The sequence below is a fragment of the Talpa europaea genome, assembly GCF_964194135.1.
Source record: "Talpa europaea genome assembly, chromosome: 12".
NCBI lineage: Eukaryota > Metazoa > Chordata > Mammalia > Eulipotyphla > Talpidae > Talpa > Talpa europaea.
In genome coordinates, this window is record NC_140079.1 from 19,222,719 (window position 1) to 19,344,614 (window position 121,896).

The 121,896-nt window shown below is 48.9% G+C and overlaps 12 protein-coding genes across 29 annotated transcripts; 7 read left to right on the forward strand and 5 right to left on the reverse strand.

Moving 5' to 3' along the window:
- Positions 1–2,939: 2,939 nt before the first annotated feature.
- UPK2 (uroplakin 2) lies at positions 2,940–5,102 on the forward strand (the record flags this gene model as incomplete). The annotated part of the gene is made up of 5 exons (XM_084250956.1): positions 2,940–3,018; positions 3,491–3,625; positions 3,804–3,942; positions 4,505–4,575; positions 4,966–5,102. 5 exons carry the CDS (start codon positions 2,940–2,942, stop codon positions 5,100–5,102), a joined length of 561 nt encoding a protein of 186 aa, XP_084107082.1.
- Positions 5,103–13,615: 8,513 nt separating this feature from the next.
- On the forward strand, positions 13,616–25,573 carry FOXR1 (forkhead box R1; the record flags this gene model as incomplete). The annotated part of the gene is made up of 6 exons (XM_084249069.1): positions 13,616–13,676; positions 23,140–23,214; positions 23,323–23,579; positions 23,820–24,046; positions 24,864–25,105; positions 25,545–25,573. The coding sequence occupies 6 exons, from the start codon at positions 13,616–13,618 to the stop codon at positions 25,571–25,573; spliced, it is 891 nt and encodes a 296-aa protein (XP_084105195.1).
- A 7,582-nt stretch (positions 25,574–33,155) lies between these two features.
- Positions 33,156–39,215, forward strand: CENATAC (centrosomal AT-AC splicing factor; the record flags this gene model as incomplete). Its single annotated transcript, XM_084250307.1, has 11 exons — positions 33,156–33,275; positions 33,402–33,565; positions 34,585–34,683; positions 36,685–36,751; positions 36,827–36,889; positions 37,217–37,281; positions 37,429–37,534; positions 37,956–37,986; positions 38,542–38,631; positions 38,705–38,837; positions 38,923–39,215. 11 exons carry the CDS (start codon positions 33,156–33,158, stop codon positions 38,996–38,998), a joined length of 1,014 nt encoding a protein of 337 aa, XP_084106433.1. The 3' UTR covers positions 38,999–39,215.
- Positions 39,216–39,230: 15 nt separating this feature from the next.
- On the reverse strand, positions 39,231–40,969 carry RPS25 (ribosomal protein S25; the record flags this gene model as incomplete). The annotated part of the gene is made up of 4 exons (XM_084249844.1): positions 39,231–39,325; positions 39,939–40,122; positions 40,635–40,730; positions 40,925–40,969. The coding sequence occupies 4 exons, from the start codon at positions 40,967–40,969 to the stop codon at positions 39,231–39,233; spliced, it is 420 nt and encodes a 139-aa protein (XP_084105970.1).
- Positions 40,970–41,411: 442 nt separating this feature from the next.
- TRAPPC4 (trafficking protein particle complex subunit 4) lies at positions 41,412–43,673 on the forward strand (the record flags this gene model as incomplete). Of its 5 annotated transcripts, none has more annotated exons than XM_084250556.1 (5): positions 41,412–41,586; positions 41,730–41,904; positions 42,497–42,600; positions 43,219–43,345; positions 43,595–43,673. In XM_084250556.1, 5 exons carry the CDS (start codon positions 41,412–41,414, stop codon positions 43,671–43,673), a joined length of 660 nt encoding a protein of 219 aa, XP_084106682.1. The 5 variants fall into 5 exon arrangements, with proteins under 5 accessions (XP_084106682.1, XP_084106684.1, XP_084106683.1 ...); XM_084250558.1 differs by having other exon boundaries at positions 41,730–41,797; positions 42,552–42,600; XM_084250557.1 differs by lacking the exon at positions 43,219–43,345 and having other exon boundaries at positions 42,497–42,613.
- A 1,414-nt stretch (positions 43,674–45,087) lies between these two features.
- Positions 45,088–49,544, reverse strand: SLC37A4 (solute carrier family 37 member 4; the record flags this gene model as incomplete). 2 transcript variants are annotated; one of them, XM_084250808.1, is made up of 9 exons in its annotated part: positions 45,088–45,254; positions 45,383–45,521; positions 45,863–45,925; positions 46,141–46,254; positions 46,761–46,846; positions 47,089–47,247; positions 47,742–47,985; positions 48,302–48,534; positions 49,397–49,544. In XM_084250808.1, the coding sequence occupies 9 exons, from the start codon at positions 49,542–49,544 to the stop codon at positions 45,088–45,090; spliced, it is 1,353 nt and encodes a 450-aa protein (XP_084106934.1). The 2 variants fall into 2 exon arrangements, with proteins under 2 accessions (XP_084106934.1, XP_084106935.1); XM_084250809.1 differs by lacking the exon at positions 45,863–45,925.
- An 8,864-nt stretch (positions 49,545–58,408) lies between these two features.
- HYOU1 (hypoxia up-regulated 1) lies at positions 58,409–68,599 on the reverse strand (the record flags this gene model as incomplete). 4 transcript variants are annotated; one of them, XM_084249443.1, is made up of 25 exons in its annotated part: positions 58,409–58,470; positions 58,594–58,650; positions 59,129–59,176; positions 59,263–59,509; positions 60,117–60,201; positions 60,316–60,449; positions 60,570–60,692; positions 60,795–60,882; positions 61,014–61,186; positions 61,308–61,493; positions 61,842–61,921; positions 62,061–62,121; positions 62,952–63,090; positions 63,314–63,501; positions 63,674–63,806; positions 63,892–63,974; positions 64,133–64,267; positions 64,516–64,708; positions 66,323–66,438; positions 66,676–66,857; positions 67,464–67,540; positions 67,640–67,794; positions 67,947–68,025; positions 68,190–68,283; positions 68,506–68,599. In XM_084249443.1, 25 exons carry the CDS (start codon positions 68,594–68,596, stop codon positions 58,409–58,411), a joined length of 3,009 nt encoding a protein of 1,002 aa, XP_084105569.1. The 4 variants fall into 4 exon arrangements, with proteins under 4 accessions (XP_084105569.1, XP_084105568.1, XP_084105567.1 ...); XM_084249442.1 differs by having other exon boundaries at positions 58,600–58,635; positions 68,506–68,596; XM_084249441.1 differs by having other exon boundaries at positions 58,600–58,650; positions 68,506–68,596.
- A 9,060-nt stretch (positions 68,600–77,659) lies between these two features.
- Positions 77,660–89,074, forward strand: VPS11 (VPS11 core subunit of CORVET and HOPS complexes; the record flags this gene model as incomplete). The annotated part of the gene is given in 17 exon segments (XM_084251259.1): positions 77,660–77,881; positions 77,884–77,925; positions 78,681–78,788; positions 78,886–79,021; positions 79,342–79,505; positions 80,323–80,570; positions 81,273–81,474; positions 81,829–81,980; positions 82,864–83,050; positions 83,801–83,947; positions 84,065–84,253; positions 84,365–84,526; positions 84,726–84,865; positions 84,952–85,154; positions 85,287–85,458; positions 88,560–88,782; positions 88,910–89,074. Coding segments are annotated over 17 exon segments (2,862 nt in total).
- Positions 89,075–91,205: 2,131 nt separating this feature from the next.
- Positions 91,206–98,490, forward strand: HMBS (hydroxymethylbilane synthase; the record flags this gene model as incomplete). 8 transcript variants are annotated; one of them, XM_084249266.1, is made up of 14 exons in its annotated part: positions 91,206–91,238; positions 93,664–93,717; positions 94,058–94,130; positions 94,456–94,505; positions 94,589–94,644; positions 95,286–95,363; positions 95,588–95,665; positions 95,784–95,859; positions 96,621–96,734; positions 97,255–97,293; positions 97,522–97,641; positions 97,863–97,916; positions 98,045–98,131; positions 98,227–98,490. In XM_084249266.1, the coding sequence occupies 14 exons, from the start codon at positions 91,206–91,208 to the stop codon at positions 98,398–98,400; spliced, it is 1,086 nt and encodes a 361-aa protein (XP_084105392.1). In that variant the 3' UTR covers positions 98,401–98,490. The 8 variants fall into 8 exon arrangements, with proteins under 8 accessions (XP_084105392.1, XP_084105393.1, XP_084105394.1 ...); XM_084249267.1 differs by having other exon boundaries at positions 97,255–97,284; XM_084249268.1 differs by having other exon boundaries at positions 94,474–94,505.
- Positions 98,491–99,809: 1,319 nt separating this feature from the next.
- On the reverse strand, positions 99,810–100,241 carry H2AX (H2A.X variant histone; the record flags this gene model as incomplete). The annotated part of the gene is made up of 1 exon (XM_084249557.1): positions 99,810–100,241. One exon carries the CDS (start codon positions 100,239–100,241, stop codon positions 99,810–99,812), a length of 432 nt encoding a protein of 143 aa, XP_084105683.1.
- Positions 100,242–101,445: 1,204 nt separating this feature from the next.
- DPAGT1 (dolichyl-phosphate N-acetylglucosaminephosphotransferase 1) lies at positions 101,446–107,183 on the reverse strand (the record flags this gene model as incomplete). Its single annotated transcript, XM_084250561.1, has 9 exons — positions 101,446–101,511; positions 101,590–101,745; positions 101,916–102,003; positions 102,355–102,543; positions 102,895–102,979; positions 105,804–105,950; positions 106,187–106,400; positions 106,582–106,702; positions 107,017–107,183. The coding sequence occupies 9 exons, from the start codon at positions 107,181–107,183 to the stop codon at positions 101,446–101,448; spliced, it is 1,233 nt and encodes a 410-aa protein (XP_084106687.1).
- A 4,994-nt stretch (positions 107,184–112,177) lies between these two features.
- On the forward strand, positions 112,178–119,816 carry C2CD2L (C2CD2 like; the record flags this gene model as incomplete). 3 transcript variants are annotated; one of them, XM_084251260.1, is made up of 14 exons in its annotated part: positions 112,178–112,531; positions 114,443–114,538; positions 114,938–115,057; positions 115,233–115,343; positions 115,439–115,555; positions 115,635–115,746; positions 115,888–115,996; positions 116,656–116,720; positions 116,811–116,938; positions 117,029–117,203; positions 117,835–117,936; positions 118,083–118,219; positions 118,307–118,592; positions 119,605–119,816. In XM_084251260.1, the coding sequence occupies 14 exons, from the start codon at positions 112,178–112,180 to the stop codon at positions 119,814–119,816; spliced, it is 2,124 nt and encodes a 707-aa protein (XP_084107386.1). The 3 variants fall into 3 exon arrangements, with proteins under 3 accessions (XP_084107386.1, XP_084107387.1, XP_084107388.1); XM_084251261.1 differs by having other exon boundaries at positions 118,086–118,219; XM_084251262.1 differs by lacking the exon at positions 115,233–115,343 and having other exon boundaries at positions 118,086–118,219.
- Between the last annotated feature and the right edge of the window lie 2,080 nt (positions 119,817–121,896).

A 121,896-nucleotide genomic window follows, 5' to 3' on the forward strand; every position in this document is an offset into this window, starting at 1 on the left:
ACCTTTAAAGCATTTTTATAGCTGTTATGTCTTGCTAGATGAATTGCTTAAATTGATATTTATTGAACCAGATACTATGCTAGGACCACTTAAATAAACTAGCTTGAGTGATAGTGGGAAGAAATGAATCTTCCCATTTTGTAGGTGAAATAACTGAGGTTAAAGTGATTCACCTAAAGCCATATGGTTATCACTCATTAACAGGACAATAGAATAGTATCCACCAGAGACTGACATGTCAAGTGCAAGTCAAGTGGGCATATTTTTCTAATTGGCTGGGAGGCAGGAGTATCACTGTGGAAAGACAACCCTCAGTATATCAAATAGACCCGGGCTCTGATCTGAGTTCCTTTGACTGCAAAACTACCATAGTTTAAAAGAAAAAATGCAGACTTTAGAATAGGTCTGTTTCAGGAGCAAGTCTTCTAGTACAAGAAGAATAGATCGATTAGGAGCTCTTAGAGGACAGAAACTTATCTTTCTTTATATCCCTAGTACCTAGCATAGTTCCAAGGACATACTGGTACTTAATAAATGTTTGTTGACTTGAATGGGGGATTTGGAAGGAAAGAACAGGAGAGGGAACTTGAGAGAGTTTAGATTTAAAGATGTAAGGAGAAGAGAGCCTAGAAAGAGTGGGTTCAAGAGAGAGAACCCAGGCATTTCTGGTCCTAGCTCCCTTACTCCAAGCTATCAGCAAATCCTCCAGAGGAACAGGGTGCTGTGGCTTTAAATGACTTCAGCGTTGTCAATGAATCCGCTCTGCTAAAAGAGTTATCCTCTTGCTCCTGCGCTTGGCCTCCCCCTCCTCTCAGCTCCCCAAACCCTTCTCAGCGGCTGTGATGGGATAATTAGATGCGAGAGCTCAGCACAGATGATGCTCCAGTTGCTTAGCAACTAATGGTTTCCATGGAGACCGCAAAGCACAGCCTCTAGAGCAGCCAGTGAGCAGCTCGGCAGGGCAGGGAGAAGACGCAACTCTCAGCTCCTCCAGAAACCTGGGGAGGGCCAAGGGTGGGGAAGGAGGGGGGAATTGGAGGGAGAAGTAGGGCTTAAAGGCACAGGGCCCTCTTATCCCTTTAAAATCTGGCCAGAGCTCTGCCCTCCCTACCTTTCTCTGTCCCAACTCAGAATTTCAGATGGGATGGGGGCTTATGAGTAGACCCAACACAACCTGTCCTGCAGTAAACCCAGCCTCTTCTCCTGTCTCTCCCTGATTTGTGTCTAAATGGGAAGAGACACCTCCCAAATTCAGCCTTCTGGGTTGGTGATGGGATTTGAAAAGCCTCAGACAGATCCCTTCACCCTTGGAATTCCATCATTTAGTCTGTTCCCTCTCTCCAAAGTGTTCCTCAATGTACAAGACCCTCTTTCAGATTGTGAATGATGGCAGGGGCTGGTCTAAAAGGAATCACAAGTCAAGGTGAAGGAAAGCAGATGCACCTCTTCACCCAAAGTCTGCCTGTCCTGGGAGGCTGAGGGAAACACCTGCCTGTACCTGATCTCCATCAAAGAGGAGCCCATGTGTGGTGTGTGTGTGTTGGGGAGAAGAGAAACAGAAGGGAGAGTTGCAATCCAGAGCATCTGGTAACTGGAAGTGTGGGCCTCTCAGACTAGCATCAGCCAGTCTTACCCGGTACTGGTTAGAAGAACAGAATTTCAGGCTTCACCTCAGACAGACTGAATCAGAAACTGCATCTGAATAAGATGCCTGGTGACTCACAGATTAAACTTGGTGGAGCACTGGTCTGGGACCTCCTATCCTCCACTGGGTCCCTGAGTTTTCTCTTACTGTCACCCCTAGCTGGTACTGGCACCCTAGGCTTTGAAACTACCCTTCCCAATGTGGAGTGGTAAGGACATGACCCCACCAGACCCTCCCTTCCCTACAGGATGTTGACCTTTCCTTGGGATGCAGAGAAGAGAGAATGCTTATGGTACATCTACACTCCGCGGAGTATCTTCTGGCCTGGCCAGCAAAGGAGTCCACTTTCCATAGTGACTCAACCTCTCTGAATCTCCGTTTCCATAAGCACGACAAAGAGCCAATAATATCAACTGCTCAGGATGGGCGTAAGGCTAGGTCTGTGGGGCTCACCAAGCCCTATCCCATGCCCCAGAGTAGGTGCCTTCTCCTCATCTCACGACTCTGCTCAGAACTCCTGAGCTGCTCTCTTAATTGAGTGGGTGATGCAGCCGGGGAAGTTGTGCCTCTGTCATTTTCTCTTATTAGGTTTCTTTCTCTGCTTAATTTCCATTCAGTTAACAAATGGCTGCTGACCTAGGGTAATAGCTCTGTTTGCTCTAGAAGTCTTCCTTGGCCTCCCTCAGTTGGCTGAACTCTGCAGAAGTGTCTGACACCTGCCCACTCCATGGTGTGACACCCCTCACCTTTCCCAGGGCAGCAGTGTTTCCATGGCACGCATTCCCTTCGTCCCTCAGTGGAACCCATAGCTCTGCTGCCCTCACCCCCCATTGTCAGTCACTCTCTCCCAGTCTTGCCTAGCCAAGGTCCTTTGAGAAGGCTCTTGGGGTTGTTCTCTTCCTGATGTCACAGGGCAACCTCAGAACCTGCCATCCAGAGGTGGGGGGTGGAGGGGAACAGTCCTCTCTGGGCTGAGCTCCAGATGCACGTGCAGGAGGAACATACAAAAGAGGGGGTGATTTCTACCCCCAACCAAGTTACCCTGTCCCTCTGCAGCTAACTAAGCCATCAAGATCCAGACAGGGCAAATTCCCTCCCAGGCATGAGGGCCAGCTCCCCATCCTGAAAAACCTGTCTGCCACTCCACCCCCAGAGGCCATAGGGCCCTAGGGGCAGGTTGGACAGGATTCCCTCCGGCCCCTCCCACCCCCAGAACAAAATCAGTCACCCTAAGGGGCAGGGGTATCAGTTGCCTTAGGAAGCCAGTCTGCCAACCCCAGCTCCCAGCTCAGCTATGGCATCCCTGCTACCAATTCGGACCACCTTGCCTTTGATCATGACTCTGCTGGCTCTTCTGGCCCCGAGGGCTGCAGGTCTCTGGCATCTCTGGAGGGGGTGGAGAGGGCCTTTATAGGGGGCTTAATGGGGGAGGGACTGTGCCTTCCAGGGCCCTCAAAGAGGAGCTGATCTGGCCAGTTGGGGGTGGGGGATGGTAATGGCAGTGACCAGGCATCAGTTCCTGGGCCCAGGACACACACCTGGACCTTTTCCAGTCGCAGGAGGCAAGGTTGTGAAGAAGGATCCAAGGCTGTGGTAGGGGTGAGAGTGGGTGCCGCCTGCTCAGGCACTTTGTCAGGCGGCTTGGCAGCATATCTAGCTTCTGCAGCCCAAGGCTGCCACCTGGTGGTCAGACCTGCAGAGGCCTGCAATGTGCCAGGGCACTGCAGAGTAAAGGGGAGAAGGGCAGAAGGGCTTTCATTCTTAGAGGGCCCAGTGGGTAGGAGACTGACCTGTGGGCTGGGATGAGGAGTGACTCCTGCCCTGAACTTGGTCCTGGTCCCCCAGCCAACTTCAACATCTCCAGCCTTTCCGGTCTGCTGTCCCCAGCGCTAACAGAGAGTCTGCTAGTTGCCTTGCCCCCCTGTCACCTGACAGGGGGCAATGCCACACTGACGGTCCGGAGAGCCAATGACAGCAAAGGTCAGCTATCCCCTTCCCAGGAACCTCCCTAGTTCCCGGGACCCCTTCCTAGACACCCGACATCCCTTCTCCCACTGGCCTCTTCCCATATACTCAACCCTCTCCTTGGGGTGCTCCCCCTTCTCCTTGTGGCCTCCAGAATCTTGACTCTGCCTTTCACCCCTGATTTCCTGACCAGTGGTGAAATGTAGCTTTGTGGTTCCTCCATGCCGTGGACGCAGGGAACTGGTGAGCGTGGTGGACAGTGGGGCTGGCTTCACGGTCACCAGGCTCAGCGCATACCAGGTGACAAACCTCGCACCAGGAACCAAATACTAGTAGGTACCAGACCAGATCCAGGCCTGGAGCACCTGTGGGAGGTAGGGGAGGAGAAGCCAGATTCTGACACTTGGTGGGTGGGGGACATATGGGGAGAGAGAGGGCACAGCTAAGGGAGTCAAGAATGGGCCTCTCGGGGCCTCCCCAGTGGCGCAGCGGTTGAGCGCTGGGTTGCGAAGCTGCCCGCGGCCTCTGTGGCGCCGGTACGATCCCCGGCTGCTCCCCGGCCACCGGAGGAGGGTCCCACATGGCGCGCAGACCTCTCCTGCTGCCCGCTGCTCCCCTCAGCAGTGTACTTCGGTCCTTCTGCCTGCTCTGCTCCCCACTCTGGCTCTGGTGAATTCTCTCACCCTCCCGTGCTTCTGACTGTACCCAGTGCTTGTATAAATAAATAAATAAATAAATAAATCTTTAAAAAAAAAAAAAATGGGCCTCTCTTAGAGGAGGGCACAATGGGAGGAGCTGCTGTGAGGGGGAGTCCTAGTCCCTCTAGGACTCTTCCCCCGAGTCCCAGATGCTCACTGAGGGTTCTTTTCTCAACCCCCCCTCCCCTGCCAAAAGCCTTTCCTACCTAGTGATGAAGGGGATGTCCACTGAGTCCAGTAAAGAGATCCCCATGTTCACACTTCCTCGTAAGTAACACTTCTGGGTCCTCAACCTCTCCTGGCCTCTCCCACCCACCTTTGCTCCCAGAACACTTGGCTTACCATCCTAGCTTGAGTCCTTGGCATTTGACCTGCCTGTTGACTCCCCTGCCAGCACTACTGAACTGAAGGTTCTTTGAGGGAAGGGATTATGTGTCTGGTTTCTGTATCCTCAGTGCATGACAGAGGAGAGGCTTCTTAAAAGTTTGTTTGATGGATGTTGGGACCCCTCCTGACTGGTGGGTTGGCTGGTTGGATAAATAAATGGATGAAGGGATAGCTGGAGGGAAAGGCTGCCTAAGGGGTTAGCCTGAAAGCCTCAGGCACAACAGGGGTACCTCCTGCTTACCAGGGCCTCCCCACTCTCTCCTCTGACAGGAAAGAAAAAAGAATCCATTGGGCTGGGAATGGCCCGGACAGGAGGCATGGTGGTCATCACAGTGCTGCTCTCAGTCGCCATGTTCCTGCTGGTTCTGAGCTTCATCGTCACCCTGGCACTGGGTGCCCGAAAGTGAGGAGGCACAGGCTCCTCCAGGAAGTCCAGGGCACATCCGTCTCTCAGCCCAGGGCTTAGCCTTCAGCTCCTGCCCCTCTCCTGAGGACTGTAGGCTCCCAGGCCTCAGTCAACTCAGTCAACCAACTTTGGCTCCTATGTTCCCCTCCTCTCCCTGATTGTCTCCCCTGAAGGCCTTTCCTCCCTGTGTCTCTTTGGTCGCCCAATGCCTCACCTTTAGCCAACACTCCCTATTATTCCCCTTATCCTATCCCTGTCCTATCATAACTGACATTTTTCCCATTTGACCACTTTAATCCCCACCAACAATTCAGTACTCCCTGGGTAAACTAAGTTGCTACAATAAAGTCTGCTGCGGTATCTGCTGTGTGTTTCCCTCCTGTGGGCTCCACTTGGCATCAATCTCTAGAATCTATGTCCAGACTGCTGGTGCTGCAAGGCTCCTCCCCATTCTACCCCCAGAGTTGTTTTTCCTAGGAGGCAGGAAGGGGCCAGAAGAGATAAGAACCCAGGAGTCAGGAGTTCTGAGAAGCACACCTGGGCTATGGGTTTGCAGCCTCCCCAGCAGGCCACAGGACCAGGGCCAGGGTATGGTTGGGGACTGAGGCCCTGTGAGGGGGTAGGGAGGGTAAAAGGAGGGGGTAGGGCTGGCAGAGTTAAGGGGAAGTGGTAGGGATAAGAGTAGCTCTGACCAGGAAAAGGCAGAGGGTTGCCAGGGAAATTCCAAGGACAGGGTCCTAGCTGGCAGGAGGGAGTGGAGAATAGGCTAAAGGGACTCTGGGAAGAGAGAAAAGAGTAGAAAAACCATGGGTGGAATGGGGTAAAGTCTAGAGTCTGGTAACTGAAAAAGAGCTGGAGTGGTCTCCCTTGTTCACTTTTGTCCTCCCAATTATATATTCCTTATAAGGATTGATAATCTTTGTCCATCTTACTTACTCTCTCCTTTTTTTTTTTAAGATTGATTGATTGATTGATTGATTGATACAAGAACTGGGGTATAGGCCAGAGGTGCCAGGGGTAAGAGGATTCACCAGAGACAGAGTGGGGAGCAGAACAGGCAGACTGACAGAAATACACTGGTGAGGGCCTCCCTGGCAGTGCAAGGGTTATTCCACACTGCACTATGAAGTAACCCACAGCCTCTGGAGCACGAGTTTGATTCCCAGTTGGCCAGGGTGAAACCCACATGGCAAGGCAGACCTCTCTTGACTCACCTGCCACTCCCCTCTGCAGTGTATTTCAGCCTGTTCTGCTCCCCACTCTGTCTCTGGTGAATCCTCTCAACCCTCCCACACACATCTGGCCTGTACCCCAGCTCTTGTATGCATAAATAGCTAAATCTTAAAAAAAAGAAAAAAAGAAAGAAAGAAAAGAGTCACAACAATATTTATTCATTCCACAGACTCTAACTGAGCATTTATTATATGCCAGGTGCCACTGGAAGTGCTAGGAATAAACTGAAAAGACCTTGTTCCCCCCTCATGAAGCTTATATGGAATTTAGAAGAGAGAGATATTCCAAAATGTGAACAAGTAAATAAATTTTAAAATGTGAAAAGAGCTATGAAAAATGAATGAGAGGGCCTCCCCTGGTGGCACAGTGGTTGAGCGCTGGGCTGCGAAGCTGCCTGCAGCCTCTGCAGCGCCAGTTCAATCCCTGGCCACCGGTGAGGGTCCCACTTGGTGTGCAGACCTCTCCTGCCTCACCCTCTGCTCCCCTCAGCAGTGTATTTCGTCGGTCTGCCTGTTCTGTTTCCCGCTATGGTTCTGGTGAATTCTCTCACCCTCCTGCGCTTCTGACTGTACCCCAGTGCTTGTCTAAATAAATAAATCTTTTTTTAAAAAGGTAAAATAAAAATTGATTTATTTAAAAAAAATGAATGAGAACCACAATGAGATATCACCTTACACCAGTGAGAATGGCTCATATTAAAAAACAAAACAAAACAGGAAACAACAAATGTTGGCAAGGATGTGAAGAAAAAGGAACTCTTCTATACTGCTGGTGGGAATGCAAACTGGTCCAACCACTATGGAGGCTGCTCAGACTACTGAAAATAGAGCTACCATACGACCGAGCAATTCCACTCCTAGGAATCTACCCAAAGAACACAAAAAACATCAATTCAAAGGATACCTGCATCCTTATGTTTATTGCAGCACTATTTACAATGGGTAAGATATGGAAAAAACCCCAAACGCCCAAAAACATATGACTGGATCAAGAAGATGTGGTGTCTATACACAATGGAATACTATTCAGCAAGCAAAAAAGATAAGTTCATGCCATTCACAGCAACATGGATGGAGCTGGAAGGATTATGCTCAGTGAAATAAGCCAGAAAGGAAAAAGAAAAATATCAGATAGTTTCACCTAAGAAGGAAGGTAGGGGAACCAAATAAGGGATCAGGGTAAAAAAAATTATAATAAATTAAAAACAAAATTAGGGTCTCCCTGGTGGCGCAAGGGGTAAAGCACACCACTGTGAAGCTATCCACAGCCTCTGCAGCATGAGTTCAATCCCAGGGAGCTACCCACATGGCACAGCAGACCTCTCCTGTCTCGCCCACTGCTCCCCTCAGCAATGTTTCAGTCAGTCTGCCTGTTCTGTTCCCCCCTCTGTCTCTGGTGAATCTGTTGTAGAGCAACCCCGATACAAAACGGGGTGCCTGACTGTGGGTCCTCACCCGCGCGCTTGAAAGGACTTATCAATGCTCTACTGCAGGCACACGCGAAAGGTTAATAAAGGTTTATTTACAAGGGAAGGGGAAATGAGGAAATGTACAGCTCAGGGAGAAAAGCGGGAGACAAAGTTTTAAATACGTCCTACCCGATCCACCGATCAGGAATCCCAAAATGGCGCCCCCCAAGGCCCACGTGTTTGGTTTTTATATCCAACCTGGCTGCCCAACTCCACCCTCAGGTCCCTGCCACCCTCCCTTTGGTGGTGATGGGATTTGTCTTTCCCAATGTCCTGATGGCTTTAGTCTGGAGTGGGGGTGGAGTCCACAAAGCCTGTATGGGATTAGCTCAGGGCATCATTTCCCCCTAACAAATCCTCTCACCCTCCCAACCCCCCACTGTGCCTCTGGCTACACCCCAGCTCTTGTATACGTAAATAAATAAAATCTTTTAAAAAATAACAAAAATAGGGCCTCCCCGGTGGCACAGCGGTTGAGCGCTGGGTTGCAAAGCTGCCCACGGCCTCTGTGGCGCCGGTTCAATCCCCAGCTGCTCCCCGGCCACCGGAGGAGGGTCCCACATGGCACGCAGACCTCTCCTGCCGCCCGCTGCTCCCCTCAGCAGTGTACTTCGGTCCTTCTGCCTGCTCTGCTCCCCGCTCTGGCTCTGGTGAATTCTGGTGGTCGCCAAATCTGTTATAGGACAGGGAGAGGGGCAGCCCAAACCCCGCAAACCTGCCTATTCTAAATGGGTTCGGCCATCCGCCTCATCAACACAAAACATAGGAGAAGGAACTTTAATGGGAAGGAACTTTAATAAAACTAGGAAACAATACAGGTAAGGCAAAGAGTCTAGTTTCTAAATCAAGCACCCAAAGTTACCCATCCCCTCGTGGGTAAAAGTCCATCCATATGGGATCGGCCCAGAGCAAAGCCCCAAAGCCTGCTACAAGTCTAAAGCATCTTCCAGTGGGGACCCACAGCAAAGGGTCACAAACAACCGGACAAGCCCGGAAGGAAAAGAGCAAAATCAACATCCAGATAAAAGCTGCCATTGTCACCTCCCCACGGGTCTCACCCACATCTGTGTCACCCAGTCCACAACCAAAAGACAAGCGCAGTTTCTTCACGTGTCTCTAGGCTCCATGCGCCTCCTCCAGGTCTCCTGGCTCCATCCTGCTTCCTTCCTCAGCCTCTTTTTCAGCTTCTCCTCTTCCTGCTCAGCTCCACCCTTCCTTGGGTGGGGCAGGGAACCTCCCCCTTTCCTGGGGACCACCCTGTTACAAATTCACCTCTCCCCCCCCAAACTTCTGACTGTACCCAGTGCATGTATGAACAAAACAAACAAACAAAATAAATAAATAAAACATGCCTCTATTAAAAAAATAAAATAAAATAAAAAAATAAAAAATAACAAAAATAGGGCTTCCCCTGGTGGCGCAGCGGTTGAGCACTGGGCTGTGGGCAGCCTCTGCAATGCTGGTTCGATTCCCGGCCGCCAGCGAGGGTCCCACATGGCGTGCAGACCTCTCCTGCTGCGCCCGCTGCTCCCCTCAGCAGTGTATTTCGTCGGTCTGCCTGTTCTGTTCCCCGCTCTAGCTCTGGTGAATTCTCTCACCCTCCCGCGCTTCTGACTGTACCCAGTGCTTGTATAAATAAATAAATAAATAAATAAATAAATATTTAAAAATAAAAATAAAAATAAATAAAGTATACCTACGGGGCTTTTAAAGACCACAATGCCCAGGTGAGTTACTGTGATTTATAAGAAAAAAAAAATATATATATATATGTATTTGGTCACTCAAGACCAAATACATACATACATACATACAAACAAATATTTATATTTATATATATATATATATTTCTCAAACATATTTTATTTAGTTGGCTTTCCCTCAGGTTCCAGTCCCATGGCTTCGAAAATCCTTGGGCTTTCTTAAGTAGAATGTGAGTGATAAAGGTGACTTTTGTTATGCTAATACTGTTTATATTTTGTTATGTTAATGAAGCAGCTTTGGACCCCGCCTAAAGATGGGCGTTGGTTGCCAGGATTAGAGGGTTGAAACTTTCATTTCCACCCTGACCTCCAGGAAGGAAAGAGAAGCTGGAGATTGGATCTATAGTAAGTGGCTGTGAGTAAATCAATCATGCCTCTATACTGGCACCTCCATAAAATCCCCAAAGGATGAGGTTCTGGATTGGTGAAGAACTGGAGATTTGGGGAGAGCATTCCTTAGTGGGCGTATGGAAGCCCAGCACCCCTTTCCACACACTTTGCCTTGTGCATCTCTACTTCTACTGGGCTGTTCCTGAGTTATATCGTTTCATAATAAACCTGTAATCTAGTAAATAAACTGCTTCTTTAAATATTGTGAGCCGCTCGCTCTAATAAATCAATTGAAACAGAGGTGAGGGCCATGGAAACCTCTGCTTTACAGCTTGTCTGGCAGAAGCACCTGGGCTTGCAACTGGTTCTGAAGTTGGGGGGCAAGAGGTGCATGCAGTCTTGTAAGACTGAGCCCGATTGTGTAATGTAATGCTCTCCCCTATTAGTACTAGAATTGAGTTGAATGTAAGATACCCAGATGATGTCCAGAAAATTGTTTGTTGTATATAGGGGGATCCCCACATTTGGAATTGGGTGATCAGGACACCAAAAAGAAAAATTCAGGGCACCCCTTCCTAAATCAGAGTGACTCAGGATGGGAGCCAGACAATGGTATTTTTTTTTTTTAATTTTATAGAGGCATGTTTATTTATTTATTTGTTTGTTTGTTTGTTTGTTTTGTTTTGTTTACACATGCACTGGGTACAGCCAGAAGCACGGGAGGGTGAGAGAATTCACCAGAGCCAGAGCGGGGAGCAGAGCAGGCAGAAGGACCGAAGTACACTGCTAAGGGGAGCAGCGGGCGGCAGGAGAGGTCTGCGCGCCATGTGGGACCCTCCTCTTGTGGCCGGGGAGCAGCCGGGGATCGAACCAGCGCTGCAGAGGCTGCGAGCAGCTTCGCAACCCAGCGCTTAACCGCTGCGCCACTGGGGAGGCCCCAGACAATGGTATTTTTTAAAGCTCCCAGAAAATTCTACTGTGTGGCAAAGTTTGGAAATAACTGATTTTTTTCTAATTTTTTTAATTGTTGAATGTTTTTAAATTGTGGTAAAGTAAATGTCACAGCTCTTATCCCAATTTTGCTTATGTCTATGTGGATGTCTCCTATAAACCTGTCCCTTTCAGATGCAGCTTTCTGTACCTTTGTGTCTATGTAAGCACCTTTTTCTCCTTCCTTTTTCCTAATAAACCAGACCTTTTAAAATTAATTTTTTTTACTGTCTTAACAATTATAAGTGGACTGCTCAGTGGCATTCACATTTTGTACAACTATTTATCTATCTCCAGGAATTTTCCATCATCTCAAACAGAAACTCTGTGCCCATTAAACAATAATTCCCTATTCCTCTCCTCCCCACCTATGGCAACCACCACTCTACTTTCTATCTCTGAATTTGGCTATTTTAGGTATCTCATGAAAGTGGAATCAAGCAAAATTTGTCCTTTTGTGTGCGGTTTATTTCACTTAGCATAATGTTTTCAAGGTTCATGTTCTAGCAAATATCAGAATTGTGTTCCTTTTCAAGGCGAAATAATATTCCATTGCGTGAATATATATCACACTTTGCTTATCTATTCACCCGCTGATGGACCTCAACCACCTGTTGATGGTTATAACAGCCATCCCAATGGATGAGAAAGGGGGTCTCATTGTAGTTTGGATGTATATATCTCTATTAGAAACACTGAACATCTTTTCATGTGTTTATTGGACATTTTTATATCCTTGGAAAAATGTCTTTCCAAGTCTTTTGTCCATTTTTATACTGGATCATTTGTTTTTTGATGAATTGGAGGAATTTCTCTCTATATATCAATGTTAATCATCATAAGTTATATGATTTACTTGATATGAACTTTCTTAAATAGTACACTTATTTGAAGAAGGTTATAAAAGGATGGCTGCATTATAAGAACAGTTTTTTACTAAACAAAATGAAACATCAAACATGTATTTTATAATTAGAGAAATGATCACTAAAATATTTTTGGTATTAAAGGTAGAGTCCTAGTAAACTTTTAGAAGTAATTGGTTTCATTTAGAAGTAATTGTTTCAACATGTATTGAGGGTCTCCTATGTGCCAAGTAATAGTCTCGAAGTTTCCTATCTGGTACCCAAGCAACGGGAAACACCCTACAGGGTGGACAGGTGTTGATCACAAACCCAGGATGCCATAGGTAGGCACCAGAGGGAGCTGCCTCACCCACTGGTAAAACCTGGGACAATTTGAGGATTAAAAGACACAATGATAGTAATGAGTTACAATCCACTCAATTAAATAAGAATCCTTTGAGCCCATACATACTGATAACAAACAAATATGGGATAAAGAAAAACTTTTATAATAGAATGTCTCTAAATAAATGGAAAAAGAATGATTGATTTAGAATAATTATCATTTTTACACCAATCATACTAATGATCCATTTAGCATCCATGGATGCTAGAATTGATAAGGAACAGGAATTTATAGCATTTCAAAGTATCCCTCCACAAATTGCTTAGTATTTACAAAAGGGAAAAGGTACTTTTACAGTAGAGAAACATAGTGGCTATCACTAAACCCAGTGATCTAAAGTAACATCACTAATGAGACAAACTTAAACCACATGCCTCTTAGATGTAGTAAGAAACAAGACTTTTGGTATTTTTGCCAAAAATGCACAATTTAAGTCTAATTGTGAGACAAACCCAAACTAAGGAATATTCTACAAAATAAATGACGAGTACTCTTAAAAAATGTCATTGTTAGGGGAAGACTAAAAACGGTGTAAAACTGCTCTAGATCAAAGAAATATGAAAATTAAATTCATTTCATTGTCCTGAAATGGATCCTAGCCCAGAAAACGAATTTATATAAAGGTCACTATTGGGACAATTGATAAATTTGAAAAAGATCTGTATATTAAATAAGATAATGAATCTATGTTAAAATTTCTGATTTTGACAGTTTTCAATTTTTTCTAATTATGAGCAAATAAATATCTTTGTTTTTAGGAAATACATACTTAAGTATTTACAGATAAAGGGCCGTGTTCTCAAATGTTCAGAAAAAAATACTGGATCTTTTTCCTTACATATGGAGAGAAAAATAAAAATGTAATCAAACGTTAATGATGGCATAAATGGGTGAATTTGAAGATGTAGGTATACAGGAATTTTAAAATAGATTTTTCTGTAAATGTGAAACTCTAAAAACAATTTTTTAAAAAATTAAGTCATCCTTTAATCCCATCTGCATCTACTACAGATGTAATCTTGGATAAACCTTAAAACCTGTCAGTGCTTCTAGAGATTAGCTTTCAGTACTGTCTCGGGATGGTTTTTAAATGGTAGCTAAACTGTTAAATAAAATTAATTTTGTGCAGAAGAGGGTCTGCGATACCTCCCTTCCGTAGCCCCGAGGTCCCTAAACACCAAAAGGAAAGCCTGGGGGTGTGGAGGAGGGCCTGGTGCGCAGGACTCGGGAGGCTGAGGAGATTAAGGGCGTCGAACGGGCCTGCACACCTGAGCGTCCTCAGCCAGCCCGAGTCAATCAGGGCCGGAGCCAGGATTTGAGGAAGTGCTCGGCCCGGCGGCCTCGGCCTCAGTCTCTCCCGGGAATCTCCCAACTTCGGCCGGGCTAGCGCGCTGCTCCATAACGGTGGACCTGAAACTCCAGCACCTCGACTTCTGGGCCAGCCTCCATGGCCAAGTCCCGGGACTGCTGGACTGGGACATGGGGAACGAGCTCTTTCTGGCCTTCACCACCTCGCACCTGCCCCCCGCCGAGCAGAAACGTGAGTGCCCAGCTGGGTGGGGGAGGGGCGGCCGCCATAGGCGGGGGGGGGGGGGCGTGGGGGGGGTGGGGGTCCGGGTCTTGGGGGAGCACCCAGCCCCGCACCCCAGCCTCAGCTCTCCTCCCCACTCAGGACCAGCCCCGATGGTAAGACTGCTCGAATCTGGGGGCCCTGCACCCCCGCCTTGCGGCGTTCCGGAACCCCACCCCCACCCTCCCGCTCGGCTGGTGGGGGGACCCCGTTCCCCGACTGCAAGCCCGCTGAGGGCAGCGGGTCCCACCGCCGCTCCCAGCTCTACCCCACCAGCCCTGTGCCTAAGAGAACTTTCTAGGCCTCTTCTCGACCTTTGCTCCATGGCGCTCTAACGCCATTTGGCGATGTTTTACTTATTTTCCTCTTCGAAAAAACAAATCATTATCAGGTCTGTACGTGGCTGTACCCTCACCTCTTAATACATCACCTGACGCCTAGAGGGGCTCATTATTTGCTGAATGGGTGGTTGACCAAGGTGGACTTTTTAAAAATGTTTTATTCTCTTTCAACTTGAAGTGCAAGAGGGTTGGATTATCACCTCCTCTGTGGGTGTACATTATTGCCTTCTGTGGGGATAAGGTACTTGGATTAGCTCACCCTTTGTACCCCCCCACCAGCTCTACCTCCCATATAGCCACCCTTATGGATGAACTGTCTTTAGGTATGTGTATCTTTGAAGAGATTTAGCATTATTTGTGTGTGCTGGTGACCTTAATTTCCATAATGCTCATTGCTTCCCCCCACCTCTCCTGCTCATTGTTTTTTGAGAGCTCTTCATGTTGTTGAGTGTAGATCTGCAGTCATCACTTCTGACTGCTGCGTAGTATTCCATATTTTGCATATACAGCTTTTGCATTTTCCTGACAAGGGAAACCTAGACTGCCTCCAGCTCCTTACACAGGGACCATGCTAATCTTCTCTGTGTGGCTCCAATTTTAGTTTATGTCCTGCCCAAGCAAGCATTGCCTCCCACTCTTTGCCACCATAAGCAACAATTCCTATAACCAGGGTGGCCTAGTGCTGAGATGGGAAGGCTTCTGGTTACACAGGTTTAGGGGAAGATCAAGATTTCTGGTGAGCATGCAGAGTGTGAGGTATTTTTTATATATCCCAGTAAAAATGTTGAGTAAACAGGTAGATGTATTGAGTCTGGAGAGAGGTGTGGACTGCAGATATAAATTTTGAGTCTTTGGTATAGGGGTGTCATTTAAGAAGTGAGAATGGAGAAGAGAGACCCACACCTCAAGGGTGACCCCCAAGGGCATTTCATTGTAAAGAGATTGGAGATGAGATAATAAGCAAAAGGAAATGGCCATTGAAAATCTAAGAAAGGGTTTGCCCTTTCCTAGAAACCAAGGAATGAAAGAGTTTCAGGGAAAGGAGTGGTCAGCTAAGGGGAATGGTGCTTAGGGGTCCAGATAAGATGTGGGCTGACTATTGGATTTAGTGAAGTGGGGAATTGGGTTTAGCAAAGTAAATGTCATTGCTGACCTTGGTAATATAGTCATTTTGGTGGAGTGGTGAGGCAAAAACCTTATTGGCAAGGGTTTAAGAGTAGAAGGAGTGAGACTGGAGACAAAATACAGGGAGTTCTTTCAAAGAGTTCTGCCTGCCTCAAAAGAAAGCAAAAATATAGAAGAATAGTGGTCTGGCACAGAAAGTAGGGACAAAAGTTCTTGTTTTTATAAAATAAGACAATTAACAGCATTGTTGAATGCTGCTGAAAATGACCCAATAAAGACAAAGGAGAAGATCACTGGAATATTGTCCCTGAGAAGGAACAAGGTATCTGTGTTTGTGGAAGGGGGGAGAGACACACCAGACAGGCCCTATCTTTTTTTTTTTTTTTTTTAAGATTTATTTATTTATACAAGAACCAGGATACAGGCCCAATGCACCGGGTGAGGGGTGGAGGTGAGAGGATTCACCAGACACAGAGCGGGAACAGAACAGGCAGACTGATGAAATACACTGCTGAGGGGAGCAGCGGGCGAGACAGGAGAGGTCGGCTGTGTCATGTGGGACCTTCGCCTGCCGGCACAGGCCCTATATTTTGATCTGCTGAGACCACCCATCTGTTAATCTTGTCACACTTTCATTTTATGCTGTCAATCACTTGAGGTTCTCTTTTCTTTAACTTGGAATCCACCTCGACATGCTAGCTTTCTGACATACCATCAATCCTTTGACCGTCTATGGCTTTGGAGCTCTGTTTGGCCAAATTACAATCCTAATTTAATCCAAGTCTACGAAGCAAGTATTGCAAAGCCATAGATGATGGATTGGTAATACCAGTGGCATCAAAGGATAGCTGGAGTTGAGAAGAAGTTAGGTAGCAAGATTGCAGGTAGTGCATTTTTTTTTTTTTTAATAGAGGCATGTTATTTATTTATTTATTTGTTTGTTTTGTTTATACATGCACTGGGTACAGTCAGAAGCGCGGGAGGGTGAGAGAATTCACCAGAGCCAGAGCAGGGAGCAGAGCAGGCAGAAGGACCGAAGTACACTGCTGAGGGGAGCAGCGGGCTGCAGAGGAGGTCTGCGCGCCATGTGGGACCCTCCTCCGGTGGCCGGGGAGCAGCCGGGGATTGAACCGGCGTCGCGGAGGCTGCGGGCAGCTTCGCAACCCAGCGCTCAACCGCTGCGCCACCGGGGAGGCCCAGGTAGTGCATTTTTATTGATAGAAAAATGAGAGAGATTGGAGAGGACAAAATAGGCTGCAGTTACTGGTTTAAGTTGACATTGAGAGAGGAACTGTCTCAAGTATGATGGAAAGCCAAGTTTTTGGAGGAGTTCAAGGAACTAAGAAAGCAAAGATTTGAAGCAAGGGGTAGTATTAGTGACCCAGAGCAGGGAGTTAGATTCCCGTAAAAGAGCGGGGGTGAAGGAGAGTTTGGTAGATGACGGTAACAACGATTAGTGCATAAACTTGAATGTACACACACAGAAGTAGACAGCAAGTTATGGTAAATGATAATCCTGTCTGATTCTTTTTTTTTTAAGATTTATTTATTTCTGCACATAAGACCTGGGGTATAGGCCAGAGGTGCAGGGAGTGAGAGGATTCACCAGAGACAGAGTGGGGAGCAGAACAGGCAGATCTACTGAAATATACTGCTGAGGGGAGCAGCAAGCAAGACAGGAGAGGTCTGCTGTGCCATGTGGGTTAACTCCCTGGCTGGGGATCGAACTCATGTTGCAGTGGCTGGCATAGCTTGATAGTGCTGAGACTTTACTCCCTGTGCCACCAAGGAGGCACGTACAGAATTTTTTTTTTAAGATTTATTTATTTATGCATACAAGAACTGGGGTACAGGCATTTTATGTTTTCCCTTTTTTAATACACCATATTTGTTCATTATTTATAAAGAGCAACTGTTCTTTAGTCCAGATATTCCTGTTTCATAGTTTAGGAACACAAATCAGCAACAAATCTCTATGGAAGTCAACCCAAAGAAAATCTTCACATTCGGTCCTCCCCGGTGGCGCAGCGGTTGAGCGCTGGGTTGCGAAGCTGCCCGCAGCCTCTGCAGTACTGGTTCCATCCCCAGCTGCTCCCCGGCCACCAGAGGAGGGTCCCACATGGCGCGCAGACCTCTCCTGCTGCCCGCTGCTCCCCTCAGCAGTGTACTTCGGTCCTTCTGCCTGCTCTGCTCCCCGCTCTGGCTCTGGTGAATTCTCTCACCCTCCCGCGCTTCTGACTGTACCCAGTGCATGTATGAAAAAACAAACAAATAAATAAATAAAGCATGCCTTAATAAAAAAAAAAAATTAAAAAAAAAAAAAAGAAAATCTTCACATTCCAAAATCACTTTGCACTCTGAAAGGTACCAGCCCTTCTTCATCTCAAAATCTTTCTGCAAATCAAAATTTCCATAGAACTCAGTATTTACCTTCTTTCTTGGTTCAACCACAGCAAACGTAGAGAAAGCGACACCCTCATGGTTACACCCTCCGAAAACATGAAGTCGCAGGATCTTGGCCAGAAGGCCAAACTTGTGAGGTTTGGTTAAAGTACTGGAAGCCTTGGTGTTAACCTCAGTTTGTGGTCCTTCCAGCCTCTATTGTATTCATATTATCTATAAGGCTAAGCATCTTGTATCTCCCCCTTGTGAATACTGAATCATGTCTTTTGCCCATGTATAGGTTTGTGTTAGCTCTTACTAATTTGTAGAACTGAGAACTTTGAGTAAATTTTTTTCTGGTTTATTGTATTTTTTTTTCCTGTGATTTTTACTCTGCAGAATGTTTTGATTTTTAGTGTTACAATATTTGCTAAAAATGTATGAATTAGAAGGTAATTGACTTAATATGTATTGTGTGTTTATTCAGGTCTTTTGTGTCCTTAAATATTGATTGCATCTTTTTTCCATGAAGGTCTAGTTCATTCTTTAAATTAACTACTAGAGTCTTTATAATTTTGTTGGCTTTGTGATTATTAACTTTCAATTTTTTTCCAGTTTTTTTTTTGTTGTTACCATAGATTATTGAAAATCCTAAGGTAGGTTTTGGGGTTTTGTAAGATTTTTTTTTTATGCATACAAGAACTGGGGTGTAGGCCAAAGGTGCAGGGGGTGAGAGGATTCACCAGAGACAGAGCAGGGAGCAGAAAAGGTAGATTACTGAAATATACTGCTGAGGGGAGCAGGAGGCAAGGCAGGAGTGGTCTGCTGCACCATGTGGGTTAGCTCTCTGGCCGGGGATCGAACTCATGGATCAAACTCATGCCACAGTGGGCTTTCCATTCCATTGGTCTGTGTTTTTGTTTTTGATTACCATCAGTTTATAATATAGTTGATATCAGGTTGTGTGGTACCTCCATTTTTCTTCTTTTCTCTCAGGATTGCATTGCCTTTTTGTAGTCACTTTTGATTGAATGACATTGCTTATTCTCAGAGATCCATGAAATTGCAATTTCCATTGCTCTTCCTGCCTTAATTCATAACTGTGCCTTCACTCATAACCAGGTTTATATCTGGTACCATTTTCTATCTGCCTTCCTTTGATATTTCTTGCAGTGCACATCCATTGGTTATTAACTCTGAAAGTTATTTCTCCTTTTTTTGAAATATACTTTTGTAGAATTTAGAAATCTAGGTTGTCAGTTTTATTTCTTCTATTTATTATTCTCTAAAGATTTCTCTCCTGGCTTTCATTGTTAAGAAGAAATACACTGTCATCCTTGTCTTCATTCCTGTATAGGTAAAATACCTTATTTCCTCTGGCTATCTTTAACATTTCTTCCCTTTTTTTTTTTTAAGATTTATTTATTTATTTATACAAGCACTGGGTACAGTCAGAAGCACGGAGGGTGAGAGAATTCACTAGAGCCAGAGCAGGGAACAGAACAGGCAGAGTGAGGAAATACACTGCTGAGGGGCGCAGCGGGTGCAGCAGGAGAGGTCTGTCCCACCTTGTGGGACCCTCGCCTGCGGCCAGGGATAGAACAGGCACTGCAGAGGCTGCGGGCAGCTTCGCAGCTCAGCGCTCAACCACTGGGCCACCAGGGGAGGCCCTAACATTTTTTCTTAATTACTGGTTTTTAAGCATTTGATTATTAGAAGTCTTGGTATAGGTTTCTTTGTTTCTTGTTTTAGGGATTCTTTTAGCTTCTTGGATCTGTGTGTTTTGTTTTTTGTTTTTGTTTTTGTTTTTGTTTTTTTAAAAAACATTTATTTATACAAGCACTGGGTACAGTCAGAAGTGCGAGAGGGTGAGAGAATTCACCAGAGCCAGAGCGGGGAGCAGAGCAGGCAGAAGGACCGAAGTACACTGCTGAGGGGAGCAGCGGGCAGCAGGAGAGGTCTGCGCGCCATGTGGGACCCTCCTCTGGTGGCCGGGGAGCAGCTGGGGATCGAACCAGTACTGCAGAGGCTGCGGGCAGCTTCGCAACCCAGCGCTCAACTGCTGCGCCACCAGGGAGGCCCCATTTCCTCTATTCTTTAAGCCAGTTTGAATTGCATTGCTTATTAAACTGATTACGGGACCCTACATAGATTTAATCTATCTATTTTAAAGATTTATTTATTTATGCAACAAGAGCTCAGTGTAGGCCAGAGGTGCAGGTGGTGAGAGTATTCACCAGAGCCAGAGTGGGAACAGAATAGGCAGACCGATGAAATACACTGCTGAAGGGAGCAGCGGGCACGGCAGCAGAGGTCTGCATGCCATGTGGGACCGGCGCCCAGTGGCCGCGGATCGAACTGGCGCTGCAGAGGCTGCGGGCAGCTTTGCAGCCCAGCATTCAACCGCTGCACCACCAGGGGAGGCCCAGATCCGTGTGTTTATAGTTTTCATGAAATTTGGATAATTTTCATTTCTTCAAATATTTTTATCCTCCATATTTCCTCTCCTTCAGGGCTTCCTTATGCAATTAACTTAGGCCACTTGAAATTGCCAAATTGCCTCGTAGCTCACTAATGGTCTATACAAAAAAGATGTCATCTTTTTTTCCTTCTGTTACATTCTGGAAAGTTTCTATTGCTGTATCTCCAAGTTCTCTAATCTTATGTCATGTCTAATCTGCATTAATCAAACCACTGTATTTTTCAACTTAGACGTTGTAGTTTTCATATCTTGTGGTTCATTTAGGGTCCCATAGCTTCCATGTGTCTATTTTACATGTTTAATCTTTTATGTCTTGAACATATGGAATTCAATGAGAATAATTGTCTTGATGTCCTTATCTACTAACTCTCCCTCTGATTTGTAGGTTGGTGTTTATTGAGTGATATTTTTCTTCCCATTATTCATCTTACTTTCTTGCTATTTTGAATTCCTAGTAGTAACTTTGATTGCATGCCAGACATTGTGAATTTTACTTTGAGTGCTGGATATTTTTGTATGTCTATATATAACTGTTCTGGAGCTTTGTTCTGGGACATAGTTAAGTTACTTGGAAACAGTACGATCTTTTTGGGTTTGCTTTAGGCTTTGTTAGGTGAGATCAGAGCAGTTGTCAATATTTCTTTACTACTAAGGTAAAACCCTTCTGAGTACTCTAATGTCCCAGGAATTGTGAAGTTTTCTCCCATAATGGAAACAGGAACTATACCCAGCCCTGTGTGAACTCAGGAGGTCTCTGTGCACTTTTCTCCTGTCTGCTATTCTGTTCTATAAACTCGAGCCACCTTGGTCTCCCTGATCTCCAAGCCTACCTCCTCAAGCAAGGAAACAAGGCCCCCCACTATGATTTCCAACTTCTTAAATGCTGGTATAGACAAAGAGTATTTAAAGATTTATTTTTATGCATAGAACTGGGGTGTAGGCCAGAGTTGTGGAGGGTGAGAGGATTCATTAGAGACAGTGGGGAGCAGAACAGCAGGACCGACTGAAATACACTGCTGAGGGGAGCAGTGGGTGAGCTAGAAAAGGTCTGCTGCACCATGTGGGTTAGCACCCTGGCCAGGGACTGAATTCTTGCCATAGTGGTTGAAGATAGCTTGATAGTGCTGAATCTCTAACCCCTGTGCCACCAGGGAGACCCTATGGTTTCTAGTTTAATCTTTTTTTTCCTATACATAATAGTCATTTTGCCCTTTTCTTTCCGACTTCCTCAGCTTTTCCCATTTTTGAATACTGTATTGAATACTAGCAATGTAATGAATATCACTTGTAATTATTGAGCCCTCCAATAAATGTCATCATTCACCAGACCCCCCCCAAAAAAAAAAGCTAGATTCATCTGTAATAGAATGACACTCATGGAACAATGAGGTAGACAAAAATAGTTCCCTTTAATCCCAAGGAGCCACCACAACACCAAGCAGATAGCTCTAATATACACCTGATTGGCTTTTAGACTGGTGGCCTATATGTTCCTCATTCGATTAAGTGGAGTTCTTCCCAGGTGCCAAGCAGTGAACAAGACAGATCTGGGACTAGACACTAAGCAAGTAATTACAATAAAATGAGTGACATGGTGGGCCTCCCCGGTGGCGCAGCGGTTGAGCGCTGGGTTGCGAAGCTGCCGGCTACCTCTGCGGCGCCGGTTCGATCCCCGGCTGCTCCCCGGCTACCGGAGGAGGGTTCCACATGGCGCGCAGACCTCTCCTGCCGCCCGCTGCTCCCCTCAGCAGTGTACTTTGGTCCTTCTGCCTGCTCTGCTCCCTGCTCTGGCTCTGGTGAATTCTCTCACCCTCCCACGCTTCTGACTGTACCCAGTGCATGTATAAAACAAAGAAACAAACAAACAAATAAATAAATAAATAAACATGCCTCTATAAAAAAAAAAAAAATGAGTGACATGGGAGTGTTTAGACAGGTGATCAGAGAAGGTCTGCTTTAGAAAGATGTCTAATCAGAGACATTATAGGTGAGTAGCAATTAACTAGGCAAGCAAGAAGAGGGATGGGTGTTTCTAGCAAAGGAAAGAGTTTGTGGGAAGGCTCCTGATCTAGAGTGTGGTCTATTAGAGATGGGTGGAAACACTGGAAGGAAGAATTCAACACCAGTGAAGAGCCAGGGCTTTCTTTGTAGACTTGTCACAAGGAGTTAAGATTTGACTCAAGGGCAATGGAAAGTCATCAAAAAGTTTTTGGCAGAAGGGTTACACAGATCACTCAAACTGCAGTATGGTACCTATGGTAGCTTAAAGAGGATAAACACCATTTCAGGTATGGCTTATACTAGGCTGGTAGGACTTCATTGATTTCATGGAACTGTACCAAAAGAATCAAGAACATTTCCAAGTGTCTGACCTGAACAGCTGGTTAGATGCTGGTGCCACTTGCCAAGATAAGGGATACAGGAAGAAGAGCAGGAAGAGGGAGCTTAGTTTTTAAAATGATTTCAAAGTACTTGCAGGTTACCCAAGTAGAATAGTACATCCAATAGGCAATTGGCAGGAAGTCTTGGGGGGCTCCCTGGTGGCTCAAGGGGTTCAGTATCAGCACTATGAAGCTGTCAGGAGCCACTGCAGCACAAGTTCTATCCTGGGCCAGAGAGCTGGTCCACATGGCACAGCAGACTTCTCCTGTCTTGCCCGCTGCTCTTCTCAGTCAGTCCACCTATTCTGCTCCCCCACGCTGTCTTTGGTGAATCCTCTGAATCCCCTGCGCCCTGCACCCCTGGCCTACACCCCAGCTCTCATATGCATGAATAAATAAAAAAAATACATAAAATATTTTTTAAAAATAGGCACGAAGTCTGGACTAGAGGTAAAAATTTGGAGGCCCTTAGTTTCTAGATGGTAAACAACGAAGCCACAACCATTCCTTAATGAGATCCTTCAGGGCAGCATATGTGAGAAGAGAAGAATGTCGATGAGAATGAGAAAGTCTGGGAGATACAGGGAAAACCAGTAGAATATGGTTGATGTCAGCTCCCCAACAGGGCCCAGAACCATCTCTAGGAGCTTCAAGACCCAGGATCCTAGGACCACAATGGAAATCCTAAGCTGTTTTGATCCTCTTGTCTTTCTTTTTGCCAGTTGCCAGATACAAACTGCGAATAGTTGAGCCACCAAAGCTACCACTAAAAAAAAAACCCAATCCTGATAAAGATGGTGAGTAGAGGGGAGTAAGTTCTCTGACGTGGCCCTGTGACCTAGGCTGGACACCAGGGTCAACCAAAGCCAGTGAGCTGAGGTCCAGTCACCTTTCTTTTTGCACAGGTCCAGATATTGAGCCCAATCTGTGGATGTGGGTAAACCCCAACATCGTGTTCCCCCCTGGAAAGCTGGAGGTGTCAGAACGTACTAAAGGAGAGGATCGGATGAGCACAGTGCCTGACCCTCAGCTACCTCCCAAAGAGGAAGATGTTGACAACTGCTCAGAGGCCACCGTGGTGGAACTGCCGCTGCCTTCCTCCTGTGAGCAGTCCCCTCCTCAGAAGCGGAAGCGGCTTGCCTCTTCCTTCAGCAACTGGGAGGTAGGGATTTCTGCTGGTGAGGGCCAGACTTGGGCTATAGGCAGGGTGGGGATAGGGACAATGCATCAGAGAGTTCTCTCTTCTTAAAGATAATAATGGGTTACTGGGTTCAGAAAATAGTTGTGCCCTTGGGTTGGGGAAGCCCAGATGGTGGCGCTAGCCCACCACCCCTTCTTGCCATTGCACCCCTGGAGTAGAGGCTGTGGAGTCAGGACCAGTTCCTACTCTGTGCTCCTCTAGCTCACAGAAGAGGAGGAGGCTGAGAACCAGGATGACAGCTCCTCTGTGGCTTTCCCGTCCTCTCACAAAAGGGCCCCCCTCCACAGTCGGAGGCTTCGGCACGCCAACAGCCAGGAGGGCAGGCTCTGGTCCCGGCCCCCTCTCAATTACTTCCACCTAATTGCACTGGCATTAAGAAACAGTTCCCCTTCTGGCCTCAACGTGCAACAGATCTACAGTTTCACTCGGTATGTGCCAGGGGCCCTGTGAGGAGGAGGGGTTGGGGTGGGGGTCAGGACCCTTGGTCTGATACCTTCCAGTCTATCCTAGGCCCTAGGCCACTGCCTCAGTTCCCCCATCTGGATCTAAGAGGACAAGTGCACGCCCAGTTCTCCAGGCACTGGTTCTGGTTTGTTCCCAAAAACATGTCCACATATCTCACGCACAGGAAGATAGCTACCCCACCCCCTTTTACATCTAAACAACTCCAACCTTTTTATACCTTAGTTCTTTCAAACAAATTTCAGCTAGGTAAGTCATTTCTCCTATCTTTCCTCTCAGGATTATAAAATCGGTTTTCCCAAGAGCTCCCTGTACCCCCAGGAAAGCCCTTTAAGAAGGGATTTACTTTCAGCTTAGGTGCTCCTGTGCACATGAGTATGAGGAAGTTTCTCAGGCCTTCCACCTATCAGGACAGTCTCAGAATATCACTCTTCAAGAGGTGGCCCTTCTTGACCAGGGTTTCCCCCACGGTAGTTGGTAGAGACCTGAATCTGCTTTGTTCCTATTGCAAGTCAAAGTCCCCAGCCTTTGGAGGGAGAGAGAAAAATTGAACCTGGGAATGGGGTAAGCAAGCTGGGTTTAAAAGATGAGAGTTTGCATAAGCCATACACCTGGGGAGGTTTTGCCATGTGTCCAATCAGCAGAAAGCTGTTCTAGGCCAGCTTGTCATTATTTGCCTTCAGAGAAGGGCTGAGATCCTAGTCCCTGGGGAGAGAACATGCTCAAGGGTAGGCATCTCCCAAGGAAACTATGCCTTTCCTTATGACTTTTTCCTGTTCACAGACAACACTTCCCATTTTTCCGGACGGCTCCAGAAGGCTGGAAGAACACCATCCGTCACAACCTCTGTTTCCGAGACAGCTTTGAGAAAATTCCTGTCAGCATGCAGGGGGAGGCAGCCAACACACGACCTCGATCCTGCCTCTGGAAGTTGACTGAAAGGGGAAACCGTCGTTTTTTGGAGGAGGCCCGTGCCTTGTCTTCCACTCGGCTGGAAACTATCCAGCAGTGCATGAGTCAGCCAGGTGTGAGGCCCCTTCATATGAGGGGCTGAGGGAGGGAACCTGATGATCCTGACCCAAGGCTGAGTGGAAGGCAGGAGCCTAGGGCACATCATGGCGGGGGGCACCTTCTGTGAGCAGGTTAGCACCTTCTAAGACCAGGAGGTGGGACCCACACATACACAAATATGGGAGTGAGGTACAGGTAGTTGCTGGAGAAACAATGAAGGTACAATTGGCCCTACTCACAGCCCAGCATCTCAGAGAAATGATAACCACACACTGTGAGAAACATGGGGTGAAGGGTTATGTGCAAATGGAAATTTTTCTTTCCTGGAGGCCAGGTGGCATTTGGGCTTTGAGAGGGGGGAAGTAGCTATCTGTGTGAGAGAGAGAACATTCCAAGCTCAGGAAAAGGCAGCAATAAAAGGCACATTCTTTTGACACTCTTCTTTTCTTACAGATGTGATGCCCTTCCTCTTTGACCTATGACTCCAAATAGCAGGAGTCACTCCATGCCTTATTAAAGTTATCTGCAGCATCCTAGTATATGTGTGTGATCTTTGACAACAGAGGGAGGGAGAGGGAGAGGTCAGCTCTGAGGTGGAAATGGAATGTTCCTCCTGAGTTGGATACATGATAGATGTTCTGGATACAGTGGGCAGTTGCCTGCTATGTTGCAAAGGAAGCCCATACTCTAAAAGGAAGAAAATAAGGTGCTACCATGGTAGGGAATAATTGGGCAGGACCATAATTTAGCATACCTGATTGTCTATTGTGTGTATCACTTCCCATTTTTCTGGATTACCAAGGGAGTCTTGGCAGATGCTAGCTTGCAGCATTGCCAAAGGCCCAAAGAAGCACCATCTACTCATAGGAGAGGTTGTATTTATGTGGAGACAGGGCAGAGCTGCCTAGGGAAGCATGGCTTGTAGGACAGCTGGAGGAAAGACAGACTCATAGGAGGTGTGAATGATCACTGAGAAAGGGAGAGGAAAGAATTTCTTGAAAAAGGGAATAGTCAGGCTTAATTCTCATTCCCACTCTCCCATTTACCATGGGGGTGAGAGGTGGGAGCCCAGAGCTAAGTTGTACTGTGTGACTCCACCATGCCCTTAGCAGAAGCTAGAGTACTTGTGAGTTAAGAGTCCTTAGAGGGCCTCCCTGGTGGCCCAGTGGTTGAGTCTCAGAGCTATCAAGCTATTGCCAGCCACTGCTGCATAAGGTCGATCCCCCGGCCAGGGAGCTACCCACATGGCGCAGCAGACCTCTCCTGTCTTGCCCGCTGCTCCCCTCAGCAGTGTATTTCAGTCAGTTTGCCTGTTCTGCTCCCCACTCTGTCTCTGAGGAATCCTCTCACTCCTCGCACCTCTGGCCTACACACCAGTTCTTGTATGCAACTATCATGTAAAATGAAAGATGACTATATATAGGTATCAAACAGCATCATGTTCTTTTTTGGCTTGGGAATTCACCAAGTTTGCGATTTCAGAAAAATCTCTGACAGCAATGCTGCTCTGGTATTTAGATAATACACATGCCTGTATGGGTCTGTGTCTGTTGCATTCACGGGGATTCTACATGCACAACAAATATTAAGCTATTATTTCAAGATAGCCAATATAAAGTGAAAGTATTTTCAATATTCATTGAATATTGAATATCTCTTTAAGCTATTCATATAAATATGTGAATTTCCAAATATCTCATGTTTTCAAGTAAAGTTTTCCCATTGAAATGCACTTTATTATATATTTCTCTCCCTTTATATATTTTATATAATAATATAATTATAATAATATATAATAATATATATTACTTTATTATATATTTCTCTCCCTTTGTCAGTAAGATTCATTTCAGGATGGTAAACCTTGTCTTAAAAAATATTTGCTCTATTCCTAGGGTGTTAAGATTGATAGAGAACCACTAAATCAAGCAATGTATAAGAAATAGTTTCTGTCCCAGAGGTATTTACCCATGGTGACAGTGGCAACCAGTGAGAACAACACAATGGAATAACTCACATTCATGTCCAAACCCACACAGCCTGCCTAGCATGGTGCCTGATATGCACTGTTAAGCTATGAATTGTCACTAGTGACTTAACAGGCAGATCCCATATTCTCTGGAAACACAGAGGAAAGAGCAGTAACCTGTCTGGAGCAGGGTGGAGAAGGAATGGACAGATGCTCCAAGGAGGCTGAGGATGTGAGGAAGAGTCGGGGTGGGATGGGAAGAAAGAGTGACTTGTGCCAAGGAAAAGACTCATGCAGGGCCTCCCCGGTGGCGCAGCAGTTGAGCGCTGGGTTGTGAAGATGCCCACAGCCTCTGCAGCGCTGCGCAGACCTCTCCTGCCGCCCACTGCTCCCCTTAGCAGTGTACTTGTCAGTCTGCCTGCTCTGCTCTCCCCTCTGGCTCTGGTGAATTCTCTCACCCTCCCATGCTTCTAACTGTACCCAGTGCTTGTATAAATAAATAAATCTTTAAAAAAAAAAAAAAAGACTCATGCAGATGCCCAGCTGGGGCAAGTTGGGAACTGCTTTTCCCTGGCCTGCCTGGAGGTGCTTTGTGGTAAATTTCTCCTCCTTGACTGTCTTGATGCTAATTTTTTTTTAAAGATTTATTTATTTTTGTATACAAGAACTGGGGTGTAAGCCAGAAGTGTGGGAGGTGAGATGATTTACCAGAGACAGAGTGGGGAATAGAACAGGCAGATCTACTGAATCACACTGCTGAGGGGAGCAGCAGGGAGATAGGAGAGGTCTGCGGCACCATGTGGGTAGCTCCCTGGCCAGCCAGGGATCAAACTCAAGCTGCAGTGGCTGGCAATAGCTTGATAGCGCTGTTTTTAACCCCTGTGCCACCAGGGAGGCCCCTCAATACTAATTTCTGTGTATGTGCACTAGAGGAGTGGTTTAGGGACTAGATCATTAGTGTCATTCTGTCATTCACTCTGGGCTGGACCTGTGCAACCAGAAACCACTCTTACTACCTTGGTCTATCCTGCTCCCAAGAAGGAGAAAATCCCTGGCCCTAAGCTCTGATTTCATCAGATTTGCCTCTGGTGTCCACCTCACCTGTGTTTTATGCACATCCTTATTCCTGCCCACTTCTACTGATGTCTAGTTTAAGTTGCAAATGGATCCCCAAAAAGCATCAGGTCAGAGGAAAGAGAAAAGCATAGGCTGTGTGGAAAAGTGACTCAAATATCTACCATGGGTCATTGTACCCTCTCATAGAATCTTCTACCCTCATCTCCTTTTCAGTCATTGGACAACTGTTTTGAGTTTTCAATATTAGGCCTTGTGCCAGGTGCTGAGGCTACAGTGAAACCTAAAATGGTTCCTCAGAAATTCCAGTCTAGATAGAAAGACATATTGAACAGACACACTAATAATATAAAACATTAATAAGACTGGGCTGTTGTGATTAGATTAGAGAGAGGTTAGAGGAGCCTTTCTAAGAAACATTTTAACTAAAACCTGGATAATGGAGAATATAAAGGAAAAGTGTTCTTTTGGAGGAAACAGAATGAACAAAATTCAGAAGGTTGGGCCCTCCTCACCTTAACCTATTGACAGAATAGGCATATTGGCATAGAAAATGTTTTTGGGGGAAAAAAATGAAAAAAATAAAATATAGGTATCAAACAGCATTAGATAACTTTGATGATGGGGGTACAACATATAAGAAATAATCACTATAGCCTCTAGGCTTTTTACAAAGAGAAATTACTTTTCATGATTTTTAAATAGTTGCCCACTAGCCTGTTTTATAGTTTGATACTATTCATTAGAGGGTTGCTACACTTCCCTGCACAAAGTCCCATCCCAAGGGCAGTAACCCCAGGGCCACTGAGGTCTTCATGAGTTTACCTTAATCTGATGAACAAGCATAAGAAGACCACTTCGTGGTAATTTTAGACAGTGACTATGAACAAGATAGAGTTACCGCACTTGAGAAGCTTTTTTTTTTTTTTTAAATAGTTTTTTTTTTTTTTATAGAGGCATGTTTTTATTTATTTATTTATTTGTTTGTTTGTTTTGTTTATACATGCACTGGGTACAGTCAGAAGCGCGGGAGGGTGAGAGAATTCACCAGAGCCAGAGCGGGGAGCAGAGCAGGCAGAAGGACTGAAGTACACTGCTGAGGGGAGCAGCGGGTGGCAGGAGAGGTCTGCGCACCATGTGGGATCCCCTTCCGGGGCCGGGGAGCAGCCGGGGATCGAACCGGCGCCACAGAGGCCGCGGGCAGCTTCGCAACCCAGCGCTCAACCGCTGCGCCACCGGGGAGGCCCGAGAAGCTTTTTAACTGTTGGGTTTTCAGATAACTACTAAACAAAAATGACACCAGGATGGGCAAAGGACTTCGGAATTGGATAATTAATTCTGCAGGAACAACTCTGGAAGGCTTCACAAAAAGGATGACATTTCATTTACTCAATAATGAAGAATAGCTTATGAAGGGATTGAGAGTTTACCAAAGTCACCAGCCTCATGGAAATTTCATTCCAGAAATTTCATTCATATTTCAGAGCTTTGTATTATAACTGGGAGGAAGTGGCTGGAAGGAATTCTAACCAGTGGGACCCAAGGACAGGAGATACTCAAGTGCATAAAAGAAGAGGACTGGGGCCTCCCCGGTGGTGCAGCAGGTTGAGTGGTGCGCTGTGAAGCTGTCTGCAGCCTCCGCAGCCTCCCAGTGCAGGTTTGATTCCCGGCCCACCAGGGAGAATCCTACATGGCAAGGCAGACCTCTCCTGTCTTACCCGCTGCTCCCCTCAGCAGTGCTTTTGGTCTGTCTGCCTGTTCTGCTCCCCTCAGTGTCTCTGGTGAATCCTCTCATCCTCCCATGACTCTGGCCTGTACCCAACCCTCATATAAATAAAAATAAATCTTAAAAAAAAAAAAAAAAAGAGGAATGCTGGAATACTGCCTGGAGGAGTGGGGTGGAGAGGTCAGGGAACGGTTCAGGGAATGGTGAGAAACCAGGCTGAAAAGAAAGCTGGAAATTATATTGTAAAAAGCTTTGGAAGTCATTCTGGAAAGTTTAGATTATTCCTGAAGTCAATTTAGAGGCATTAGATTAATCAAGAAAATCATTCTACAGACTTTTTTAAGACCAGAATCTGGAAGATAGAACTATAGTAGACCTGATACTTGGAAACCACTTAAAAAGATTTCACCTGATCCAAGCAAGAGAGGAAGGACATTGAAGTAAGGTATGTTCTACAAATATTTAAAAGTTGAGAACCGACTTTAAACATCTCAGAAATTCAATAATACAAGCTGTGCAGTGTGGACATAGGAACTGAGTAAGGGTTATTGTCAAAACTCACCACAAAACTCCAGGCTTTAGCTTGATGGTGTCACTCACAGAGAGGATGAAAATAGGGATGTTCTCAAGAGGAAGATGTTGAGTTCCATTTCACACAAGTGGAGTTTAGATGGCAGCTGAGTAAAAAGTTAATGTAGAAAACTTTAGGGCAACAGTTTCAAAAGTAAAATTGCAGAGAGCTAATTTAGTAGAAGTTGAAGCAGATAATGCAAACATTCTTTAAAGCTTTGGAACAAATGAAGGAAACATATGGCTTGTTCACAGTTGAGGGTTGACAGAATGAGAGGTCTTAGAACGTCAAGTGCAGTAGTAGGTTACCCTGAGAGTGAGGCTGAAATATTTCTGGGATCCAGCCATTAAAGTGAATTAAAGAGGACCTCAGATCAGTGACTGTTAAATCCGACTGAACATCACCTGGAGGGCTTGCTCAACCACCAATCTCTGGGACCCACACCAGAGTACCTGGTTCAATAAGTCTGGGCTGGGGCCCAATAATTTATATTTTTTTAATATTAATGTCTTTTATTATTAACTCATACACAATTACTTGTCTTCTGGTTTGTTGAAACAATAGGTCAGACAACATTTGCCACATTAATGTCTGTCAGAGTGGCTGGCCATTAAAAACTCCACCACCACATTCATTATATGGGCACTCCCAATGAAGTCACCAGTTTTACTATTCTCATCCACCTTATTTCAGGACAGCCAGTTAACCTTCTTTCTCTTATGTCATTTTTCTTGGGAGTGGTATAAGACCTTTTTATTTTCTTTCTTTAGCACCACAATGCAGTCTCAAGCCAATATAAAGAGTGGGCTCCTTTTGAATGTTACAGTCAGACAAAGTTTGTCCATCTTGCAGTTGCTTGCTAACAAAAATCAGTCTTTGCTAATCAGGAGGAATTTCTTCCTCACCTTGGATCTTGGCTTTTACCCTTTCTATTGCATCTGAGGGTTCAACCTCCAGAGTGACAGTCTTCCCCATAAGGGTTTTCACCACAGATGGCAGTTAGGAAAGCGATAATTTATATTTTTAACAAGCTCCAGATGCTAATGCTGCTGGCCTGAAGGCCACACTTTGAAAACCACTGGCCTAGAGCAAAGCATCTGGAAGAAGGCAGATGCTGCCTAATTTTCTGAGTGAATGGATAAGAGTACTCATCTTTAGGAATGGAGGTCTCTCTGCATTTAAACACCAGATTGGAGGCTAGGATGGAAGGTATTGGTCAGAGCAGAACTTCAGAGTTTGGATTCAGAGAAAAAACAAAATTTGGGTGGACAAGATCCAGGATTGATTCTGCCAGGGAAATAATGGGAGGTCAAGGAATTGGATGTTGCACAGCTCATCAAAATGGATCACATTTTGATGGAGGCTTGGGTCTAAAGGGAAACTTCACCAGGAAGTCAAGATGTAAAAGGGAGACTGGCTATTCTCTGGACTTGAGTTATGTAGAGTTGACTACACACTCACATAATTGTAGTCCATCCAGGCAAATGCACCAGAACTTATCACAATTCTTTTGTTTTTTAAAGATTTATTTATTTGTGCATACAAGAGCTGGGGTACAGGCCAGAGGTGTGGGGTTGAGAGGATTCACCAGAGACAGAGTGGGGAGCAGAACTGGCAGATCTAGTGAAATACACTGCTGAGGAGAGCAGCAGGCATGACAGGAGAGGTCTGCTGCGCCATGTGGGTAGCTCCCTGGCCAGGGATCGAACTCCTGCTGCAGTGGCTGCAGACTGCTTCATAGTGTTATGCTTAACCCCTGCGCCACCAGGGAGTCCTCCCTCATCACAATTCTAAGACAAGCTTGGGACTCTGCATCACCTCTGATTGCTCATCCTATAAGTAAGGTTTGGCTAGGTCCCAGATTTTTTAAGGGGAGCTCTAGGGTGGAGACTTCAGCCTGAGGTTTTCAGCCCTCTAGGGAAGCAGTTCAACTAATGCTCTACGGCTTGGATGAGGACAGAGAAGGAGGCTGCTAATTCTGGGAAGTGGCTTGCCAAGAATTAATAAAAATTCCACTAGATCCGGATTTTTAGATTAAAAATGTCGCTAACCGTCAGCAATATTCTGCTTCTCCTTTACAGCTTTACAGGAGTAACTCTTCGAACACCTTTGTGGGGGTATGACTGTGACTATGAGTTCTAGGATTTTTGTCACCTGCCGCTGCAGGTGTCCTTACCTGCTGGTCCTGGAGGGCCCCTGGGCCCGAGGGCCCTTGCCCCCGGATCTTAACAGAGTGTAACCTTCCATAAAGTTGCTTGCTCCCCATGGCTGTTTTCCCATTGGGAAAATGTCTACACACTTAGTAGCCCACATAGGGTTGTTGTGAGGATTAAGTAGTTAAAGCTCTGGACACACAGTGAAGACCCTATAAATGTTATGGTTTGTGCATTATCTAATACGGGTCCTTGTCAACGCCCCGGGTTGTGACCCGTGGTCCTGCAGTGCCACCTATCTGACGGGTGCACTCTTTCCCGCTCGCGGCATAGCGGTAAGGACCACTTTTTCTGAAGCGTTTGAGTGAACCCAGGATTGGCAGGGTCTGCCCCGCGCGAGAGGCGGGGACGCAGGCGCGCAGCCGCAGAAGGGCTCGCCGTGGCGCCGGCCCGCCGCGGGGGCCGCTGGGGCCGCTGGGTTGGCCCCGCCCCCTAGGGGTCAGGGGTCACTGAATGGCAAAGGCTGCAAAGCGCTTCTTCGAAACCGGGCCAGTCCGCCCATCCTGAGCCGATGGAATCCGCGCAACGCTGCGCTTTGTGCCGCCAGACCTTCTTCTGTGGTCGCGGACACGTCTACAGTCGTAAGCACCAACGGCAGCTGAAGGTGGCTTTGGAGCGGCTTCTGCCCCAGGTGCGCACGGGAGGCTGCGGTGCTGACGACCTGGGGCGGGGATGCGGGCGGTGCAGGGAGGGCGGGAAGGGAATGCGAAGGCGGGGTCCCCGCTCGCGACCTCTTGGCTTCTCCCCTCCGCCGCAGGTGGAGGCTGCCCGCAAGGCCATCCGCGCCGCCCAGGTGGAGCGTTACGTGCCGGAGCATGAACGATGCTGTTGGTGTCTGTGCTGCAGCTGCGAGGTGCGGAAACACCTGAGCCACGGAAACCTGACCGTGCTGCACGGGGGGCTGCTGGAGCATCTGGCCAGGTGAGATCCGGGCTGCGATCCTCATGGAGCACATTCGCGTACACGCTTCGGAGGGAAGGTTTAGTGGGTGAGAGGAAGCACACCTTCGTGATTTGATCAGAGTGGATGGACGGAATCACCTTATAGGCATTGCCAACCTTGAGGGATATGACAATGGTTCAGTGGTGTCGGTGGGCGGCTGGCTCAAGGTTACTCCCATTATTTCCTCCCAGAGTCTCTCTCTTTTTTTTTTTTTTTTAAGGATTTTTAAAAATTTATTTATGCATAGAAGAGGTGGCGTGTAGGCCAGAGATGCGGGGCGGTTGGGTGAGAGGATTCATCAGAGACAGAGTGGGGAGAACAGGCGGATTGACTTAAATACACTGCTGAGGGGAGCTGCGGGCAAGACAGGAGAGGTCTGCTGCACTGTGTGGGTTAGCGCCCTGCTGGGGGATCGAACTCGTGCCCAAAATCTTGCAGCTATGGCTGGTTGATAGCTTGGTAGTGCTAAGACTTTAACCCCTGCGCCACCAGGGACGCCCCTTCTCACTTTTTTTTTTTTTAAAGAGGCGTGTATTTTTATTTGTTTGTTTTTGTTTGTTTGTACATGCACTGGGTACAGTCAGAAGCGCGGGAGGGTGAGAGAATTCACCAGAGCCAGAGTGGGGAGCAGAGCAGGCAGAAGGACCGAAGTACACTGCTGAGGGGAGCAGCGGGCGGCAGGAGAGGTCTGCGTGCCATGTGGGACCCTCCTCTGGTGGCCGGGGAGCAGCCGGGGATCGAACCGGTGCCAAAGAGGCCGCGGGCAGCTTCGCAACCCAGCGCTCAACCGCTGCGCCACCGGGGAGGCGCCCCCTTCTCACATTTTTATTGGAAGAGAGAGGCTGGAGATCTGGAAGAGACTGCTAACACTATTCCTCTCAGCCCTGCGTAGAGGCAGAAACCCAGATATTAGCTGCATTACTTATCTGATACCTAAGTAGCTGTGTAGTAATAGTCTGTAATCTGTCATTGAAAATACTCATCCTCTCCATTCTCAGCCCAGAGCACAGGAAAGCAACCAACAGGTTCTGGTGGGAAAACAAGGCCGAATCCCAGATGAAAGAGAAATTTCTGATTTCCCCCCAAGATTATGCACGGTGAGTCACTGGTTAGGAAAGATGAAGTAGTGGAATGTGAATTCTCTGGGCTTGTGGCTATACTGGAACTTTCTCTAGTAATGGGAAAATTCAGTAAGGACTTCGTAAGTATGTTTTCATAGCGCTCATGATTCTGCACACGCTATTGGACACAAGAAATATGACAGTCCCTGTTATGTTTATAATCTGGGTTGTTGAAAAAGTCGTATTTTTTTCTGTTTTCTTTTCTATGCCAAAATGTGTCATGACTTTTCCGACAACCCAATAGTTAGGGGTTGGGATTTATAATGCATTAGGAAATAATGAACAGTATATATTATAGTAAAAGTTGACTACTTGACTACTTAAATCTCTGGCACACAGTATAGTTAGGGTGAGAGATTTATAGTTAGGGTGAGAGATTTTATAGTGTACAATAAATTGGTGCTCCCCCAGTAACTACTTTAAATGGTGTAGACCTCCAAGAAACTGAAGTGCAGAAAGCTCATCATCCCAGAGTGTGAGCCCTGACAGCTCAGGAAAAGGACACAGAAGTCTGACACCACTTTCACTGGGACCATACTGAGATTATGGGGGATGGAACCCAAGGGCATCTCAGAGGTAAAGTTACAGAAAAACTCGTGACATCTATTCCTCACTACTCAGTGGGGAGAACAAGGGAGTAAGACACGCCTAAATCCCCACTACCTTACCTTCCAACCTGTAGTTCAGCTGGGAAGTGGGAAACAAAAAGGACACACTTCACACCATGATCCTACTGCGTATGATTTTTGGTGGGTGAATAAAGGATGATTGAGTAGAAAAGAATTTTAATTGAGATTTCAGAAGATGAACTCTCCGAGTATCGTCAATTTCCCGGTTATTTTGTTAAGTGAAAAAAGCAAAATACACAAAGAACTCACATTTTATGCTGCCTATAGTTGAGAGGAGAAAAGGATAATCGAAAAACTAATGAAACTAATCATCTATAATGGGCCCATGGAAACAGCAAAGAGAGGGGTCAAGAATAGAAACAAGATTTGTAAAAGACTTTTTTAATTTAAATATAGTTTTGGTTTTTGAATAAAAAATTTCAAGCCAATTTTCACCCAAGACAAGGCATGGCTAAACCTGAGTGAACTGATTCGTAGATAGTGAACCACTTTGAGATTTAGACAGTTTATTGCATAGACAGTGGACAGAGTAAACAAATGCCAGCTTCCCAGGTCCTTGCTGCAAACACCAAGAGGGAGCACACTGAAACATACAGGGCTGGATGGCTGCAGTGAGTTGCAGGACATCTTGTTGCTGCGGAGCCTAATCTAGACTGCAGCTCTATCAGCGAGGGGTGGGTCAGAAAGCTCCTTATCTCATCAGAACCCCAGAATTGATGAGAACTGTCTATGACAGCTTCTCAAGGGAGATAGGTGAGTGCGAGATGATCTCTTAGCAGCTCCTTTCAGGCCTTCCAGCCTCTTGGGTTCTGAAAGGATAGCAGAGGCCTTCTGCCAAGACACTGATGAGCTGAGTTCAAGGTTTTTGCCTCCAGGAATATGTGCAAGGTTGCCCAAGCACCATGGTAGAACATCCCCTTACATGTCTTACATACTAGGTCAGAAAGCCAAACCTAAAATTGACCAACTATTCACTACATATCAAATTGGCAATATTCACAAACAAAACAATAAAAATTCCAAGTAAAAATTCTGACTGTATACCCCTAGGAGGATATTTTCTAACAGAGAATTGCAAAGAAATCTTGAACTTTGCTTTGTGGTATCATTGATAGTGGTTATTATTGTTATCCTGAAATCTATTTTTGTTTTGGGCAACAGGAAATGTGTGTATAACGGAGAGGTTTCGATAGTATGGCAAATATTAACAGTGAATCTGGGTGAGGTATGTGGGTACTATTTTGTGTGGGAGATTATTAAAAATTTAAAGAAAAAATTATCTACTGAGGATCTTTTCATAACTGGCAGGGACGGGCGCTCTGGGCTTATTTGCCCTTTTTCCTTTTAGATTCAAGAAATCCATGGTGAAAGGTTTGGATGCCTATGAGGAAAAAGAGGATGAGGTGATCAAAGAGGTAAGTTAAAAAGGAAAGGCCTGTGAGGGACCCAGCCCATGACCTAGTATCTATCTAACACCCTCCCCCCCACAGATGGCAGCTCAGATCCGGGAGGTGGAGCACAGCCGACAGGAGATGGTTCGGTGTGTCTTAGAGGTTGGTTTCCCTCGGAGGATCCAGAGCAGTATCCAAATCCACAGATCCCTGGTTCTCCCAGGTCTCCAGCATTTCACAGACCAGCTCTTCTAAGAGAACTCAGACTCCATGCTTCATCTGCACGGCTTGCATTCCCTTACCTGTCCTCCAAGGGGCAGACCTTGTCAATGGAGAAGATGTGGGCTGGGCTGGGAGGGAGGGAGGGAAGAGTTTTTAAGATGGGTAGTACCCTCTCTATGCCAGTTTGTTTCCTTCAAGAGGGTGGGCATGGCCTAGGTAGGCTGTTAAGCATCCTAGACACATTTATTTTTCCTGAATCAAACTCAGCCTCAGGCAGTACCAGACCCAGAAGAGGGTTCTTCAGCACCTGGAAGCTGGAAAGGGATTAACAGGTAAGACTGTTAGGGATTCTCTTGTTGAGAGGTCACATTAGAGCATTCAGTAACATTTTGGCTGGGCAATAGAAACAAATTATCTTTATTATCCTCATGGTTCAAGGGCCCCATCTGCCAGCCAGATTCCTGTTTTGTCTTTTTCAGCCAAGTAGCCCCCACCTCCCATCGGCCCTCATACTTGAGCCTACCACCAGCCCCAGAGCTTGACTGGATGGAGACAGGACAACCTTTGACATTCATTGGCCATCAGGTACATGGATAAGCCAGCCAGGAAAGCACCAGGCCCCTTTCAGTTTTGGGATACCCTCTCCTGGTTTATCTGCATATTTCTCTGACCATATCTGCCTTCTTTTCAGGCTTTGCCCTTTTGCTGCACTGCTCTCTAGTACTGTGTTCTCAGATTGCGTTCTTCACCCTCCAAGGTGGCCCCACAGCAACTAGGAATACCAACTCAAATCTTGCCTTCTGCAGAACCCATAGTTCCAGCTCACAATGCAGGACACACTTAGAGGTGTAACTGTATTTCCAGACCCTTCTCTTTGGGTCAGCTCTCTGGCCAGGGATCAAACTCAGGCCATAGCGATAACAGTGCTGAGATTTAAACCCTATGCCACCAGGGAGGGTCCCTTCTCAGCTTTCTTACCTCTTTTTCTCCCTATTTCCAACTACAGGACACACCAGGAGTTGGCAATATCCACTCAGGTAAGGTCCAGGATACTGTTTCTCAAATATAAGAGGCAATTTTTCATCCTCAATATACTTATAGTAGCCATAAGTTGAAAACCCATGCGCTCCCACAAATGAATGGAATAGCACCTAACAACAGAGGAGGAACTACTGATACATTGTTAAAAGCCTACCCCCCCAAAAGTATATTCCATGTATATAAATCTAGAAATTATAAAGTATTATACAGTATCAACACAGATCAATGGTTGCTTAGAAAGGTATAAGTATTTTGAAAGGATAAATTATCTATGGGTTCATTGTGGCTTCACTCAAAACATCTCTAATTATATACCTTCAATATATATACTTCATTGCACATCATTTATGACTCAGTAGAGCTATTAAATGTACCGTGTCTAAGGTATGTTGCTTCGAATTAACGTAGGGCACTTAACTTCCCAAGGTTCAGAATTCCTGGGTTTTGCTTTTAAAATTTATAGTTCTCAAACAGATATGACCTTAACTAGGGTATGGTTCACAGCAGTATGACCTGCCTTCACCTCTGCTTAACAGGCCTTTTGTTTCCAGGTGCCACACCTCCCTGGATGGTCCAAGATGAGGAATGTAGCTCTGGGCACCAACCAATAGGACCCTCCTATGAAGAGTTCCTTAAAGAAAGTAAGTAAATTTTTAAGAGAGCAATTGGGCTCTTAATTTTGTCTAACTCAAAAATATTTACTTATCACTACAGAGGAAAAACAGAAATTGAAGAAACTTCCCCCAGAAAGAGTTGGGGCCAACTTTGATCACAGCTCCAGCACCAGTGCAGGCTGGCTGCCCTCTTTCGGTCGGGTGTGGAATAATGGACGCCGCTGGCAATCCAGGTATGAATCCAGAGCTAGGCATCAAGATCATGAACCCCTTTGGAGATTTCACCCTTCATCCTGTTAACCTTTTGCTTCCTTTCAGGCATCAATTCAAAAGTGAAGCTGCAGCAAGGAAGAAACAGCAATCACGTAAAGAAAAAAAGCTAATGGTTTCCTGATATTTCAGCAACCACAACGCTCAAAGATGAACCAACAAAATCATACTTGCTAATCTTTACAATTCCCTTCCATAGGAAACAGACATACCGACTTATTTGATTTAATAAAGTTTTATTTTTCAAAAATGTACAGTTTGTGGGACCTGCAAAAAAAAAATTAAAAAGAATCAGAACTATAAAGCATTATAAGAGGATGCACACCTCACACAGCACAAGACCCTTGCTCACCTGCTTATGCATCTTCGCCAGCAGCTGGAGCATCTCCACCCTTGGTGTTTCTGGTGTAAATTACTTGTGCTCTGTGCTTTGAAACTAGTTTGATAAGTCCTAAAGAGAAGATGTTTTCATAGAAGCACTATGAGATACTTAAAAGCTGCAATAAAGTGAGTTTTATATCCCTCCCCGCAAAATGCTATTTTTGACCATAAGGACATATGGTAACAGAAGCAGGCATGCCTACAAACCAGGGTGATTCATCTAATTTCATGTAGACTTTTGAAAACTGGCGGCATACTATCTACTTCTGATATATCCACCCTCACAACACTTTGCTCATAAACTTTTTTTTTTTAAATCACCATTTCTGCATTAGGCACGACAGACAGTTTTAAAATGTTTGTACTAACACAGTAATTAGACCCACCACTAAATTTTTAACTTAGTGCACTAATAAAGCATTATAAAAGCTTGCAGTATTTTAATAGTTATATTTCAACATGACTCAAACACGATTTCCTCTACAGTTCTATGTATTTTATTCATTTGAAAATCTAAAAGGTCCTCAGACTATACCAAACACCCAGGGATTCCATGGTCTATGTTAGAAACTAATGGCCAGCCCATGCCTTTTTATAATTCCAATGCAAACATTTAAAAGGGCTAACATGGTCAGGTCAATTTAAAAAGCATACCAGTGCAACGCATCTGTCACCCCTCTCACCTTTACTAAGGAGCTCTTGAAGGGCTGCCCTCGCCAGGGAGCCACGAATCTTCAGTCTCTCAGACACAACAGCTGGGGTTATGAGCTTGTAGTTGGGAACTTCCTTACAGAGTTTGTCATAAGTGGCTTTGTCAAACAAGACTAGGTTATTGAGCTTGTCCCGAACTTTGCCTTTGGACCACTTCTGCTCACAAAAACAAAACAAACATAACAAAGATTTAGTGTTTCTGGAAGAATCACTCCTCTCTCAATCCATTCAGACAACCCTCTGCCAAGTTGTAGGAATATACTGAGGAAGCTGTGTTCTTTGGCTTGTGGAATCCTATGAATGCAGAGTTTGCAGAAGCTCTGCAGATTCAAATAGCTATATATAATTAAAGTCAGCACAACAACAACAAAAAAAATTGGTTACCACTGATATCAAAAGTACTTGCGATTTTTAAAAAGAAGGATCACATCTTTGAGTCTTTCGGAGATGGGCTGAGGTCCACCGGACCGTAGAGTTAACATGTGAGAGGCATCGGAACAAATGCTGTATTCACACTCGCTTACTTTCTAAGTTGAATACCCCGCCCCATTCTTCAACTCACGACGAGCAGACCATAACGAATATTGAGTCTACACCCCACACCCTTAACAACTGGCTAACAGTGATGTAGCGCAATACGATGGGTGCGCCCAGTCTCCCTCACTTACCTTCTTTTTGGCCTTGCCCCCAGATTTGTTCACTGGGTCTTTGTCTTTCTTGGCCGACTTTCCGGCATCTTTTTTCTTCTTATCGTCTTTGGGAGGCTGTAGAAAAAAAGGAAACACAGTTAGGTCATCCAGCAATCCCCAGCTCCCCCGACTCCCGCGCCGCCCAGCCCCCGCCCCAAGTCCACCACCGAAGCACATGGGGGAAGCAGTGCCCCGCGCGCCAGGAGATGCACCCCGGCAGCTCCAAGTGCACCCTCTCCCTCGCCGCCTCAACTAAGCCCTCGCATCGCCCCGCTCTCAGAACCGCGCCGGCTTCGTATCCCAGAGCTCACCATCGCGAAGCTCGGAGAGCAGCGGCTACCACGGCAGCCTCGCTAAGATGTCGGACAAAAAGGAAGCGTCGCTCACGAGCGAGCCCAGAAACCTCCACCCACACGAGCGCTTCCGGGGCAAGGGGCGGGGCCCCGGGAGGAAGCGCGGAGGCACAGCTGTGGCGCAGGCTGGGGGCGTGCCGGAGGAGGTGGCCGCCCCTTTGCCGCGAGTTGTGAAGCACCCACGCACTGTCACTTCGTGGCACTAAGAACCGGGAAAGAACGGCGGGAATCTTTGCCGCGTGTCGGCAACTACTTTCCCGGTGTTAACGTCGCAGGTTACGGCTTCAAGTGCGCAGGCGCCTCAGGCCGCTGGGGCGGGCGGCCAGGGGGCAGGTACGGGGTACACTTCCGGGGCGGAGCCGTCGGGAAGAGCCGAATCACTTCCGGAGCTGCGGCGGCTGCAATGGCGATTTTTAGTGTGTATGTGGTGAACAAAGCTGGCGGCCTGATTTACCAGTTGGACAGCTACGCGCCACGGGCCGAAGCCGAAAAAACTTTCAGTTACCCTCTTGATCTGCTCCTCAAGCTACACGACGAACGTGTGCTGGTTGCCTTCGGCCAGCGGGACGGCATCCGGGGTGGGTTCTGCTCGGGGCCAGAGGGTGGCGCCTGGTGCTGCAGAAGTGGGCTGGTGGCCCTGTGAGGTCCGGGGGCTGTGGCTTGGGGTCGGATCCCTCGTGCCCTCAAGGGAATTTGCTGACCCTTAGCCTCTCCTCTGTAGTGGGCCACGCAGTGCTGGCCATCAATGGCGTGGACGTGAATGGCAAGCACACAGCCGATGGGAAAGAAGTGCTGGAGTTCCTGGGCAACCCTGCTAATTACCCGGTGTCCATTCGATTCGGCCGACCCCGTCTCACCTCGAATGAGAAGCTCATGCTGGCCTCCATGTTCCACTCGTGAGTTCCCCTAACCCTACTGCCTGTCATGATGCACTTCCTTGACTCTAAGGGTTAGTGCCTTTCTACAGGCAGTCTCCTGAAAGGCAGGGCTTATTTTTCTCTATCTTCTTTTAAATAATCAGTTCTTGTGTTATGAAAAGAAAAATAATTGATCCAGTGTGACTAGGACTTAAGTAATATTGGCAGTCGTGTGATTTTGCTTAAGTCAGCTGTTCTCTGAGCCTGTTTCTTCCGTCTTGAAAGCCGTTGAACTACGATGTTTAAATTTAAAGTCTTTTTCTGCTCCCAACTGTGTTATGAGATGAGCTGGTTATCCACAGCCACGGGGTGAGTAAGCATAGCACGTATTCCCAGAGTGTTCATTTCACCCAAAATGCCAATGTAAACTGTTTTATAACGAAGCAGAATTCAAGTGTATTTTAAAGAAATCTTGATACTGCCACTAGTAGTTCACACTGCCTCACCTGAGGGTGTGAAGCTGAAATGTGAATTTTTCAGCAGACAGGGTCACTTAAGTGAAAATGCTTGAGAAGCATTCTTCGTTTGCAACATTGGGGTGCATTCCCAACTTTTCCTCCTTTGCAAATAGGCTTTTCGCAATTGGCTCCCAGCTGTCTCCTGAACAGGGAAGCTCAGGCATTGAGATGCTGGAGACAGACACATTCAAACTGCACTGCTTCCAGACACTGACAGGTATGTCTCTCCAGTAAAGCCAAAGGATACCATGGGGCAGGCTGGGGGAAGGGACTGACCAATGACAGCTTTGGTAAGCAAACAGGGTGATGGTTTTTCCTGGGGAAATTGCACAGAAACATTGATGTGTTTTGTGAATCCAAAGCCAATATTTAATTTGTCACTGATTTTGTCCATGCCACCCAGCAAGCCCAATCATGGTGATCCCATGCACAGATTAAAACTCCCCTTAGTGTTACTTTGGACAAACTTTGAAAGGTATGAGTGTTGCAAAATGAAATTTAAATGCTAAATGGAAATGGTCTTTGTATCATGAATGCTATTCTTCAGTCCATTAATGCAGGTAATTGAAAAAATGCATGAGTTTGTCCTGTGCCTGGCACTTTCTGATGAGGGACCCCATGATTGGAAGTAGGTGACAGATCTAGAGCTGGTCTCTCAATCCACTGGCTGATGTGATAAAGTCACTTCACTTTTCCAGTCTCCGTTATAAATTCCTATTCTTCCCTTTCCTGATTTATGTAGCAACAAGGACAATTTTAAAATGAACTTAGGAAGTGCTTTGCCAAATTTGCTGCATCCTTTACCCCTTAGCAGCCATTCTCGGCTTCTCTCTAGGGATCAAGTTTGTGGTGCTAGCAGATCCCAGGCAAGCTGGAATAGACTCACTTCTCCGAAAGATCTATGAAATTTACTCAGACTATGCCCTCAAGAATCCATTCTATTCTCTGGAAATGCCCATCAGGTAGGTGGTCCCACTCCCCTTCCCTATGTGATCTTTTTAAAGTCATTTTACATGTAATAGTTACTTTTAAATAAAAAAAAAAGAAAAGTGAGTAGCCTTTCACTTATTATGAGAAACTTGCCATGACGAAACTTGCCATGGCCTTCATGTTCTTGGAGTAGAGTTTTCACTGCTCTGCCTCTGCACCTAAAGTGGGGAGAGGGCTATGGGCCTCAACCTTTTTCCTTATACCTCCTGGGCCTGGCCTAGATGTGAGCTGTTTGACCAGAACCTGAAGTTAGCCCTGGAGGTGGCTGAGAAGGCTGGAACATTTGGACCTGGGTCTTAGCCTGAACCTGCCATGGATCATCCCCACCACCCCCAAATTTTGAGCAATCCTGCAGCAGGGGTTCCTGCTAGTTCCACTCCAATGGAAACCCCAGCAGCCTTGCTAGTGCACTTGAAAATGGGAGGATGCTGAGCCTGATGACATGAACTGGTCCCCGAGCCTTAATACCTTGCTCTCTTCCCTCTTGTATCTATTGGGCACCTACTTCCCAACTCTGTACATTTATTTATGGAGGAAGTGAGGCCCATTAATGCTGTAATAAACATTCCTTTGATCTCAGCGTTGCTATCGTAATTAATGGTTTTGGGGAAAAGTCTCTGGATGGGAGACAGGAATGATAAGGGAATTCTGGGAAAATGAGATAATAGGTTCTAATAGAAAACAAAAACACATTCATGGTCATGAGCCTTGGGTCTAGTTTCAGAATTGCTGCTGATTTCTTAGGATAATAGTGGTGATGATGGTGGTGGGTCACTCAACAAATGTTTACAGCCAGACTTTACTGTTTTAGCCTCAGCCTAACCTCAGGGGATACATTCTGTTACAGACAGGAAAGGTACAAGCTCTCTCTCTTTCTAAATCTCAAAGTTAGTGACTGTCAGTCTACGCTTGAACCCTATCAGTGAGCCACTGTTACACTGCCTTCCTTTCATCAAGTTACTTAGTCTGCTTGATACCCAGTAGCTTCATTTCCAAAATGATCATTGAGTTACACAATGTTAAGATGAAGGCTAAAGAGTCCATCTACATGCCATCTTTCCCAGTCCAGGGGAATGAAGTCTTCCTTTTGTGTAGCAGGAACAGGTGCTAAGAGTTTTTTCCAAAGAAAGCTATCTCTAGCTAGTATTACTTTTGAAACAATGACTCACTGACAGTGTTTAGTATCAAATCTAGTTTTAATCTATAACAAGTATTCCTACCCTTGTACCCATACTCCCTATCACACCCAGGGTATTAGTGAGAATGATAGCCTTTCTTCCCCTGGAGCCTTACAGTTGGCAATAGCAGCTGCCCCTGCCTCTTGCTGAATGGACTTAGGGCAGAAGTCCTGGGTCAGTGGTGTCCTGCAGCTGCAAGAAGGGCCACTCTTCTCGGTTGGGGGTGGGGATAGGGCAGGGCCCAGGAGTGGGACAAGGGTATAGGAGACTCCCTGCCTGAAGAGTTTCCTGTCTGTCTGAGGGCAGGAAATAGGAGCTAATGGCGCCCAAGAGCAAAGATTGTCTTTTAAATAGGGCATAGGGTGGGGAGCTGGGACCTCTTTAGCCACTGATAACTTCCAGTGTCACCTGGGCAAGGGAAAAGGAACAGAAAAGGTAAGTCAAAGGTTCAGTGCTAGCTAGAGCAGCCCCCACCCACTTCATGTGCAGGAGCAAGGCCACAGGTGGGAGAGGATGTTCCAGAGTCTGCATTCTCTTCACTCAGCCTTCTTGGGCACTCTGCCCATCTTGGTGCGGATGTTTCGTAGGAGGAAGAAGGCTGCTGTGCTGGCTGCACAGATAACTTCAGCCACCCAGAAAGCTGTGCTCCAGCTGTAGTGCTTGGCAATGGTGCTGAAGGGCAACCCAGCCAGAAAGCCACCCACTATCAGGGAGGAGGGGAAGAGCTTGAGTCAATGGTGAGACAAGTCAGTGGGGCTAGCTCCAGCCTCTAGCTGGCCTATGTGCAAGGCATCAATAGGGGTGACAGAGAGGCTAGAGGACACCACTTACCGTTGGCCATGAGCCCCACAATGGCATGGGAGGTTCCACACAAGTTGGGAGGAGCGCACTCATTGGCTATAACTCCAAACAAGGCAATGGGACCGTAGGAGGAGAAACCAAACAAAGCTCCCAACACCAGAATCCAGAGCTGCAAGGGCAGTGCAGGGTAGCAATTAGAGGCTGAGACAGCCAGCCTACCTACCCCTGCCACCAGAGACAATCATGCTTGCCTCAAAGGAACAAATAGTTGTAGTAAAGAGACAGTGGCTCCCCTCACCCACTTCCCAGTACAACTGACAGTGCAGAGCTAGAGTGGGGTCATACTGAACCAACCCAAGGGCCTGTGTGAGTAGGTGAAGGAGGTCTAGAAGCCATCCACTCCCCGATGTTAGATGCTGTCCTTGTATGCAAGCTGGAACGCCAAGGGGCAAGGCAGAGGGGTAGGGCAAAGGTGAGACAAACCAAGAGAAACACCAGAGAAAAAAGCACCTCGTGCTCCGTAAAGCCTGTGAGCTCAGCAAGAGGGTGAAGAGCTGGAGTCCAGATGGCATTCTAGAGGAGCGCAGGGAAGAGAAAAAAACCAGGCCCAGAGTCGAGAAGACATGAAAGTACAGAGAGGGACTGAGTTATAAACAGAACTGAAAAGGGAAAATCACAGGCCAAGAAAGGCCTGGGCCAGGCAGGAGCCAGGGAGAAAGAGGAAGACACTCAGTTGTCTCTGCTTTCTCACCTTTGTGCCTGGCATAGATCAGGCCCTCCTTACTTACCTTGGGGGAGTCACTGGTCACAGTCACCCGGAAGAGGTACATGGACACTGTCATGCCAGCCATCATGAACAGCAACAGACCATGGCGAGGGTTCCCATAGACTGACAGCCCCGCCTGTGGATACAGTCCCAGCGATGTTAGGCCGTAGAAGCAGCAGAGAATCCCCACCCCTAGACTCTGACATAGCAGGGCCTCCACTGTCAGATCTTTGGCAATCCCACCACAGTTCTTGGCCCAGGGCAGCCCCAGGACCTGCTCATTAGGTTCTGAGGCCAAACTCCACCACATCCCTTCCTCCACCTTGGGGCATGCTTGGGACACGTGCTGGCAAGCTGCACCCAGTCCCCTCCAAAATCCTGATTTCCCTGGGGCAATGGGGAAGCCCACTGCTTTGGGTGAGAAATTCTGGCTCTCCTTCACATCAGTTAAAACCCTTTCTCCAAGAGCCTTATCTCCAGGTCCCTAGCAAAGAAGAGTAGCCTGAAATTACCACCTCACCCTCCCTAAACCAGCATACGCCAACCTGCCTGTACCCCAGGGCTCTCACCTCTGGGTCCTTTTCCTGTCATACTGGGAAGATTCAATGGGACCCTTCTTCCTATCCCATCTGCCCCACTCACCTTTGCCATGGCCCGGTCTGACAGGTAGCCAGCTGCAATGCTGCCTATGAGGCCCCCAACCTCCAGGGCACTCATGTAGGAGCTACCTGCAGTGAGAAGTTGTGGTGGGAAGAGGGGAAGGAAGGGTGGAAGGATGTTATGCATTGGGGCTGTCCCAGGTGGACTTAAATGCAGAGAGGTACAGGTTCCCCAAGGGTGACTGGCCACAGCTGCCACAGTAGTGTGCAGCCTCAGGGAAAGAAGAGGATAAAGAGAGGCGAGTCTGAATTTTCCATCCCCAGCGTTGGTTCCTTCCCCCTATGCCCACCTGCTCCAATTCTCATCTTACCAACAAGGGCTGACTGTCCTTTCTCCTGGATAAGGAAGAACTGGCCCCAGTCAGTACAGCAGGTCTTTACTCCAAACACCACGAGGTAGCCAGTGGAGAGCACCCACAGGTAGGGGGAGAGCAGCAGCTCCTGTAGGGTACTCTCCTCCTTCAAGGAGCCTGCGGGTAGAAAAGGACAGGCCTCAGGCTTTGCTGCTGTTGCCCTGCCCCCCTTATGCCCCACCACTCATTAACCAGTCACGGGGGCAGAGTCCATCTGCACAGCCAAGGATCAGCAGGAAAGCATCCCCTCACCCACTGCTCTGCCTTTTTCCCTCCACTGCATGGCTCAATGAATGAAAGAGAAACAAGACCAGGGCAGGTGGAGGACGCACCCAAGCCACTGACGCTTAGGATACTGTCCAGGACATGGGAATCTGGCTCTTGTGAGTTAGGACCAGGATTCAACAGGAGTCAAAGCCCTTGGCTCTGCCATTTGCCTGGTAATTGTCTGTGAGGATGGAGTTTTATTTACTCCCCACCCACTCTCCATCACATCCCTCTGCCATATCTATCAGTTTAGCATGGGGCCAGGCACACAGCCAGACCTCAACAAAAACCTGCCACATGAATGGACGAAGATGCCACAGAGGTCGGCTTGGGTGGGGGCTCACCCTTCTTGCCCTTGGAAGGAGTGGGGTCCAGGTTTCGGAGTCCAACATCAGCAGGTTCATTGTGGATGAGCAGGAGACAGAGGAAGGAGACAACTACACACAGTGCTCCAGACAGGGCCAGTGTGCTGCGCCAGCTGTAGCTCTGGGCGAGGATCGTTGCCAGGATGGGGCCCAGCCCTCCTGCCAGGTTCATGCTGGTGGACAGGATGGCCCACCACGTGCCAAACTGAGATGGCTCAAACCACTGTGGGGCAGAGGGGGATAGAGTAGGTGCAAGCCAACAGTCTATGTTGAAGGTGGGGGTCAGGTGGGGCAGACCCAGAAGCTCACATTACAGGAATGAGGGAGAGGGTGCTTCTATTTGGCAGGGCCAAATCCCTCCTATGCCACCTGATCCCACCCTATTCAGGCTCCTAAAATATCTTGACAAGCAATAGGAGCTGGATTGGAACTCCTGAGGAACCTGCTCTGAGCTAAAAGCAGACGTACCAATGCTCCCACAAGCTGCTTAGGTATCCTCTCTGCCAATTTAAGCAGGCTCTTTGCAAGTGGACACTCACCTTCCGCAGGACCTTCCCACAGGGGGGCCAGCCCAGCCCCTGGGCCAGGCCATTGAGGAACCAGAGAGCAGCAAAGACCGGCACTGTGGAGCTCCAGGAAAAGACGATGTTGACCAGACCAACCAGGAGCAGCCCAGAGGAGAAGAGCCAACGAGCACTCATCTGGTCAGAGAGCACCCCGCTCACAAACTTGCTGATGGCATAGGCTGCTGACTGGCTGCTGGTGATGAGCCCTGTAGAGGAGGGAGGCAGGGAGCAGGACACCTGGGGGGTTAGGGACCAGGGCAAAGGTACAGGGGGTGGGGTGGAGGAAGGCATGGGGTCAGGTGTGTAGAGGTGCCCAGCAGGGTGAGCCAGTTTCGTTTCAAGAGGAATAGGAGGAGCCTGTGTTGGAATCCTGGCACTTGTTTGTGGGCCTGCTACTCCCCCTCGCTGTGGCACTAACCTCAAACTGACCTATGACTTTTCAGCCTGTTGGAGAGTTCCAGCTGCAGCTGTCAGGAGGCAAGAAGGAAGTATAGGGCAGCTCCCCTCCCTAGGATTCACATATGCCTGCTTTTCTCTCTCACCCTGGATGGCAACCTAGGGCCTCTGGCACTTCTGTTGTCCCACCTAGGAATGGGCTTAGCATTGGAATCAGGGACCTATTCCTCCTGGAGAGCAGCCTGCAAGGTCACAGGAAGTCACCATGCCAACCTCTCGGGTCCCTGTGATCACAGGGTCAGTGGCCGGCACTCACTCTGTGTGAACACTCACAGGTGTGGAAGCTTTCCAGAAGTCCCCTAAATACAGTGGGAATAAACTGCCTTTGGGGTACATGTAGGTCACAGGTGTGCGTGTGCATGTACACACACACATACACAGGCCAAATGAGCAGCTCTGGTCAAACATGCACACATCAAACACATCATCCGTTGTCCAGGCCCATGCTCATGGATCTCAGAGCCTCTTCATCCAGCACATGCAGACAGTCCTCCAGCCTCTGCTGTCACACACCGCACTGCACCCCTACACACACCACAGTGTCACAAACACCTAACTCATCCTGCTGCTTCTGTGTCCCTGGGCCCACCACCCTGCCCTTCCAGTGCTCACCTAAGTCATCTTTGTCCAGAGATATCTCCTCCACCAGCGAAGGCATGACAAAGGAGAAGGTCTTGCGGTTGAAGTAGTACAGACTGTAGCCTCCAAACATGGCAGAGAAGATCACAGTGCGGTAGTAGCCATAGCTCTGGGCCGCCATGGTGGCAGAGAGCAGGCCCTCCTGGCCAGGTCACCCGGCCTCTGACCACAGCTCCGGCTTGCGGCTCTCTCAGGGCCCAGCTCTGCTGAGTTAGGCTTTTTCTGCTCCCTCCTCCACCCAGTTTCCCAGGCTCCCTTTATAGCCGCCTTCTGGACAATCATTAAGCCTGGGGCAGCTCTTAGAGAACCCAGTGTCCTGAGGGAGACAAAAAAACAGATTACCGACAGCCAAACTGTGGGGGCTGGAGGGGGTCCTAGACGGAAGGCAGTGCCAGTGAGTAGGGCCAGCACCCTGTGTCCCCAGGATTTCTGCTTTCCTTCCTCTCCCTTATCCTCCTGCCTGTGAAATCAGTTGTGATTAAAGGCTCAACCTAATTACTTTTGTCTGCATGAATGAGCCCAGGGGACGCCTGGATGGGATGAGCAGACCTGCCCTCTCTAGCCCTGCTTCCTCAGTCACCTACCTTCTCATTCATTCAAGGAAGCTTGCTTGAGGGCTTACTGAATGCACTGGGTGATGGGCTAGTTTCTACAAACACACAATCAGACACACCATCAGACACATACCCCCAACAACCTCACTTGCAAGTCTTCTAGAGCTAGCCCTAGCCCCCGGAACTCCCAGGGCTCAGTACACATGGGGTGGATCTGTTCACGGAGAGCCGCAGAACTGTAAGCAAGGGGGAACTTCCTAGTTCTGATCCCACAGGGTCACACCGAAAGCCCCACTAGGCGCTGGGGTTGTGGTGGGGTCACTCAGCTGCCTCTGGTCCCCTTTACCCTGTGGCGTCTATGTGGGTTCCAATCTGGCTGACTGGGGGCTGCAGGGCAGGTGCCTGGACGGCTCGCGGGCGGGCAGGTGCACCGGCGGACTTCAGGCGGCAGTGCCCAAGCGCCCAGCTTCCCAGGGCCCCGCTGCACGCCTCCGGCTGTTCGGGCTCTGCTGGGAAAGTAACTGGAGCAGGCGGCGGCGGAGCGGCGACCACGCGAAGCCCCCGAAGCCCCCTCGCAGCGGGCGCCCGGAGGCGCAGGCAGGCCGGGCGGGGCCGGCAGCGGGAGGGGGCGGGGAGGCAGCAGGCAGCGGCCTCTCGGCACCCGCCCAGCCCGCTGTCCTCCAGCCACCCAGGACTCCCGCCCCGGGCTGGGACAGAGGGGCCCGGCGCGGGCGGGGAGACCCGGGCTGCAGCGACACAGAGGAGGAGGCGTGGGCCGGGCACCCGCAGCGCCTCGGCGGTCCCCAGACGCAGAGGTCGACCCCCCGGGAGAGGCAGCCGCGGGAACAGCTCCGGGCTGCCTCGGAAGTTGGGGTTCGCTAACAAAGGAGGTCCCAGACCTGAGACTCCACCCCTTCAGGCCCGCCCTCTGGCGCCGCCACTCCCCCGCCTACCACGTCCTACCTGAACTGAGGTGGGAGCCGGAATGCGGTGGGCGGGGAGACGGGCGCATGCGCGGGCGCTGGGGGCGGGGCGGGAGGGGCGGGGCCTCCGCTTGCGCGCTCTAGTCCCCGCGACGCGCGGCCAAGCCAGGCGTAGACTCTATCCTGCCGGTCACACTGGTCATTGAGTGAGAAGAGCGCCCCCTAGAGGCAGGACTCGTAAATTCGCTTCTATTTTTCTGAGTGCTTCTACCACCAATCACTGGCGAGAACACAGTGTTTTCTGGAAGAAATTAATTTGCTTTTCTCGATAAGCACAATTTGAGTTGTGTTTACTAAGCTTGCCCATTTATTCTTTTTTTTTAAGATTTATTTATTTATACATACAAGCACTGGGTACAGTCAGAAGCACCAGAGCCAGAGCGGGGAGCAGAGCAGGCAGAAGGACCGAAGCACACTGCTGAGGGGAGCAGCGGGCAGCAGGAGAGGTCTGCGCGCCATATGGGACCCTCCTCTGGTGGCCGGGGAGCAGCCGGGGATCGAACCGGTGCTGCAGAGGCAGCGGGCAGCTTCGCAACCCAGCGCTCAACCGCTGCGCCACCGGGGAGACCCTCGGTAAGTACAATTCGAACATTTAATTTATGGCGAGACTGTTGGGGACAGAATCAAAACAAAAGTACAGGACTGGAGTAAACCTTAAATTCTGATCCCCGACCCACTATATTCTAACAGTGTAACCCTGGTAATAACCACTAGGAGTCTCGCTTTCTCCCCAAGCCCTTACGTTGGTTGTGAAACTCCTAAATAGAAGATTTAGATAGTTTGGAAATTTTAGATAACCGTTTTCACAGAAACCACGAAAGAACTGCTGAAAGAATTTTATTTTTAAAGAATTATTTATTTATGCATACAGGAGCTGGGGTACAGGCCAGAGATGTGGGGGGGTGAGAGGATTCACCAGAAACGAGTGGGGAACAGAACAGGCAGACTGACTGAAATACACTGCTGAGGGAGCAGCAGGCGACATAGGAGGTCTGTTGAACCATGTGGGCTGCTCCCTGGCCGCCGGGATTTGAACTTGTGCTGCAGAAGCTGCAGATTGCTTCGTAGTGCGGTGCTTAACCCTTTGTGCCACCAGGGAGGCACAGTTACTATTTTTTTTTAAAGATTTATTTGTTGTGCATACAAGAGCTGGGGTACAGGCTAAATGTGGGGGGGGGTGAGAGGATTCACCAGAGACAGAGTGGGGAACAGAACAGGCAGATCAACCGAAGTACACTGCTGAGGGGAGCAGCAGACGAGTCAGGAGAGGTCTGCTGTGCCATGGGGTTGCTTCCTGGCCACCGGGGATCAAACTCGTGCTGCAGAGGCTGCGGATTGCTTCACAGCCTGCATCTTAACCCTTGCACCACCAGGGAGGCCCCAAGAACATAGTTTCTAAATCGAGCACCCAAGGTACCCATCCCCTCGTGGGTAAAAATCTACCCAAATGGGATTGGCCCAGAGCAAGGCCCCAAAGCCTGCCACAAGTTTAAAGCATCTTTCAGTGGGGACCCATTGAAAAGGATCAGAAACAACCAGACAAGTCTGGGAGGAAAAGACCAAATCAAAATCAAGGTAAAAGCTGCCACTATTGGGCCTCCCCGGTGGCGCAGTGGTTGAGCGCTGGGTTGCGAAGCTGCTGGCGACCTCTAGGCGCCGGTTCCATCCCCGGCTGCTCCCCGGCCACCTGAGGAGGGTCCCACATGGCGCGCAGACCTCTCCTGCCACCCGCTGCTCCCCTCAGCAGTGTACTTCGGTCCTTCTGCCTGCTCTGCTCCCTGCTCTGGCTCTGGTGAATTCTCTCACCCTCCCGCGCTTCTGACTGTACCCAGTGCATGTATAAACCAAACAAACAAACAAATAAATAAATAAATAAAACATGCCTCTATTAAAAAAAAAATATTAAAAAAAAAAAAAAAGCTGCCACTATTGTCCTCCCCCTGGGTCTCTCACCCACATCTGTGTCACCCAGTCCATGACCCAAAGGCAAGTGCAGTTTCTTCACGTGTCTCTCCGCTCCATGTGCCTCCTCCAGGTCTCCTTCTGGCTCTCCATCCTGCTTCCTTCCTTCCTTCCTCCGATCCTTCTACAGCTTCTTCTCTCCCTGCTCAGCTCCACCATCCTTTGGGTGGGGCAGGGAACCTGGAATCTCCCCCTTTCCTGAGGACCACCCTATTACAATTCTGCCTGTTTTTTTCCCCACTCTGTCTCTTGTGAATCCTCTCACCCCTCCCCCCCCCACACACACCTCTGGCCTGTATCCCAGTTCTTGTTTGCATAAATAAATAAATCTTTAAAAAAAAAAAAAAAGATCATCAGGAAAAATAGAGACTATCAGAGTAAGAAACTTGAAAAGGAAAAAACAAACAGGAGGAAATAAGAGGTTATTTAGAACAGATAACTGTCTGGTTATTTAGGAAAAAATCTGCTTATATCTCCTGTGCACACCCTATAATAGAATAAATCCCAGATAGATTAAGGCATACCATGTGAGAAAACAACACTGCTGGTGCTCATTTGGTGAGGACCTGGTGACTCTTTGCAAAGTGGCAGCTGAGGAGACTCTAAACAAAGTCCAAGGAAGCAGTCAAAACTGAGAACAATGGGGGTTAAGTCTCAACACTATTAAGCTATCTGCAGCTACTGCAGCACCAGTTTGATCCCCAGCCGGGCAGGTGACCCACATGGCACAGCAGACCTCTCCTGTCTTGCCTGCTGCTCCCCTCCGCAGTGTATTTCAGTAGATCTGCCTGGTCTGCTCCCCACTCTGTCTCTTGTGAATCCTCTCATACACACACACCCCACTCCTCTGGCCTCCCCAATTCTTGTATACATAAATAAAAATAAATCTTTAAGAAAATGATAATAAAAGATATGCTACCAACAAAAGACTTGCTTTCGATCAGACACCAATAGCCCCTCCCTGGTGGTCTAGGGATTAAAGTCTCAGCGCTATCACTGCTATGGCCTGAGGCTGATCCCTAGGCAGGGATCATGGTGCAGCAGACCTCTGGTCTCCCCACTGCTCCCTTCAGCAGTGTATTTCAATTGATCACTCTGTTCTGCTCCCCACTCCATCTCTGGTGAATCCTCTCACCCCCATACCTCTGGCCTACACCCCAGTTCTTGTATGCATAAATAAATTTTTAAAAATCTTTAAAAATATATTCAAGAATTGCTAGTTTATAAAACTAGTTTTGCCAATTTCTATTTTCCTCTTCCACTTGAGAAAGGGGAGCACTTTGTACATGTTTTTCAGAGTCTGAATCTAAGCATGAACTGTCTTGTTGACCTTTAACACCTCACTGTCACTCAACTACTGGAACATCATTACAGCCACAGTAAGAGAAAGACAATACAGGGACTTGAGTCCATTTTGGTTAACACAAAGTATCACAGCTTAACTTATTCTTTTTGTCCTGAATATATTAGAAAGTATATACACATAATTGTGCCAGACAATCCTATTCAAATTGGAACTTTATGAGATTTTCAATATTTTTGGGCTTGTGATAACTTAAAAAAAATAGGGCCTCCCCGGTGGCGCAGCGGTTGAGCGCTGGGTTGCGAAGCTGCCCGCAGCCTCTGCGGCGCCGGTTCGATCCCCGGCTGCTCCCCGGCCACTGGAGGAGGGTCCCACATGGCGTGCAGACCTCTCCTGCCGCCCGCTGCTCCCCTCAGCAGTGTCCTTCGGTCCTTCTGCCTGCTCTGCTCCCTGCTCTGGCTCTGGTGAATTATCTCACCCTCCCGCACTTCTGACTGTACCCAGTGCATGTATAAACAAAAAACAAACAAACAAATAAAATAAATAAATAAAAAAAAATGCCTCTGTAAAAAAAAAAATATATATATATATAAAATTATATACCTAAATGAGTTGAAAACTTAAAGGCTGGACTCAAATATTTATAGCAGCTTTATTCATAACTGCCAAAAGCTGAAAAAGCAACTAAGTTACCTTAGTGGTGAATAAACTCTGGTACATCCAGACAAAGGAATATTATTCAATAGTAAAAAGAAATGAGTTATCATGAAAACACATGGAGGAAACTTAAATGCATGTACGAAATGAAAGAAGTCAAGCTGAAAAAGCCATATACTGCACAATTCCAACAATATGACATCCTGTTAAAGGCAAAGAATAGACAGTAATAAGATCAGTGATTGCTAGGGGAGGGAGGGATGAGTAAGTGGAATAGATTTTTAGAGCAGTGAAACTAGTCTGTATTGTATGATAATGGATACATCTCACATACATTTGTTCAAACCCAAAGAATAAAATACCACAAGTCAACCCAAATGTATATTATGGACATTTTGTGACAATGATGTGTAGGTTCAATTGTAACAAATGTACTACTCTGGTGGGGATGTTGTTAAGGGTAGGTTGTATAAATGGAGTCAAGGGGTCTGTGGGAACACTGATTTGCTTTTGCTGTTTATCTAAAACTGCTCTAAAAAAGAAGTCTATTAAAAGACTTTCAAAACTTGTCTAACTTGTTCAATTTTCAGAGAAAAATTAACCTGCATGCTGTTTTGTTTTTTTTTTTTTAAGGTTTATTGATGTATACAGGAGCTGGGGTGTAGGCCAAAGGTGCAGGAGTGTGAGAGGATTTACCAGAGACAGAGTGGGGAGCAGAACAGGCAGATCCACTGAAATACACTGCCGAGGGGAGCAGCAGGCAAAACAGGAGAGGTTTGCTGTGCCATATGGGTTAGCTCCCTGGCCTGGGATCAAATTTGTGAAGCAGCCACTGCTTCCCAGTGCTGAGACTTAACCCCTTGTGCCACCAGGGAGTCCCCCATGCTCATTATTTATTCACGTGCTTAAGCTATGTAAATGATGTATGACTAGTGATCTCTTGGTAAAACATGGCTCTACCACAACTGATAATCATTAAAAAATAATTGTATATTGGGCCTCCCCTGGTGGCGCACAGTTGAGTGCTGCGCTGTGAAGCTGTCTGCAGCCTCTGCAGCACCACTTTGATTCCGGCCGGCCGGCAAGGGTCCCACATGGCCCAGCAGACCTCTCCTGTCGCACCTGCTGCTCCCCTCAGCAGTGTATTTCGTCAGTCTGCCTGTTCTGTTCCCCCTCTGTCTCTGGTGACTGCTCTCCCTCCCACGCATCTGGCCTGTACCGCGGTTCTTCTATAAATAAAAAAAATCTAAAAAAAAAAATTGTATAGTGACTGGTGGTGACTTTCTAGCAAAGTCTTTTTTTTTTTTTTTAAATATTTATTTATATAAGCACTGGGTACAGTCAGAAGCGCAGGAGGGTGAGAGAATTCACCAGAGCAAGAGCAGGGAACAGAACATGCAGACTGACGAAGAAATACACTGCTGAGGGGAGCAGTGGGCTGCAGGAGAGGTCTGCGCGCCATGTGGCACCCTTGCCAGTGGCCGGGGAACGGTGCTGCAGAGGCTGCGGGCAGCTTGCGCTCAACCACTGCACCACCAGGGGAGGCCCATCTAGCAAAGTCTTGAGGCAGCATTCAAAGAGCAAGGGGTGGTGGCCTCCCTGGTGGCGCAAGGGGTTAAGCGCCACACTATGAAGCCATCCACCGTGAGTGGCGCAGCAGACCTCTCCTGACTCGGCCCACTGCTCCCCTCAGCAGTGTACTTCGGTCAATCTGCCTGTTCTGTTCCCTACTCTGTCTCTGACGAATCCTCTCACCCCCCGCATCTCTGGCCTGTACCCCAGCTCTTGTATGCACAAATAAATCTTAAAAAAAAAAAAAAAAAAAGAGCAAGGGCTAATGGGTCAGAATTAAGTTCAAGCCTAGCTGAGGCATTTGACACTCAACTGCTTGGATCAATTCATAAATTTTCAACTTATTTGTAAAATGGGGTTTATTTATAAATGATGTTCCCTAAAAATGCCTGTGCCGTAGTTCAAATAATGTCAGTGTAGATGACAAATTACATGCATGAATCTCAGCTAAATTCAAAATGCTTTGGTGTTTTCATTCAAATTTCTATCTTCCAAATTTTTTATAATAAACATGTATTATTTGTACTGAGGAAATAAAAATCAGCACACAAAACTGTAGAAAAGAATATTTTATTGAAACAGCTTCTCAATTAACAATGGAGCAAAGTACAATCTGACTCAAACCTGTTCAACCAGCCTCAAATGCCAGTGAAAGAACTCAAACATATAGGAGGGGGTGATCCTTAGGTCTCATTTCTGCCAATGTGGCAAAAAAAAAAAAAGAAAGAAAGAAAGGCAAAAAGGGACAAAAGACATAACCAGGCTCCTCCCCCTTGCCCAAGGAGCTGGGGAGGCAGCCCTGGCTCTGCTACAGTTGGAACACTAGAGGACGAGTTCCCTCAGCGTTGGCAGGGTTAAGAGCCCCCACCGCTGCCTCAGCAGAGCAATTCATGAAGGGAATGCCAGCCCGTACCCTCCTCCTTTACCCAGAAGGCCTGCCTCAAGAGAGCAAGATGCCCCTTTTGAAAGTCCACACCATGGTCTCTCTTTCCCCCAGGATCTCAGGATAGGGCCTCACAGTAGACAGCACATTTTGGTCAGTTTGGGGGAGGGGGCAAGAGTGAGGGGAGGGCTGTCTGGGAGGGAAGAAACAGCAGGAAAAAATAGGGGGCAGGGAGTCAAAGGGACTGGGGTACCCAGCTACAGGGACGATGCAGATTTTGACAGCACTGGCAGCATGTCAGCAATCCATGTCACCCCTCTACAGGCTCTCCTGAGCCCAAACATCCACAGGTGGGAGCTACAGGGCTTTCACACCTCTCACTCCCTGGAGAGGTAGCTGGATTCCCTTCACTTGCTCCCTGTCTACGCTGAATGGGGAGACGCCATCCTGGCTTACTTCAGCCAGTCGCGATGAAGGTTCTGGACAGGAGGCAGAGAACTGTCCAACTTCGCAACATGAAGTCAGGCAACCCACCGGAAGAGGAGTGAGAGGGGGACAGGGATTTTTTAGGGAAAGAAAAGACCCTGGAGGAGAAAAAGCTTAGCTATTCAGCAACCAAACCTGGTAATCAAGGCTCTGTAGACACTGGCCCCCGGGGTGACATTGCTTTCATGAAGAAGAATGGACAGGAGGAACAATGGCCAGAGAAGACTGGAGACTACTACCCCAGAATATCCTTCCCACTGCTGAGTCTGTCAGCCACTGATGGGTACTCTGTCACCTACCCACAGGCAAAGAATTAAGACATAATAGTGATTTCTCCCAAATTAGGGCCTGGATGGGTAGGGAACCAGGGGGTAGGTTTGGGGAAGACAATTTCCACAGAACTACTCCAGAGGGAATGGTGAACTGTCCCTTCCTTCCCGTTCTCCACACCTCCAGTCACAGGTGAGAGAAAAGGAACTTAAGTCTTTTGAGGGCAGGACCACCCTCTCCCCCAACCCTCAGTGTTTAATAAATAGAGGGGCAGAAGAAGGGGGTAGGGATGAGTGGGGAAATGGGAGGCGAGGGTTATAGTTCATCATTCTTCAAAGTTTGCTTCTGTCTTGCCGGCTGCTCCTTCTGTTCAGATTCTGCTGGGAGGTGGGGAGAGCAGAAGAATGACAGCAGGTCAAACAGAGGCTACGGACTCAGTTCTGTGCAGATACCTTCCCTAGACGCCCCCTCCCAGGCTTCCGGTTTACCCTCCACTCCACCCTCACCTGCTCCAGGACCTCCTAACTCCAGAGGTTCAGTGTCTGCTGCGTCAGACCCTGTTTTGGGAAGGAACAGGTTAACATCTGACAAGGGAGACGGGGTTATGGAGGCGTTGGCAAACCTTTTCTGTGAGAATCAGTCACTGCTTCAAGGGTTAAGGTTCACACTTAGTCACTGTGCATGCATATGTACGTGCACATGCAAATACACGCTTTTTATGTTCATAGACATATGTAATTTCTAAAAATGACCTTCTAAAAACGTAAAGGCCGTTCATAACTGGAGGGCCATCCAGAAACAGGGCAGGCATGTCAGTGACAAGGGGAAGGAAATGACAGCTCACCGTTCCCTCTGGAGTAGTTCTGTGGAAACTGCCTTCCCCAAACCCACCCCTGGTTCCCCAACCATCCAGGCACTAATGTGGGAAAACTCATCATTACGTCTTAATTCTTTGCCTGTGGGTAGGTACCCATCTCCTCTGCCAACCCCTGGGCTAAGCATTATCCACATGCCAAATCAGTTTCCCCAACTCACGAGTCTCTTTCTCAGGTTCTGAAAGGGGCTTTGCATCTTCAGTCTGACCTGGAGGGAAACAGGGATACAATGTAGTCCCAGGAGTGAAAGGAGGTCTGTCTAGTAGCACCTGGAGTCAGGTACCCTGCCCTCACCTGGTGGAGGGATGACTTTCTCCCCCTGGTCACTGGCATTGCGAGGAGGCTCTGCCCGGGTTCCGTTCTTGTCCTTGTCCTTGTCCTTGGGCCGGGGCCGAGGCTTGGTGAACTTGGCCTTATTGAGCAGATATTGCACCTCCCGGTCCAGGGCCATCATCTTAGCCTCGATGTCTTTTGAGAGCAAAACAGGCTTCTCTGTGGCAGGAAGTTTGGCCTGCTCAGCCATAGTTGTATTCTTCCAGGTCTGTGGGTAAGGCCAAGAGAGTCTCAGAGCTAGTCATAGAGAGACAGTTTCTCTGTCCCAGATGAAACACAACCACAACCAGTCTCAGTCTCTTCTGCAGACCTCCAATCACTCTGCCCACTCTGGTAGAGTGGGTAAGGGGTAAATAGCTTCTCAGAATGATGTTCAAGGGCCTCCCTCCACATTGGAGTCCTAACTACACAATTCTGGTTTCCATTCAATTACTTTGGAGTACTGGCTGAACCTCCTTCCTGTCTCCCCACTTCTGAGCTCTGGTTCAAAAAAAGTTTCCCCATATTCAAAACAATCTCTGCTTCAAATGGCAAGTCATGCTCTCCTACCTAAACCCTGGCCCACTTTCTGAGTCAAGCTCAGGTGCCAGCTAGTCAAAGCAGCTCTCTCTGACCTCAAGGGGACAGGCTTGGCTGCTTCTCTGCTCTAATGTCTCAAGGCTATGACCCTTGTTTGGGATTGATCAGACACGGTCTCACATGCAAACATCTTTGGCCTTCCCAATCAGGGAAGCTGCTAAATCAGGAGGCAAAGGCAGCCTTGGATGGCATGCCTTGCCAGGCAAGTCTCCAGTAAAGTATGTACACAGAGTTACCCAGGTCTCATTGATGATTTTCTCTAATGTGGTCATCTCCACCTCAGTGAAGATCTGGTCCATCTCTGGGATGAGTCGGGCCCCCCTGTAAGCCAGAGGATACAATTAGTCTAGGAGGAAGAAGGTTTTGCTGACAGGATTGAGAGTAGGTAGCCTTAGCAGGACTAAACAAGGAAGAAAAAGCAAAGGGGCTGCTCACTTGAGGAACATGCTGGAATGATTGAGGAGATTATCGAGGGCAGATAGTCGTTCCGGCCATTTCCTGCGCTCTTCTACCCGAAAAAACAACGCTTGACACAGCTTCCTTAGTTCTGCCAGCTTCTCCTTCAACATCTAATAAATATGGGGGTGGGAGTAGGCAGAGGGGTTGGAGGGATAACAGGACACCCCAGCTCTTCTTTCTCTGACCCTGGGAGAGGAACAAGAGTACCCATCTGCTGAGGAGACCCTTACCACTGTGGTAGCCCCAAAGCCCTCATCCTCCAGCCAGGTAGAAGCAGCACTGAGTTTCCCAGAGATCTCCTCACGCTGTTCCTCGGTGGATACTTCCTGGTACTCAGGCTGGTACAGCTTGTCCTAGGGAGGTGCACACCAGTGCAAGCAGGCAGTGAGTCCCTGAAGGCAAGCCTCCCAGAGCCAGCCCTTTCTCAGGGCAGGCATGCCTCCCAGTCTACCTACCTGGGTCTCAAAGATGAAAGCTTCCAAGCTGTTGGCTGCTTTCTCCCGTTCCTGCTTCTCGAGGTCTCGGCGTGTCAAGTCCTGAAGTCTGTGGGACAAAGGAGAAGCAGGCCCGAGAGAGAGGACATGTTTACCTTGGGCCCTGGTAGACTATCCCAGAGGTGCCATTCCACACCCTGTCCCCTCCCCAACCCCAACACACTCATAGACTTTACTCACTTCTGTGCTGAACGGGCCAGCTCGTCCTCGGGCAGGTCAGGCAGGTCCAGAACAACCAGCTCCACCCCTATCTCCTCCACCATTTTCTGCTTTCGGGCAGGCTTCTGCTTCTTTTCTTCCTCTGGGGTTGGGGGGACACCCTCAGCCCCTGCCTCCCCCTTCTCAGTTGGCTTCTAGGGGTGAAGATGAGGCTGTCAGGGAAAGTCTAGGCCCTCTGACATTCTTCACAGGCAGGGCTCCAAGGCATCTGTTCCCTCAGCCTCCCAGACTAGCCTTATATTGCCTGCAGCTTACCTGGGCCTCAGACTGTTCCTTGTTTTCTTTTGTTGCAGCCTTTTCTCCCTCAGGGGCTGCATCCCCCTTTGGCTCAGCAGGTGGAGGTGGAGACGTATCCTCCACTGGGGCCTCAGTTTCTTCCCTCAGCTCTGCCTGCTCTCCAGGTTCATCCTTGCTCCCCTCAGCAGGGCTCTCTTCTTCCTCCTGGGAAAAGGTCACAGACACACTGCAGTTAAGTCACTAACAAAATCCATGGGTTGGGATCTGTTGGGCAATGCCAGGTCTCCCTGCTCTAATTTGAGGGGGCTTACTGCTCAATGGTGAGGGGGATATTTGGGCTGCAGCAGTATGGCTGGACAAAGCAGGAGTGTATGGAGATGAGACAGGGCCTTGGAGCTCCAGCACAGGGACAGCTCAAGGTATAGAGGAGGAACGGTTAATTCAGTCTGAGAGGAAGGGAACCTATTAAATCCTGGGCACTTAGGAAGCCCACCCCAACTCCCAGAGCCTCTACCTGGCCCCTGGTGCCCTACTCCATGCTCCCGGACTCACCTGGACTGTATCTGTACCATTCTCTTTGGAATCTGCTGTGGTTCCACCTCCAAACAGGCTGGAGATGGTGTTGCCAAGTTCTACAGGGAAGAAAGCCCCAAAACTCAAAGGGGACCACAGAGTGACTCTCCTCCTAACCCAAGGGAAAGCTGCCCACCTCCCTGAAATGCACACAAGTACATTCTCTCTCACACACACAGGAACACACACACATCTTACTGGTCAGGGTAGATTCCTCCTCAGGGCTGTCCTCCACCAGGGTCTCAAACACAGACTCTACCTGAAAACAGGGATTTAAAATGAGGACCTGCACATGCTACCCACCGTTTCCCCACAAACATCCTGCCACAGTAGATGTGTTTGTGCACAGCCACATGACTGCAGTTGACCTACTCTCACTTGCCTTCTGCTAAGGGCTCCTGAATCAAGGTCTCTTCCACCCCTTTAATTCTGAGCCCTCTGACAAGAGGATCATAGCTTGTTTCTCTCTCCCAGAACCTGCACTTCACTCAACAGAATGAGCCAGTATTGGGCCTCCCTGGTAGAGCAGGGGTTAAAGTCTCAGTGTGATCAAGCTATCGCCAACCACTGTAGCACAAGTCTGATACCCAGCTAGGGAGTTGACCCACATGGCACAGCAGACCTCGCCCGTCTCGCCCACTGTTCCTCTCAGGAGTGTATTTCAGTAGATTGGCCTGCTCTGCCCCCCACTCTGTCTCTGGTGAATCCTCTCCCCCTCCCCCTTGCATCTCTGGCCTACACCCCAATCCTTGTGTGCATAAGGAAATAAAAATAAGTATTTTAAAAAAGAGAGAGAGAGAGAGAAAAGAATGAGCCAGTGTCTCCCTGTGTAAGTTTGAAAAGACACTGATTCCAGAATTGATGAGAAATGAGTTCCTCAGCTATTCTGGAGATCCTTCTGAGAAACTGACACCAGTAAGGGATTATAGGCTTGGAAAAGGTCCACGCCAGACCTCTGGTTAGCTCTGTTTAGAACAAAGACTACTCTAACCCCCAAGTCCTTTATCATATTCTAATAACATGAGAAACAGATGGTAAAGGGCTGGGGATCTGTGCCTTAGCCCTGCACACAGAGTCTCCTGCTCTCACCCTGTCCAGGCTGAGCACACCACTCTCATCCAGGTTGAAGTGAGCCTTGATGCCCTTGGACTCGTAGTTGGGATACTTTTTGAAGCTCTCGCCCACACCTTTTAGGTTCACTGTGGTCAGATTCTGGGAGCCAAACACCCTAGTTGGGGAAAAGAGAGCAGTATGCTACATCTCTCAAGCTCAAGACGACACCACCTCTCTGCACGAGAAGTTGGGACTTTCCTTCAGGATACACTCAGGAAGAAGTAAGCTCTAGAGACAACACTCACCCCCAAATCCAACCCCACAGCCTGCAATCCCCTGTCAGTTCTGCAGGTCCCAATCCTCCCTCCCGGAGCCCCCATCCTGCTCCACCCTCTCACCGAAGATCCTCAGGCCCCAAGAAGCCCAGGTCACCATAGTTGATGTGGAAGTTGAAATCATGGCTGTAGCGGTTGAAGGTGATGACTTTGCGTTGAGGGTAGGGACCCATCCGGGAGAAGAGAACTCGCTTATTGTGCTTCAGGCTGCGAATGCCAGGATCCTCCTCCACCTCCCTTGTGAACTCCACCTACAGAGCAGTCAGAGAGGAGAGATGGAGGACCTGGGCAGGTTCAGGGTTGAGGGTGGGTGGTGAACATCAATTGCCAGAAAGACAAAGGGACAGGCTTGAGCATACAGAGGGGAAGCTACCCTTGGAAAGATAAAGGGAGATTCCCCACCTGACTGACAGGCTTACTCACCAGGATGGGGTAGATCACTGCATCTCGGACTACAAATGGCTTCACCTTGAAGGCTTTGCTGAGCGCAGCGGCCTGGTACACAGCACCCATAGCTGCAGCTTCGTCCGCATTGATGTTCTTCCCAAGCTCTTCCCTGTGAAAATCCCAATCTTCAGCACCATCTACTTCAGCACCCAACCCAGCTTCCCTCCCCTCAACTACCCAGCCCCCACACTCACTTGCCCACTGCCTTCAGCAGCACCTCCTGAACTTTGGGGACCCGAGTGGCCCCACCCACCAGGATCACCTGCTCAATCTCATCCTGTGGAAAGAAGTGAGAAGGGACAGCATGTAGGTAAGACTCTCCTCAGTACTGACTTGGCCCTTGATGCTCCTGCTTCTTCTTCCCCATCAAATCACTTTCCATTCTACCGGTCCACTGGCATGCCCACTTCCCACCACTTCCCACTACCCACTCACCAAGTTCATTTCAGCACTCTGGAGGGCCTGATGCACAGGCCCAGGCACGCGCTCAAACAGGTCTGCACACAGCTCCTCAAACTCCACGCGAGTCACTTTGGCCTTGAAGTCCACATCATCCATCAGGCCCTCAATCTAGGGGCAGGGAGAGGAGTGTCAGGGAGCACTTGACCAGGTCCTGCGGTCTGGGTGGGCAGGACAGAACCTAAGACAACAGGACTCTGGGAGGATAGCAGGAGGCATGGGAAGAGGGTTGGGCCAAACCAGGCTCCAGAAGCCAGTTTAGGATGCCAGCCCCTACTTAGCCCACTTTTACCTTACAACCCCTTATCTCCACCTTCTTGGTGAGGAATATTTGCCCTCAATAAGCCACACATGGGTACCTGGGCCATGTGGTCAGCATTGGCACTCAGCACGGTTTTGACGCGATTAGCCTCACGCAGTAGCTTGGCCATGGCACGGGGGTTCTCCCGCACGTCTTTTGCTCCCTGACCCTTGCGCTGCTCATTGAAGAGCCCTGCCAGGTGCTCACGCAACCGAAGTTCCATCTCCAGACCCCCCAGGGTGCGATCAAAGCTGTTGAGAAAAGGGAGGGGGAAAGTGTAGGAAAGGAACATACAAGACCCCTTGACTGAACCTATCACCCCACATGACTGACACCTCACAGTAACAAGTCACCCAACAGTATTTACTGGGTGTCAACTATGTATATATTACTGAGAAAGCAATTGTGAGAGAGAAAAAAAAAAAAAGACCCCTTATGTCTAGAAGTTTATAATCCAGGGCCTCCCTGGTGAGATAGGGGTTAAGTCTTAGCACTATCACCAGTATGGCCTGAGTTTATCCTGGGCCAGTGAACTAACCCACACGGCGTAGCAGACCTCTTCTGTCTTGCCTGCTGCTCCCCTCAGCAGTGTATTTTAGTAGATCCATCTGTTCTGCTCTCCACTCTGTCTCTGGTGAATCCTCTCAATCCCCCCACACCTCTGGCCTAGAAGAACCCCATTCTTCTATACACAAAAAAACAAAACAAAAAAATCCACAGAAGTTTATAATCCAGCAATAATTGTATAACTTCCATTACCCATAAAGGAGAGGCAAACAGTGCTTTCAGAACACACACACGGGAAATTGCAGCTACTTGGGAGATGTCAGGTAAACTGTGAAATGATGCTTGGATGGAAACTTGGAAGGAGGAGATGGGGAACTAACTGGGCAAAAATGAGAGGTAAAAAAGTTCTAGGCAGAAAAAATAGTTTATGTACAGACCCTGAGCTGGGAAGCAGCTTGGTAAGTTCTCAAAGAGAGCAAGTATAGCTAAAACTTAAGGAACAAGAGAACTCAGGGTTAAAGACAAGCAGAAGAGAAGGGATCACAGAGGAACAGCCTCCCAGGCCAAGGTCAAAATTCAGAGCCACTGTGGTGTTCTGAAAAAAGCCCCATAGGCTGCCGTTTGGACAAACAACTGGAGGGAGGCTGCACTGGAGGAAGAGGCAGAGGTAGCTTGAACCAGGATGGTAGTACAAAGACAGGCGAAAAAGGACAAGTTCAAGAAATAAGACAATGTCAGTGATTTGTAAACTGGACATGGTGAGAGAGAGAGAGAAAAAAAATCAAACCTCACCCTACACATGACCTACAGCCCCATGGACTTTCTTTTTTTTTTTTTAAAGAGGCATGTTTTTTTATTTATTTGTTTGTTTGTTTGTTTTGTTTATACATGCACTGAGTACAGTCAGAAGCGCGGGAGGGTGAGAGAATTCACCAGAGCCAGAGCGGGGAGCAGAGCAGGCAGAAGGACCGAAGTACACTGCGGAGGGGAGCAGCGGGCGGCAGGAGATGTTTGCGCGCCATGTGGGACCCTCCTCCAGTGGCCGGGGAGCAACCGGGGATCGAACCGGCGCCGTAGAGGCTGCGGGCAGCTTCGCAACCCAGCGCTCAACCGCTGTGCCACCGGGGAGGCCCCCCATGGACTTTCTTAAAGTGCAGGATGCTCCCCGTCTTTCAGTTCTCTGAAACTGCCTTCCCCCCTCTACAACCTCTCTTGCTCTTTGGAAAAGGTACCCCACGATGACTGGTGCCTTAACTAGGAGCACTGCTGTAGGGAGCAGTCAGCGAAGCAGTGGCTCCTCTAAGAACCCCCTGACCCAAGGATATCAGCAAGAAGCCCTCTTCCCAGCACCCACTTACCCCACACCCCGGATTTGCAGCTGTGGCTGTATCCCTGCCTCCTTCGTCTTCACAGTCTGGTAGGTCACAATGGTGCACACAGTGCTGCCTGAGCCCATGTCATAGAACATAATATTCTGTAGAAACACAGAGATCACTGTCATAGGAACCTTATCTAACTCCAGGGTGCCACCTGCCTCTCCAAGGGGCTACACTAAGCCTCGACTTAAGGCAAATAGTTCCAACAGGGGCTAAGAAGGGGTTGCTGCTGCATTTTGCCAACGGCCAGTAGTACAAACATGATGCAAAGTGGCGTCTCCATCCTCAGAGTCAGGCCCACTGCAAATCTGTTCAGAAGTTCCTCTCTGGCTCACCTGGGCAGTGGAGTTGATATCTTTCCGGCGGAAGACACCATAGCTGAGGGCGGTGGCAGTGTTGTCATTGATGAGCTGCAGCACTTTGAGGCCAGCCATGCGAGCCGCCTGCAGCACGGCCCGGCGCTCAGCCTGGTTGAAGAAGGCTGGCACAGTGATCACTGCATCCTTAATGGGCTGTTCTATAGAGGACAACACAACAGGGTTTCCACCAGCTCCATTCCTTACACAAGGGTTTCCCAAGCTGGCAATATTGACTTTTGGGACCAAAAAACTCTGTTGTGGGTGGCTGCCCTGTGCATTTTTTTTTTTTTTTTTAAGATTTATTTATTTATACAAGAACTGGGGTATAGGCCAGAGGCGCAGGAGGGTAAGAGAATTCACCAGAGACAGAGTGGGGAGCAGAACAGGCAGACAGACTGAGGACACTGCCGAGGGGAGCAGCGAGCAAGGCAGGAGAGGTCTGCCATGCCATGTGGGTATCTCCCGGGCGGCCGGGATTGAACCCGCGCTGCAGAGGCTGCAGACAGCTTCACAGCGTGGCACTCAACTGGCTGCAGAGGCTGCGGACAGCTTCACAGCACGACACTCAACCAGCTACGCCACCGGGGAGGCCCCTGCCCTGTGCACTGCATTACAGCACATTTTGCAGCATTCTTCTACTTCATTACAGGCTGGTGACAGCTCCCCAGTTGTGACAACCAACAATGTCTTCAGACATAGCTAAATGTTCCCTGGGAGGCAAAACAGGTCTCCCTGTTGGAGACCTGAGAAAACTGGCTGCTCACCTGCAAAATCTTCAGCCAAGGAACGGGAGTAATTGAGAACCATGCCTAGTACCTCCTCAGGTGAGAACTGCAGCTGCCTGGGAAGGGGATAGAGGGGGTTAGGAGCAAGCAAAGGCTGACATTAAGATGAGGACAATCATGAGCCTGCTGATTCCACCTTTCCCCAGAGCACTCACGGGCTGATTTGGAAGCGCACAGTGTTCCTTTGTTGGTCGAAGCTTAGCTCATGCTCTGGGAAGCGGGTTTTGTAAAGTGCCACATGGGGGTTATCCTCCTGCTTCCCCAGGAGGTGCTGGAAGTAACGAAGTGTAGCCTTTGGATTCTTGATGGCCTGTGAAGAAATCAAGAAAGAACAAAATATTAGACTCCCAAGCCCATCATTGCCCACCTCTTATATCTGGCACTGATAAGGAAAAACACGCTGGGGTCTGTCATCTCCTCTCCTGCCCATCACTTCTGGAAAGGGGGAAGTGGCTTTCTCACCATGCTGGCTGCACTGTCTCCAAAGAATCTTTCGTTTTCTTTCAGGGTCACAGTCACTGGGGTTTTCCTCCGTGATTCCCTGAAGAAAAGACACACTGGGCACAGGTGCCTACAGAGGGTGTAGACTTTGGAGCCTGGACACCCCACATACTCTCAGTCACCAATATCTGCTGTGGGCACTACAAAGAACACACATCACCCCAAACTCTATTTTCCAGCCCCTGACACAAGGGCCACCCTCACTTGTTCAAGACTATTTCCATGGGTACTCCAGGTTTCACAATGGCCACCTTCATGGACTCGCTGCCCAGGTCCACGGACATCACTGCCAGCGTGTCTGAAACAAGATTGGTCTATTAGTATCTCTTCTCCCACCTTCCTGAGGCCCCTCTAATCAAAGTACAGCAATTTCCATGAAAAAAATAAGACAGCAAAGGACAAAGACCAGGGCTCAGCAACTCAAAGAGCCCAGAAACTTCCAACCCAGAGTCTCATTCCCCCTTTCCACCATGCATCAAATCATTTATTCTTCTCTTGTTCCCTCTGCTGGGGTACACACCACTCAGCGCCAACAAGTTCGCCAAGAGCACAGCCATCAAGGCCCAACAGGCTGGCCTCCTCGGCCTCTGTCTCCTGACCGTGGCTGCCATTGTGCCCCTGGGGGGAGGAGAAAAACAACACTTGTAATTGGAATTTAAGTGAAGGAGGTAGACCCTCATCCCAGAATAGGGGAGCTTTGAGATTCCCACCCACTCCACATCCCCTTTCCAACCCTCAGCACTCTAATCATCCCCAGAAGCGCCACACAATGGCCCAGGTGTGACAGCAGGGGTGGAGGGTTCTATCAACCGCATCCACAGGAAGGTGACAGGAGAAAGGAGACCAGTCTTCCGTCTGTGGCACTGGCACACCCCAGCACCGTCCCTGCTGTTAAGACACCTGGGGTGCGGCCAGGGACCCACACCTAGGGCTCAATTACCGCCCCACACCTGGTGCTCCCCGGCTAGTGGGGGAAAGCCAGGCCGGGCCTGAACAGGAACTGGGAGATGGTGACGCTGGGAGAGGCTGGGCTGGAAGGAGGGCCTGGCTCCTCCGCGGCATCCTTTCGGACAGTCCCGCTCGTACCCCTGCCCCATCTCACCTCCAAGCCCGGCTGCCCAAAAGAACGCGGCGCCCCCAAACGGTAAGGTTCCTCGCCGGGCAGGAACCGGGCGCCCCGAGTTCACCTAAGTCTCCCCTGAGGAGGACCGCGGCTCGCACCCCCGAAAAGTGGTCCCAGCCCACCCCTGAGAGCATCGGCGCCCGCGCGGCCCTGCCTCCAGCCACCAACCCACCCCCGAAGCCAGCACGCCGCCTCTTCCAGGAGGGCTCGCCGGCCCGGCGCCACCCTCCCCCACCCCTCTACCTCGGCCCCCGCTGCGGCGGCCCCAGCTCTGGGACAAACACGGCGGCGGACGCACCCACGAGGCCGGCCAGGCGCCCCCCAGCCCGCGCCCTTCACAACTCCCCTCGGTTTGCAAACTGTTACAGTAGCCACCAACCTCTCGGCGGCGTCTCGCGCACCAGCCGGCCCGGACGCGGCGCGCGCTCATTGGCGCCTCCGTCGCCGGCCCTGCGCCGCGCGCCCGGCCCCGCCCCCGCCGCCCCGGCGCGCGCTCCCATTGGGCCACGTCCTGGGCCCGCCCCCGCCGCGCTCTCCGGCTGGGCCCGTTGGGGAAGAACCGCCCACGCGGGCCCGGGATTGGCCCACGTCAATGGGCCGCGCGCCCGCTCCGGGGCGCTCGCGGGATCTTTCCGGAGCTGGGGCCTGACGGCTGCGGCCGCGAGGGGCCGGTGCCTGCTCGGCCTCTCCTTACGGTCACCCGGGAGCCCGGGCCCGGGAACGCGGAGGGGCCGCTGCCCCGTCGTGGCCGCGCAGACAGTAACAGTAACAGACCGGGCTTAAGGAACCTTTGTTTCTTTCGCTACATTTTTCATGATGCTTAGAGAGAGTAGTCGGGCAGCTATGCCTAGGAAATAAACTGGCAGTGCCAGGGAGAAGTTTATTGTCCTTCCCTTTAAGAATAGTTAAGTCTTGGGCCTCCCTGGTGGCGCAAGGGTTAAGACGCAATCTAGGAAGCAGCCCGCAGCCTCTGCAGCAGGAGTGCCAGCCTCGGCTGGCCAGGGAGCTACCCACATGGCGCAGCAGACCTCTCCTGACTTGGCTGCTGCTCCCCTCAGCAGTGTACTTCAGTCAATCCACCTGTTCTGCTCCCCACTCTGTCTACAGTAAATCCTCTCCCCCCCTCCCCCGGCCTGTAACCCAGTTTTTGCATGCATAAATAAATATTCTTTTTTAAAAAAAATAGTTAAGTCTTGGGCCTCCTTGGTGGCTCAGGAGGTTAAGACGCAACCTATGAAGCTATCCTATGAAGCTATCTGCAGCCACTGCAGCACAAGTTCGATCCCCCACCGGCCAGGGAGCTACCCACATGGCGCAGAAGACCTCTCCTGACTTGGCTGCTGCTCCCCTCAACAGTGTATTTCAGTCAACCCACCTGTTCTGCTCCCCACTCTGTCTCTAGTAAATCATCTCACTCCCCCTACCTCTGGCCTGTACCCCAGTTTTTATATGCATAAATAAATCTTAAAAAAAAAAAAAGAATAGTTAAGTCTTGGGGCCTCCCTGGTGGTGTAAGGGGTTAAGTGTCAGCACTATGAAGCTATCCACAGCCACTGCAGCAATGGTTTGATCCGGATCCCAGGTCAGGGAGATGACCCACATGGTACAGCAGGAATGACTGAAAACTGGGATACAAAGAATAGTCAGGTGAGTTCTGCTCCTAAGTGAATCCTCTCCCCCAGAATACACTTGGTGGCAGCACAGTTTTGTTGCAGCTTCAGTTCTTGGCCTGGGTACCTGTCCCCCTCGAAGGTGTAGCAGGTGCAAGTGCTCTGGGTAATCACCTTTGTTGTTCTTTGAGCAAAGAGAATAGTGTTTCACAAAAGCAAGTAGTAAAACAATGGAAAATTTTTATTTTTTAAAAGATTTATTTTTATTTATGCATACCAGAACTGAGGTGTAGGCCAGAGGTGTGGGACATAAGAAAATTCACTAGAGGGAGCAGAACAGGTGGATCTACTGAAATACACTGCTAAGGGGAGCAGTGGGCAAGACAGTGGGCAAGAAATGTCTGCTGCATCATATGGGTTAGCTCCCTGGCTGAGGATTGAACTCATGCTGCAGTGGCTGGTGATAGCTTGATAGCTGAGACTTTAACCCCTGCGCCACCAGGGAGACCCATGATGGGACATTGTTAATGTAAAATACCTGATTTAGATTGACCGCTGCAGTTGAGTCCACTAGTTGTTATCCCAAATAACTTAACATTTGAAGACTATATCCTTTCCCTCACACTGTATAGAAACCTAAGGGAAAGTTTCTGTCTTGCAGGATATATGTGAAACTGAACAGGAAATTAAAATGTACCCATTAAGGCCTTCCCTGGTGGCACAGCAGTTGAGCGCTGGGCTGCGAAGCTGCCCGCAGCCTCTGCAACGCCGGTTCAATCCCCGGCCACTGGCAAGGGTCCCACATGGCGCAACGAACCTCTCCTGCCGCGTCCTCTGCTCCCCTCAGCAGTGTGTTTTCGTCAATCTGCCTGTTCTGTTCCCCGCTCTGGCTCTGGTGAATTCTCTCACCCTCCCGTGCTTCTGACTGTACCCAGTGCTTGTATAAATAAATAAATAAATCTTTAAAAAAAAAACCTTTAAATAAATAAATAAAATGTACCCATTAGCAAGGGCATGTATATGTCATATACAAAGTATAAATTATAAATCATGCAAATTATGTTATGGCCTGCATGCAGTTTTGATCATGGGAGAACATCCTGATCCAGATTTTTCAAAATTAGTTGTCACTCAGGAACTCCATTAACTTCATGTCTAAAAATGCATACATGTGTTCATCAAGAAACTTAACAGCTCTATTCATAATGGTCCTAAATAGAAAATTACTCAAATGCCCATCAGTAGTTGGATGGATGTGGTAGATTCACACAATGCATGTCTATCGAACAATAAAAATGATTTATTGCATTTGACAACTTCCCATCAGGGATGTAGTGCTCTGAAGAGGACAAGACAGGGCCTCCCTGGTGGCGCAGCGGTTGAGCACTGGGTTGCGAAGCTGCCCGTGGCCTCTGCGGCGCTGGTTCGATCCCCGGCTGCTCCCCAGCCACCAGAGGAGGGTCCCACATGGAGCGCAGACCTCTCCTGCCGCCCGCTGCTCCCCTCAGCAGTGTACTTCGGTCCTTCTGCCTGCTCTGCTCCCCGCTCTGGCTCTGGTGAATTCTCTCACCCTCCCGCGCTTCTGACTGTACCCAGTGCATGTATAAACAAAAACAAACAAACAAATAAATAAAAAACATGCCTCTATTTAAAAAAAAGAGGACAAGACAGGGTTCTGGAGTATTGGTAATTCTATTTGCGTTGCTGGTTACAATGGCTTTGTGAAAGCACAGTCAACTATAGTATGCATACTTTACTTTTTGAAGTGTAAGTTACACTTCAATAAAAGTTTTAAAAACTATTTTGCATGTGTCATAAAAGCATTGAGTTTGATTTTGCTGTAAACTTAGGAAAGCTCACTTCTAGCAGGACAAGCTGTACGATGATAATTTTTTTTTCTACTTCTATAACAGTGTATGTAGAGTTATAAAAGAAATATATGATTATTGAAGAAAACTTGAATATAGAAAAAAACAAAGCAAATAAAAGCCACCTATAATTCCATTTTCTAGATTAAATCACTTTTAGCATTTTGATATGTATCAATCCACACACAGTTTAAACGCCAATGGAGATAACTTATGATCATTTTTTCACTTAATTTATTGAGAACATTTTCCTATGTCATTTTTCCTCTATAGAATTTTCAGTGGCTGTAGTTATGGGACTGTGGTATAGAGAAATATAATTATCAAAATTACTATTTGACAATTAGGTTATTTCCTTTTGCTATTATAAAATTGCAAGAGATGCCTTTATTGATAAATTTTTATATAAATCTATCCCTTATAATCAGTATAAATTCCTAGGAGTGGAAATGCTGACTTAAATTCCTGTTTTAGGTGTTAGACACATATTGCTAAATTATCCTCCAATTAGGTTTGCCAATATGCAGACCCTAAGAGCAGTAAATGACAGTCGATGACTTTAGTAACACTAAGTATTAATGCATTTTTAAAGTGTTGGTATTATGAATTTGAATAAGACATGGGGCAGATGAGGAGACAGAGGACTGGAAATATTTCCCGGCTTACATGAGATGGAGGGTTATGTGTCAAGAAGAGAAAGCATTACATTTAAGACTCTGGAATCCTGCGCCTTCATGATCACATAGAAAATCACTTAGACTTTTGAACAAATTTATGGACTTGAGTGTTTTTAAAAATACTAGAGCATTCAGAATATGAAATTTTGGAGTTTAACAGACAATGGACTTGGTCTGTGAACACCATCAGCTCCTATCTGTATGACTCCAGACAAGTGTTCAGCTTTCCTAAGCCTTCATTTGCACATCATTAAAGCACGCTGCTACATGCCTCATAGAGTTAGTGTAAAATTTAAACAAGGCAAAGTGCTTAACAGACTGCTGGGACACCCTAAACCCAAAGTATATAGTACTCAATTTATTGTTTTTGTTATTAGTCTAGAGAATAAAACTGAATGATGGGCACTACTGCAATGTAAAAGCTTAGTGAAGTGCTTTGCCAAGTTCATGGGGGATTTCCTTTCCCTTTGTAGGCCAGCCTTTCACAGTCAATAATCCGCTAATTGCTTTTTTTCTCACATTTCACTGTAACTTTGGAGTCCTAGGCTCTCTTGCACTGTTAGAGCTCTGAGTTTATTTTAGGTTGACCTCCTAGTGCCTAAAGTTGAAACTACTGCTAGCCTTTTTAGGAGCTAAAAGAAATAACCTAGACTTTTCAGTAGTCCAGAAAATAGTTTCTACCCAGATGGCCAAATGGTGGAGGGTGGGGGAGTAAGGGGTGCGGGGGTGAGAATGAAAATAAAAGTTTACAGCTGGACCAAGAAGTGTTACTGTTTTGTTGTAGTAAATATACATTATGGGCAGCAGTTTGTTGAAGGGGTGGGGGTCAGAGGGCATTGCTAGACAACTGATTCTGAGCTGTGACCGCTTAATTTAAAGTTAGACTTGAATTGCTTCTTCAGTTCCTTCAAAACTCAAGCTCTTAGTATGCAGAACTGTGAGTTTGTACACCTATTCATTTTCTGCAGTTTGCCTGCCTATCTTCCTCACTATACTAAATTCTTGGATTCAGACAACTAAAACACAAACCCCGGTGTGTGTTCTGACAAGTGTAATGTAGCATCATACTCCAATAAACCATCTAATTAAAGGTTAGGGGACTGAGTAACTCTTGTTTTATTTCCAAAGAACTTTGATGTTTTGGCCCAGAGAGAGTGACTTTAACATCTTTGAGACTCCAGTTTCTCATCAGAGATAATGATATTTCTACAGGTGGTTTCTATGAAGAGTCCTTGAAAAGTGAAATCATTTTGTTACTATTTTTTAAATATTTATTTATTTATGCATACAAGAACAGGGGTACAGGCCAGAGGTGTGGGGGATGAGACATTCACCAGAGACAGAGTGGGGAACAGAATAAGCAGATTGGGGCCTCCCTGGTGGTGCAAGGGGTTAAGACTCAACCTATGAAGCTATCCACAGCCACTGCAGCACAAGTTCAATCCCCAGCCAGGGAAATACCCACATGGTGCAGCAGACCTCTCCTGACTTATCCACTGCTCCCCTCAGCAGTGTATTTTGGTCAGTCTGCCTGTTCTGCTCCCCACTCTATCGCTGGTGACTCCTCTCACCCCCCACACCTCTGGCCTGTACCCCAGTCCTTTTTTTTCTATTTCCCCCTATTTTTTTATGAAGATTTATTTATTTATGCATACAAGAGCTGGCCAGAGGAGTACAGGCCAGAGGTGTGGGGGGTGAGAGGAATCGCCAGAGACAGAGTGGGAAACAGAACAGGCAGACTGACCGAAGTACACTGCTGTGGGGAGCAGCAGGTGAGTCAGGAGAGGTCTGCTGCATGATGTGGATTGCTCCCTGGCTGGCTGGGGATCAAACTCGTGCTTCAGAGGCTGCCGACAGCTTCATAGGTTGCCTCTTAACCCCTTGTGCCACCAGGGAGGCCCTCTACCTCAGTTCTTGTATGCATAAATAAATAAATCTTAAAAAAAAAAAAAGAATAGGCAGATTGACTGAAATATACAGCTAAGGGGAGCAGTAGGTAAGACAGAAGTCTGCTGCACCATGTGGGCTAGCTCCCTGGCCGGGGATTGAACTGGTGCTGCAGTGGCTGCAGATAGCTTCGTAGTGCTGAGATTTAACCCCTTGTGCCAACAGGAAGGCTGAAATTAAGACCTTGTTATGTCAGTGCTTTCTACATCTGCCCCCTATGATGGTGGTTGAGTTCCCGAAGGAGCAACTACCATGTCTTGTTCATATTTATGTTCTGGACATTTAATACTATTCTGGGAACAGTGAGTACTGAACACATATTTGTCAAAAGGAAGAAGGTACTAAGTCTAAAGAAGAGGTGCTGTGGGTTGCTTGGGTAGCAATCTCTACCTTTGTACCTCACCAATAACAAGACCCAATGGACAAAGGGAAAATCACACTCAGACATCAGAGGAATTCTTTGGGCTTCTGCCACCAGACAGTAGGGGGAGCACCCAAGTCAACAAAAAAGATACCACTCTGCTGTTCACACTCTGCTTGTGTGTGTGTGTGTGTGTGTGTATCTCATACATATTTCATAGTCAACTGCCAAGATAACATACAACATGAATATTCTGATGGCTAGTACACAATATGCTTAGCAGGTGGAAGTGGGTCCAATCTCCCCATTTGTGCTGCCAATAAGTTGAGATGCAGATACAGTTCCAGTACCCTTATGACAAAGAGGCAAGAAAATTGAGCTGGAAATTAGGAAATCTGTGTGCCTGTTGGGGACTAGATAGTCTTCCACATTCTTTCCTTCAACCAAACACAGACTCTACCAGGCTTTGCTCAGCCTGGCTCATGGTAAACAAGACTTAGGCCTTGCCTTGCTCTTTGGGAACTTAGGTTGGTGGTAATGAAACATGAAATATTCTGAAAATAAAAAAAATATGAATGGGGGCCTCCCCGGTGGCGCAGCGGTTGAGCGCTGGGTTGCGAAGCTGCCCGCAGCCTCTACAGCACCGGTTCAATCCCCAGCTGCTCCCCGGCCGTCGGAGGAGGGTCCCACATGGAGCGCAGACCTCTCCTGCCGCCCGCTGCTCCCCTCAGCAGTGTACTTCGGTCCTTCTGCCTGCTCTGCTCCCCGCTCTGGCTCTGATGAATTCTCTCACCCTCCCACACTTCTGACTGTACCCAGTGCTTGTATAAATAAATAAATAAATAAATAGATAAATAAACAAACAAACAAATAAATAAATAAATCTTAAAAAAATATGAATGGGGTGCAAAAATAAATTTCATAAATATTAGCCACATGACCTATGTGTATGCATAGGCCAAAAAATATGTATGCATATTTTTTCATATATCCACACTATCCCCAAATGACTATGTCACTCCTGTACACAGCTCATTGTGGCACACATTGCTACACCTCCAGTTTTCCATGAGGACAGAGGGTAGTCAGAGCTGAGGGAGTGGAGGGTGGCCATGGACTGTTTTAGACACGTAAATCAGAGCTGCCACTTCCAGGTTTTTTTCCTGTATTCTGTTTATGTTCCATAGGCTGCTATTGTAAAAGGAGATGAAAGCCCTGGGCTCCAGCCTCATCAATATTTTTAGCTTCCTTAAGAAACTTGTTTTAGGCGCATTTTATGTTCCATACATGCTCTTAATAGACTGCCACAAAAAACGAATGTAAAGCACTGACAATATGTGTCTGGTGGCAGACACAATTTCTAATTTTATTTCTCCTCATACATGTCTCAATAACAGTTTTCATACATGTAATATACAGTTTCACACATGCCTCAAAAAGTTTAAGTCAGAACATAACTCACTTGCCTCTTTTCTAGCCTCCCTGGTGGCGTAAGGGTTGAGACTCAACCTATGAAGCTATCAGCAGCCTCTGCAGCACGAGTTCGATCCCTCGCCCGCCAGGGAGAAGCCCACATGGCGCAGCAGACCTCTCCGGACTCGCCCGCTGTTCCCCTCAGCAGTGTACTTCGGTCAATCTGCCTGTTCTGTTCCCCACTCTATCTCTGGTGAATCCTCTCTGCGCCTCTGGCCTGTACTCCAGCACTTGTATGCATAAATAAACCTTAAAAAAAAAAAAAAAGAACATATTTCACTTAAGCACAGCGGGTTACCATTTACAAAACGCCTGAGTCCTCATTTCGATCGCTCACTGTCCATGCATTTATTTAAGGAAAAATTTTAATAAAGGCTACAGCTCAAAAAAGCCCTATTTCAACCTGTGCGGTTACAATTAGAGGTAGCAAATTAACAAAGCGAGGAACAAGACGCAGGCGGATGCCCCAAAAGCACTCGGGCCCACCAGGTCATTCAAGCTCGCCAGCGGTCACACACAAATGTCCAGCGCCCAGTTCCCGGAAGCGGGCAGGTCACGTGACCAACCCTCTCTCTCACGTGATCTCGCTCCCGCAGGCGGGGGCTCTCGGCCAAGATGGCGGCCTACCTGCAGTGGCGGCGCTTCGTTTTCTTCGACAAGGAGCTGGTGAAGGAGCCTCTGGGCAACGATGGGGCCGCTCCCGGGGCCACACATGCCTCTGGACCTGCTCCTTCCAAGTTCCTTTGCCTCCCTCCTGGGATCACGGTCTGCGACTCAGGCCGAGGGAGCCTAGTCTTTGGAGATATCCTTCCTCTGGAGCATTCTCTTCCCTCCCCGGATCCTGCAGAGATCCAGCTGGGATGGAATCTGTCCATCAGAGGGGTTCGTGTTACATACCCTTTTCTTTAGAAGGGGGCCCAGTGCTCCGTCTGTGGTCTGAGGGAAGAAAGAAGGAAGTCCATCCTCTAACTTGTCAACTGAGAATCCTGGGCAAGTCCATTTTAATCTCTCTCGGCTTCAGTTGCCTCATCTGTAAACGGGTGGAATATACCAATTTGGCAAGGTTATTTTACGATCCATGAATGAATATGTAAGATGTCCTTATCTCCCCTGCCCTATATTGTGAGCAAGGAGGTAAATGAGACCAGAAGTTTACTCCTTTGTTCTTCATATTTTATTTTAGTTTTTTTTTAAGATTTATTTATTTATGCACAAAAGAGCTGGGGTACAGGCCAGAGGTGCAGGTGTGTGTGTGTGTGTGTGTGTGTGTGTGTGTGTGAGAGAGAGAGAGAGAGAGTATTCACCAGAGACACAGTGGGGAACAGAACAGGCAGACTGACTGAAATACACTGCTGGGGGAAGGAGCCGGCGAGACAGGAGAGGACTGCTGCATTATATGGGTAGCTCCCTGGCCAGCTGGGGATTGAACTGGTGCTGCAGAGGCTGCAGATGGCTTTATAGTACTGTGCTTAACCCCTTGTGCCACCATGTTGGCCCCTTGAAAACATTTTAAAGAGCTGTATGTATGTTGTTATCTGGGTTCTGGTCTAAATATAAATATCTCTCAGAAAAGAGGCTCCTTGACTGCTCTGCACATATGGAGGGCCAGATCTGGTTCTTGCCCCGCTCCCTACAGCTTACGGGCTTCCAGGCCTACAAACTACGAGTAACACACCTTTACCAACTAAAGCAGCACAATATTCTGGCATCTGTTGGTGAGGATGAAGAGGGTATCAATCCCCTGGTGAGTCCCAGAAAAGAAATAGTAAAGACCCAGAAACCTGGGACTGGTTCTTTGTTGGAAAGTGACTAGCATTCACACTTCTGAGGTGTGTCCACAGGTAAAGATTTGGAACTTAGAAAAGAGAGATGGTGGCAATCCACTTTGCACTCGAATCTTTCCTGCCATCCCAGGAACAGAGCCAACTGTGGTGTCTTGTTTGACCGTTCATGAAAATCTCAACTTTATGGCCATCGGTAAGCAGAAAGAAGGGGAAGAGCTATGATCCTCCATAGATTTCATAGATTTGTCATAGTTGCTTTGCAGCTCATCTTCATTGTTTTTGTGAGCCCACATTGTACTAGACTGAGCCTGTGGTGGTATTAATATTTGGAATGGGGAAACATTTAGATTTGTTCTTTGCAAATGAGTACCAGTCTTCATGTTAACCATTGGAGAAGTTGGGTATGAGGAAAAAGATGGTCACTTCTAATGAGTGTCTTGAATGATCTTTTCTCCCTTCTCTCCCTTTTGAACTTTTCAGCCTCAGTATCTGCTACTTTCTGCTTTCCTACAGGTTTCACAGATGGCAGTGTTACCCTGAACAAAGGTGACATCACCCGGGACAGGCATAGCAAGACCCAGATTCTACACAAAGGCAACTATCCTGTTACTGGACTGGCTTTTCGCCAAGCAGGAAAGACCACTCACTTGTTTGTTGTGACAACGGAAAATGTTCAGGTACGAATGGGACCTCCACTGTTAGGGGCAGGCAGGAAAGTCTACATAACATTGCTCACAGGGGATCTAGGTAAGGAAGTGACGAGAGTTTGGAATCTTAAATTTTTCATCCTATATCACCTTGAATCTCTTGCCCAGCTTAATTTTTTTTTTAAGATTTATTTTTTATGCATACATGAGCTGTGGTGTAAGCCAGAGGTGTGGGGGTGAGAGGATTCACCAGAGACACAGTGGGGAGCAGAACAAGCTGCTAAGGGGAGCATCTGGTGAGACAGGAGAGGTCTGCTGTGCCATGTGGGTCATCACCCTGGTCAGGGATCGAACTCGTGCTGCAGTGGCTGTTGATTGCTTCATAGTGCTGACACTTAACCCCTGCACCACCAGGAAGGCCTGAAACTTAATATTTTATTTCTTCATTTAGGACACTGGAAAGAGTTTGAATTAGAAAAAGAACTCTGGGTTTATGGTAAAAGACATTTTTTTTCTCTAACTAAAGTGACATTGGACAAGTTGCTTTACTTCTCTTGTTCCTGGTGCTCTTAATTTGTGATAGCCTAATCGCAGGAATAATCTTTGGTAAAACAGTAATAAGTTCCTGCAGTAGATAGTGGTATATAGAGAAAGAAAATGTGTTTTCTTCTTATATATTTGGTGACCATATTTCATGGGTGATGGGTAGTGGAGAAGTTAGGCAGCCAGGAAAAGTGTAGCGAGCTAAGAGGAAAAAGAGCCAGTATGGAGAAGGGAATATCTTTGGGAGGGCTTGAATGCCACCTCCACCAAGGGAGCCTGTTAACCCCTTTTTTACTTCTTGCAGTCCTATATAGTTTCTGGAAAGGACTATCCTCGTGTGGAGTTGGACACCCATGGTTGTGGTCTGCGCTGCTCAGCCCTAAGTGATCCTTCTCAGGACTTGCAGTTCATTGTGGCCGGCGATGAGTGTGTCTACTTGTACCAGCCTGATGAACGTGGGCCCTGCTTTGCCTTTGAGGGCCATAAGCTCATTGCTCACTGGTTTAGAGGCTACCTTGTCATTGTCTCCCGTGACCGGAAAGTTTCTCCCAAGTAAGGACTCCGGGGAGAAGGGAAAAGTAGGAGGCTGAATTTGTCCCCCAGAATTAACCTGATTTTAAAATCCTGATGTCTGGCTCCTGCCGATCTCCTACTTTGGTTTTATGTAGATTGCACTTGCACCTGGACTCAGTTACAGCATGTTCACTACAAGATGTGTGTTCATGCTGCAGACATTTGCTGAGCAGCCCTGGTACACTAGAATGCTCCAGGGAATTTGGGACTGGGTATTGGTTTTTTTTTACTCTCTAGTCAAAAGAAATGGGGCAGGGATGCAAGGGATTGAGCAGTAGAGAAACTGGAAAGTCCTAGGAATTGCAGTACATGATATTTCCTTGTCTGAGCCACCTGAAGGGAAGATGGGGTCTTCTGGGTGATGGAAATAATCCTGGTCAGATGTTGGTTTGTTTTCATTCACCAAGCACAGTGTCTTACATTACCAGGCATTGGATAATTATCTGTTAAATAAATAGGTGTCTGTGCTTAATTTTTTAATTTGTTTTCTGTTGATTATAGGGTTCTGAAGGGTAAGATCAGGTCTCTGTGTTCTCTTCTTACAACTGTCAGCACACTGCACCCTGTTATGGGCTGAGCTGCTGAGAGGGGCCTAGGGAATGGGCAGCACCAAGGTGGTGATGGGAAAGGAGCTGAGGCCGAGGTGGTGCAAATAATCAGTGATCTTTCTTTTTCACACAGGTCAGAGTTTACCAGCAGGGACTCACAGAGCTCCGACAAGCAGATTCTCAACATCTACGACTTGTGCAACAAGTTCATAGCCTATAGTGCTGTCTTTGAGGATGTAGTGGATGTGCTTGCTGAGTGGGGCTCCCTGTACGTGCTGACGCGGGATGGGCGGGTCCACGCACTTCAGGAGAAGGACACCCAGACCAAACTGGAGGCAAGGCCACCAGGTTCCCAGAGCTGGCCATAGGCACCCAGAAGCAGCTGTAGGAACAGGTTCCCCAAGTCACCTAGACCAGGGTGTTTACTTTCCTTTGGGGCATAGCTTTCCTCAGCTCCTTTAGGGTAGCATTACAAGGTAAATGGCCCAGGATGAGGCCTTAGATTTAGGAAATAATGGCTAGGAGCCTGAGCCCACTCAGTATCTGCTCTGTCTGCACAGATCCTTGTGTGTTGGTCTTGGGGTACCCTGTCCAGAATCTAGTAGAGGAGAACTCTGCAGCCATCTGACTTGAGTATTATGGGATCATTTTGGAAAGATGTCTTCTCAGGATGGCTTCTCTTTTTCCAGATGCTGTTTAAGAAGAACCTGTTTGAGATGGCAATTAACCTGGCCAAGAGCCAACACCTGGACAGTGATGGGCTCGCCCAGATCTTTATGCAATACGGGGACCACCTCTATAGCAAGGGCAACCATGATGGGGCTGTCCAGCAGTATATCAGGTCAGTCTGGAGACGAGGACAGAACTCTGAATGCAGGGACAGCCGCCAGATAGGCTGAGACTGGAGCTCAGGGGAGAGTGTGGATTCCACCAAGAACCATCCCATTTTCCTGCAGAAACTTTAATGCCCTGAGTGAGTGGACAAGATACTTTATTGGAAAGGTGATACTTAGGGTCAAATATTACATGACCAGTCTGCAGCTGAACTGATGAGTACCTCTGATTTTAAACTTTAGTTTGGCCTTGCTAGTATTCATTCATTTTGACATGATACCTTTTTTTAAAAAAGATTTTTAAAGTTTATTTTATTTTTGTATACAAAAACTGGGGTGTAGGCCAGAGGTGTGGGGGTTGAAAAGATTCACCAGAGACAGAGTGGGAAGCAGAACAGGAGGATTTTCTAAAATACACTGCTGTGGGGAGCAGCAGGTGAGTCAGGAGAGATCTGCTGCGCCCATGTGGATTAGCTTCCTGGCTGGGGATTGAACTCAGGCCATTGTGGTGCTAGCGCTGTGACTTAGGCCATGAAGGAGGCCCCCTTGACATGATACTTTAAAGGGAAAAGGATATTCATCTGTTAATTCCACACTTTCTTCCCTTGGCACAAAATCTTGGGATTCTCTGCCCAAATCAGGGTTTTAGATGCCCATTTAGTCACTTTTCCAGTCCCTCTAGAATTCCTGTTTTCAGTCAAGTTTAAGAACCAGTGCTCTGGAGCCTTGCTACTCATGTGGCCCATGGTCTAGTAGTGTCAACATCACCTTCATTAGAAAAGAAAAATCTCAGCTCTTACCCAGACCCGCTGATACAGAATTTGCAAATAATTCCTGTGCAGATGAAAAGTACACTTGTCCAGATGATATGTCATGCACATGTCTCCTTAGGACCATTGGAAAGTTGGAGCCATCCTATGTGATCCGCAAGTTTCTGGATGCCCAGCGCATCCACAACCTGACAGCCTACCTACAGACCTTGCATCGGCAGTCCCTGGCCAATGCTGACCATACCACACTACTGCTCAACTGCTACACCAAGCTCAAGGACAGCTCAAAGCTGGAGGAATTCATCAAGGTGCAGGGTGGTAGAGATGGGGGGACCCCTTGAGGGCCCCACTGAGCATGAGGTGGCTCCACCAGGCCTTGTCCTTCTTCAGCAGAGATGATGCAGAGAGAGGAAAGAGCTGACCTTGTTTGGGGACCAAAACCCTCTGGTCTATAGCATTCTTTTTTTTTTTTTTTAAAGATTTATTTATTTATGCATATAAGAACTGGGGTACAGGCCAGAGGTGCAGAGGAGGTGGTGAGAGGATTCAGCAGAGACAGAGCAGGGAACAGAACAGGCAGCCTGACTGAAACACTGCTTAGGGGAGCAGCGGGTGAGACAGGAGAGGTCTACTACGCTATGTGGGTAGCATCCTGGCCGGCCGGGGATCGAACTTGTGCTGCAGTGGCTGCGGATAGCTTCACAGTGCTGTTCTTAACCCCTTGCACCACCAGGGAGGCCCTGTTCTGTAGCATTCTTAGTATAGTATTCTTAGTAGTTTTATCTCCTCTCCCCCTTTCTCTTACCAGAACTTCCCGGGGTATCTAAACCCAGGGAAGTAGCATTGGGGGAGCCCTGTGTCTCCAGAGGAGTCTCTTTTATAGAAAGAGAAGACACTGGCTTTAGACAGAAACTTTCTGAGAGGCAGGAGAACAATTTTTTAAATGCGTGTACTTTATCATTACCTTATGAATCTCGCGTTAGAACCTGACACGATTCTTCTCCCTTCCCCAACTGCAACCTCTTTGCAAATGATTTTGTTTGATGTCTTCCTGGCAGACGAAGAGTGAGAGTGAAGTGCACTTCGATGTTGAGACCGCCATCAAGGTCCTCCGGCAGGCTGGCTACTACTCCCATGCCCTCTATTTGGCTGAGAACCATGCACACCATGAGTGGTACTTGAAGATCCAACTAGAAGACATCAAGGTAGGTGAGCCTTTTGACTTAAGCGCTGTTCTTTTTCTAGCATATCCTGGAAATGAAAGTTCTTCCTGGTGAGTGAGGGAGGAGAATGTACATTACGCTGCCCCTCACCTCTTACAGAATTATCAGGAAGCCCTTCGGTACATTGGCAAACTGCCTTTTGAGCAGGCAGAGAGCAACATGAAGCGCTATGGCAAGATCCTCATGCACCATATACCAGAGCAGACCACCCAGTTGCTAAAGGGACTTTGTACTGATTATCGGCCCAGCCTGGAAAGCCGAGGCGATAGGGAGGCCCCAGGTGGCAGGGTGAGTGCAACCTCAGGGAGAATGGTCTTTGGACAGCAGAGATCATCTTGGGGCCTTATGGGTATGAAGCCCACTCACTTGGGCCTCCTCTTTCCAACCTTGCCCTCCTAGGCTAACTCAGAGGAATTCATTCCCATCTTTGCCAACAACCCGCGTGAGTTGAAAGCCTTCCTAGAGCACATGAGTGAGGTCCAGCCTGACTCACCTCAGGGCATCTATGACACGCTCCTTGAGCTGCGATTGCAGAACTGGGCCCATGAAAAGGATCCACAGGTGAGACCGGGCAAAAGCTGTGGGAGGTGCTGGAGGACAGACAGTTCTTTCATCATTTGTGTTTGCCTCTAGCTTGGGCAATAAATGGTCATCAGTGAAGAGGAAATTGAACTGAGGGGAGGAGATTGTTGACTTGCCTTGTTCCAAGAGATTTGGTGGTTTTTCCCCAATGTACAGCAGCTCCATCTTCTTTCCCTAGGTCAAAGAGAAGCTTCATGCAGAGGCCATCTCCCTGCTAAAGAGTGGTCGCTTTTGTGATGTCTTTGACAAGGCTCTGGTCCTCTGCCAGATGCATGACTTCCAGGATGGGGTCCTTTACCTATATGAGCAGGGGAAGCTGTAAGTTTCAGGAAATTTCAGGGAAGGGGGAGGAGCCATGTGATCTTCCAGGGACAGCCACTGAGGTGCCCCTTGCCCTGGCTCAGGTTTCAGCAGATCATGCACTACCACATGCAGCACGAGCAGTACCGACAGGTGATCGCTGTGTGTGAGCGCCATGGGGAGCAGGAACCTTCCCTGTGGGAACAGGCACTCAGCTACTTTGCCCGCAAGGAGGAGGACTGTAAAGAGTATGTGGCCGCTGTGCTCAAGCATATCGAGAACAAGAACCTCATGCCACCCCTTCTAGGTACTTGGGAGGATAGAGTGGGTGGGTGGCAGGCTGCTAACAATCTGGGGTTCTGGAGCAGGGGTCGTTCAACTCAATTCAAAGGGTGCTGCTTGGTTCACCGTCTCGTTTCCTCCTGGACCCTAATTGCAGTGGTGCAGACCCTGGCCCACAACTCCACAGCCACCCTGTCGGTCATCAGGGATTACCTGGTCCAAAAACTGCAGAAACAGAGCCAACAGATTGCTCAGGATGAGCTCCGGGTGCGGCGGTACCGAGAGGAGACCACTCGCATCCGCCAGGAGATCCAGGAGCTCAAGGAGAGGTACTTGCCCTTTGGATATGTGGAGGGGCCTAGGGGCAAGTCTCCATCTTCACAGGGTGTCATTGAATACTTCTATGGACAGATGATTGTATGGAGTATGTTTGAGCATTTCAATTTTTTTTTAAGATTTATTTATGTATACAAAAACTGGGGTACAGGCCAGAGGTGCGGGGAAGGGTGTGTGTGAGAGGATTCACCAGAGGCAGAGTGGAAAACAGAACAGGCAGCCTGACTGAAACACACTGCTGAGGGGAGCAGCGGGCATGGCAGGAGAGGTCTGCTGCACCCTGTGGGTAGCTCCCTGGCCAGCCGGGGCAAAGACTGTGAATTGCTTCATAGTGCTGTGCTTATTAACCCCTTGTGCCACCAGGGAGGCCCTGAGCATTTCATTCTTGAAGATAACTTTTATTTTTTTGTACTTGTATTTTTTAATCAAGGCATAATTGCATGTCACATCATACTAGTTTCAGGTGTACAACATAATTGATCAATTGAAAATCTATTTTAATTTTTTTTTAATAGAGGCATGTTTTATTTATTTATTCATTTATTTGTTTGTTTGTTTTTGTTTATACATGCACTGGGTACAGTCAGAAGTACGGGAGGGTGAGAGAATTCACCAGAGCCAGAGCGGGGAGCAGAGCAGGCAGAAGGACCGAAGCACACTGCTGAGGGGAGCAGCGGGCGGCAGGAGAGGTCTGCGCGCCATGTGGGACCCTCCTCCGGTGGCCGGGGAGCAGCCGGGGATCGAACCGGGGCCGCAGAGGCCGCGGGCAGCTTCGCAACCCAGTGTTCAACCGCTGCGCCACCAGGGAGGCCCTTGAAAATCTATTTTAACAGGAATTTTAAAGACTGATTTATTGTCCAAAGATGATTATTGGGCTTACTGTGGCAAGAGTTCAATCCCAGCCAGGGAGATGACCCACATGGCACAGCAGATCTCTCCTGTCTCGCCCACTGCTAGCAGTGTATTTCAGTAGATCTGCCTGTTCTGTTCCCCACTCTGTCTCTGGTGAATCCTCTCACATACACACACCCTGCACCTCTGGCCTATACCCCAATTCTTCTTCTTCTTCTTTTTTTTAAAGATTTATTTATTAAATAAATCTTTTTTTAAAAAAAAGATTTATTTATTGGGGGGCCTCCCCGGTGGCGCAGCGGTTGAGCGCTGGGTTGCGAAGCTGCCCGAAGCACTGCAGCACCAGTTCGATCTCCGGCCACTGGGCAAGGGTCCCACATGGCGCGCAGACCTCTTCTGCCACCTCCTGCTCCCCTCAGCAGTGTACTTTATCGGTCTGCCTGGTCTGCCTGTTCTGCCCTCCGCTCTGACTCTGGTGAATTCTCTCACCCTCCCACGCTTCTGACTGTACCCAGTGCTTATATAAACAAATAAATAATTCTTTAAAAAAAAAAAAAGATTTATTTATTGGGCCTCCCCTGGTGGCGCAGCGGTTGAGAGCTGGGCTGCGAAGCTGCCCGCAGCCTCTGCAGCACCGGTTTGATCCCCGGCCACAGGGCAAGGGTCCCACATGGCGCATAGACCTCTCCTGCTGCCCGCTGCTCCCCTCAGCAGTGTATTCCGTCACTCTGCCTGTACTACTCCCCGCTCTGGCTCTGATGAATGCTCTCACCCTCCCGCGTTTCTGACTGTACCCAGTGCTTATATAAATAAATCTTTAAAAAAAAAAAAAAGATTTATTTATTTATGCATACAAGAACTGGGGTATAGGCCAGAGGTGCGGGGGTTGAGAGGATTCACCAGAGACAGAGTGGGGAACAGAACAGGCAGACTGACTGAGGGGAGCAGTGGGCAAGACAGGAGAGGTCTGCTGCTCCATGTAGGTAGCTCCCTGCCTACCCCCCGGGGATCAAACTCATGCTGCAGAGCCTATGGATAGCTTCACAGTGATGTGTTTAATCCCTTGCACCACCAGGGAGGCCCCTCCCAGTTCTTCTATGCATAAATAAATAAGAAATAAAGTGGATGCCTAACTCTAGGTTATAGCTTTAAAAAAAAGAAAAGATGAGGGCCTCCCTGGTGGTGCAGCGGTTGAGCACTGGGTTGTGAAGCTGCCCGCAGCCTCTGCAGCACTAGTTCCATCCCCGGCCACCGGGTGAGGGTCCCACATGGCCCGCAGACCTCACACATAGCCTGCCACCCGGTGCTTCCCTCAGCAGTGTATTTCGTCAGTCTGTCTGTTCTGCTCTCTGCTCTGGCTCTGGTGAATTCTCTCACCCTCCCATGGTTCTGACTGTACCCAGTGCTTGTGTAAATAAATAAATAAATCTTATAAATAAATAAATAAATACTTTTTCTAAAAAAAAAAAATTAAAAAAAAAAAGATGATTATTGGGCTTCAGAGGATTTTATCTTGTAGCAGCTACTTTTCTTTCTGTATATGCCTGTATTTTGCCTTGTTGCACACATACTCTAGGTGGTGCTTAGAAGCCATTCTGAAGTAAAAATTGTAGAAAATACAGAAAGTGGACAATTGAAACATATGTATAGTAGCCATTAACCCCCACTCTTGTCTTACCTACCTTTAACATTGTAAAATACTTCTTAGAAAACAATTAATTTCTTTATTCCATATTCCATATTTACTGAGCATTGTTTTTATTGACACAAACAATAAGCTCTGCTTTCATGGAGTTTACATGGTAGGAGTGGTGACAGACAAGTAAAGGCATTAAGTAGGCAAGAGATAACAGTGTGTTAGATGATGATATGTTGAAGGGGAGTAGGGTGATATACGCGTGTGGGTGTATGTGTTAAATGTCTATAGTTGCTAGGAAGAGCCTCACTAAAAAGGTCACATGTGAGTAAATACCTGAAAGACTATTGACAATTATGACAATTGAGAGAGAGAGAGAGAAAAAAAAACACCCCTCTGGGTTAGCTGGATTTGCTAAGAGCATGCTTTCTCTAGGCATGCTCCCCTTCATCCCCATGTCACCCCCTTCCTATAGGAGGAAGGGCAGACCCTTGTAATCCATTAATAGGGATATTTTCTCACTGATTGCAGCTGCCTTGTCTTTCCACTTGGCTTTGGCCCTGCCCTCACTGTTGCCCTCTCCTTTCTGGCCTCCTTTGCTTATAGTCCGAAAATCTTCCAGAAGACCAAGTGCAGCATCTGTAACAGTGCCTTGGAGTTGCCTTCGGTCCACTTTCTCTGCGGCCACTCCTTCCACCAGCACTGCTTTGAAAGTTACTCAGAAAGTGATGCCGACTGCCCCACCTGCCTCCCTGAAAACCGGAAGGTCATGGATATGATCCGAGCCCAGGAACAGAAACGGGATCTCCATGATCAGTTCCAGCACCAGGTGGGCATGACTAGGGCAGAAGACCCCTCACAGAGTCACAAGAGCTTCGGAGGGCTTGTTTCTCATCCCCTCCTCCTTTGGGAAATAAGCATCTCTGTTCTGACTCTTAACTTCTATTTCCCTGCAGCTCAAGTGCTCCAATGACAGCTTCTCTGTGATTGCTGACTACTTTGGCCGAGGTGTTTTCAACAAATTGACTCTGCTGACCGACCCTCCCACAGCCAGACTAACTGCAAGCCTGGAGACTGGGCTGCAGAGGGACCTGCTCATGCACTCCAGGAGAGGCACTTAAGCAACTGTGGGGAGGGGTGTGATGGTGGAGGCACAGGAGGAAGGCATGGGGACAAAGGCAGGGCTGCTGCACTGGAATCAAGCATAGATGCCCAGGACTCCACTCTCATCTGATGCCATAGTCTGCAGGACTACAGGGGATTTTTTTTTTTTCCCCCTACCTTCTCCTTTGGCCAGCCTGCCATTCCTCCAGTTGACTTTTTGAGCAGTGTAGATCATTCCAGACCAGTGGGGGAGGGCACCTCAGCAACCTCTGGGTATGGACAATAGCTGCTTTATTCTCTATCCAAGAGCACCAGGCTGTGCTTGGGTCCTTGCTCCCAGATTCTATAAATAAAAGAATATAATGATTTGGGGCTTGAAGGATTTATTCTTGGGACTTTCTGGTGATTCTTAACTCTGCAGAATGTACATCTTTCTCTCTCCTTTCCTAATGGGCCACTTCTCTTCCTACAGACTGTCATGTTTACAGTCATAGTCACTACCTCATTCCAGTTTTGAGTGTGATGTGCCATCTAGTAGAATTCAATGTACCGAAGTCTTAATCTGCAAAAGACCTAATCCTGAGCTCTAAGAGCAGCCCGGACTGAGGCACCCCAAACAGCTCCTGCTCTTTGGTCTGGCGGCTCTCTATGGCTCTTATTTGGACAAAGTATTCAAGTAGGAGGCAGATCCTGGTGGGGAGCCCATGGATCAGCTGACCTGAGTTTGAATCCTACTTTGACTTAGGGCAACTCTTTTCTAAGTCTCAGTTTGTCAATATATTAGGAATTATAACACCAGCCTTAAGTGGTTGTTATAAAGGCCTCAGAGTACTTGGGTGCCCAGTTCTTTGTATTGCGGTTAGCACACAGGGCCATAAATATTAATGTAGTGTGGGCACTCCCACTTCACCTTTGTCTTTAGGCATCACCTTTAATCACACTTTAAAAAATAGAACTGTTTTCCTGGAGAGCTGCCCACATGGCACAGCAGACCTCTCCTGACTCTCCAGCAGCTCCCCTCAGCAGTGTACTTCAGTCAGTCTGCCTGTTCTGCTCCCCACTCTGTCTCTGGTGAATCCTCTCACCCACCACACCTCTGGCCTGTACCCCAGCTCTTGTATGCATAAATAAATAAGTCTTTAAAAAAAAATAAATAGAGGGCCTCCCCGGTGGCGCAGCGGTTGAGCACTGGGTTGCGAAGCTGCCCGCAGCCTCTGCGGCGCAGGTTCGATCCCCGGCTGCTCCCCGGCCACTGCAGGAGGGTCCCACATGGGGCACAGACCTCTCCTGCCGCCCGCTGCTCCCCTCAGCAGTGTACTTCGGTCCTTCTGCCTGCTCTGCTCCCCGCTCTGGCTCTGGTGAATTCTCTCACCCTCCCGCCTTTCTGACTGTACCCAGTGCATGTATAAACAAAAAAAAAAAAACAAATAAATAAAAAATACGTGCCTCTTTAAAAAGAAAAAAAAAAGAAATAGAACTGTTTTTTACTTCAGGCTTGTAGTGTCAACAGAGCAGAGGAAGTAATACAGAATCCACCAACTGTGTGCCACAGCTGAGGAGATCAAGTTGTAGAGTTCCGCATGCTAGCTTTCTGGGGCAGTCCTATTTGTAGACATTGAATCTAGCCTAGGGGGCATGATAACTTGTTCATGGACCCTTTACTTCCAATGCAGCGTTATAGGGTTAATATCTTGGCCCTCCTGGCCCTCCTAACTTTGACTTAACTGCCAGTTTGAGGTCATTGGAGGGGACTGCCAAGAGTTTGTAGGTAAATCTGGGAAGCATATGCTGGCTCAGGACGAGCTAGAGGCGAAAGTAGAAATGAATAGGTGGTAGGTCTGATTCTCAAACCAGAAAGACTGGGGCACACGGGAGCCCAGCGTGCCGTGCCAGCTTAGCCGAGCAGGGGCGGCCCCGCAAAGGTAAGGACTCGCCTGTCGCAATCGCTCCCATTCCCGCCCAGGGGAGGTTCCTCCCCTCGGAGGAGGGCGGCGGAAGTGACGCAGCCCGTCCAGAGCCGGGAGTCTGAAGCTGCAGGACGAGCTCAGGCCCCGCGTGCCACCGGGTGCCCGCCGGCCGGCGCGGCCGGCCCCCCCGGATCCCGGGGCGCGGTGGCGGCAGCCCCCGGCCTACTTCCCGAGCACAGCCATGTCCGGGAACGGCAGCGCGGCCGCAACGGCGGTGAGTCCTGAGCCGGTGACCCTCGCGACTTCGGGCTTCCGGACTAGCGGGGCAATGATTGGCCCCAAGTTGCCACCTTCCGGCGTCGATTGGTCGGAACGGCTGTCCGTCACTTTTTTTTTTTTTTGGTCCGAGTAGTTTTTAAAGTTACCCTGAGGGTTGAGTGAAGGGAACCCCATTCCTGCGGCAGTCTAGGTGGGGTTCACTCTAGGCGTGGTGTCCCCGGCTCTAGTTTAGTGTCCCAGCCCAGGAAAGTTCTTCTTTCAGAACTGAGCGCTTATTCCCCTGGACCCTTGGTCACGAGACCGGGCCGCGGAAAGAGGCGACCACCTTAGGGGAAAATGTTCCACTTTGGATCGCGAGAGGAAAACATACCAAGACTCCAAGCTGCACGCAAACATCCTGAAACAGCCTTCTCCCTCCCTTTTTATTCCGTTTAAGCCGTCACCCAGTCCCAGTCTACTCTCTAAGTCCCCAGCTGAGACACACGTTTGGGTTACTGTGGTGGGTGGGAGGTGGCCACCCTTGGGGCTTCCTATTCTAGCCAGCCGCTGGAGCTTTGGACTTGTGCGAATGCAAATTACAGTCTGTGGCGATCACTGCCAGCCTGAGATAAGAAAGAGATGGGGCAGCTGCTTATCTCCCCGTTAGCCTGCTGGTGAGCAGAGGGATTCACTGTCATTGCAGACACTCCGGAGCCCTGGGCTAAGAGTAGGAAGAGCTGGATTCTAGTTCCAACTCTCTGCCCATTACTAGCTGTGTGACCCTGGGCCAGTCACTTCACCCCTCAGAGTTAGCATGGCTTCAGAAATGCCAGGCCTGTCTTCGAGATAGGTTGTTATGAAGATTAAAAGCACTATCTAGTGTGTATCAATAAATAACTTTTTTTTTTTATAGAGGCATGTTTTTATTTATTTATTTATTTATTTGCTTGCTTGTTTTGTTTATACATGCACTGGGTACACTCAGAAGCTCGGGAGGGTGAGAGAATTCACCAGAGCCAGAGCGGGGAGCAGAACAGGCAGAAGGACTGAAGTACACTGCTGAGGGGAGCAGCGGGCGGCAGGAGAGGTCTGCGCACCATGTGGGACCCTCCTCCGGTGGCCGGGGAGCAGCCGGGGATCGAACCGGCGCCGCTGAGGCCGCAGGCAGCTTCGCAACCCAGCGCTCAACCGCTGCGCCACCGGGGAGGCCCAATAAATAACTTTTTAATGACAGTTTGACATAATTATGTTGTCTAGAATGACTGAACTTAAAGGAATGTTTGAACCTAGCAGTTTCTGGGACCTTAGATTCCTTTCTGCGGGGTTTCTGTGGCCCAGAATTTTAGTCTCATGGTTAGCATGTCAAGCCTCACCTCCTTTCTCAGGATCCCCCAGAGCCGATTTTTTTGGAGAAGTGGTTGCCCCGGAGTAGACCAGAATCCAAAGGCAGACAGTAGTCACCACCAGCAACAGAGGCCCTAGGCCTGTCTGCAAAAGAACTCATGGAATGAAGATCCCAGAACAGGGAAAGTTCTAGATAGTTGCTGTCTGATGTAGGAAGAAATAAGACCTTTGTCTTAGACTGAAGAACCCAGTTTCACCTGCTTGGCACTAAATACCTTTGTGAAAGGCAAGAGGAAGAGGCGTGTCCCTTGAACTCTCGGCTTTTTCTCTGATGCCCCAGTATTTCCTTGTTGGTAAAACCAGAATCAGTACTCTAAGTGAATGGACATTAGGCAACTCAGCCTCTTAGTCTTATGGAACATCAGATGAGGAAGATAATTGCTGCCAAACCTCTTCATTTTGTAGACGAACAGATAGCTACTGAGTGGTTGATGTTTTCAAGTCAAGGTCATCAGCCAAGAGGCTGAGTAGGACTTCGCCAAATCTCTTGACCCCAGTCCTTGTAGGTATGCATTTCACCCAGATTGAGGAATCTGTAGTGTGGCAGCTGTGGAGTAGCTCTTGGCATCTGGGTGGCACTGCAGCTTTTCTTCAGTGCCTGCTCTGTTGTGGGAGCTGAATTTGGCCTCAGTGACTCAGCACAAGTTCCCCTATGTGGTCCCTGCTGTCCTGCCCCTGCCTGCTGCAGGTCCCACCCTCCCTCTGGCCAGGCTGATGGACCTTATCTCTTTACCCAGCTGGCTGTGTAGCACTTCTACTGCTTTGGCTAGGGTGGGCTTCAGGGCTCAGTGTCCTGGTTACTGCAGGAGAAGAAACAGCAGCTGTGGGTCCTACGGTCTCTTGCTTGTCTGGATCCGTGAGAAGGGCTGAAGGTACTGAGGAAGGTAAAGGGTCCAGATTCATCGTATTTCTCCATCCCAAGGCTGCCGGCCACAGGCCCAGGGGCAGAGGTTCCTTTCATCTAAGCCAGTGGTTCTTGGTCAAGGTACTGAGGAACATGGGAGCACAGGGTACTGACCTAGGGACTTTTTCTGCAGGAAGAAAACAATCCAAAGATGAGAGTGATTCGTGTGGGTACCCGTAAGAGCCAGGTGAGTGCAGATACCAGAGGGGAGCAGGATTATTGAAGAGTTCAGTGCTCACAAGTTGGGGGGCCTGGAGGGTCAATTCTAAGCAGCTCTAGAATGGAGACAATGGGGTGACTGGGAATTAATTCCTCTGCTGAGTGGCAGAGCACATAATGTGGAGAGATTGTCTCTAGATTGGAGAAATTGTTGGGGTATCAGGGATTCCCAGGCCAGATCCCTCTCATTCCTAGGTGGACATTCAATCCCCTTTCTGAATTCCAGTCTCTTCAGGAGTTCTGTAACCCTGAAGCGTTTGGGACAGTGGCCAGGAAAGGGCAGGACTAATATGCATCTCTGTCCCCAGCTGGCGCGCATACAGACGGATAGTGTGGTGGCAACGCTGAAAGCCTTATATCCCAGCCTGCAGTTTGAAATCAGTGAGTTTTGGGGAAAGGAATGAAAGCTATAAGATAGGGTTTCTGGCTGTCCCTGGTCCCAAAGGCTGGTCCATTGACCCTGAGACTTCTTGATCTTTTCTTCCTCTGAACACCTCCCGCGCCAATCCCCTGGCCTACCTGGCAGTTTATGGCTTCTGCATTGGGTCTTTTTATGAATGTGTCTTTTCTTCTTCCTTGGTCGATCATTCCCATAGGGACTGGGGCTTGTGAGCCTCTGCATTTACCATGAATCTTCACACAGTGCAGGGCTCAGTGGGGCTCAGTCAACGCAGATCAGTGAATGCCTGATTGATTCTCTCCTTAGTTGCGATGTCCACCACAGGGGACAAGATTCTTGACACTGCACTCTCTAAGGTAACATTTTCCTCTAATCCTTGTCCCACCTTCTTCTTTCCTTCCCCCAAGAAATTTACTCTGTGGCTCTTTTTGCCCAGTAGATTGGAGAGAAGAGCCTGTTTACCAAGGAGCTGGAACACGCTCTGGAAAGGAATGAGTAAGTGAAAGGCAGGGGAGCATCTGGTGCTGAGCCCCAGCATGCCCCAGACCTGAATATCAGCTAGGCTCTTGGGCTTAAACCCTTGGGTAGTTTATTTATTTTTTATTAAAGATTTATTTATTTATCTATTTATACAAGCACTGGGTACAGTCAGAAGCGCGGGAGGGTGAGAGAATTCACCAGAGCCAGAGCTGGGAGCAGAGCAGGCAGAAGGACCGAAGTACACTGCTGAGGGGAGCAGCGGGCGGCAGGAGAGGTCTGCGCGCCATGCAGGACCCTCCTCCAGTGGCCGGGGAGCAGCCAGGGATCGAACCAGCGCTGCAGAGGCCGCGGGCAGCTTTGCAACCCAGCGCTCAACTGCTGTGCCACCGGGGAGGCCCAACCCTTGGGTAGTTTAGAGTGGGGCGCATATGTGGCTTTTTTCAGGCCTCAGAAAATGACAGTATCTTGGTTCTGAGCCATCTGGCTGCCTGAAATGCAAGAGATTAGCTCGGGGAGGAGGGGTGGGGGTTCCAGACTCCCAAGGACTTGGAAAGACCCACTCTCTGACCTGCTCTAGACTCTGACACAGAGGTAGGAGTAGGTGGAGAGGGGATGGGGAGTGAACCCCATCTCTTAGTCTCCTCCTATCTTTCTAGGGTGGATCTGGTTGTTCATTCCCTGAAGGACCTGCCCACTGTGCTTCCTCCTGGCTTCACCATTGGTGCCATCTGCAAGTAAGAGTGCTGCCAGTCTGGGGCCCCGGGCAAGGGGGAGGCATCATATTAACCTTTTTCCCTGTGGGACTTGGCCCTCTGCATCTAGGACTGTCACCCCTGCTCTGAGGAGTGTCAAGCATGACCGAAAGCTCAGAAAATGCCAGTTAGTTGACTAGCGAGAGTGTGGAAGTAGCCTGACTTCAGATTTCTCCCTCATTCTGTCACCTCACTTCTACCCCCAGGCGAGAGAACCCCTATGATGCTGTTGTCTTTCACCCAAAATTTGTTGGGAAGACGCTAGAAACCTTATCAGAGAAGAGGTGAGTGGGGCCTGGATAGGCATGTTGATGGGATGTGCACAGGATAAGGGGGGTTGGGGGAGGAAGAGAACAGTGCCCTTCCAGGACTAACCTTACTTAAAACACTCTCACTGTGCAGTGTGGTGGGAACCAGCTCCCTGCGGAGAGCTGCCCAGCTGCAGAGAAAGTTTCCACATCTGCAGTTCAAGAGTATTGTATCCTTTTAGAGGGAGGGAGCAGTAGCCAAGGAACAAGTTGATGTCCAGAGGGCCCTGGAAATCCTGAGAGCAGAAGGACTTCCAGAGGGAGTGAATCATGGGGGCAGTGGACTATCCTTCCTCTCACCCACCTACCCACCCACCCATCCGTCTATAATCCTTTAGTGTTTTCTTAGTTTGAGGCAAGTGCCCAGCACTGGAGATAATAGTGAGCAAGATCTGTATTGTCCCTGCTTACACAGTTTACATTTTAGTCAAGGAAACAGACCAAAGGCATTGATAATAGTGATACTGAACAGTGTAAACCTTGGGGGATGGAAGTTACTTCCATTTTTCTTTAATATTCTATGTTGTTTTGATTTTTACAATGAATGTGATAAGACTTGTACACTGATTACCAGAACAGTATGGGCTAAGTGCTCCCATGTATAAGTAGGAGATTCTCTCAAGCTTCCAGCTGGAATATCTAAACACAGACTTTGGGGGTCAGGGAAGGCTTCTCAGAGATCTTGTAACCTTGGGTAAGTTTTTTAATCTCTATCATTTTTATGTCTGTAAAATAGAGATAATATCTACCTCATGGAAGTGTTGTGGAAATTAAATGAGTTAACACAGGTAAAGCACTTTGGAACAGTCTCTGGCATCTAGTATGAGATGTAAGCTGTCATGATGAAGCTAAGAACTGAAAGATGAAAAGTTAGGAACAGCACGAGGCTCCAAACTGTCCAGCGCTTGTGGTCCTTAGCATCTTTCCACAGCGGGGAAACCTCAACACACGACTTCGGAAGCTGGATGAGCAGCAGGAGTTCAGTGCCATCGTCCTGGCTGTAGCAGGCCTGCAGCGCATGGGCTGGCAGAACAGGGTGGGACAGGTAGGGGCTGTCCCTGTTCCCTGTCCAGTCAATCTTCGTCTCCTGCCTGCCTGTTTTCTCTTCTTGAACGCCTACCTACCTCTAACACTGCAAGCTGGGAATGATCCCAGGCTGGGAAGACTGAGGATTCAGAGACTAGACTCTCACTTTTGGTTGATCAGATTTTGTTTGCAAGGGAAGCCCCTTCTCACTGCTGTATTTTATTTTTTAATTTTTTAAGATTAATTTATTTATTTATACAAGCACTGTGTACAGTCAGAGGTGCGGGAGGGTGAGAGAATTCACCAGAATCAGAGTGGAGAGCAGATCGGGCAGACTGATGAGGTACACTGTCCCGCTGCACTCCTGCGCACCATATGGGACCGTCGCTGGCGGCCGGGATCGAACCGGCGCTGCAGAGGCTGCGGGCAGCTTCGCAACCCAGAGCCCAACTACTGAACCACCAGGGAGGCCCCTCACTGCTGTATTCTTTTAGGGATCCACATCTTTACCTTTTTGACTGCCTGTTCTGTCCCCACAGATCCTGCATCCTGAGGAATGCATGTATGCTGTGGGTCAGGTATGCTCAACATCTTAATGTACCCCTTTCCTTTGTTCTCAACCACAAAGCTGGTGGCACAACCTCAGCATCTGCTTCCCCATAATAAACACTCCCAAGGAGGGGCAGGCCTTAGGAGGTAACTGGCTCAAAAGGCCCAGGGGAGCAGGTGGCAGTGGACTGATTCCCAACCTTAGCTCCATTGGTGGGAGAAAGGTTGGGCCTGATGGCTAGGCTGTTTTTTATCAGGGGGCCCTGGGCGTGGAAGTTCGAGCTAATGACCAGGACATCTTGGATCTGGTGGGGGTGTTGCATGATCCTGAGACTCTGCTTCGCTGCATCGCTGAACGGGCCTTCCTGAGGCAGCTGGTAGGACCTGTGTTCCTCTGGTAGAGGAGTGGGGTGTTGGGGAGGGTAATGAGATTTCTCAAATTAATGCTGTGTATTTAGTGGTAACTTATTCTTGAATGTTGTGCGTGAAGAGGACCCAATTCTGGGACCCCAGTTTCTTTTTCAGTTATATTTGAGGTTTATTTATTTTTGAGGGTTCTGGTCACAAGGTGGTGTTAAGTGAGAAATTCTTGTTGCAGGAAGGAGGCTGCAGTGTGCCAGTGGCAGTGCATACTGTTATGAAGGACGGGCAAGTAAGCAGAAGATGGGTGGGGGGAGGGTAGTGGCATTTTCCCTATGCATCCTGAGTGCCATGAGAAGAACCCAGGTTTCTGAGGAGACCCCTCTCAGAATATGCTGAGATAACCATTTTCTTCCCCAGCTGTACCTGACTGGAGGAGTCTGGAGTCTGGATGGCTCAGATAGCATGCAAGAAACCATGCAAGCCACCATTCATGTCCCTGCCCAGGTACCAAGGTTGAAGGTGAGGGAGAGGGAAAGAAACCAGGCTCCATGTTATTTTCCCTTTGTGCTCATCAAAGCCCACCTCCTTCCCTCACCCAGCATGAAGATGGTCCAGAGGATGATCCACAGCTGGTGGGCATCACTGCCAGGAACATTCCACGAGGAGCCCAGCTAGCTGCTGAGAACTTGGGCATCAGCCTGGCCAACTTGTTGCTGAACAAAGGAGCCAAGAACATCCTGGATGTTGCACGGCAGCTTAATGATGCCCATTAACTGGTCTGTGGGGTGCAGGTGTCTGGACTGCCACTGTCAAGTGCCTACACCCCAGTCGTCCGTGCCCCATTTTCACTGCTAACTGGGTAGTGACTACCCCAGGGGATCGAACTGCAGGGTCAGAGACCTCGAGGGACTTGCCTCTTGCCCCATCACTAGGTGGGGGCTTCATCTCCTTAGAGATAAAGTCCAAACCACAAGTTTGAATGTAACTAACTCTACTAATAAATCAGCTCTGAAGGTGGTCTTTTTGGTGGGGTTGCAAAAAAGGACAAACACGAAACCCTTTACTTCAGATACTGGGCTCTCTGTCTAATTTCTCTTGTTACACTGTTTCTGCCTCAGCAGTTCTGTTAACAGAATAACGTTTCCCAGGAAAAAAACATGAAAAAGCCATAAACTTAAAATCTTTAAAAAAGAAAAACCCTATGACTTGCCCCTCTATCAATACTAGGGGCCTTAGTCTTGGAGTCCTCCGCCCCCACTGCCTGAGGAGCCTGCAGAAGACCAAGAAGCCCTCAGTCCTACCACTCTTGCAAAATGAGAACAGACACTTCATTAAAAAAAAAAAAAATCCTTTAATAAACAAAATTAGTCCATCTGAAACGCTCCAATACCTAAAGGTACTAGTCTTGGGTTGGCTGCAAAATTCCAGTACAGACGCCCGAGGAGGCTCAGTCCGGGCGGGGATCAGCCGACGTGTGCTGGTATCTGGGCGCATGGCTTGCCGAGCTGAGCTGCTGGAAGGGGAGAGCGGGCGAGGGCAGGCGGGGGCCGCAGCCCCTCCCGCCGGCTCCTCCGGGGCCGGCTGTCATCTGAGGAAGGCTGTGCGCGCTGCCGCGGCCGCGCCTCACCTCACAGGCCTCTGAAGATGGAGGGAGACCTGACGTGGAAGCCCCGGGGGTTGGCGGCCAGGGGGGCTCAGAACCAACGAGCCGTCGCGCCCCCGCCGCAGGCTGCAAGTCAACAGTCGCGTCCGCGGCGCCGGCCTGAGCACCACGCGGAGGGGCCGGGGCCGGGCCGCGCAGGTCGGCTGAGGAGGTCGCCGGCGACCGTCCGCTCCGACTCACCTTCAGGCCGCCGGCCCTGGCCCTGGCCGCACACCTGGGCCTTCCAGAGGGGGCCGCGGCGAGCCCGGGGCCGGCTGAGTCACGCGCGCGGGGCGGGCAGGTGCGGCGACCCCGCCCCCCCCCCGCGGCCTCTGCGCCAGCCGCGCGCGCGGCCCCCCCGCCGGGATAACGGGGAGGCCGCGGGGGGAGGGGCGCCGGCGCGGGCGGAGGGGAGGCGGCGCGGGCGGGGGCCCGGCGTGGCCAGCTCTTTCGGTGAGGGCGGTGGTGGCCCTGAAAAGGGCCTTTGTGGTGGCGCGGGGCGGGCCGGGCGGCCCGGGGCGGCGGCGACGGGCGGGCGCCTCAGTACTCCTGAGAGGCCTGCGTGGCCTTCTTGCCGCCGGCGGGCGCCTTCGGCCCCACGGTGGCGCTGGTCTTCTTGGGCAGCAGCACGGCCTGGATGTTGGGCAGGACGCCCCCCTGCGCGATCGTCACGCCGCCCAGCAGCTTGTTGAGCTCCTCGTCGTTGCGGATGGCCAGCTGCAGGTGGCGGGGGATGATCCGCGTCTTCTTGTTGTCGCGGGCCGCGTTGCCCGCCAGCTCCAGGATCTCCGCGGTGAGGTACTCGAGCACCGCCGCCAGGTACACCGGCGCGCCCGCGCCCACCCGCTCGGCGTAGTGGCCCTTCCGCAGCAGCCGGTGCACGCGGCCCACCGGGAACTGGAGGCCGGCGCGCGACGAGCGCGACTTGGCCTTGGCGCGGGCCTTGCCGCCCGTCTTGCCGCGGCCCGACATGCTGCGTGAGGTAGCGGAGCGGTGAGGAAAAGAGGCGCCGAAGGGCCGCCGAACAGCCGACCGCCGCAGTCCAACTGCCGCCGCGAGCGCCCGGGAGCCGCCCTTATAAGCCCCAGGGCACACCCCCGCGCCCTCCTGATTGGCTCTTATGCCTACTGCCCGCCTCCGGTTGGTTGCGCTTAACCCTTGGGTGACGCACGTCGACTGAGGGAGCGCGCCCGCCCATTGGCCGAATTTGAAAAGCTCTTGCCCGGGGAAAAAGGCGAGGAGGGGCGGTGGCCAGAGCCAGCCTACCGCTCCCCGACGGAGCCAATCCCTGCGAAGCGCGCGGAATTTAAACGCTACAGCCGCGATCCGAACCGGAAGACTAGGTGGGCGCAGTCGGAAGCCACGTGAAAAACCTCCTCTGGGCAATCTGTGCAGGCCTAAGGATTTTAAAGCAAATGGGTCAGCACTGTAACTACCTCTGCTTCCTCTTCCTCCTCCCAGCCTGCAAAGGTAGAGTGAAAAAGGGAAGAAATAAGATCCCACTGAAAATTCCACCATATGCCAGAAGGCAGAAAGTCAGTCTTGTGACCCTCGGAGCCACCTGAAGTATCAGGATATTGTCTGGTCTCAGCTCTTTCAGTTCACTTGTTAGAAGATGCCTAGTATACTGAAAGAAAAAGAATGGGGCAGAGAGAGAGGCATCCTCTCGGAGAAGGTGCCTCCACCAACCCTCCCAATCAACCCTAAAATATTTCCTATAGGAAATACACCTAGAGGAACAAGAATAAGAAGTAACAATTTATTGTCATCACTGGGAGCACCTTCCATGTTCCCCACCCCCCCAGGTCTGCTCTTAGTAATCAGAATACTTAATTTATAGTGAAATGTCAAGTCATCTTCAAGTCTGTTCCTATCCCAGTCAGGGCCAAAACATTCCCTGAGTCCGAGCTGTGGATAATGGCATAAAACTGCATAAAAATTGCTGTCTCCCGCCTTAGTGGGGCGCAGAGACAGGAGGGAGAGCTGAAGAAAGCCACAGACAAATTCCAATCTCCAGGATGTCGACAATCACAGGGGAGAAGAAATGCTGCGAACAAAATCTGGAGGAGAATGAACGGTGGGAGAGGCCTGGACAGGAGGCAGTCTTGGTCCAGAAAGAGGTGGGTGTTACTCAGGAACCCTGATGACTGTGAAGTAAGGCCAGTGATCAGGGGACTCAGACATCATAGAAGAGTCGGACAAGCTGATACCGAATGGAGAAGGTGAGGGCACTGCCCAGGATCTGCAAGGAGAAACAGACTAGAATAAGAACCACAAAGGGAGACAAGGTGGTAAAACCCCACCCCCAACCATTCTGCACCTGTAGCAGCAGCAGGAACAGTGTGAGGTTTCTCTCATGCATAGGCCCAAAGACTTTAAGCAGCAAGTTGATGAGGGTCATGTTATTACATTCTGTAAAGGCACCATCCTCGTTCTCACCCTGGTGCACAGTCACAAGCCGGAGGCCCTCTGCTACCTGGAGAGGCCAGAGGCAAAGATAACGTCAACTAACACCTAAGCTTCAGGAATGGGGATCTGCTTAAAACTTCCAAACTCCCCTTTGATTTGATTCAGGCAGGGCTAGGTTCCCCACTCCCTGAATTCAGGATGGAGGCCTAGAGCCTTACCTCCTTGTTACCCTGTTACCTTTAGAATAAAGGTGCCCAAGAAAGAGAGGCTCTTGGTCTTGAACTTGGAATAGCTCATCTCCAGTTTGCCTGTCTTGGTATTGAGTCTGCAGGGGGAATGGTGGGGGGGGAGGGGGGAAGAGAGCTTTATGTGACTGGGACACTACTCAAAGAACTCTCCTCAAAGTGGTTAATTTATAGGAAGTGCACTGAATGTGGAGTCAAACAACCTGAGACCTAATTCTGACTGCTACTTACTACTGTGTGATCAGAGCGGCTGTGAACATTAAATCAGATTATGTAAGTAAATGTCCTCAGTAATTTATAAAGGGTTGCCCACATGAAAAGTTAAGTCGTTCTTTGGACCCACTCCTTTTGCACAATAAGTGTATAAGGCTAACTTTATGCAGCACAAGTGAAAAAGTTATGATGTCCCTTTCAAGCCCCAAAGTGGCTACCTGGGTATGCGGTGTCGAGGGCAGGGGATGATATGCAGAAGTTGAGGCAGTGAATAGAGGAAGTTGAACACCTGGGGCATGAAGAAGAGTAGCATGGTCTTGCTGAAGTGTCCCAAGATGCCCACCACGGCAAAGGTCATGCCAGCAAAGTAACAGAAGGTATCTCCCACAAACACCCGTGATGGGTACCTGTTTGGGGGAGAGCCGCTTAGTCAGTGGCAAGAGCCATTACCAACCCTTTTTCTCACATCACACATCCTAGGTGCTGGGCTAGAACTGGCGCTAGTTCTGGCTCAGAGGAGACTCCAGCTCTCCCAAGGTCTTGAATTCATCTATTCCTGAGGCATCCACAGCACTTGCCCACAACTATTGCTGGGTAGAGCGCAATTTCAGGTTACTATCAACAAAAGAGTCAAAACACACTCTACACAGGGATGCAGAGGTTTACCCTCTCCATCCAGGGATGGGGCACAATCAGGGCCATGATGGCCACACATTCAAATAGTTGCCCCTCCCTCCCTTCTCCATAGCCCTACTTACCAATTATGGTAGAGCAATCCCAAGGTGGTAAAGAAAAACGGTATCATGAAGTAGAGGGAAAATACATGATCATCCCGGTAATCACCTTTTGAAGCAGGGGGAAAAGAGAAAAGGAAAAGTTGATAGCCTCTGCCCCTCCAAACCACCACATCAGTCCTATTTTCATCTGTCTCCAAGTTCTGTCCCATTTTGTACTCTCCCAAGCCACAGTCAAGAACTCTCTACCCCTTTTAAGGTATTCAAGTAATTTGTAATACTCCACCTCTTTCATGAAGCCTTTCTAAATTACTGTCTTCTTATTTTTTTTTTAAAGATTTATTTATTGGGCCTCCCTGGTGGCGCAAGGGGTTAAGATGCAATCTATGAAGCAATCCGCAGCCTCTGCAGCATGAGTTCAATCCCCGGCCAGCCAGGGAGCAACCCACATGGCGCAGCAGACCTCTCCTGTCTAGCCCGCTACTCCCCTCAGCAGTGTATTTCAGTCAGTCTGCCTGTTCTGTTCCCCGCTCTGCCTCTGGTGAATCCTCTCAAACCTCCCCCACCCCACCTCCACCACCGCATCTCTGGCCTGTGCCCCAGCTCTTGTATGCATAAATAAATATTTAAAAAAAAATATTTATTTATACAAGAACAGGGGTACAGGCCAGATGTGCAGGAGGGTGAGAGGATTCACCAGAGACAGAGTGGGGAACAGAACAGGCAGACTGGCTGAAATACACTGCTGAGGGGAGCAGCGGGCAAGATAGGAGAGGTCTGTTGCATCATGTGGGTTGCTCCCTGGCTGGCTGGGAATCGAGCCTGTGCTACAGAGGTTGTAGACAGCTTCACAGCACTGCATTCAACCCGCTGCGCCACCGGGGAGGCCCTCTAAGTTTACTGTCTTAAACTTAGTTTAGATTGTTCACACCTAGGTTTCAATACCAGCTTTACTTCCTATCTATGTGACCTTGATCATGCCACATTAATTTCCTGAAGCCTCAGTTTCCTCATTAGTAAAATATGGTTGATGGTAACACTTGCCACACAGCTAGTATAAAGGTGAAATGGAGACTATATAAAAAGGGCTTAGCTTTAATAAACACCTACTGATGCCCATTAGCCAAAAATGACACACTTGAAGCAAAAGCTATGTTTACTGACTTCTTGTAACAGGGGAGACTTTGAAATCATAGGCCATGGGGAATCATGGGGTGCCTCAGTAACAGGGTGTTAGGAGAACTTGTTATAGGAATTGTTTGAAGAAGTTCTGAAGAGGATGCAAGGGGCAGAGGTTTGCCCTGAACTAGGTGATGTCAACAGGAATAATTCTATGAGCATTTTTATCTAAGATGTGGGAGGAGTACACTATTCTACTACACTGTACTCTGCTCTCTCCAAGCCCATCATGGCCACCATTCAGCACATGCTGAGAAGATGGTGCCTGGCGAGCAGCAATGGCTTTGATGAACATGGGAAGGAAGTGGGAGTGGGAACTTCTCTGCGAAAAGTGGATGTGATGGCCAAACTGGATTGTGTCATCACGTTTACGTGTGTGTGTGATCATTTTTAATGGTAAAACCTCACATAAAAACTGAGAACACTTTGAAAACACAGTTTTCATGTAATCTGCAAGAGAAGTTTGAAGAAACTACAGTGGATGGCAGAAAAACTTGTTTGCAAGTTTACAGATTTTTGCAAGTTTACAAAACGGCCCATTGGTTCAACATGAGGAATGGGATGGGAAGAAAAGCACAGTAACAAGAAAACATGATGAATAATGTCACCTGAACTTGGGTCTATGAAAAAGTAGAATAAATATTCCATCATCATTTTGGACAGGAATTGTTACAAAGATGAACAAGGTTAGTTTAATGATCAAATCTCCAAACTGCGTTTTTTTTTTTTCCCACTACTGTCATCAATTACCTTTATCATAATATCTGACATGCAACTTTTTTTATAAAGTGTTGGTTCCATTAGGATCATCCCTTTGGCTATTAAGTAAGTCTGTGCTTAAAATAAAAAGATGTGGGGGCCTCCCAGGTGGCGCAGCGGTTGAGCGCTGGCTTGCGAAGCTGCCCACGGCTGCAGCGCCGGTTCGATCCCCGGCTGCTCCCCGGCCACCAGAGGAGGGTCCCACATGGCGCGCAGACCTCTCCTGCCGCCCGCTGCTCCCCTCAGCAGTGTACTTCGGTCCTTCTGCCTGCTCTGCTCCCCGCTCTGGCTCTGGTGAATTCTCTCACCCTCCCGCGCTTCTGACTGTACCCAGTGCATGTATAAACAAAACAAACAAACAAAATAAATAAATAAATGAAAAACATGCCTCTATTAAAAAAATAAATAAATAAAAAGATGTGGGGGCCTTCCTGGTGGCCTAGGGATTAATTCTTAGTGCTATCACCGTGAAGGCTTGAGTTCAATCCCCGGCCAGGGAGCTGACCCACATGTGGCGCATCAGAACTACCCTGTACTCTCCTCTGCTCTCCTGTGTCACCTGCTACCCCCCTGAGGCAGTGTATTTCAGTAGATCCACCTGTTCTGCTCCCCACTCTGTGTCCTCTCACCCCGCCCTCCCCCCACACCTCTGGCCTATACCCCTATGCTCAGACATGGTTATGCTCAGACATGGTCTGGTTATTGTCTTACTCTCTTGTGGTCACAGAGTGATCCTGTCTGACATTGGAGTTCTGTGAAACTGTTATGCTGTTCTACAGAAGACCATGGCCGAGTGCCCACCTAGCTTGAAAGAACAGGAATGCTATTTTTGTTTCTCACATTTCATAACTCTTAGTTGTTATTTGCAAAGTAAATAGCTTCTTTTAATCTTCCATAATTACTCCATATTGCTTTTTCCCTGAATGCCCTCAAACCAGATATCAGGCAACTCCCTTAACAATTAGACTTCTCCTTCTTTCTACCTGTCCACCTACCTTCCAGCTCTACCAGGTTGAAGACAATGATGGAAGCTGAAATAATCAGTGACTGGCCAGCCTCTAGGCCATTAATTCCTGCCAGGATATTGATGGCATTGGTACAGAACACTGCTAGCAGCCCCATGTAGACATAGTACAGGATCCCTGGGAGGAGAAAAAGAGAAGAAGTAACACCACCTATAGAATGAGGATTTAAGGACATTCTTCTGGGAAAAGTGGTGAGAACGTGTTAAAATGAAGGGCCCACACAAAGAGCCTGAGGGACAAAACAGGGACACCTGGAGATGAACGTGCAGCACCAGTAAGAATGCCCTAGTGGGTATATCACAAAGGTGTCTTGAATATCAGGCCATAGGGGCAATAATGATAGGGTTACTCACCCAAGTCCAGATGTAGGCCAAGAAGCAGACGGAAGGGCTTCGGTACCACAATGGTTGTGTTGCCAAAATTAGTGAAATAGACCATAAGGAGAGGTAGTGAGGCAGCTGTGGGCAGCAGCAGTTTATGTCGCCAGCGCAGGTTCAGTACATCATCGGCGAATCCCAGGAATATCATGCAGCAGATCGCGAGCAGTGCACCTATTAGGGCCACAAACTGGGGGAGGCTCGGGCAGGTCACAGATCAAGCCTTCTCCCACTTTACCTTTCTTTTCAAGAATTCCTGTCTTTTCGATCATTAATCAGCGCCTTCCTCCAAGCCAACCCCTTAACCCCCAACTCTCTCGGCTATTCCCCCGACCCCAGCTATAGGCAACCGCCCCCAGTAACCCACTTACTTCATGGTGAGGGAAGGCTTTACACTGCTCCTCCACAAAGCAGTTCAAGAAAGGGAAAGGGATGAAGCAGAAGAGGATGATAAGGAAAACAGCACCGCTGATCACTCCCTGGGATTCTGGGCTGCAGCCCCAGCAGGAAAAGGGCGTAGGAGGAAGAGGAAAGGGGGCGTGGTCACTCACTAGCGCAGGCATTACAGTCACTAATGGGGGCATGGGGGCACCATTGCTAGAGTCTCTGATACACCCAAGTGTCCCCCACCTATCCCTTCCCCAATCCTAACCAGTTCTACCCTTCACCTCCCAAAGTTCCAGGCTGTCTGCTGGGTTAGTGATGCGTTTCGGCGCGCAGTCAAGCATCGCAGACCCTGCCCCTGACCAGCCCACCCCCTTGCCTCAGTCCTTGTCCCCGGCCTGGACCCATGTTCCGACGCTCACATCTCCTGCCGGTCTGATTTGTTGAGGTCCTGGCCACAGAGGCGCGCGGCGATGAAGTGGCTACGGAAGGCGGGGATGAGGGTGAGTGTGGCCACAAATCCCAACAGCGAGCCGATCAGATTCACCAGCAGGGGCATTGGCATCGGCAACTCCGGGAAGGCCCACATAGTGACCCTCCAGAGCCCGCTTTGGCGCCTCAACAGCTAACCCGCAAGCTGGCAGAAGTCCCCAGGCCCCATAAGGAGCGGCCGCTTCCAACAGACTGGCTCTTTCTGCACCAACCTGAGCAAAACCCAACTTTCACTTGAGTCACCCTGGGGACTCCCTCAAGCTTCTACAAAGCAATCTTGGCTCTGCCCCACTGTATTCGCCTACCCTCGATTTCCGCCCGGATCTTGTTCGGAGAGCACTATCGCCGTGGAAGGCGGAGGCAGCCATTTTTAGTATGGGCAAAAGAGGAGATGCGTGATCTCTTAAACTATTTCCTTTGTTCCAGAGGTGGATCATCAGGAGAGTATTGAAAAATTAAAGAAAGGCAAACAACAGAGGATACTTTTCTAATGTCATGTTAAAGATACAGTGCACTGCAGAAACACACACCCACACCCCCCCCCATCCTTGCCCGGTTCCAAGATGAACGCCTCCTATACCACGTATCGGACGCTCCTTACACCTCGTTCCACGTCAGTTTTGGCTCGGTCGGCTCCCGTAGGTCACTTTTAAAGGGCTAGAACCCGGAGTTTATTCTGGAAATGGGGGCCGCTGGAGTTCGGAAGGTGGCTACTGGGAGCATGGAGGTTGGAGGGACAAGAAAGTGGAGCAGAGTCGGTTCCTTGTAGAAAACCTGTTGTCAACATAGTAAATACAACTCAGTTCTCAGAAACGCAACCATAGTTTGGGAAAATGATGTCAACGCTGAAGCGTAGACACTTGAAGAGCCCCCTCCCGCTTCAGTTTTTCTTGTCCTTGATCCAGGTATTTTTCCTTCAACATCCCACCCACCTTCTGCCCCCGCAGTAGCTGTTAGTTGCCTGGCAACTAACCCAGTGGCGCACTTCATCACCGCAGGCGCTAGAAGTGCCCTCTGGTCTTGGATTTCACCCGGTACTTGAGTTTCCTAGGCTCTGGATCACTCCATTGTGCCAAGCTCCCCAAACCACAGAGGTGAGGCTGAGGTTGTGGCAAGAGCTGAGGAAGCAGGAGGACCAGACTCAGTCAAGTTTCATCCTCCAGGTTACCAGGCCTTTTACTTGGCACCTGTATCATTGCCAGTAACAGTTCTGCATTTTCATTCTCTTTCCTTTCCCACAAGCTCTTAGGTGGCAAACGATTTTCATTCCTCAGTGAGGAAACCACCACCAGGGAGTCAGAAAACACTCAAATATCCTGGCACTTTGTCCCACTCTTTGGAATATGGCATGCTCCAGGAGTCAGGGTTGGTTGACTCCTTTTATGCCAAAGACAGTCCCTCCTGTCTCTAAGAACGGGTGTGGATGTCCTTTCTATTTGAAGGTAGCTCTAATCAACAGGAAACTATATGTATGTATATATTTATGTACATGTCATATATACTTTGTATAGATATTAAATCATTCTAGTAATTTATTGATAACATTCCACCAAATTTTCTGTAGTTATTATTACACTGGTATTGTTTCTGTGTGTGTGTGTGTGTGTGTGTGTGCACGCGCACTCTGCCTCCTAGACTGGTAACTCCCTAGAGGCAAGTGTTTTCAATTCCACAGGGTGTTCCCTTGGAGCTAAAGGCATAGAATTTTCTGCATATAGAGCATCATCACATATATGAGTCTGGGTCTGACAGAGGACAACTGGAACACGTGGAGAGAGCAATTGGTTGTGAACAGGGGGAGTGAGAGACTCTTGAGGAAGAGTAGTATCTCCAAAGGCTTCCATAGATGGTAAGAGTGGATGGGCCTTCCAAAGGGAAAGTGAGATGCCAGGAGCAGGTGGAAAGGAGGAGCCTGTGGGAGCCACAGAGGAGACAGCATACAGTTATCTTGTTGATCAGGAGCAGGCTAAGACTCCTTGGAGGTCTGTGGAACAGTTTATATCTATTTCCTTTTTTATTAGGATGCTAATCCTAATATAACTTCCCTTCTCAGCCTGGCTTTGGGAACCTTTTTCTCTCTCTTTTCCAGGAATCATTAGCTCCCCCTCCCCCACTTCTCCACTGGGGGTCTAGTTCAAAGATAAAGCACTAGGGATTCATCCTGGTATCCATGTTGCCATCAGAACATGGTTACTTGGATACTTGTCATATAATCTGAATATTTTTGCTCCCATGATGGTAAAAGTCCAGTTGATTGTCAGACTAATCAGAAGGGCAAACAAACAAAAATAAATGAACACATGACTTGACCTCACTTGAACTTCTATTCAGGCAGAAGTTCAAAGCATTTTCCTGAATGCTGAGCTGGTCTTAGGACTGATCAGGTGAGTTGTCAATGGTATCAGCTGGTTTCTTGGGCTGAGCAGATAATGTCTGAGATGTGAGTGTTCTATGGAGCCCTGAATACCTTCCAGTCAGCAAGGTCAGTTCACTATTGCATCTGATTGCCTGAAAACATCTGTCTCCAAAATGTTTCATAGTACCTAAAAAGAAAAAAGGAGACAGTTTTTAACAGTCTGGGACTATGACACTTGCAGGACCATATCTGTGGCTCTTTTCAGGCAGTTGGGTCACTCGTTTTCCTTTTATTCCTGTCTCTCCCTTATCAGTTTATCCAAAGCAAACCCCAAGATCTCCCATTCCATTGGGATGGCATGGTTTTGCAAAAAATAGAGATAATACAGGGATTCTTAGGGTTTACATGTAAAGTAGAATATTTTTTGTTAGACTTCTTTTTTTAAAAAGATTTATTTATTTATGCATACAAGAACTAGGGTACAGGCCAGAGGTGTGGGGGTGGGGGTGAGAGGATTCACCAGAGACAGAGTGGGGAACAGAACAGGCAGACTGAATGAAATACACTGCTGAGGGGAGCAGCAGGCGAGTCAGAGAGGTCTGCTTCGCCATATGGGTTGCTCTCTGGCCGGCCAGGGATCGAACTCGTGCTTGCAGAGGCTGAGGATTGCTTCATAGGTTGAGTCTTAACCCCTTGCACCACCAGGGAGGCCCACTCTTAAGCAGTTTCCTGGTGAGAGGGAAAAGCAGACATACAACAGCTAGATTATAAAGGAGAATGAAATAAATAATAGTTCTGAGTAACAAGTGGCAGGAAGATTGGGCAGACTGACTAGGGAGACTCATGTTCTAATGAACTGCAAAGCAGTACCTGGCAGTGCTCTGTGGAGGATTTGAGGAATTAAATCCCAAAATTTAGAGGGCTGAGATCCCTGGAGGGATGGGAAAATCAAAGAGTTCCTAAAGAAGGGGTCCTGGAGGAAAGGGTATTCATAATGAAACTTTGCACCCTGGGTTCTGGTCCTGACTTACCTCCTCCCTTTATTTTTCAGTCTTTTCCCCCCTCAAGATTAGAAACCTAGACTTTAGGAATCGCTATTGTTTTAGGAATCCAGCGATGATGGACTGGGAGAGCCATTGTGAGGTTACCTTGTTATACACACACCCATCATTCTTTACAGTGAAATCCAGGAACACCCCAAGCTACCTATCTTTCCTCCTCTGGCTCAGACAACCGGACCTTCCAGGTTCTGCTAATTGCAACCAGGCACTTAAGGAGGCACTGTTTACTCTCATGCGTTTATTCCTCAGACTAATAACTGGATTGGGGAGCGAAATACTTAACACCTTCCCTGTCCACTCCTCCAAGCACTATGTGCTCAAAAGGAGAAGGGCCTTTGGAGAGTGGGGTATTCCTTTGAATCCTTTTGTAGGATTTCCCTTCTTTTGCTTCCAGAAAGCAGTGGCAAGCCCCTGTCCAATAGGGACTGAAGACACTCTTTTAAATCAAGGAAAAGGGATGGATCCTGAGGCCAGATGTACCTATGGCATCGTTGTTTTGGGTGCTTGTTGGGATAGCACATATTTGGAAGGCTGGGTCTTCTGGCTGAATCTATTGATAGTCCAGTGCTACATTGCCAGCTCCCTCCTCATCACCACCCCCTCTACACTCAGCGCTTCATAGGCAGGAGCTGTTACTATGGAAATATATTATTTTTAAAAACAGAAACAGCCCCAGGCTTGGGAAATATCTCCAGAACAAACCCACACTGGCAAGGAGGTTAACAGGGGGTGTTCCTGAGTTCTAGCTCCACAGGGAGGAGAGGTGGTGGGGATGGAGTGGGGGGTGTTCATATTCCAAGTTCTGTTCTCAACCTCTACTAGGTTGAATTCTGCTCTCTCCCTGGCCAGTATCACCTGGACATCTGCTGGACACTTCTACCTAGGAAGCTTGCGCTGCACCTACTTACCCGGAGCCTAGCTTCGGCCACGAATAAGGAATCAAGAAACTGCAAGGCCTGGAGGTGTAAGGAGAAGGGGCTGATGCTATCCACAGGGGTCACCTCCTTCTTAACCCCACAGGCGTCTAAACTATAGAAATCTAAGGAGCGCAAGGAAAAGCAGAGCCGGCATCTAAGGTGAGTGAAATTACTGTTAAGAAGTCGGGTGAGGGGGAGTACCCGGATTCCAGGATGGGGCGGGGTGGCCAAAGATCCCGCCTATTTTCCACCTCGGAGTCTCCTCCCCTCGGGCCCTCTTCTAATGCCAGCGCCCGGGGGCTCGCCAAGCTCCGCCCCGCGCGGGTGCGGCTCCTTTAAGGGCGGGTGGGGGTGGGGCGCCGGCGGTGTTGTCAGTGTCAGTTCTGCGCACGCAGCCCTCCCGGAGCCGGTGCCGGCCCGCGAGCCCCCGCTTCTCTGCAGGGGAGTCCCCGCCCGGGTCCCGGAGCCGTGGGGAGCAGTCGGCGCTGGCTGGTGGACTAACCCGGGTCGGGCCGCCGGACCAGCCGAGGAGGGAGCTGCACGGTGGAGAGAGGACCCTGCTGTGGCGACCCCGCAGCACCGCCTCCCCTCGACCTGTGACACCCGCGAGCCCAGAGCGCCCAGCTCCGGAGAACCCTCCAGCTCGCGCTCCCGGCCCCGGGGGAGCCCGCCCCCGCCCCTCGGCCCGCCCGGGCCATGCTCCCCCGGGGCAGCCGCTGAGCTGGAGCCGGGACCGCGACCGGAGCCCGCGCGGAGCATGGATCCGGGCTGGGAGCAGCCGGACGTGGGCTGGGTGGCCCTGCTGATCCTCTTTGCCGCCTCTCTGCTCACGGTGTTCGGGTGGCTGCTGCAGTATGCCCGGAGCTTGTGGCTTGCGCGCGCCCGCCGGGGCCGGGGCCGGGGACCCGCCTTAGCTGCCGAGCCCGCGGGCTCCCTGCGGGAGCTGGGCGTGTGGCGCTCGCTGCTCAGGCTGCGGGCGACTCGGTCCGGTGCCCCCGAGGAAGCAGGTGTCCGTGGCCTCCTGGCGTCACTCTTCGCCTTCAAGTCTTTCCGGGAGAACTGGCAACGGGCTTGGATGCGAGCGCTGAACGAGCAGGCCTGCAGGGACGGGGTGAGTGGGACGGGAGCACCAAGGTGGTCCTCTGGGTCTTTCCTGGCACAGGAGTGCTTAGGCCAGGGGGGCCGGATACGGTTGGGGATGAAGTGGGAGAACCCCACGACTTCCTTTTCCTTCCTGGATGGGAGAAAAGGGTGCAGATGAGGTTGGAGGTTGCAGAAATCCAGCACCAACCCAAATCCTCTATTCCTGTGCACAAGATACTCTGACTCCAAACCCTCACAAGTTGCTGTTCTCATAGCAACACTAATCCCTGTGCCCCAGGGCACTTCCGCCTAGCCTGGGTGCTGGTTGTGTTGCGGGGTGGTGGCTGAGTGGTAGGAAGACAGGTGCACCTGTAGAAGGAATTTGCCTGGTTCTCATGCCACCACACCCAGTTAACATATCATGTTCCACATCCTTGGCGTGGTCAGGCAGATCCCCAAGGAACCTGAACTACCCACCTTACCCCTATAGCAGTAATTTCACTCTATAGTATTAACACATCCTTCTATATGCTGGCATGTAGTGTATGTGTTGGAGGAAAGGTGTTCAAATGGAGAGCAGATTAGTCTGGCAATGCCCCTGAGGGTCAGTTACAAATCAACTCAGCCTACTTCCTCCCACTGCACCATGGTCATCTGGCCTCCCAGGAAGTGGGGCAGGAAACGTGGTCATAAGACTGAAATGGGGTGGGAGGTAGAGGCCACCTTCTCGAGGGGTCCCCTCCCATCCTTTCTCCTTGACCTCACAGCATCACTCTTTGCTCAGAGGGTGCTTTATTTCAACTTGCCACTAGTCTAAAGGATTTACTAGATACCCAAATGCCTGGAACAGAAGTGATCATACAAGAAATTGCTCTGAGTCTTTTGCTTAGCTGGTCAGCAGAAGTCCAGATGGCATCTGTCACTCTATACCTTGAACCTCCACCCAGTTCTCCCTGTACCTTGTCCCTGGGTCAGGAGTGACTCCCCTGGACAGCTGACTCAGTTGGACATTGGCCTCCCTTGCAGGAGGTGGGGAGACGCGTTTCAAGCATCCATCTCTCATGTCCCTGGGTTTGGCCTTCAAATGAGACAGCTATAGTAGCAGAGAAGTTGGCTTTCTGGTTTGCCAGGCAAATGAGCCCTATGGATTTGTCTTTTCCCATCTCAAGACCAATCAAAGAGATGCCAGCTCACTCTGTGCCCCCACCTCTATTCTTTCTGTTCTGTTCTCTGGATGGGGCTATAGTAGGTTTCTTCCATTGATGTGGTAGAATTAGGAAGTGCTTTAAAGACCTAAGCTAAGCAGCTTTCTGCGCCCTACTGCCACCCTGCTTGAGGAATTAAGCAGGCTCCTCTGAGTCTGAGTTTGCTGAACCCTCTGAGTTTGCTTTTCTCCCCAGTCTCTCTGGAAAATTCCCCATGGCCATGCTGAGCCATGTTCTTGAGCTTCCACATCCTATTTATCTGGAAGAGGGCTTAATCTTGTTTTTCCAGCTCTTGTTTTGCATAAGTAGTCCTATTGCTTTCACCCTTAGTCAGCCATGACTTTTATGCCCAGTTATTATATCTAGATGGCAACCAACACCTTTATTGTTATTTTTTTATGCATACCTTTCTTTGGGTATAGTGTGCAGGAGAAAGAGGAAGGTGGGTGAAGAAAAGGGAGTCTCCTGGTATTCTAGGAGTCTTCAGCTGAAGGTGATTTAGGCTCTAAGATTATCTAGCTCCCCAGATCACAGTGGTCTTTGGCATCTGCAGGCCCTTGGAGAGGCGGGCTTCGAGAACACCTCCTACCCTAAAGCCCTGAGCCAAAGAGGGGCCAGAAGCCAGCTTGCAGCTGAGGCCTCCGCAGTGGCAGGGCGCAGCCAGCAACTGAGTTGGCTAACCCTGTGGGGGGCAGCTCCAGAGACCTGATCCTGTGCCCACATTACTCCCTCAGAGCTCCATCCAAATTGCCTTTGAGGAGGTGCCTCAACTCCCACCCAGAACCAGCATCAGTCATGTGACCTGCGTAGACCAATCAGACCGCACCATGGTAAGGGTCTGATGGGCTTTCTTTAGGGCTTGAGGTGGGCTGAATCCCAGGGGCTTCTTAACCTGGAATCTTAACCTTAGGGAGTCAAGGACTGGCTTCAGGGGGTCTGAGAATCTCACTAAAATTACATGCAAAACGTGTGTGTGTGTTTGTATTTGTATTTTTCTGAAAGAGGTGTTTGGCTTTTATCTGATTCTTTCATGGGTTTATGAACCCAAAAAGGTAAAGAAGTCCCAAGGAAAACTGAAGTGGGATGGGGTCTGACCCATTAGAGGCCACCCTGTCATGGGGCCCCCCTCCCATCCTTTCCCAGTAATCTCTCTCTGACCCATTATAGGGACAGTGGAACTCCCTTCCTTGTGCCTAACCCTTCTTGTCTCCATACCTTGCCTGTCTCAGGTGCTGCATTGCCAGCTCTCTGCTGAGGAGGTGCGGTTCCCAGTCTCTGTGACCCAGCAGTCCCCCGCTGCTGTCTCCATGGAGACCTACCACGTCACTCTGACACTGCCACCAACACAGGTGGAGGGGGATGTGGGAAACTGAGTTGGTCAGGGGGTGGTTCAATTGCTTTAGCTTTTCAGTTTGGTTCTTCCCTGGGGTGGGATTTGGGGAGTGGGGTGGGGAGCCCTAGGGAGCTGGGAATAGTTGGAGAAATGGGGCCAGTCTACCCACTCCCTTTGTCCCTTGTCCCCAGTTGGAAGTCAACCTGGAGGAAATCCCTGGTCAGGGGCTGCTAGTATCCTGGGCCTTCACTGATCGGCCAGAGCTCAGCCTGACGGTGCTTCCCAAGCTGCAGGCCAGGGAGGTAAGGGGACAGGACTGGAGGGAAAAGGCAGAACAGGGAAGGGGAGGCAGAGCTGAGGACCCCATCTCTTTGTTCTTTCCTTGTCCTCCCTGCAGAGAGGTGAGGAGCAAGAAGACATCTCCACTATTGAGGAATTAATCAAGGATGCCATTGTCAGCACCCAGCCAGCCATGATGGTCAACCTCAGGGCTTGCTCTGCCCCTGGAGGCCTGGTGGGTAGGAGTTTAAAGCAAACTGGCCCCAGAGTACTATGTCAGGATTCCTGCTCTTTTTACTTCCTTTGGTTCTTAGGTACCCAGTGAGAAGTCACCCATGGTGCCCCAGGCCCAGCCAACCTTCCCTAGACCTACCCGGTTATTCCTACGACAGCTTCGAGCATCTCACCTGGGAGGTGAGTTGCAAGGTGAGAGCTAGAAGTGCTTGAGAGATCACCAAAGCTCTGGTTGCAGGCTCTCTCTGACCCTTTGTCAAGGGCACAGCCTCTCTATCCACAGTGGATGCCCATCTTTGATCTGAGCCTCTTCTCACTTCTATTTCCCCACAGGCACTGGGGAACTGTGCTGTGTCGCTGAGCTTGACAACCCCATGCAACAAAAGTGGACCAAGCCCGTGAGGGCTGGTTCCGAGGTGGAGTGGACCGAGGACCTGGCACTGTAAGGAGTGATGCCCCCCACCCCTACTTCCATGGGCGGACTGAGGATGAAACCCTTTCAGCAGAGCCCTGGCAGGAGTCAGCTGTTTCCCCGGGTGTGAGCCTCTATTGTATGACAGGCCCTGGGGATACATATGTGACCATGAGACACACTCAGCCTGAGTAGATAGCACACTTGAGGCAGAGAGATGCAAATAAACAAGATGGTTTATACAAGGTTTCTACAAAGTGCCCTGGGAGTACTTGGGGGTAGGGGGTGGCATTAATTTCCATAGTGGAATAAGAATCAGAATAGGCTTCATGGAGGAGGTGGCATTTAGGTCATATCTTAAGCAAGAGTAGGATTTCAACAGAGTGTAAGAGTATTCTTGGCAGAGGGAACAGAGGGTAGTTTAACATAGAGAGATGAAGATGAACTGGGAAGGCAAGGTAGGCGGGGCTGGGCAAGGGTTGAATATCCAGCTTGGTAGTGTGGTCTCCATTCGAGCCCTGTCCCATTCTCTTGTGATGAGAGAGTATTTGGAGGGCAGAAGTTAATCTGATTAAAATACTTGTACCATTTAGATGCATCTCTTTCAGTGCCTTTGACCTATGATCGGCTCTAGGGTGGATTCAGTTTGTTAATCTTCCCCTCCCTGACCCATCTCCTCTTGATCACAGGGATCTGGGCCCCCAGAGCCGGGAGCTGACCCTCAAAGTGCTGAGGAACAGCACCAGTGGAGATGGTGAGTATAGGGCGGGAAGGAGCCCCTTTGGGTGGGTGCCGAGCGGGGCCTGGTCATGGACCCAACTCACAGTGCCTCCCCTTTCCCCAGCTGAACTCCTGGGCCAGACCACATTGCCTGTGGGCTCCCCTTCTAGACCACTGTCTCGAAGACAGGTGTGCCCACTCACCCCTGGGCCAGGGAAAGCCCTGGGACCAGCAGCCACCATGGCAGTGGAGGTGAGAAGTTGACCCCTGGGGGGAAGATGGGAGAAACAGCAAAGGGGAGTCTTTGAAGTCCTGTGTCTTTGCTCTTTCACCCCTTGGCAGCTTCAATATGAAGAGGGCTCCCCCCACAACCTGGGCACTCCCACCCCCTCCACTCCACGTCCCAGCATCACTCCTACCAAGAAGATTGAGCTGGACCGGACCATTATGCCTGATGGCACCATTGTCACCACAGTCACCACCGTCCAGTCCCGGCCCCGTGTAGATGGCAAATTAGGTAAAGAAGAGGCACCTGGGGGCCCGGTTCTGGCCAGGGGACCCTGCTGCAGATGCATGACAGGATAGGGAAGGGGCGAGGAGAGCCTTCATTCTGACACCTTCCTCATTGTCTCTTTCCAACTTTCCCTTGGATCACCCCATCTCTCCACTTTCTCCTCCTTTGATCCTCTGGATCCACGGTCTTTATTCAGGACTCTTGCATAACCACCTCCCTAAGTTTCCTCTATCTCTTCACAGGTCTTTTCCCTCCCTTTCCCCAGTCCCAGCTGCCTAATTGTCCCTTCTTCTTCCCTTAACTTTCCTGGACCTCTGTCAGATCTTCCAACAAACACAGTTGCCTCTGGTATTTCTCCCACCCCCGGGGGTCCTCTGTGACATTTCTCCCATCTCTAGGGGTCCCCTGGAACCCTCCCATCTCCGGTGACCCTCAGTGGAAGATACTTTCCACATTCCCTTGGTTCCCATGGTGTCTTTTTGTCCCCATGACATCTTAATCACCCATGTGATTAATCATCCCTTAGTCACCCTTGCCCTCTGAGTCAACCTAAGTCTGCATCTCAATACTACTATAGGGGGTGGGGGCCACTCTGAAACCACTCCCAGCTCACTGACCCTCCCCCACCCACCAGACTCCCCCTCCCGCTCCCCGTCCAAGGTGGAGGTGACTGAGAAGACAACAACTGTGTTGAGTGACAGCAGCGGCCCCAGCAGTACCTCCCACAGCAGCAGCCGTGAGTGGGGAATTGGGAAGTGTATGTATTGGTTGGCACCAGGGCTCCAGGGTCAAAGACCACTTTGGGTGGGGCCCAGGAGTTCAAGTCTAAGAGTTTAAGTTCAAGTCCAAGGAGGAGTCAGGTTATCCATCCTTTACCCCCAGCAGGTGAGAGCCACCTTTCCAACGGCTTGGACCCTGTAGCAGAGACAGCAATTCGCCAGCTGACTGAGCCCAGCGGGCGGGCAGCCAAGAAGACACCCACCAAGCGTAGCACTCTCATCATCTCTGGTGTTTCCAAGGTAACAGGGCTCTGGGGAGAGGAGCCGGGATAGGTAGAAAACCCTAGTGGGTCTCTCCTGTCCATTAAAATTTGTCCCTTCCATCAGGTGCCCATTGCTCAGGACGAGTTGGCACTGTCCCTGGGCTATGCTGCATCAATGGAAGCCTCACTGCAGGATGATGCCGGAACCAGTGGTGGTCCCTCTTCACCTCCCTCAGACCCACCAGCCATGTCCCCAGGACCTCTAGATGCCCTCTCCAGTCCCACGAGTGTTCAGGAAGCAGATGAGACAACACGTTCAGACATTTCTGAGAGGCCATCTGTGGATGATGTTGAGTCAGAAACAGGTTCAACTGGCGCCCTGGAGACCCGCAGCCTCAAGGACCACAAAGGTGGGGAGGCATTAACTGAGTCCCCCCCCACCCTCCTACCCCATGCCCCACTTCCTATACCCAATAGCATGACTCAGGTCCTTCTGGATGCTTTGTGACAGGGGAGCCTCAAATCAATTTGTCTTCTTCTTCCTCAATGGCATCGTCTTACTTCTCAGCCTGCTTCAGCCAAGCCAGAGTAGAGAGGGGGCACTTGATGCCTTGGTCTTGGCCTGGATCCAACATGCTGGGGTGATAGGAAGGAATGCCAAAATATTTCCCTTTTCCTCCATTTTTCTTTATTCCTGTGTCTAAGCACATATCTTCTTCCCTCAACCTCCCCCCACCCCTTTAATTCTTTAACTCTCTCTATAAGAAATCCTACTGTTGCCAACTGGGAGGGTCCCTCTGGCAGTGACCCAGTCTGTGGATAGCTGTGGTACTTCTAACTTCTAAGGATCAGGGGCTGACCCCAAAACACCTTCATCCCTCTGCCACTGAGTCCATTAACCACAATGTTGTTAAGTCTGACTTAAGCTTGCATCACTTCTTGGAGTAATGAGAGTCTCAAGTCCAAAGCCTGCTGTGCAAGCACCTTCCTCCTCCTAATGGTCCCGAATTTATCTCTTTGAAGTTTTCTAGACTCACCGCTTCCTGCTCACATCCTGGAATTTTGTAAACAAGCCAGTATCCACCCACCTTGTCCCCTAGGGACTTTAGGCATTTAGGAGCACCTTCTGCTTTGTCTTTCCACAATAAGGAGACTGAAGGTCATTCTATCCTCAGAGGCCCCATGGCATTCCTCCTCAGGGTAGTAGCCAGAAGTATACACAGAGTTCCATTTTTCCTCTGGGAGGGATAAAGGATGTGCTTTGTTTCTACTTTATTTCCTAAGGAAACTGGCTTCTAGGCCTGGGGACAGGTCCTATTCTGCATGTTCTACCTTCCATTCTGGGTCCTTTCTCTGCTCCCTACCTCACCCCAACCCCTTGTGGCCCTTCTCTCTGCCTCAGCCTCTCCTCTGCCCCCACAGTGAGTTTCCTGCGCAGTGGCACCAAGCTCATCTTTCGCCGGAGGCCTCGTCAGAAGGAAGCTGGCCTGAGCCAATCACACGATGACCTCTCCAACACAACGGCCACACCCAGTGTCCGAAAGAAGGCTGGCAGCTTTTCTCGCCGCCTCATCAAGCGTTTTTCCTTCAAATCTAAACCCAAGGCCAATGGCAACCCCAGCCCCCAGCTCTGAGGGCCTCTCCTAGCTAGGAGAGAGAAGGAGTCCTCTTAGCCTAGTCCCCAGCTCCACTTCCCCTTCCTTTCCTGGACTCCCTACAGCCTGGGCCAGGGAAGCCCTCTGGGTTCCAGGAAGCTGTGTCCACCCTGGGCTATGGGGCCAGTTGGAAGGGTCACAATGATGGGAAGCATGTGAGAGGCGGACATCCAATTCTGAAGACATAGAAGAGGAAGTGGGGGCTGGGGATAAGAGGAGAGCCTGGCCTGGCATGTGTGGGCATTCCTCAGAAACGTTTGCCTGTTGACACTGGCCCCTTGGAGAAGTCCCAGGATGCTCAGCTCCTCAGAGGGTCCTTCCTCCCCTATTTATTCTCTTTTCTATTTATGTGTGTTGCCCAGGACCCTCAGTGAACAGATGATAGAGGGCATCTCTCCCAGGTGACCCTTCTTTCCTGTCCCAGGAGGGTAGACAATTCCCTTTGGGATGGGGCTCCTATACCTCCCTCAGGTCCCCACTCCCACCAGCACCAATATCTGCCTCTGAGGACATTGGCAGCACATAGAAAGCCGGGCTGGTGCCCGGGATGGGGGGCAGGTACTCCCCACCTCCCTGCCTCCCCCTACTGCTCCTCATCCCTCCTTCTCTCTTTATTACTGTTTTTGTACTTGATGCCTTCTCTGTGAGCAGTGGCTCTGTTGGAAGGAGGGAGTCAGGAGCCTGGTGGGAAGCCTTTCCCAGAGAGTTGGCTTTAGGGGCTTTATTTAAAGAGTGTGTGAAGATGGAGCAAGAGCAGGACTGCACCTCTGTCTTTGGGAGATGATGTCCATTGCTGTGTGATGGCTTGGAAATTAATTTATTAAATTAAAGTCAAATTGGAATTTATAAACTGGACAACTGGTTATCTTTTGAAAAGTGAATGGGCAGAGACAGGTGCCCAGATAATGAGGTGTAGTAGACAACACGGATATTGGGTCTGCTATGAAGTTCCTGTAGGGAGGAGGGAACGTGTAGAGAGAGGAGAGGAGAGCAGAGTCCTAAAAGGGTGAAGTTGCAGCAAAAAAAGTCAATCAGGAAAAAAAGGTCAATCCACTGGTGGAGGACTCTTCATTCCCCTTTCTCAAATAGGCTACTCCTTCAGAACATGAACTTTGGATTTAGACTGCCTAGATTTGAGGCCCAGTTCTACTATTGACCTGTGTGACCATGAGCCAGTTATATAACCTCAGAGTGCCTCAGTTTTCCCGTCAGTATAATGGGATATGTAATAATAATAGCTATTATAAGTCAGGCTGAAGAAGTGCTAACTCTTGCCTCAGATTGGGGAAGGGGGAAGTCTTTTACAAGGGTTTCAACAGAAGTAGAAGTTTCAGGAAGTTATAAAGCCAACCCTATGTCCCTGGTTCCTGTTCTCTGGGACCTTCTACAGGACTTGATCTGGGTAAGCTGTTGCAGAATATCAGAGCACTGAAGCAGGGACAGACAACCTGAGGGTATCACAAATACACCACGTGACCTTGAGCAGAAGACTTCTTTACAGACCTCAACTTCCTGATCTCTAAAGCAAAGTGTGGTCACTTCCAGCCTTGCCATTCTGATTTACCTACATCACAGGGGGGTCAAGGCAGCATGGTCCATGCTCCTGTATACAGTAGTCACAGAATGTGGGATATCTGGAAAAAGGAGCTGAGTGGATATTTGGATGATTTTTATATCATGATATGATCAACAGCCTAGGTCATAAAAACTCAAGATTTACCAAGATATTTCCTCTGATCTAAGAAATGCAAATCTTATTAGTTCACAGAGGAGCAGTTTGTTTACCAGTATGATAATGTTATAGGACAGGGAGAGGGGCAGCCCAAGCCCCGCAAACCTGCCTATTCTAAATGGGTTCTGCCATCCGCCGCATCAACACAAAACATATGAGACTTTAATGGGAAGGAACTTTAATAAAACTAGGAAACAATACAGGTAAGGCAAAGAGTCTAGTTTCTAAATGAAGCACCCAAAGTTACCCGTCCCCTCGTGGGTAAAACTCCATCCATATGGGATCGGCCCAGAACAAGGCCCCAAAGCCTGCTACAAGTCTAAAGCA